This window comes from Elgaria multicarinata, chromosome 17 (genome assembly GCF_023053635.1).
Source record: "Elgaria multicarinata webbii isolate HBS135686 ecotype San Diego chromosome 17, rElgMul1.1.pri, whole genome shotgun sequence".
In the NCBI taxonomy this organism is placed as follows: domain Eukaryota; kingdom Metazoa; phylum Chordata; class Lepidosauria; order Squamata; family Anguidae; genus Elgaria; species Elgaria multicarinata.
In genome coordinates, this window is record NC_086187.1 from 12,708,570 (window position 1) to 12,852,748 (window position 144,179).

General features: G+C 45.8%; 2 protein-coding genes across 3 annotated transcripts; one reads left to right on the forward strand and one right to left on the reverse strand.

Moving 5' to 3' along the window:
- The first annotated feature begins 22,725 nt into the window (after window positions 1-22,725).
- Window positions 22,726-45,039, forward strand: NLRC3 (NLR family CARD domain containing 3). Its single transcript, XM_063142986.1, has 16 exons — window positions 22,726-24,464; window positions 26,370-26,456; window positions 26,786-26,869; window positions 27,781-27,864; window positions 28,492-28,575; window positions 30,715-30,798; window positions 32,009-32,092; window positions 32,662-32,745; window positions 35,072-35,155; window positions 36,467-36,550; window positions 38,225-38,308; window positions 39,438-39,521; window positions 40,178-40,261; window positions 40,628-40,711; window positions 42,421-42,504; window positions 44,545-45,039. The coding sequence occupies exons 1-16, from the start codon at window positions 22,729-22,731 to the stop codon at window positions 44,633-44,635; spliced, it is 3,006 nt and encodes a 1,001-aa protein (XP_062999056.1). The 5' UTR covers window positions 22,726-22,728; the 3' UTR covers window positions 44,636-45,039.
- A 259-nt stretch (window positions 45,040-45,298) lies between these two features.
- On the reverse strand, window positions 45,299-118,066 carry CLUAP1 (clusterin associated protein 1). Of its 2 annotated transcripts, XM_063142970.1 has the most exons (13): window positions 117,980-118,066; window positions 114,594-114,705; window positions 112,411-112,495; window positions 102,066-102,245; window positions 98,000-98,095; window positions 78,471-78,554; window positions 73,900-74,033; window positions 71,033-71,174; window positions 63,101-63,173; window positions 55,540-55,650; window positions 49,949-50,004; window positions 48,022-48,078; window positions 45,299-46,657 (listed from the first exon to the last, which is right to left on the reverse strand). In XM_063142970.1, exons 1-13 carry the CDS (start codon window positions 117,999-118,001, stop codon window positions 46,505-46,507), a joined length of 1,305 nt encoding a protein of 434 aa, XP_062999040.1. In that variant the 5' UTR covers window positions 118,002-118,066; the 3' UTR covers window positions 45,299-46,504. The 2 variants fall into 2 exon arrangements, with proteins under 2 accessions (XP_062999040.1, XP_062999041.1); XM_063142971.1 differs by lacking the exon at window positions 48,022-48,078.
- Window positions 118,067-144,179: the final 26,113 nt, after the last annotated feature.

Genomic DNA, 144,179 nt, shown 5'->3' on the forward strand with positions numbered 1-144,179 from the left:
GGACATAACAGCAGTGCGAATCAACCTACCAATGCCTCATTCATAGTTTGCTTCTGAAAATTGGAATTAACCCATGAATTGCTGCTGTTATGCCTGATCGTGGCCTACCTTGTGAGGGGAATGGGTTTGTAGTGTCAGCAAGATGGGACATGTGGCCCACGTGGATGGTATTTTGCTCATTAGGTAGACCAGTTTAATCAAATTCATATACTTGGTGTTGGGCTCTTGGGAAAGACTTGGGATTTTGTAGGTGTACCCCCCCCCCCCATCCTGCTAGGTTTCCTGATGGAATTAGTCTTTATTATAATATTAAAAACTGGTAACTTGGTAAGGATGGCTGTGAATTTAGTTTGCATTTGATTTTGGGAAGAAATTCCCAAAATTTGTGAAGTTCTCCACATCCTGGACAAAAATAGCCTGAGATTTTTTTTAAAAAAAGGTTGACCGTATGCTTGCTTTGGTATTCTGTAAAGGACAAAAAGAAAGCAAATGTTGAAGTGAAGGACCTTATATTACTTATTTATTATGGACAGACCCTGTACCCTGGGAAGTGTGGAACTAACAAGCAATTAGAACAGGGGTCTGCAACCATGCAACCCACAAGCTGCATGCAGCCCTCCACTGGCCCCAAAATTGTAAACAAAAATAAAATGTCCAGAAGGGCCATTTTGAAGTATTTTGGGCTTTTGTGTGTATGTGTGCTTCATAGCTACTATGGGGCACCAAAGGGTCAAAGATAGCATTAAAACAAACTATTTTTGACCCTATAGGTGCTCGAAAGTCACTCCGGACGCCATTTTTAAAATTATTTTCTTTGGCACCACAGGGGGAAGATGTGGCTCATGGGAGCGGGGAGCAAAAATGGCCTTGGAACTCCCAAAGTTGCCCACCGTGAACTTAGAGTCTCTGTAGGGGTGGGGTCCTTTAAACAATGGTCTACCCCCAGAGACTGTTTGATCTAAAGTGTTTTAAATGTGCACTGGGGAAAGTTCTGTCTGGCCTTACAAGCTCTTCTGTTGAGGCCCTGGTTTAGTTCATTTTAATTCTGAATTGACCCGGGCAGTCAACATGATTCTTCCAAAGCACTGTCTCCCACTTATTCGCTGAGGAGTGCACAATTGCTTACAGGGCCGGCCCTACCAAGAGGCAGAGTGAGGCAGTCGCCTCAGGCAGCAAATTTTGGGTATCCTAAAAGGTCAGCAGATTGGTAGTTATTTACCTTGTTAATTGTATTTTTACTGCTATGGGGGTGGGGAAGGTGTTTGTGGCATTTTCTGCCACATACAGCAAATCATTCAGCTAACTTTGCTTGCTTTCGGTGGGTGGGAGCAGCAAAACGTCTTGGCCCCAAGGGTTTGTGTTGGGTGGCTGCGTGTCCATGTGTGTACGCAGGCACACCCAGGTGTATTATTAGTATTATTATTATTTATTTATATAGCACCATCAATGTACATGGTGCTGTACAGAGTAAAACAGTAAATAGCAAGACCCTGCCGCATAGGCTTACAATCTAATAAATTCATAGTAAAACAATAAGGAGGGGAAGAGAATGCAAACAGGTACAGGGTAGGGTAAGCAGGCACAGGGTAGGGTAAAACTAACAGTAGAAAGTAACAGTAGAAGTCTGCACAACATCAAGTTTTAAAAGCTTTAGGAAAAAGAAAAGTTTTTAGTTGAGCTTTAAAAGCTGCGGTTGAACTTGTAGTTCTCAAATGTTCTGGAAGAGCGTTCCAGGCGTAAGGGGCAGCAGACGAAAATGGACGAAGCCGAGCAAGGGAAGTAGAGGCCCTTGGGCAGGCGTTATCAAGGAAACCTCTTCCTTATCAATATCTCAGCAGGGATCACAGATAAGAAGAGATTCCCTTGCTAATACTAGTGAGGAAAACCCCAGGCAGTGCTGCTGTGATTTTTTTCAGCAGTGGCATTTGCCGGGGTGGGTGGGGTGTGTCTGGCAGGCTGCTAGAAACAGATCCAGGGTCGCGGATGGTGATGAAGCAGTTGGGATAAGGGCTACGGTGCAAATTGTGGGAAACCACTTAAATTCCCATTCGAGAACTTCTCTGCCCTTGCAGGGTTGGCAGCAAAGAAATCTTTTGACTAGACTGTTATCTAGAAAGTTCCAGGGGGTGGCAGTAAAGCCTATGTTTAAAATCCAAATACGTAGGGCGAAGCCACACTCTCCACCCTCCAATAGATTTTATCCTGCCTAAACCATTCACAACTTCTTTAAAAAAAAAAAAAAACACACACACACTTTACAACATGCAGTATCTGATGAAGTTGACGCTAATCAATGAAAGCTTAGACTGTAATAAACTGGTTAGCCACAAGACCCTTCGTTGCTTTAGTAAAATTAAATTAATGTATTTAGGCCGCAGTCCAATGGCCCCTAGACAGTTGGTGGGGGACATAGGATTCCTGGATCCAAGGTCAGAGACTACGCTCCAACCTCGGACCCAGAAGTCTGAGCTCCCTGCTCTCTCCGGCTGCCTCTCTGAGGTTGCTACAGTGACCTCAGAGAAGAGGGAAAGGGGGTGTCCCGATGGGCAGGGAGGGGAGGGGACAGGTTATGCCATATCCCCAGGCCTCTCCTTCCCTCTCCCTGATGCCTCAACCGATGGGTAAAAAACCCATCTAGCTAAAATATGGAGTGGGAGATACAACGGAGGCAAGGATCACCTCTGCCATGCCTGCCGCCCTGTGTTGGATATTCACAAGTCTCCGAATTCAGAGGCTTACGAGTATCAAGGGAGGATTTCTATGATTCCATGATTTGATAGAGTTGCGCCCTTAACTTACCTTGAACTAATCCTTGCTTGGAAAAGTTTGTTTTATATAATAAAAATCGGTAACATTTATATCTTGCACTTTTACATAATTATTTCCATGGCGGTTTTCAAAGCAATAGGCAAGAAACTCTCAAATAAAAAGCAGGATAAAGCTAGGGTGGCCGTGTGTCCTCTTTTACAGAAGACAGTCCTCTATTTCAAAGGCTGTCAGAAGGGCTGCCCTATTCAATAACAGTTTAAAGATGAAGCACCCATAAAGTTCTTAAATTTAAATTCTAATTTCAAAACTTGTCTACACACACAAGCAAATTGCTGTTACCTTTTTGTGGAAATGCATCCCCAAAAGAAGCTTTAATTTTAAGCAGACTTGGGCTGGACAGCTCCTTCAAAAGAGGAAGCTTTCAAACAGAGGACTGTCCTCTGACATTCCTTCAAATCAAGGACTGTCCTCTCAACAGTAGGATGCAGGGCCACCCTACGAAGGTATTCGACCACCCCTTATATGAGGTAATTTTGTGGGGAAGGGAGCAGAAAGCAGTTCACGGGTGAGTCTAAGGTGGTACAGTACAACTACAAATATCACAAGCTTAGGAATGGTTCCTGTCTCTTAAAAGCAGGACTTTTGCGGCCTTGTAAACCTCAAAAGTTCAGGATTTTCTCTTTCAGCAGAGACAGTTCTAAAGGTTTCTGGCCCATATAATTTATAAGGAATAAGCTGAGGAGTTTACATATCGGCAACCCAGAAAAAAATCTTCGATGGAGGAGCTTGTGAGAACTATTATTCACATAGCACTATTGACATACGAAGCAACATAAGCAAGGGGGCGGGGAAGGTCCCTGCCCCAACAGGTTTGCAGGGGGTGGGGAGAAGAAGCCAAATTAAGAAAAATGGGTTTATTCAGCCTCTCAGTCACCTGTTCTCAAAATGAATTAAAACCCAAAGCTTCCTGTCTGCCACAGAGTTCTCTATTTATGGCCGCATGCGACCATTTCCCCATGGTACGTGATGTTTTGTCATTTCGACACCAGCCTTTGTGTCCTACCTCACTCTGGAGTCTGGACTATTATTACGGCTGAAAATTGTTCCCCATTAACTGACTTGACTAAAAGTCGTTCAAGTAGGGATAAAGCCTCTTCTACTGCTTGTGTAAGAAGCTCTTGAGGGGCACTTTAATACTTTAACCTAATTGGATTTCCCCCCCCCCCTTACCTTGGCACCACCACTCATTGCAGCCTGCCATAATGATTATGTGTATGTCATATTCCTTTGACTAGTGGAAAACAGTTGGATTTAGGCTTATTTAGTTCCATTGCATTAATCAGAATGAACTCTGCTTATTTTCAAGTAGGTGACTTCGTTATTTGTTTCCTCCACATGCTTAAAAGATCGCACAATAAACTTTCCCGATTAAAAATGCAATTGTTAGGGGCTGTTGGTTGCACGGAAATGCATGTTTGCCCTGTTGCTGCTCCCTTAAGCTGCAATTCTGAATACAGTGGGGCTTACTTCTGAGTAGACCCATATAGAATTACATTTTTAGGCCTTAGCTAGATCTAAGGTTTATCCCGGGATCCGCCCGGTTCATGTAAATGACACACAGGATATCCCGGGATAAACCTTAGGTCTAGCTAAGGCCTAAGTCACAGAATTTTCACTCCTTGCATGGGAAGGAAAACGTGTAACTTTATTTGTCTTAGCAAGTATCGTTTTGATCAAACATTGGTTTACAAAAACAACACGCGTGGTCCACAAGGAATTTGTTTGCTTATTTTGTCAATTTATTCACTGTGCTCAAAATCAATTAAAAAAAAAGTTCATGCCAAATACTATACTACAATTCCCCCCACTTAGCACTCTCTAGACGTCTTGAGCTACAATTCCCATTATCCCCAGACAGGCTGGTTGAAAAATTAAAATGAATACCAGCCAAAGGCAATCAAAACAGCAGTGAAACACCTTTGAATATTAACAAAATGACCTCCCTCAGTAGAAGGCAAGCAGCTAAGTGAGGATTTCTCTACATTAGGCAAAAACCCCAAAGCCTTACTGGGCTTTCTTCTTGCAGGGTCTTTCCAGGATTACAATGGGTACAATATATGTGCCTCCCCCTTTCCTCCCCCTCTTTTTTTTTGCAGTTTACTTTGTGGGGAAGTTCCATATGTTCCATTTATACATCCAGCAGATGGCGCCATTATATTACAACAATATTATGCTATCCCATTTATTACTGCATTTTGGGTGAATTAAATCATGGCTGAATAAAGCTTAAAAAAAACACGGAGGGGGAGGCACTGGAGAATTACAATGTCATGAAAAGGACCCTCAAACTTCAGTGAGGAAAACAGTCTTGATCACACTACATAAACTCTGTGTGAAGGTGCCCAGAATCTCTTTGGGTAGGAAGTTCCAGAGGGCGTGCACCAACGTAGGGGAAAAGATCTTCTAACATTGTATTCTAATTAAAATATAATTTATAATGATTATAATTTATTTATTGAACATCTGTGTCTGTGTGGAATGGATGTAATAGGGTCTGTTGATCATGTCCTCCTGTACTGTAATCTGTATGAAGACTGTAGAGAGAAACTGTTTTTCTCTTCCAGCACGACCTTCTGAAGAGCTGGTGATTTTCTGTTTGGAGGATGATTCATTCTATATCACTGGGAAAGTTGCTAGGTTCTGTCTCATTTCAGTGCAAACAAGGGGGAAAACTATGTGTTTGCTCCATTTTAAAATGTATTGGTTTTATTTCATCACTCTTAATTAGCTCTATCTTTCTTTGGTACAAAAAAATTGTATTGTTTTTTGACCGTAATAAACCATTCATAATTTATTTATTTGTAGCCAGCTTCTCAACTGTAGTTATTAGGCAACTCACAGCATAGTTTAAGTACAAACACACACACACACACACACACACACACAGTAAAATTAAGACCAGATAGCAAAAAAATCTAAATTAAACATGTAGCAAAATCAGAGAGCTTGATGCCATAAAAATCCTAAGGAGATAACAGTGTGTTCAACTGGAGTCTAAGCTCTGTCAGCGAGGGTACTAGGTCACTGGTCTTCAAGTGGTGGATCAGGACCCACTATTGGGTTGCAACTTGACCAAAGTTGTGTTCGGTTCATATAGGAGAAAGTGGCTCCTTAGTCTATATCGTACGTCGGACAATTTTATTTATTTATTGCATTTATATCTGCCTTTTCGTCTTACAAGTAATCCGATGTGACATATATAATAATCCTCTCCATTTTTATCCTCACAACAACAACCCCGTGATGTAGGTTGAGCCGAGAGTCTGTGACTGGCCCAAAGTCACTCAGTGAGCTTCCATGGCTGAATAGAGACTAGAACCCGGATCTTCCGACTCCCAGTCCAACACTGTAACCGCTACACCACACTGGCTCTCGTATTGGTGTTGTTCGTCCTGTTTAGGGTTACACTTTCCTCAAAGAATGGGTCTGTTCAGACAACACGCTAAGCCACGGTTAGGCTGCTAACCCTTTTGCAGCAAATGGTTAGTGAGCGTGATTAAACCATGGTTATGTAGTTACCAGGAGTATGGCATGGTTGTATACTCTCACCTTACCTATTCAACTTGTATGCAGAACACATCATGCGACGTGCTGGGCTTGACGAATCCAAGGCTGGAGTTAAAATCGCAGGAAGAAACATTAACAATCTCAGATATGCAGATGACACCACTTTGATGGCTGAAAGCGAGGAGAAGCTGAGGAGCCTTATGACGAAGGTGAAAGAAGAAAGTGCAAAAGCTGGGTTGCAGTTAAACCTCCAAAAAACCAAGATTATGGCAACCAGCTTGATTGGTAACTGGCAAATAGAGGGAGAAAACGTGGAGGCAGTGACAGACTTTGTATTTCTGGGCGCAAAGATTACTGCAGATGCTGACTGCAGCCAGGAAATCAGAAGACGTTTACTTCTTGGGAGGAGAGCAATGACAAATCTTGATAAAATAGTTAAGAGCAGAGACACCACACTGACAACAAAGGTCCGCATAGTTAAAGCAATGGTATTCCCCGTAGTAACCTATGGCTGCGAGAGCTGGACCAGCGAAGGAAGATAGATGCTTTTGAACTGTGGTGTTGGAGGAAAATTCTGAGAGTGCCTTGGACTGCAAGAAGATCAAACCAGTCCATACTCCAGGAAATAAAGCCAGACTGCTCACTTGAGGGAATGGTATTAAAGGCAAAACTGAAGTACTTTGGCCACATAATGAGAAGACAGGATACCCTGGAGAAGAGGCAGATGCTAGGGAAAGTGGAAGGCAAAAGGAAGAGGGGCCGACCAAGGGCAAGATGGATGGACGATATTCTGGAGGCGACAGACTTGACCTTGGGGGAGCTGGGGGTGGCGACAGCCGACAGAAAGCTCTGGCGTGGGCTGGTCCATGAAGTCACTAAGAGACTGAACGAATAAACAACAAATGTAGTTACCATGGTTAGGAATGGTTCCCACGACATGCTAAGTCACAGTTCACATGGCATGCTAAGCCATAATGTTTAGCTCAAAATGCTTAACTACCGTGGCTTAGCGTGTCGTTTGAACAGGGTCATAAAATGTCACAATCTGGGCTTTCTTCACATCAATTGGTCCTTTCCCAGCGCTTCAAATGGATTATAATTCATACCTAAAGGGAGACTGCTGCTTCAAGCAAAAAGAACACCGATATAAAATGCTCCTTTTACAGCAAATGAGGTACCGAGAGAATTCTCCCTTCCTCCCCCGAAACCTGTGGTTTCTGGCATCCTGTCTGCAGGTTGGTTTGATGTCAATTCTTGCCACAGCCTGCAGAGAGCAAAAGAAATGGTGACCTAGAATTCTTTGTCCAGAGTCTGTAATAGAAGACGCTTCATGTACTCCACATTGTTATGATCACAGGTGCAGAATTTGGCATCGCTTGCGGAATTCAACTCCACGTGGCTTGAAATATAGATTGCTTTTAACAGTCAGACTTTAAGACAGCCCTGAATGAGAGTCAAAGGTTCCCCAACCTTTTTTAGGGCCAGTGGCCATTTTTGGGAGGTTGTCATGGGTGCTCTTACAAAATGGATGCCATGGAAAATATGCTCATTCGTAAAATGGGTACCATGGTGGGCATAGCCAGTCACAAAACATTCATTTCCCAGAAGGGGAAAACTGGTGAGACTAAAAGAAAAGTAACTCGCTCAACACCCGCTAAAGCCAACACATGTGACGACCACCTCTGCACTTCTAAGAGCTTTATCACACCAGGGTTATACTGTGCAATCACTGCAAATTGCATGCAAAGGACTCAGAAGTTTTCCACCTTATAATCTGCTTTGATTGTGAAATACGCCCATGCATCCTGCCTTAATTGTGCTATAAAGCCATGAGATTCGCCGTATTTAGCCCCTACTTTTTGAGCGTATCTTCCGAGCCGCCACCGGGGTGCAGGAGCAGGATTTTAAAGAAATGCTTACATCTGTGTAAGCTTTAAAGATAAAGACACCAAAATTGGCACAGTAATAGATATTAGGGAGAGTTTTAAGCATACCAAATTTGAATTGAATTGGGTCATCCGTTGATTTTTTTATGATTTTTTTTTTACATTTCCCCCCTTATACTCACTTCCTGGTATGCAGAGGATTGCTGTCGCCCGGTAGCAAAAACAACAACGGCGAAAGCTTAGCGCTACAGTGATAATCCGAGGGAAGCAGGTATGTGGGATGAAGCTATCTGAAGGAACGCCTCCTCCCATATGTACCTGCCCAGACCCTAAGGTCATCCTCAGGGGTCCTTCTCCGTGAGCCCCTGCCAAAGGAAGTGAGGCAGGTGGCTCCCAGGAGGAGGGCCTTCTCTGCTGTGGCACCCCGGCTGTGGAATGAGCTCCCTAAGGAGGTTTGCTTGGTACCTACATTATATGCTTTTAGACACCAGGTGAAGACCTTTTTATTCTCCCAGAATTTTAACAGTCTATAAATAAATGTTAACTTGGTATTTTAAATTTGTAATTTTGCATTGCTGCTGTTTTTATCTGGTTGAGCTTTTACATTGTATTTTATATTATGGTTTTATACTGTTGTTTTATACTTTGAATGTTTTTAATTTTTGTGAACTGCCCAGAGACCTCCGGCTATTGGGCGGTATAGAAATGTAATAAATAAATAAATAAAAATAAAATAAGCATACTACACTGCATATACAGTGGAATATGTTACTTGTGATTGTGTGCAGTGCACACCTTGATAGATAGTAGGACCATAAGTTGTCCCTTTTTTTAATTAATCTTTTTTGTTTGTTTTCATTGTGAATTTAACACAACAAAAACAAATAACACAAAACCACTGTTTTGAACCCAAATAAAGACGGTAGCCCTGCACTTTGCATATGCCAGCCTCCCACTTTAAAAAAAGTAGTTTTAGAAATCTTAAGGAACAAAATAAAAATCAGGGATGGTGGGGAGAGAGAGGTGTCCCTGGCCACCACATTGGAGATCCAATATACAAATTGACCATTTGGATTTTATAAAAAAAAATAAAAAAAAAATAACAGCTCTTGGTGATGTCCAAAATGCAACTCATTTTTTAAAAAAAATGTTTTGGCTGCCTTTCCAGGGCAGAAGCCCTCCCAAGGCAGCGTACAGCAATAAAGCCGATATGTTATTAAGAGTGATGGAAGCAGCAATAAAACCCAGCAACTCTTCACCCAGCCAACAGAATAGATACGAAAATGCCGTACTGAAAGGCAAACTCTATGCCACACAAAAATAACAGGCCACGTCTCTAGGGTACTTTGAGCTTTCCTACTCAGTTCTATTTATACTTTGCACTATTTTGTCGTTCTCTGATGTTTGTGTTATTTAGCTTCTCTGATGTTTGAAGTAAACAAGGGTTATAACGCCGTGACAGTTTGCTGGAATGGGGCGAAATTGCGGTGGTGGGGTGATCTCACAGGGAGCCATCAGATCCTGCCCAGGATAATTTGGGATTTTTCCTTCTTCATGGAAGCGTGGGCATTTCGCCCCTATCACCCCATTTCCCTCTATTTGGCAGTTACCTCTATTCCTTCCTATTTTTTATTTGTACATTTATGCATTAATGAAGATGCATATTTTCAGAGTTGCAAACAAGGAGATTTTTCCCCTCTTTCCTTGGCAATTACATATTCTTCGTGCATTTGCACGGAATTGAAGAAGTGATCTACTGCGGAATCGGGCTGTCATTGTAAGCAGGGAGAAGTGGCAGAAAAGGGGTTGGAGCCTGAATTCCCTGACTGGGGCGCTCTCATGGGGAGTGAGTCTCTAACCTTCCTTCAAGAAACTACTGTTTCTAGTGTTAGTTACTTCCCGTTCAGGGGGGAGCCTGGACAGGGGCAGGAAGCAATCCCCTCTCATTCGTTGGGCAGCACCTGCCAAATTGATGATATGTAGTTCTACTCCGCCCAGCCCCTGACCTGGAAGTATGTTAATTTCATGCGCTGAAAAGCTGGCTTTTAGCGGGGTATCTATCACTAGGGATGCCATGAGTGCCTGACTAGATCCAGGACTCCTGCAGACCACCACCACCCCTGTGTCTGTGCCCCAGACCCAGTTGGACGCACTTGGCACAAGCGGAAGCCCACAACCAAGTACTCTGCAGCCGCCCACCCTGGCTCTTGAAATTGTGTCTTCCACCCACCCCCGCTGCATTAATAGCAGCCATCATAAGGCAGAGGGGGAACTGCATGATTTCACAACTGCCACACACTCGCTGGGCCAAGCCAAGCCCCAGAAGAGGCTTGCGTGGCCCAGCAACTGTGGGGTGGACAGCGGAGGCAGCTGGGCGGTTTCGCTCACCCTTATCCATCTCTGTTTAACACAGATGGATCAAAGCCGAAATCCTACTACTGTGGATGACACCCCGTTGCGTGTCAAGATGGCCCCTTTGTCTACACAACAGTGGTGGTAAGAAGGAGCAGCAGATGCCACGGCCTACTTGCTCACTGTCTCTCTGCCTGTCCAGCAAGCAAGCAGATGATCAATAGCAGCTGAAGACTACCACAAGATGTGGTGATGGCCACCCATTTGGATGGCTTTAAAAGGAGGTTGGATAAATTTGTGGAGGAGAAGGAGGCTATCAATGGCTACTAGCCCTGATGGCTATGTGCTACCTCCAGTATCAGAGGCAGTATGCCTATATGCACTAGTTGCTGGGGAACATGGGTGGGAGGGTGCTGTTGCACCCATGTCCTGCTTTGTTGGCCCCTGGCCGATGGCTGGTTGGCCACTGTGTGAACAGAGTGCTGGACTAGATGGACTCTTGGTCTGATCCAGCCTCAGGGCTCTTCTGATGTTCTAAGGGTGGTGAGAAAAGAGACTCACTGGGGTAAGGGCCCCAACTGACCATTCCTTGTCCAAGGGCTCCCAAAAACCTGGAACCCGCATTGACTGCTCCAGCGTGGTCGATTTTGGCAAACTAGCAGGTGAGGCCTTAGTAACTCTGGAGGTGGGATCAACAGGCAAAGATGATGGTGATGATGGATGATGATAATGATTATCCCTGCCTTTTGCCCAATGCTGGGCCTCGAGGTGGCATTACAAAATTAAAAAAAACGTACAGGTAAAACCTATAAACAGAAATATACAAAAGTTAAAAAATATATTAAATAAGTTCCAATATTAAAACATTTCAAATACGTGACAATGTTAAAAGTCCTTGGCATAGACGAAGGTCCACGTTATGCCTTCCCAGTACAAAAATATCTGGTTTATTCAACAAAATACCTGATGCTGAACCTGAGCTAAAGGTATGAAATTGGCAGGTAAAAATGGCTGATGCTTTGATGGATGGCGCCATTTTGCAGGCCATTGTGGCGTTACACCCCACAAGTCAGTTCCCAAGTGTATGTCTGCAGTTTGTAAGTCTGTGGTGGGTTTAGAATATTGGCTTGAGGGGGCGGAGTTAGAATGTCTTGAGAGGGGGAGGAGTGATATATAAGGGAAGGACGGAGGGGATTGGAGGAGACTTTTTAGGTCCTCTTAGAGCAGCCTTTCTCAACCTGGGGCGCTCCAGATGTGTTGGACTGCATCTCCCAGAATGCCCCAGCTGGCTGGGGCATTCTGGGAGTTGTAGTCCAACACATCTGGAGCGCCTCAGGTTGAGAAAGGCTGTCTTAGAGTCTTTAGTGCTCTCTGTGTTTAGGGTACTTAAGTTCTGGGAAATTTGAGGTTCAGGGTAGAGAGTGGTGTCTTTGGAGTGTGGTGTGCACAGAGTTGACGTATTTTAATCAATACTGATAATAAAGAAAGTTCAAGAGTGATTGTGTGAGGGAAAGGAAAGTGCGTATGTGAATGAGTGAAAGGATTGGAGGAAAGGTTTCAAATGTTTTATTTGAAACAAAGCTTGTGAACTTTTAAAAATAAATTTTAATTACTTTGTTTTTAACTACCACAAAAATCCCATGTGTCTGTTTGGCATTCATCATCTGAAGTTTACACATTTAGCACCCAGTCTGTCAATAACTCACCTCAGCACATATAACTCACAGTGTATTATTTTATATATTGAAATCCTTCTCCATTTAACCCCTTTCTCCACATAGTTTGGAGGAAGGTGGTTTTTATCCCTTGCCTCAGGCGTATCAAGCGGTGGTGCTTGGTTGGAGCAGGGAGTAGCCGCGGCCGGGCCTGGTGTTCAGAGCCTGTGCCGTGGCCATCCCTTTCCCTGGTTCAGCGCAAGAGTGAGCAGAGCTTCTCTGTCAAGCACCCTGCAGAGACGACCTTACCATGAGGCCAGGTGAGGCGTCTGCTTCAGGTAGCGGATTTTGAGCGGTGGAGAGGGTGGGAACTGTCAGACGTCTTCTTGGGCTAAAGATTTGAAATGAATGGGAGCTATGCAAGAGTATGAGGCTTGTGGAGGGGTGGGGGAATTTCCCTTGAGTTTTTCTCCGGGCGTGTTTATGCTGAGGTGGGCGCCTTTCTGGATTTTCTTCTTCAGGCACCAAAATGACCTTGGGCAACCGTGAGAGCTTACAAGGCACAACATGGCCCGTTTCCTGGCAGGCGTGGGTTACGATTTTTCCTCGGTGGTCACCGCAGTGCAGCAGGGCTGTCTTGCAGCTTTTGAAATGAACAGGAAGAGCAAATGAGACCCAGAGCACAGGAAGAGGCGAAGAGCAAAAAGTTTAAAAAAGAAAGGCAGACAGAAAGACACACACCAGCTACTCAGCTGGAACAGCATCAGCAACGAAGTGAAGGCAAGGAAATGAGACCCGTAGCCGTCTGCATGGCTCAGTCCGTTCACAGCTCTACTTCCTTTGGACTGAAGCTACCCCAAGGAGACCCAAATCTGTCTTTTTCGTATTTCTGAAATCCTCCGCCCAGACAGGAGACGGACTGGATTGGAAGCCACACTTTCTACCTTTCATTCAAACCATCTAGACTAGCGCAATCAAAAGTTCCACAGAGAATCCACACTCAAAAATCCCCCCGACGCATCCTGGATCTGACAGGACAACTTTAGAGGAAGAAGAGACATTGCAGACTCCGGTCAACATGTGAGATCCACCGAATGGAGAATCCTGAGGAGGAGGAGGCAAGAAACAGAGTTACCCGTGGAGAAGGTAGGAGGAGATACGAGATTAATTTGGATGGCGGTGGGCTCACCTGGGAGAGATCCATTTTTTATTGAGAAGTGGGTGGCTGGGAAGAGAAGAAAATATTTCTTAAGCTCCTTTGCTGGTAGGTTCGCCGGGGGCAGGAGAGGGCAGAAGTCCTGTACCTTTGAGAGTTGTGTAGAAAAGGCACAGGGCCTCTTCAGACAACACGCTAAGCCATGGTTAGGCTGCTAATCCTTTTGCAGCAAATGGTTAGGGAGCGCGTTTAAACCATGGTTACGTAGCCACCCTGGTTAGGAATGGTTCACATGAGATGCGCTAAGCCATAATGTTTACTCCAAATGCTTAACCGCGGTGGCTTAGCGTGTCATCTGAATAGGTTCAGAATGTGTCATGTGGAAGGGGGGTTGTTAAATGATTGAATCCTCTGCTACATATGGGAGCCCCATCCTTTTTCTTCTTCTTTTGGTCTCTAGTCACCAGATTTGCTGGCTGTGTTACAGGTCTTTAACTTAGGGAGTTGACTTATGCAGTCAGACACTGACCAGCAACAGCTCTGGCAGGTTTCTGTCTTGCTTGGAGAGGCCAGGGATTGAACCTGAGACCTTTTGATTTGATTTGATTTATTACATTTATATACCGCCCCATAGCCGAAGCTCTCTGGGTGGTTTACAAAAGTTTAAAACAATGAGCATTAAAAAGTATACAAAATTTAAAACCATCAAAAACATAAACAGTATAAAAACAACGGTATCCATTCAAAACAACAGTTCTGGGGTCCGTTAGAAAACAAACAAACTTAGCGTTGTTAAATGCTGTTAAATGCCTGGGGGAAAAGAAAAGTCTTTTTTTTTGGTTAATATTTTTATTTTCTACATTAATTAAACATACAGCATTACAATAATAAAAGAAAAGAAACATCAAACAACTGCTACATACACATTGAATAAACATTGAGTACATATATGTTGAATAGATATTACCTATAAATTATCGTACTACAACATAATCGTTCTTAACATAAAAGTGCACCCCCCACCTCGGGATCTATTCCTGATTCCAAAATCTTATCGTTTCTTCTGCTGGCGGTTTCCCACTTCCCTTAGTAAACACAAATTAGGAACTGTTTCCAGATTCCTTCAAACAGTCTTGACCTGGCACCGAAAAGATAACAATGTTGGTGCCAGGCGAGCCTCGTCGGGGAGATCGTTCCATAATTAGGGGGGCCACCACTGAAAAGGCCCTCTCCCTTGTTGCCATCCTCCGAGCTTCCGGAGTAGGCACTCGGAGGAGTGCAAAGCATGTGCACTGAGCTATTGTTCCATCCCCTAACCTTAAGCTAAGTTTCCAGTCCTCATGTTTCTGAATAAAGGGCTGAATTCAATAGATCATAGGGAGCTGCCTTCTGACAGTCTATCTCCAACGTACCGGCTGGTGCTCTCCAGGATTCCAGAGAGAAGTCCTACTCGGATTCGAACAGGGATTGGGACCTTTTGAATGCAAAGCATACATTCTGGCACTGAGCTACGGGCCTTGTGTAGGCAGGCGTTTGCTAGGGTGGGGGCAGAGCATTTATGGATGACTACATTGTTTCCCACTGCTCTTTCTCGGGGCTCAATGGGGGGTTCCCAGGTGAAGTTCTCCCATCCAGGTATTTGTTCAGCCCCACACCTGTTTAGCTTCAGCATGGTGGTTGCATCATGTGCCTTAAGGCCATGCTCTATCCCTGAGACTTTCATGGGGTTGGGTGAGGGCTCATAAATCAATGCCAGGCCTCCCCCCACCCGCTCAACTCAAAAAACCCACCCTTAATATAAGCCTACCTAATATGTTTAGTTTAAAACATTGTTTAGGCTACAGTCCTATGCACACTAATTTATTTATTTTATTCATTGTTTTTATACTGCCCGTTATCCGAGGCTATCTGGCAGAATTAAAACCACAAAATACCACAAGTATCAAATAAATTTCAAACATTAACGGGTGTTGTTGTTTTTTTAAAGGCAATGTAAAACCAGATGAGTTAGTCGAGGGAAAGTTTGTGTGAAAAGGTATGAAGAGCCCTATGAAGAGAGACTGAAAGAACTGGGCATGTTTAGGCTGGAGAAGAGAAGATTGAGGGGAGACATGAGAGCACTCTTCAAATATTTAAAAGATTGTCACACAGAGGAGGGCCAGGATCTCTTCTCGATCCTCTCAGAGTGCAGGACACGGAATAACAGGCTCAAGTTAAAGGAAGCCAGATTCCAGCGGGACATCAGGAAAAACTTCCTGACTGTTAGAGCAGTACGACAATGGAACCAGTTACCTAGGGAGGTTGTGGGCTCTCCCACGCTAGAGGCCTTCAAGAGGCAGCTGGACAAGCATCTATCAGGGATGCTTTAGGGTGGATTCCTGCAATGAGGAGGGGGTTGGACTCGATGGCCTTGTAGGCCCCTTCCAACTCTGCTATTCTATGATTCTATGTTTTCAGGAGGTGTTTAAAAGATGTTCCACTTAAATGGAAACAAGCCCCTTTGACTGAGTGGGACCTTACCTCTGAATAGATATGCATAAGAATAGATACGTACAGAGTTGTGTTGTTTGGCGCAAAATCCTAGGTGTGTTTAGGCGGGATGGGGTGGGTGGGGGGTGTCCTACAATTCCTAGCAGTCCCCAGCCTGGTGATTGCTGGGAGTTGTAGGACTCCGCGCCCCACAGTCTAAACATGCCTAGGATTGTGTCCTAAATGTACCAGATGTATTTTAACCAAATTACATCAGGAAGGACCCTGCCCCACCCCACCCCCGGGGTATTTATCAGCCGTCTGTGTCTTTGCATTCATCAGCCGGAACGAGGGGAGGCAAAAAGAAGATTTGCTTCTTACTAAGCATCTGGGTGGTGTATCGCCCGCAAGCATTTCCTTCCTCCTCTGTAAGCAGTCTGAGAACTAGAGGCATAACCCCCTTTTTTTTAAACAGACAAAAGAAAGTTGAAAATAAGGCGTTTAGGGAAACCCAGAGCCGTGAGGACTTGAAAACTCTTACCATCTTTTCTTTGTGGGCCTGGTATTCCATGCAAGGTGGGTTGCGTGCTTAATGAGAACAGCAATTCCATACGGCTTTTGATTAAAATAAATAAATAAATAAATAAATCAGGAAGCAGGTGTAGAAAAATTCAAGATTTGCAATCTATCTGACCATCTAAAACAGTAAAAACAGTCAGTACAACCACAAAAATGAAGGAGCAACAATACATAAAAGAGCAACTAATTACACGAAAGGCTACGGGGGAGGGGGAAGGCAGCAGGGGGAGGGTAGCCAGGTGTCCTACTCTATGGAGGACTGTCCTCTCTTTTTTGGAGAGCTGGCAGAGGACAGTGATCTATTTGAAGGGGCTGTTTATTGTGGAAAGTTGTCCGGTCCAAGACTGCTTTAAAGTTAAAGAACAAGGGTCTCCAACCTTTTAGGACCCATGGGCAGGCACATTTGGGAATGTGAGAAACTGCTGTGGGTCCCATCACAAAATAATTCCCCTGGAGGATGTGATGTGGCTAATCCCATAATGTAGGCTGACCCTATGGAAAGGAGGACAGGGCTCCTGTATCTTTAATGGTTGCATAGGAAAGGGAATTTCAACAGGTGTCATTTGTAGGCAGGCAGCACCTGGTGCAATTCCCTCTTCATTGCAACAGTTAAAGCTGCAGGAGCTCTGCCCTCTTGACCAGATACAAAAGAGGGCAGGGCTCCTGCAGTTTTAACTGTTGTGCTGAAGAGGGAATTTCATCAGGTGCTGCATGCCTACAAATGAGACCTGCTGAAATTCCCTTTTCAATACAACTGTTAAAGATACGGGAGCCCAGTCCTCTTTTTCATAGGGTCACCCTACCATAAGGGGTGCTCTGAAGGTCTGGCTAGTAAAAGAGGGAGAAATAGCAAGGTAGAGAGACAGAGAGAGAGGCTAGAATGGGAGAGAAACAGCGAGGTAAAGAGGTGAGTGGGGGAGAGAAAGAGCCAGGATAGAGGCTGGCAGTGGAGAGACAGCAAAACCATGGGGTAGGAAGGTCAAAATCAAAATCTTTGTATCCAATGCAGATCATAGAATCATAGAATAGCAGAGTTGGAAGGGGCCTACAAGGCCATCGAGTCCAACCCCCTGCTCAATGCAGGAATCCAATGCAGATGTTCCAAAGGGGACGATATCCATGTGTCTTCCAGTGTGAACCTGTCAATCGACCAGCAACAGCATTTTGCAGCAGCTGAAGTTTCAGAAATGTTTTCGTTACCGTGATGAAGCCAGACCAGAGGTCACCGTGGCCGGCACTGCAGGGGCCAGGTGGTCGGATGTTATCGGTCCAAATGACGTGGGGGGATTTGATGAAAGAGACTGGCAGACGCCGGTTGTCTTGGCCCTACAGGCTGTGGCTAGATCTATGGGGAGGAGAGCAGCGAGCAGTAAAGCAGTTACCGTCTGGTGCTGCCACATAACCTCCAACCCTCCCTATGAATGAGGGACGCTCAAGCACCTTGTTCAAAAAGGGGATATTAGCAATGGGGCGGTAGTTCTCACATACCTCTGGGTCCAGGGAGGGCCTCTTCGGGAGTGGGCGCACTACAGCCTCTTTCACGGCAGCAGGCACCACTCCCTGACAGAGGGAGGCATTTACCACCCCCTGGACCCACCCAGCCAATCCACCCCTGCTAGATCGAATTAGCCAGGATGGGCAAAGGTCAAGCTTACACGTAGTGGGACAGACCGATTGAAGCGTCTTGTCCACATCATCAGACTGCAACAACTGAAGGAAAGGAACCTCTCGTGCAAGCACTGAGTCATTGCTGGCTCTTGGAGGGACGCCAGCTTTCGCTGACGTTTTCTTGGCAGCCTTATAGCGGGGTGGTTTGCCGTTGCCTTCCCCGGCCGTTATTACCTTTCCCCCAGCTAGCTGGGTACTCCCAAAAAACATGATTAGATGGGGCACTGTACACCTCCCCAGGCTCTGCGATAACTGTGGCATCAAGTATTCCGAGCGAATACAAGGAACTTTCTCCTCAAAGCGCCTAGCAAATTTATCGCAGCAGGTTACCAAGGGTTCCAATTCTCGTTTCCCAGAGCCAGAGCCTCCTCCCAACAGAGGCTCTTAACCACCCGGAATAATTCTGCTGGGCGGCATTTTGAGGATGAAATTGAGGAGGCATAGTAAGTTTTTTTTGCCATCCTCTCTGCCGCGTGAATGCATCCTGTCCCCCCCAATGTAGAGAACCTCTCACTTTCCTTAGAAGGGGCTTACCAGAAACTTATGATGTTTCTGTGATATGAGGTGCACACACACACACAGAGGCTGAGGATAAGATGAGGATTCACAGCATTAACGCTCCAAGAGATTCTTGCTCCCCGTAGTACCACAGGATTGCCTGCAGATACCACCATCAGGTCTCTGCCTGCTTTTGGGATCCATTTCCAGCCCAGACTGACTGCTACCCACAGCAAGACCTCACCAGCACCCCACCTTTGGTTGAGTCACGGGAAGAAAATATGAGTCATCTTCACCCATCCCTTGTCCCTCTTGAAATCCTCCGCCCTATTTGTGGGCAGAGAAATGGTGGGGCCAATTTTACCAACTTTCTCCAAAGAGAAGAAACCCTTCACAACTTCTTGCCGGTAGGGCTCACCGCTGGGACAGATCGATGCACGACTTTCTTTTTTACTTAAGGCGTTTTTGGATGGCGGTTGTTGAATTTGCTGCAACTGCAAGTGACAACAGCATCAGTTGTTTTGGGCAAGCTGGCTCACATTTTGCATCCTCCTCAATGCAGCCATGATGGGGGGGAGGCAGTGTTGTGCTTGGCTGCATAGGAGCGTCGTGTACTATAGCTGCTCTAGCTTTCTCTGGGAGGCGAATGAAACAAAGTGCTGGGCAATTACAAACCTTTCTTGCAAGCAATAAACACTTCTATAACACAAACTAGTCGCCTTCTGTGAAACTCTCCCTTAGGCAACAACTATGCAAACAAAGCAAGACAATTGTCTGTTCAAAGAAAAGGCTTTTCAAAAGTTCATAATTTCAAGGTGGTTGATGCGTGGATGATTTCTCATGCAATCTGTCAGCCTGTCTCTTTGCCGCTAACTTCGCTGAACGTTTTCATTTCCGGCGATTCCTTGCATCAAGTAAGGTCTTTGAATGCTCACTCCCGGAAGTTGACTCCCTGTCTCCTGAAAGCATAGAATTTGGCCTTGAAGAGATAGACTCTGGAGGGGGCAGATTTTCAGCTGGAGTCTTACCTGTGTGAACCTCCTCTAACTGCTTGGTGTCTGGCTTGGCGTTTTCTGAGTCTGAATCTGCTTCACCTACTCCCAATACAGGAGCAGTGGGGCTATACGTGACAGGGAAAAGGGGAAGAAGTGCAGAGGCAAAAACCTGTCCTCCAATTTCCTGGAAGATTTCTTCTGCCACGAAAGAGGCTTCTATTGTTTTGTCTCATTCTCAGGGTGTTTTATAAGTTATTGATTTATTGGAGTTTTTTAGTTTACCGAGCCACTGCCAGATGGCTGAGGGTACTGGTGTGTGTGTGTGTGTGTGTGTGTGTGTGTGTGTGTGTAAGCTTCATCCCACATATCTGTTTCCCTCGAATTATCCCTACAGCGCTAAGCTGTGAGCGTTGTTGTTGCTTAATCACACACACCCCGGCGGCAGCGCTTTGCAAAGGGTTTGAAGGGGGAAATGTAAAAAAATCATTAAAAACCAGCAGATGACCCAATCTGATTCAAATTTGGTACGCTTAAAGCTCTCCTTAATATCTATTACTGTGCCAATTTTGATGTCTTTATCTTTAAAGCTTACGCCGATGTAAGCATTTGTTTACTTTTTCTCAAATCCTGCTCCTGCACCCCAGTGGCCGCTCAGAAAACAAATGATATGCTCAAAAAATAGTACCAAAACATTGCACTTCTTTTGGCTTTATAGCACAGTTAAAGCAGGATGCCTGGGAGTACTTCACAGTCAAAGCAGATCATAAGGTGGAAAACTTTGGAGTCCTTTGCATGCAATTTGCAGTGATTGCACAGTATAACCCTGGTGTGATAAAGCTCTGTGTATACACACAGACACAGGGTCCCCCCCCCCCATTGCACATCTCTTTATTGCTCTGCAGCCTCCCAGACTACCTGTGCTTCCTGATCTGAAACAGGCCATGTGGGAGGAATAACTTCACGATGTCTTCCCCTGGGCTTTCATTGAAGTGTAGCAAGCTGAGGAGGCCACAGACTGCCAGAGAGAGGATTGCACAATGAAAAATAAGGCCCTTGTGCGCACTCCTCTGCCACCTCCGAAGGAAGGTAAACATGAGAAACCCAACCCATGAGAATTTCTCCCAAGCAAATTTCAGCATTGAATTTATTTTCGAAAGCATTTTATTTTCTATCCGATTGAATGAGAATGGTCCCCCAAAAAATGTGAGAGACGTTTTTGGCACAGCACTAATGGAGAAACATAATCAGAATATTACTGGCAATATTATAGTCAGGTTTTTGAAAGGGCTTATGTTAGGACACCACACGGATAACTGTACTTAATAAAATCTTAAGAATCAAGAATTACAGGAGTTGGAAGGGACCAATGTGGTCATTTTTGATGGGATTGTTTTGTAATGGTGCCTCCTGTGAGAAAGGCAATTAGCAGAGAAAAACAAAAGACAAAACAGAATAAGTGTTTACCAATCCCCCATGCACACAGGCAATCTTAGAATAATAAGAGGAGACCACACTCGTCTTTAATGAAAGAAAGAAAACAGCTTTACTCACAAAAATTCTTGCATATATAATGCAGGTACAGCATAAAGCAAAAGGAAGAAATCACAGGAAACCACATTGTATGCTGTGGAGATCCTAAGGCTGGCTGTGGGTTGCTGTGTTGTGTGAACCCAGCCACACTAACAAACCATAGTTTGTCAACCATGAGCAACCCATTAAGAGAACCTATGGTTTGTTGCTGGGTTGCGAATTGTACGTTGTTTGTTGTTAACAAACTATGGTTTGTTAGTGTAGCTGGGTTCACACAACACAACCCATGATTCAACAACCACCTTTACTCAACCCACACTCAACCTATACTCTGGCTTCTCATGTTGTGTTAATCCAGTCAGTATGTGCTTAGACCCAGGAAGACATGGTAAGGAGGCATCGGACCAAAGTTGATACTGTTGTCAAGAGGCAGGGAAGGAATGAGAGAGGTGGGCATTGATGTGGAGAGGTGGGCAACGAAGGAACCAGAGTTTGCTGCTGGTGGGTCTGGAAGGAGATGAGAGATATGCAGTTGATCATTCCGTCACCCACAACCACTCATTGGCTTCCTTTCTTCTCCATCAGAGCCATGGATAAAGGCTAGTTCAGTGTTATCCCCATGCAACATGTACAGAACAGTGAGGTAAAGGGAGAACAGTGGTCATTGCTCTTCATCCACAACCTGCAATCAAGAAGGTGTTCCAGGTGATGCTCACAGCAACCTCTGATGGACGGTGAGTGTGCAAGTGGTCCTTCTACGTGACGCAACACATGCTCAGTCTGTAAGCCCATGCTTCTGCACACCAAAGGCCTCCTGTCATCACCTCTGGACAATGCTGAGAATTTAGGGAAGTAATTTTGGATTTGAATCATAGAATAGTAGAGCTGGAAGGGGCCTACAAGGCCATCGGGTCCAACCCCCCGCTCAATGCAGGAATCCACCCTAAAGCATACCTGGCAGATGGTTGTCCAGCTGCCTCTTGAAGGCCTCTAGTGTGGGAGAGCCCACAACCTCCCTAGGTCATTGGTTCCATTGTCGTACTGCTCTAACAGTCAGGAAGTTTTTCCTGATTTCCAGCTGGAATCTGGCTTCCTTTTACTTGAGCCTGTTATTCCATGTCCTGCACTCTGGGAGGATGGAGAAGAGATCCTGGCCCTCCTCTGTGTGACAACCTTTCAAGTATTTGAAGAGTGCTCTCATGTCTCCCTTCAATCTTCTCTTCTCCAGGCTAAACATGCCCAGTTCTTTCAGTCTCTCCTCATAGGGCTTTGTTTCCAGACCCCTGATCATCCTGGTTGCCCTCCTCTGAACACGCTCCAGCTTGTCTGCGTCCTTCTTGAATTGTAGAGCCCAGATCCTCTCTTCTGTAGTGTTTGCCGTTCATCCTACTTTTGTATCTTTTGAAGGTTGGATGAACCTCTTTACTCCTTTAGCAAAGGCCTTGCAGAGTTGTCCTCTACTGGAATTTTTATGAGCCCCTTCAGATCACAGTCCTGGGAGAAGGGGGTGAATACTGGTGGGGGGAACCCAGAAGGTCTATGCCAGGACTTTGCCTCTCTTGCTAATTTCTTTTTCCACTTTCGTTTCTTTCTTCGCAGAGCTGATGGTGCAAAAACACATGGAGACTCTTCAGAGCTGGTGCGGCGCTAGCGCAGGCTTTGTCGCCTTGGAACGGTTGACGGATCTCCTGTTGGTGGAAGGGTTGTCCGACCTCCAGCAGAAACAACACGATTTTGTTCAGATCGAGACCACCAAAGGCCTGAGGAATGCCTCCAAGAAGATCCCCTTGGAGAAGCTCTTCCTGCCTCTGTCCAAATTCAGCATCCCTCCCAGAATCTCGGTGACCATTGGAGTCTCTGGCATTGGCAAGAGCACTTTGGTGAAGCTCTTCGTCCACACCTGGGCAAAGGGAGAGATAGGCAAGGATTTTATGTTTGTGTTGCCTCTCACCTTCCGGGAACTGAACGCTTATGACAAACTCTCAGCCGAGCGGCTGATCCGGCTGGCGTTCCCACACTTAGCAGAACTGAGCTTCCTCTCCATGGGCACGGCCAAGACGCTCCTGATCTTGGACGGCCTGGATGAATTTAAGACTCCGTTAGATTTTTCCAACACGGTTGCTTGCACGGACTTCCGAAAGGAGATCCAGGTGGACAACTTGATCACCAACATCATCCGAGGCAACCTGCTACAAGACATTTCCGTCTGGATCACCTCTCGGCCTACAGCAACCAGCCAAATCCCCGGCGGTCTAGTGGACCGGATGACTGAAATCCAAGGCTTTGGAGATGCGGAGATCAAAGACTATTTACATCACGTGTTCATTGAGAACCAAAACTTAGCGGATTCGGTGATGCAGCATCTCAGGGTCAACAGATCTTTGTATATCTTGTGCACCGTGCCAGCGTTTTGCTGGATTTGGGGGTCCTCGATAGGCTACTTTCTAAAGAGTGCCGATAGCTCTCCAGAAATGTCCGCTGTTCCGAAGACTTTGTCAGAAATCTATTCCTACTACTTTAAAATGGTCCTGTGTAGCGACTGGCAAGGAAAGCCGAAGGAAGTCCTCAGGATAGAACAGGTGGTGAATAACTGCAAGAAGATGATGAGCTGTTTAGGCCGACTGGCGTTCTACAGCCTGATCAAGAGAAAGTACATGTTTCACGAGCAGGACATGAAAGCCTACGGCGTAGACCTCTCTTCTCTTCAAATCAGCTTGTGCAGCAGACTCTTGCTTAAGGAAGAGACATCATTTTCCACCATTTACTATTTCCCCCATTTAACGTTTCAGGAATTTCTGGCAGCCACTTACTATTATTCCGCGGCAAAGCGTGCCCTTTTTGATCTCTTCGTGGAGAGCGGTATGTCTTGGCCAAAGCTGGGTTTCCTGAACCACTTTAAAAATGCTGTCCAGAGATCTCTCCAGTCTGAGGATGGACATCTGGACATCTTTGTGCGCTTCCTGGCCGGCCTCCTCTCCCCACAGGTGAACAAAGCTCTGGCGGATTGGTTCTTGGTGAAGGATGAACACCACAGCTACCGGAGTCACGTGATCAGCCTCCTCGAGAACCTTCTGGGAGTGGACCAGACCGTCTCCTGCAGGACTGTCAACCTCATGCGGTGTTTGCATGAGATCCACCATGTGGAAGCTGCCATCAATGTCGAGGAGGCTATGAAAACAGAGACCCTGTCTGGGATGTTGACACCCGCCAATTGCTCTGCATTGGCTTACCTCCTGCAGACCTCAGAAGTGTGCGCAGAAGAGGCGAATCTGTACAACTGCCTCACCTATCATGCCTTCCAAAGCCTTCTCTCTCAGCTCCTGTACTGTAGTAATCTCAGGTAGGGCATGTTCAGGGCTTAACTCACCAAGCTGTGGCTGTTCTCCATGTAGAAAGAAAGAGAGTGTCATTGTTGAAGACGTGCAGAGTGCCTTCCCCATGTCTGATTGATCCGGAGAAGGGAGGGTGTCGCTCAGTGGCTATTAGACGTGATATCTAAATGGAACCTCTGAATTCAGAGGCAATTTCTGGGGCCCAACTGAGAAGGGAGCACTCTTGCCTTCATATTGCACTGACGTGCTTCCTGGAATTGGCGATTGTGGGGAAAGAGGTGTTTGTTTATCATAGGCATTTTTATTCCGCCCTTCAATCAGATTCCCAGGATGGTTTCCGCGAAAGAATAAAACAATTAAAATGTCAACAAAACCAAAGCCGTAATAAAGTAAAAGGCCCCGCTGGTCACAACGGCAGCGTCAAACAGTTAATATGATTAAGATGCTATCTGAAAAGCCCAGGAAAATAGAAAGGTGTGTGCTTGTTGCTGAAAAGGCCCTAAGGTAGATGCCAGATGAATCTCTCTTGGGAGAGTGTTCTGTACTAATTTAGACTTTGCTGTGTGTTTTCAAACCATTTTATTTATTTATTTACTTACTTACTTATTACATTTTTATACCGCCCAATAGCCGAAGCTCTCTGGGCGGTTCACAAAAATTAAAACCATAGTAAAACAACCAACAGGTTAAACGCACAAATGCAAAATACAGTATAAAAAGCACAAGCAGGATAAAAACCACGCAGCAAAATTGATATAAAATTAAAATACAAAGTTAAAACAGCAAAGTTCAAATTTAAGTTAAAATTAAGTGTTAAAATACTGAGAGAATAAAAAGGTCTTCAGCTGGCGACGAAAGGAGTACAGTGTAGGCGCCAGGCGGACCTCTCTGGGGAGGTCATTCCACAACCGGGGTGCCACAGCGGAGAAGGCCCTCCTCCTAGAAGCCACCTGCCTCACTTCCTTTGGCAGGGGCTCACGGAGAAGGGCCCCTGTAGATGATCTTAAGGTCCGGGCAGGTACATATGGGAGGACCATAGTTCCAGTATTTAGGAAGCGTTGGGCCGCCTGTTATATCTACCCATAGCAGATCAATATACTTCATACAAAGCATATGTCAAAAATGGTTTAGGTGAATTCAGTTTTGCCTCGTTTATTTATTTATTTATTTATTTATTACATTTTTATACCGCCCAATAGCCGAAGCTCTCTGGGCGGTTCACAAAAATTAAAACCACAGTAAAACACCCAACAGGTTAAAACACAATTACGAAATACAGTATAAAAAGCGCAACCAGGATAAAACCACACAGCAAAGTTGATATAAGATTAAAATACAGAGTTAAAACAGTAAAATTTAAATTTAAGTTAAAATTAAGTGTTAAAATACTGAGTGAATAAAAAGGTCTTCAGCTGGCGACGAAAGCAGTACAGTGTAGGCGCCAGGCGGACCTCTCTGGGGAGCTCATTCCACAACCGGGGTGCCACAGCGGAGAAAGCTATGTTCTCTCGGATTTGTTTTGGAGGGAGCTGGTGATCAAAGGAAACTGGTGATCAAAGTACTTTTCACTCTAAAATGGGATTTCTTGCTGGGATGCATGCATCCCAGCCTGGTCAAGGATTCTTGGCTTACCTGAGACCAAGGTGGTGCTGCCTTGGAACAAAAAAAAATGAAGAAAAGGGATGATGTGATAAGAACGTGTGTGTGTGTGTGTGTGTGTGTGTGTGTGTGTGTGAGAGAGAGAGAGAGAGAGAGAGAGAGAGAGAGGAGGGGAATCTGCCTTCTCCTGTACCAAAGCTTGTTGACTGCTCTGATATTTCTCTGCCCACATCCCAACTTTTCTCTCTCCTTCACCTTGCATCAACCAAGAATTCTATTGTTTTTTCTCGCTCCCCCGCCATTATGGGGTTCAGGTTGGACTACAACCAGTTTAAAGACAGTGCCATGGACCTTCTGGGCAGCGTGCTGAGCGGAAAGGATTGTCAGATTCAGAAAATCAGGTGAGGCACAGGGGCCAAGCGTACGGCCCTGAGCTTTTCAGGAAACGTCCAGGTGGCTGGCTTGCCACCCGATTCTGCCCAGGTTGCCAGCTGGCACCATCAGGCCCGGCTGGCTTGGGGACCAGATCTCACAACCTGGTGAGGACAGAAACGTGCTTCAGTAACAAGCACACCGTCCATCTCTGCAGCGTTCTGTCTCATCCAAAGGAGGCGTTCCGTGTTCTTCGCTTCCCCATGCTGGCTGGGGAATGATGGGCGTTGTAGGGCATTTTCCTGTCTAAGGATGCATCAGATTGCTCGTTTCACCATTTCCCCCTCTCCCCGGACAGCTTGGCAGAAAACCAGATTGGAAACAAGGGTGCTAAAGCCCTTGCCAGGTCGCTGATGGTTAACAGGAGCCTGATGGCGCTGGAGTAAGTAGCTTATAAGTCTACCCTTATTTACGTCTTTAAACTATTTTAACCGGTCTTTAAATATTTTTAACCCACTCACAAGGTGGTTTATGATATTACAAAAACGCGAACATAAAAATCACGATTGCACACACACAGCAGCTGCAGCAGCTAATGATTTTTAAGCACTAAATTCAGATTGGAATAAATGTGTCTTTCAGGTTTGGGTGGATTTTTTTAAAAACCAGCAGTGATGAGGTCATGTGTATCTCCTTGGGAAGGGAGTTCCAAAGCTGTGGGGCCACCACTGAGAAAGGCCTGTCTCTAGTACCCACCTGTCTAACGGCGCTTGTTGGTGGGCCAAAGAGAAGTCCCTCTGCTGCTGGTCTTAATACTTTGGCAGTCTGATAGAGGGGTCGTCCTTCAGATAATGTGGTCTCAAAACTATTTAGGGCTTTAAAGGCCAAAACCAGCACCTTAAGAACATAAGGAGAGACTTGATGGATCAAACCAAGGGTCAGAAACTGATAGGCCAAGACTGTGGCCTCGTTTGCACATAACAACCCAGAGTATGGCTTGAGTATTGGTTGTTACTGAATTTTGGGCTGTTGTTGAACCACGAGTTGCTGTTATGTGCAAACCCTACACTGTGGTTTAACTATAGGTTGTTAACCATGAATAACCTAGAATTCACAATGCAACAACAAACCATGGGTTCTCTTCCTGGGTTGTTCATGGTTAACTACCTGTAGTTAAGCCATAGTACAGAGGTTGCATGTTATAACAACCCACGATTCAACCACCACCACCCATACTCAGCCAATACTCTGGGCTGCTGTTACATGTGAACCAGGCCTCTGTCTCCAGATCGTTCTGTCATCTGTGTGGTTAACATCGGTCTTTTCTTCTTTCCTCTGTTCCTTTGTGCCAAGTCTTCGGAGTAACTCCATTGGACCCCAAGGAGCAAAGGCACTTGCTGACGCACTGAAAATCAACCAATGCTTGCTTTCTCTAAAGTAAGTGGCCTTTGCTTTGCTGTCTTGGTCTCTAAGCAATCAGTGAAGGCACATGTGTGAGAGAGTAAATGTCATCTAGGGTGACCATATGGAAAGGAGGATCGGGCTCCGGTATCTTTAACAGTTGTATTGAAAAGGGAATTTCAGCAGGTGTCATTTGTAGGCATGTAGCACCTAGTAAAATTTCCTCTTCATCACAACAGTTAAAGCTGCAGGAGCCCTGCTTAGCATGATGAGATACAAAAGAGGGCAGGGCTCCTGCAGCTTTAACTGTTGTGACGAAGAGGGAACTTTACCAGGTGCTGCATGCCTGCAAAAGACACCTGCTGAAATTCTCTTTTCAATACAACTGTTAAAAGACACAGGACCCGAGTCCTCTTTTCCACACGGTCACCCTACTGCCATCACACCATTCCAAGGTTGGTGGGGAGAAGAAGGGAGTCAGGGGAAGGGGATAGGTCCTCCCAGGTAATCCTGGAGGGAAGGATTGGGACCCAGGTGGACTGGATATGGAGACGGGCGTAAATTTGGCCCCAGTCCCTAATCAGGCAAGGTCAGACCTTCTGGTCTCTTCGCAGTCTGAAATCACTGCCTGGAAAGCTAACGGAGTTCATTCCCTTCTTCCAGCCTCCAGAACAACGTGATCAAGGAAGACGGTGCCACATGCCTGGCCGAGGGTCTGGTCAGCAACCACACGCTGAAGACTCTGCAGTGCGTGCCTCTGATCTTGGCCAAGATGCCTCCTTCAGATCCCCACCCACCCCTGGTCCCTTCCTGGGCAGCCTACCGCACTTTCAGGCCAGGCAGCTGGCTGCCGGCACCATTTTGTAGTCAACATCCCAACTGGCGCTAGAGAAGAGGCCCGTGGATGTAACCAGCGCTTTCTCAAGCGAGAAAGTTTTTCTTGGACTGTTCCACTTCGAGCCGCAGGGGTGGGAAGGGGTGGTTTTGCAGGTTGGAAGCTTCCCTGTGTTTGTTTATTTATTTATTTCATTTCTATGCCGCCCAATAGCTGAAGCTCTCTGGGCAGTTCACCAAAATTAAAACCATAGTAAGACGACCAACAGGTTAAAAGCACAAATACAAAATACAGTATAAAAAGCACAACCAGAATAAAAAACACGCAGCAAAATTAATATAAAATTAAAATACAGAGTTAAAACAGTAAAATTTAAATTTGTGTTAAAATTAGGTGTTAAAATACTGAGAAAATAAACTGGCAGCGAAAGGAGTACAGTGTAGGCGCCAGGCGGACCTCTCTGGGGAGCTCATTTCACAACTGGGGTGCCACAGCGGAGAAAGCCCTCCTCCTAGAAGGCTCCTCCTCTTAAAAAAAAAAAAAAAATCCAGCCACCCTGCATGTAGAAAACTAGCATGGAAGGGATCGTCATATTGTTTTCTCCCTAGTCCTGGTAGACAGTAGCATAGTTGACATCCTAGCTCTCTATCTGCAGAGAGAGAGAGAGAAACCTCTCATGGGGGTATCATCCAGGAAAAGCAGTACCTCCTAAAATGTATTTGCTTGTGTTTCTATATTTCAAGCCTCGTCTATTTTGACACTGTCTTGGCCCTCTGTCGGCCTCATTGGAGGCCTGGCCCTCTGCCTAAGTCTCCCTTTCCCCCCCGCCTCACTGTTCGTTCTGCTACAGCAGGGATGGGGAACCCCCGGCCCGCTAGAGGTCCCCTAATCAGGCAAGGTTGGAGAGAAGACTGTTTGCCTGCTCCATGACGCATTAGGGCTTTTTAAAAGTCTGCTTCCAGTTGTGTGTGTGTGTGGGGGGGGCATTATCAGGGGAGGGGGGACAGCTCTTGGGGAGAGAAGGGCTAAGTCTCCCCTCTCTAACGCTCTGGCCCTCCCCTGCTGCAATCGATCATGCCAGCAGAGGCTTTTTTAAAAAAATAATTTGAAAAAAAGTCTAATTGCAGCAAGGGGATGGAGAGTATTTTGTGTGTGTGTGTGTGTGTTATTGGGGAGAGAGAAGGGGTAACCCTCCCCAATACTGCAAACCATCCCCCTCGCCGTGAATAATCACTGTCCCTGTGGAAGTCATGCTTTTTAAAAGCCGGACTCCAGTAGGGGAGTGTGCGTGCGTGCGTCCGTCCGTCCAGGAGGGGGGGGCGCAGTCACCCGCCACCACTGGAGTGATAGTGTATAAATTCATTACAATGGATATTGTATAGAATCAGTTCCTATGCTTTTTATGGCTTTAAATTTTGTACATCGGATATTTTAATCTTTGTAAACCGCCCAGGGAGCTTCAGCTAGGGGGTGGTGTAGAAATGTAATTAAAGACCAGAGTTAAGGTAAGTAACGATATTTACAAAATCATGTCACTAACAGTTAACATCTGAAATAGACATTAAACTTGTAAATAAACTAGTAACCACTCGGTTTATTTAGGGGTCACTGAAGAAGACACTTCTGTCGAAACGCCTTTGACCTGTTTTTATCATTGCGTTTTTATAAAAATTTCTCTGTATATATTTGTATACTCTATGGTGGTTACTAGTTTATTTACAAGTTTAATGTCTATTTCAGATGTTAACTGTTAGTGACATGATTTTGTAAATATCGTTACTTACCTTAACTCTGGTCTTTGGGTACCAGCTTGTTTTGGTTAAAGTTTATACCCTTTTTTGTATCTAGAGGTGTAATTAATCATCTCCACCCCACCCACTACGGGCACGCGTCCCCCGACAGTCTTCCCTGGAGCAAATCCGGCTTTCAGGCTGCAAACGACCCCCATCCCTGATCTAGAACAGGAGCCTGCTGCCCCTGGCGCGATCCGTGGCCCCAGGCGCCGGTCTCCTCCCTCTCCACGCTCACGCACCATCTCGTCTCCTTCGCAGCCTCCAGAAGATCTCGGTGGGACCCCTGGGCTCGAGGAAAATAGCAGAAGCGCTGAAGAAGAACCGGGGACTCCAGGAGCTCATGTAAGGGCTGCAGGCACGGATCCCGAGTCCTGTGTGGATTGAGGGGGGCGCCACGGGGAGGGATCCCCCCACCCCTTTTGAGGGTGCTGACGAGCCTGCCGATGCAGAGCTATCCAGGAGACGGCCCTCGCACAGCGATAGGCGCGCCCATGAAACAGCGGGCCACGTTGTGCTGCCTGGGGTGAAGGACAAGGTGCCCACTCACCCCGCCCCAGTTCCAGTCAGATTAGCAGCTGACCTTGACTTCAACGCCAGCCGTGCTCCTTGCACTGCCGAGAGCAGCAAGCTAGCGTAGGGAGCCGTGGCGGGCCGCGTTGGGCTCAGCGGTCAAACGCCTGCCTTGCACGCAGAAGGGCCTAAGTTCAATCCCCAGGGCTGGAAAGCCTCCTGCCTGAAACCCTGGAGAAGCCGCTACCAGTCTGTGTTGACAGTACTTCTCTAGATGGCCCAAGGATCTGACTCAGTGGCCAGGTTTGTCCAACACACTAACCCCCATTCAATGGTTGTGGGGGGGTGTTGTTTGTTGAACCATTGGTTAGTGTGTTGTCTGCAGCCAGGACGTTTCCCACAAGGTAGCTTATTTTTCTTGAACAAGCCACGTTGAGAAACCATGGGTTGTATAGGGTGATTAACAAGCCACCCTGGGGAAAATATCCTGGGTTCAGACAACACGCTAAGCCACAGTTCAACAAACAGCCCACGGTTCAGCAACAGCCCACACTCAACCACTGATTGTAGCTTAGCATGTTGCGTGTGGACAGCCCCAGTGTAAAACAGCTTCTCATGTTCCATGCACACAGTCCTTTCTCCATCAGAGGGGGGATGCTCAAGAGGAATGGCCAGGGGTATATGATGAGCATCTTTGGTAGATTCATGGCTGGAGGAAGAAAACGTTTCTCCTAAACCCCGCCCATCCCTTCTAACAGCCTCTGATGTAGGTCAGCCTTCGTCCCCTTCGACAGAAGAGCCAGAGAATATCTGCCCTGGCCTTCATCACATAGAACGCCCTTCCCCAACCCAGGACCCTCCAAACCTAGGACCATTCCCCATGACAGCTGGGGATGATGGGAGTTGACATCCAAATATCTTGAAGGCCCCAGGTGGGGAAAGCCTGAGCTAGAGAATGGGGGGTCCTTCCAATTCTGGCTTAGGTTGCAAGACTAAATCAGCAGCTGTTGCATTCAATTGCTCTTCATTTCTGTTCTCCCAGATTGTCCGGGAACTCTGTTGGTGACGTAGGTGCAACAGCCCTGGCGGAAGCGCTGAAGGTGAACCGCACCCTTCTGACCCTGGAGTAAGTCGCTTCGTCTGTCGGTGTCCGTTTCGTTGCTCTGCTTCTTTCCTTGAGCGTGGCCCTTGAGAGGGACAACAAAGCCAGCCCAGCAGAACAGTGGAAGCTGCAGGAGAGCCCTGCCTTGCTCCGTTCCGTGTTGCCACGATGCCCGGGGTAGCAGCAGCAGCAGCAGTGCGCTTAGGCACAAAGCCTGAGGGACCCTGTGAGATTGCAGCAGCCCTCAGGAGAACGCCATCCTCCTCACGGTCCCCCGGACTTTGTGCCTTGGGGGCCGATAAAACTCCCCTCTCGTTTGAGGCAGGGCTTTATGAGCCCCTGAAGTCTTGCCAGCTTGAGCTCAGCGAATTTTGCCAGCCTCCCTGCTTTCAACAGGTACTGCGTACCTGTATTGAGATTTTGTCTTCGCCACCATGAGGACTAGATACTTGAGGGTGGGTGGGGTTTTTTTTTTGCTTTTGTTTTGTTAAATGAAAGCTAAGCTTGGAGTGTATTAGGGGGTTTAGGAAGGAATCCAGGTGGCAATCCATTTTCACTCACCTGTTTCTACCGTTCCGTGTTTGTCGTTTCAGACTCCAGAGCAATTCGATCAGTGACACGGGGGTTACTGCGCTCACCCGAGCCCTCTGTGAGAATCAAGGGCTCACAAGCCTCAAGTAAGTCCCGGCCTCAGTTTTGCTGCCTTTTGACAGTCCTTTGGCTGTGACTTGCCGTTTTTGTACGGCCACTTGAGTGGCCTTCAACATCTGGCAATGCGCATGAGAATTACCCCCACTGTGCTTTGGGGAGAGCCCCAGGTGAGCTTCTGGACACAATGTTCCAGACTCATTCTTTAAACCTAAACTGTAGATAAACGTAGGCTTATGGGAGCATGATTCTGCCTTTAAACCAGGTTTAGGGTGACCCTATGAAAAGGAGGACAGGGCTCCTGTATCTTTAACAGTTGTTTGAAAAGGGAATTTCAGCAGGTGTCATTTGTATGCATGCCGCACCTGGTGGAATTCCTCCTTCATCACAACAGTTAAACCTGCAGGAGCCCTGCCCTCTTTTGTATCCAGTCACTCAAGTATAGCTAGTGCAGCTTTAACTGCTGTGATGGAGAGGGGATTGCACCAGGTGCTGCATGCATGCAAATGACACCGGCTGAGAACCCAACAAATAAACAAACAGAAAGTTGACAGTGGAAAGCACTGCTGAAAGCCTATGCGGCAGGTCCTTGCTATTTACTGTTTTACTCTGTACAGCACCATGTACACTGATGGTGCTATATAAATAAATAATAATAATAATAATAATAATAATAATAATAATAATAATAATAAAATACGAAGAGTCGGAAACGACTGAACGAATAAACAACAACAATTGAGTATACCAGCTCAGAGGAGACGGTTGCATCCTAAAGGTGTTAATGGAAAGAAAAGCCCATTGAAATCCGTAGAGCTTACAGCCACTTAATGGCTTGGATCCGTGCTGTGCGAGGAAAGCTGCCTTCTCTCTTTGCGTTTGTATAGACTGATGGCTCAAAAGACTTGCTTAACTTTTCTAAACCGCCCAGAGAGCTTCAGCTATGGGGCAGTATATGAATGTAAATAATAATAATAATAATAATAATAATAATAATAATAATAATAATAATAATAATGTGTTGGACTGGGAGTCAGGAGATCCGGGTTCTAGTCCCCACGCAAAAATGGAAGCCAACTGGGTGACTTTGGGCTAGTCACAGACTCTCAGCTCAGACTACCTCACAGGGTTGTTGTTTATATGACGTCACTTTGCCCACAGTCTCGCTGCTGCAAAGTGGCAGCGATAGTGGCTTCCTGCAAAATGGCAGGAAGCCATTTTCACCTGCAGCCTCATCTTTTTCTCCCAGTGATGGGGGGGAGAGAATCAGATTTAAAGGGTGGGGCAGGGGCGGCACGGATGTTCCTAAAACCTTTGCCCCACTTTGAACGGAGAGCAGAAGCACGCTGTAACTTTGAGGATGCGTTGCTGCTTGCTGGATGCCTGGAAAAAGCTGTGGTACGACAACACCGTGACAAAGCCTAGTTTCGGGGCGTGGAAGCTCAATGTGGCTGCGAGTTGGCGGCTGCGTCATTTAAGCAATGCAGCGCCACTGTGCAGCCACGACAGGGCATATAGGGCATGTGGACAAGTCCCTGCAGTTTGAACCCAACCAGGCAAAGATTTGCCTGTTTTGTTAAGCCAGACCCATCAAGACTAATAGTTGGTAAATTTGGATGAGATGGGGATTTGCTACTCCGGGTTTACCACTGGGACTACATTCACCCTAAAACTGCACTATAAATTGATTGTTCTGCTCCAGCTCCTGAATTACTGAATAGCATTATTCATTATTGTTTTGTCCCATCTGCTGAACCAAAGAACTCTTAATAAATATGAGGAATAAGCCTTTGGTTTATTAGAGAGAGGTCTAACTAGAGATCTAAGTAAGTAGGCTTAGATCTTGCTCCCTCCAAAGTCTAATCACCCGTCCCCAAAGGGATTTAATACACTTTCTTAATAACTTGCCACAAACATCACACAGAACCCCTCATAACTTGCCCAAAAGGAAAAAGGATTATTTATTTATTTATTTATTTTATTACATTTATATACTGCCCCACAGCCGAAGCTCTCTGGGCGGTTTACAACAATTAAAAATGGTAAACATTAAAAGTATACAAAATTTAAAAACCATCAAAAACATTTTAAAAAAAGTATAAAAACAGTATCTATTTAAAAACAACAATTCTGGGGTCCATTGAAAGCAAACTTAACGTTGTTAAATGCTGTTAAAATGCCTGGGAGAAGAGAAAAGTCTTGACCTGGCGCCAATCATTCCACAGTTGGGGGGCCACCACTGAAAAGGCCCTCTCCCTTGTTGCCTGTGGTGGGATAAGCCTGGTGAAAGTAATAAAAAAGAGTAAAATGTTATTTGGAAGACTACGACAATGGCTCTCTCCCATGTATTTTCAGCTTGCGGGAGAACTCCATAAGCCAAGACGGAGCTCAGGAAATTGCCGGTGCCCTTCGAGCGAACAGCACCCTGCGAAATTTGGAGTGAGTAATTTGGCCCTTTACAAATAGAGTCTCTTTACATCGCAATCCTTTGCCTGTCTACTCGGAAGTAAGGCTCATGTGAATTCAACGGGACTTACACCCAGGTAAGTGTTTATAGGACAGCCTTCCCCAACCTGGTGCACTCCAGATGTTTTGGCGGGGCTGGCTGGGAGTTGTAGTCCAAAACATCTGGAGGGCACCAGATTGGGAAAGGGTGGTCTTAATAATAATTCGTCCACTCTAAGATGTCTTATGGCTTAGCAGCATGATAGCTGAGTTACTTAACGAGCACTGGTAGTAGCTTTTGATGAATCTTGCCAGTAGGTGATCCCAAAATGGGCGGGTGGGGGGGAAGGCCGGGCCCTTGTATTGTTAGCAGCAGTGCAGAACTTTTGCCAAGGGCACCTTGTCATGGCCCTATTTGATGTATTATTGCTAGCATTATTTGTGTCGCTTATCTCCTGCACTCGCACAATAGAATGTTCTCAGGCGGAAATGGTCAGCAGCGGAATGTTGCCAAACACTGCAGGTTCTGTTGGGGGCTGAGGCAGGGTCAACAATCCCCTTTGGCTAGGAGGGGAAAAAAATCACAGAGGACCTGGCAGGAGTGCGGTAGCGTTATGTGTGTGAAATAAAAGGACCCGGAGCTCATCTGGACGAAGGAAGGAGAGTGGTGGATTGAAAAGCAGGATTTGGGGAGGTGAACGGGTGGAGGAGGCAGCAGCTGAAGGAAAAGGGTGGCGGGATAAAAGGAAAGGCTGCAGGGAACCTCCTTTGGTTTGCCAGGGGTGTTGAACCAATTTCAGTCCGAGGGCCGCGTTCCATTTCAGAGCAGCTCTCGGGGCAGGGGGGTGCATTCCGGTGGCAAAAGGGGGTGGCCCCAAAATCCCAGTCTGTTGTAGCTTAAAGCTCTTACGGCCAGGAATTAAGGCTTAGGAGAGGCATTTCAGTCTTTCAGAATGGGGAAAAACCATGCAAGACCAAGGAACCACGAAACAGTCAGTAGAAGGAGGTGGGTCACAAAAGGGTGTGTGACCATCTGGGGAACCTGGAAGGGCCTGATTGGGGCCCCGGGCAGGTGGGCGGCAGGAGTGGGTAGACCAGAGGTTCCCCATCTCTGTTGTACGTACCTGTGGGCCGGCAACGGTTCTTTGGTGAGCCTGAGAGTAAGGAGGTGAGATGGGGCACAGGCCAAAGTGATAAGGTGGGGCGGGAGCTGGAATCCGACGTGTTGCTTTCAACCCAGCAGCCGGTTCTTGAGCTGCAGGTGACGCCGTTCTAACTCTGCTCTTCTCTGGCCGTGGCTTTTAGCTTGGCTGCCAACCTACTGCACGACGAAGGTGTCCAGGCCATTGCGATGGCGCTGAAGGAGAACCAGGCGCTTACTTCCCTGCAGTGAGTTTGGGTTGATTGTGTCGCTGGAGCATGCATTTTTTTTTTTTTTTTAGCGGCGTGTCACCTTAGGTCTTTGCTCACCGGCTGTTTACGGAAGCCCACTGGGTGGGCGTGGGTGGGTGGGTGGGTGGGTGGGTGGGTGTGAAACCTCCTGTTTTTACTGTTCCAAATAGGGTTGGGAAGACAAATTCCTGGATGGCCACAGTACTTGGCTGGTGGGGCAGTGTTCTGCATGCAGAGCCGGCCCTACCGTTAGGCACAGTTAAGCGCTCACTTCACACGCTGGGATGTGGCAGCAAGGTGTCAGAGGAGAGACCTGCTCTGCACCTCCCGAGTTTGCCTGGTGCCTTCAGGTGCAGCGCAGGCTGCTGTCTTGTTATCCATGTTACGGCAGAATCAACCGCCAGCCCCATTCAGGTTTTGTACGTGGAGTAGGAGGGGGGGGCGCCTCCTTGTCCTTTGCCCCAGGCCGCAAGATATCTGGGATCACAGGGGAGCTGTCCCAACCTGATGTAGAAGGAAGGCTGCATCAGCACCATCAGCAGAACGGGTGGGTCCCACAGAATGGATCGTGTCCATTTGGTTGGGAGGAATGACCCCCGCCTTGTTCTCTTGGCCTATTTATCGTTCAGGACAATTCCGTGAGCAGCCTGTAGGTTGCACATAGAGAGTAAAACGTGGGGAACTAGGTCCCATGGCTCAGAGGGAATTGAGGCAGGAGTGTCCTGCATTTTGCAAAGCTGCCTCCCAAAGATTTGGGATTGTCCCACGTACCCTGTCCCAGGCTCTCCAGGGGCCCGGTGTAGAAAGGAGGCTGCATCATGCTCACTGATAGCATCCTTCCAAACACCCATTTTAGCCTTTCTCCCTGCTGGAAAGGAGACAGTGATCCTTGCCACCCCCAGCACAGAGAAAGGGACTCAGCCAGCACCAGAAAGAGCAATCGTTCCTCCCCTTCCTTGGCTTTGCGGGGAGTCCAGTGTCCCCATGGGGGCCCTGTGTAAACCCACTCAGCCGCTGCCTCCGTCCCTACTATTACCTGTAATTGGAGATAACAGAGGGGTACCTCTGGAGGGATTTCTTTAGGGGGGGGCTTGGAGGGCAAGACCCACCCCTTGAGGAACCCCAGGAGGCTCCTCAGGGCCAGATTGGGGAGCTCAGCAGGCTGGATGGGGCCCACAGCTAGGGGTTCAGCACCCCTGCTCTTGATGCAATGATGGGGGTGCAGAAGAAGGGCTGGCGGTCAATTTTGTGCAACGTGGGCGTATTCTTGCACACACGTAAATCTGCACATGCTGCTTGCATCACAAGTCATGTTGCATGTGCGATGTGGGGTTCACAAAGGTGCCTGCCGCCCCCAATCCCAATTAGAGTATTGCTGCTTTGTGGAGGGAGGTGTTTGCATTCAAACACATGACACGCCCACACCCTGGTTGCATTCTGAAATGGTACAGTCCAAGAAGGGCTGGGTAGCGTGGGAAAATTCTCAACATGTGGGCAACTTGTGTGAGCCCTCCAGATGTTTTGGCCTACAGCTCCCATGATCCCCCACCGCTGGCTAAGGCTGATGGAATTTGTAAGCCACAAGATCTGCAGGGCTGCAGGTTGTCCACACACACACACACACACACGGCATGAAACTCTCCTCTCTCTCCTCCGTTTATTTCCTCCTAGTTTGCAGTGGAACTTCATTCAGTCCAAAGCAGCCACGGCCCTGAGCCAAGCTCTGCAAGTCAACAAGAGCCTCACCCTCTTAGAGTAAGTCCCATGTGTCTGGCATCATTTTTGCATTGAATGAAACAGAAACAGCCACCTTTTTAACTCCTTTTAAAAACAACTCAGGACTGGTCCACCCATTCAATAGGATGAGATGGTAAGAATCCAGGGTGGGTGGGGGCGGCGTTATGGATGGAGTGTACCAGATAATAGGTTTACCCATTTTGAATGCTCTCCCATGTAAACATAACACACCAGAAAATGTCTGGCCCAGTTTATTCCCCGTTGTGTAAAGTTTTTCTGTAATCTGCAAGTTTTTCACATAGACCCTGTTCAGACAACACGTGAACCGTTCCTCACCATGGTGGCAAAATAACCACAATTTAAACACGTTCACTGACCATTTGCTGCAAAAGGGTTAGCGTCCTAACCATGGCTTAGCGTGTTGTCTGAACCAGGCCCATTCCTAACCATGGTGGCTAAATAACCACGGCTTAAACACGTTCACTGACCATTTGCTGCAAAAGGGTTAGCGTCCTAACCATGGCTTAGTGTGTTGTCTGAACAGGCCCATAGGAGAGCATTGCAAATATGATCCCCCCCCCCCCCACTTGTAACTTGGAGTGGTGTAGTTCATTCTGCTGCATGTGTAGACTAGGCCAGCCCACCAGCTCCTTAGGCAAGTTGTCCCTTTGCCAGACTGCTCTGACTTTCGGGAAGTTTTTCCTGACGTTCAACCATAATCTGCCTTCCTGTAACTTAAGTCTGTTACTTCATGTCTTGCAGTCTTGGGTGATAAGAGAACAGGTTGTGTTCCTCTCCTGCATGACAACCCTTTAGGTGCTTGTAAAGTGCTATCTTATCTCCCCTTAAGTCTTCTCTTCTCAAGGCTAAACGTACCCGGTCTCTTCCATCTTTCCACGTAGGACTTTGTTTCTAGTCCCCAGATCATCTTAAGTGTGGTGTCCAGAACTGGACGCCGTATTTGAGGTGAGGTCTGGCCAGCATTTGCATCTTGTGATTTGGAAACAATACTTCTATCGATGCAACCTGAAACTGGATTTGCCTCTTTTCTCAGTAATTCTCTGCAAGGGCCAAGATGTACGAGAGGGTAACAGAGTAGCTGAAAGGAATGTGCAGGAAGGCTGACGGTTTGCCCCTGCTGTTTCAGTTTACAGGAAAATACAATTGGAGATGAAGGGACGGCTGCCCTGGCTTCTGCCCTGAGGGTGAACTCAACACTCACGGATCTCTAGTAAGTTTCCATGCTACACCCAAGGGCAGCAGGCCTGTTAATGGGTAGTGCAAGGCTGGTGGAGTGTGCGTGCGTGCAGGGAGGGGGGAGTCAGCAACAGCCGGCCCCTAAGCAACATCTGGGCCAAGGGTAGTGTGCCGCTGTTTCACTTGTGGGAAATGTCTTGGAATTGGACAGGAGCGTCACAGGAGGCAGGGCAGGCTTCTGAACAGAGCACTCAGTTGCTGATGTCAAAGAGGCAATGTGGCGTAGTGGTTAGAGTGTCGGACTGGGAGCCGGGAGATCCGGGTTCTAGTCCCCACTCAGCCATGGAAACCCGCTGGGTGACGTTGGGCCAGTCACAGACACTCAGCCCAACCTACCTCACAGGGTTGTTGTTGTGAGGATAAAATGGAGAGGAAGAGGATTATGTACGCCGCCTTGGGTTCCTTAAGAGGAAAAAAGGTGGGATAGAAATGCAATAATAATAGTAACTAAATGTCCCCGTGGAGTCAGAGTGGGTGATTACAGAGAGGGAGCCGTACATGATGCGCAAAGACTAGGCTCTGAGCAAGCCACACAGCTTTGCCTCGCTCTGGCTAATGCCTTGCCCGTGGCATAATGACGTGGTGCTAGTGCATCCTGAAGTGTCCTAAAGGTGTCTTGCTTCGTGGCAGCCTCCAGGCGGCGCTGGTCGGCGAGAGCGGAGCCAGAGCTCTGGGGGAGGCCTTGATTGCTAACGAGAGCCTTGCAACGCTCGAGTAAGTACTCCCAAGTCCTCTCTATACGTCTTCATGCCCGCTTAGGGTCCACCAGAAGAGCCTTCAGTGTGGTGGCCCCCTCCTTATGGGACTCCCTGCCACTGGAGGTCAGGCAGGTGCCAACGTTGTTGTATTGTTTTTTGGCGCTTCCTGAAAACGTCATCGTTCCAAGCAGCTTTCCCGGAATGACCAGCCATGGTTCAATTTGCACCTTCTCTTTTTAAAATGTAATTTTTCATGTAATTTTTATTCTGTTCACCACTCCGAAATGGGAGTGGTGTAGAAAGAGCTTGCTGAAATTACTCTATTAATTATTATTATTATTACTATTATTATTACGATTATTATTATTATTCCTCCTTCCAGCTTGAGAGGAAACTCTATTGGTTTGGCGGGAGCGAAAGCCATGGCCAACGCCTTGAAAGTGAACTGCACCCTGCGCAGGTTGAAGTAAGTAGCAGCCCACTGGTGTCCTCCAGAGGTGTTTGGCTACAACTCCCATGCTGGCTGGGGTTGATGGGAGTTGTAGTCAAACAGCAGGGGGGTTAGGAAGGCTGATGCACAGTATAAACAATACTGTGATGGAATGATGCTGTTCTGGTGTTCAAAGTGACAAGCTGACCTTTTCGCTCTAAGCTTTGGCGTAGTTTGATTGCGGAAAGTGCCGGCTGAACAGCTGGAGACTTTTCTGAATCACTAAAGTGTGTGGCACTTGAGAGAGCAAGCCTAGGGCCGCTAGCCAGCGCAGGATGTGGTGGATCTCTTCCTCCGTGCCCACAGACAGAGCCATTCCATTAGGGAGACCGTGGATTGCAACTGCAAATTTGTAAGAGAAGTTAGAGGGCAGGGGGTGGGTGGAGGGGTCATGCTGGTAGGCAGGGAGGAGAGGCTGGGATACACGCAATCCCGTTGTCTCCTCCCTGAAATGTAAGTCACATCGATGGACTCAGAGGCCAATCTCGCATTTTTTTACCATTTAAATGGGAGGCAGAGAGGCAAAATCATCTCTGCGCTCTTACACTCTGCATATGGGTTTTCTCTCCCTGCGGTGGTATTGACTATGGAGAAGCTCCACCTAGGGAGCATTTTTAGAAATTGCTTATAATCCAGGGCCTAAGGGACTCTCTGCTACTATAACTCAAGAGTTTCCCAAGCTGGCCCTTTTCCGCTATCACCAATTCTCTTAGAATACTTAAAAACCTCCTAGTAGCCTGGTAGAAGAGGCTCAAGTATGAGATGGGCACTAACACTAGAGACAAGCTGTTAAACAAGTTGATTTATTAAATGCATCTTTTTTTTTTACATAAGGGAATACTAATTACTTTGGGATTTTCCAAAGAATGCTTGCTGACACATCTTAAGGACCCCAGAGACAGCATAAGGTGCAATCCTATGCATGTTTAGGCAGCGTTCTCCAGCCAACACAGGACTTTTTTCTTGCATAGGATTGCACCTTTATGAAGTTCTTTTACCAGAGGCCAAATTCCCTAAACCTTTACCCCGGCCAAATACATCCACAACCCGGTCCAGCCTTCCTTTGACTCCCAAAGCGCCTCCTGTTGTGTTTCTGCACACCTAGCTTTTTTTTTGCCATTTAAACGAAGGGACAGAGGCCAAAATTGTCGCTCTCCTCCTCTCTCCCTGCCTGGCTCTCGTCAGCTGGGCAAAGGGCTCCGGACTCAGAGCCCTGCCTATTGAGAACGCAAGCCAGAGGACTGCGCTGTTCTACTCTGCTTGGGTGAGGGCTGGAAGGCACAGCTTTGCAGTTAAAAATCCAGCCAGAGAATAAGAAGCCAAAGTTTTGCACGTGACTGACAAGTGCAAGGGTCTGTTGGTGCTTTGGAGGACTGATGCTGTTTCTAGCTAGTCCTACCTGACTAGGTGCCAGGCGGTGTATTTTTAAAGTACTGTTTATAGAAAGGGATTACCAAGAAACTCCACCTGTATCTATTCCCCTCTCCTCCTGCCTTGAAACTTCCCACTGCTTGGGGAAATTGGGAGTTGAAACAATACCATTAGATCCATTCATCTTTTAAAAACGGCTTTTTCAGGCATAGCTTTTTGTAGATTGACGCTTACTTAGTAGAAAACGAAACACGGTTGGAGTAGATGCGGTCTCTGAATTGAGACTGCACCTGCCAATGCGCTCTTGTTCACAGCCTCCAGGAGAACGCCCTGGGCATGGATGGCGCCATTTGCATCGCCACAGCTCTGACCGGAAGCCACAGACTCACCTACATCAAGTAAGTCACAGGCCGCGAACCGCCGTGTTTGGCTGTGCCCAAGCTGTTTCAGACCTCCCCCAACAGAATTTGGAAACGGTAGGTGTGGCGGGGCTTGTTAAACGCATTGTGGGTGTCACAGAACCACAAGGGTGCTAGAGAATCAGAATTCATTCCCCCCTGGGCTGCTCAGCCTTTCAAAAAAGAGAGGTTTTATTTTAGCCTCCTCTGCAAGAAATTTCAGAAGAGTGTGGATGAGCAGGGGGTCCAGGGTCAGAAGGTGCCCTGCCTAGTTTCTTCCCCCACTTCCCTTGTCTACTCCTCCTTGCCCTTCCTCCTTACATCCCACCTACCCTTTCCCTCCTATTCTCAGACCAAAAGAAAAAATCCAGCTTTGCTGAGTAGTTGCGTGTCGGAAACAGGGCAGAGACGCAAGTGCTAGGCTGACATCTGCGACAACACAAGGGACACAGGCTGCGGTTTTACCTTTCCCCCTTAACAGTTACTAGATCCTGAGCGGTAAAGCAGCAGTTTCTGCAGCTGAAACTCTCCCCATGGCCTGAGTTCGATCCCAGCAGAAGCTGGTTTCAGGCAGCCGGCTCGGGTCGACTCAGCCTTCCATCCTTCCGAGGTCGATAAAATGAGTACCCAGTTAGCTGGGGGAAAGGTAATAACGGCCAGGGAAGGCAACGGCAAACCACCCCGCTGTAAGGCCTGCCAAGAAAAGGGCAGCGAAAGCTGGCGTCCCTCCAAGAGTCAGTAATGACTCAGTGCTTGCAGGAGAGGTTCCTTTCCTTCTTGGGTCTAGAGGATAATCTTTCCCTAACACTTTCCAAGGAGGTTGAGCCTACCTGTCAATTTATGTATTTGACTAATTTTATTCAATAAAAACAAATATTGGCCATGGTTTGGCAGATATAATAGGTTAGAGTCCCTTGCTTCCCCCCACTGTTTCCCTGCCTGGAACTTTTGGTTATGAATTGATTAGAAAACGCTCTGCTCCAGTCCACTGCTCACCGGCAGCCGTCTTCATGAACCAGAACTTTATGGCAGTGGTGGGTAGACTTCGAGCTTGGAGGATCTACCAGAACTCCAGGATCCACCACCTGGAGCTTGGTGCAAAAGACGTTCAAGAATTCTCAGCCCCGGGGGTTTGTTTCGAGTAACACAACTGAACGGAGCTCAGTCCTTCCATGCAAATACTCACAAAAGGTTCCCTTCCGCTCACGGTTTTCTTCATTTCTACTGTATAATTTAGCAGCGGGGTTGGGGTGAAGGGAGTCATGTTGTTGCTGCTATTGTTACATAATTGGGAGTCAGAAATCCTTGTGAATCTACTGCAAGTCTACCACGGGATTCAGATCCACCTTCTGCCCACCCCTCCTAGCACAGCAGTCACCGCTGCATTAAGGAAGAGCCTTCAGCGTGGTGGCCCCCCTCCTATGGAATACCCCGCCTCTGGAGGTCAGGCAGGCGCCAACTTTGTATTCCTTTCGGCACATCCTGAAAACATCATTATTTCCTTAATGACCAGCCATGGTCCACTGTACATTTTGCTGCTTTTAAAACTTATTTTAAAGTGTTTTATTCTGTTTTTATTTTATCTTGTACACCACTCCGAAATTTTGAATGGAGAGCAGTATATAAACATTGTAAATAAATAAGTTGCCAATTGAGCGATAACTCAAGGTGGCTCATGCAGGCTAGCAGCAGCCTCCTGCAACAAGGGAAGCTGTTCCTCCTCTCCTTCCTACTCCCCCACCCATCCCAGCTCCTTCTTGTGAGTCTGAGGGACTGTGGCTCAATGGTTAGAGCGCCTGCTTTGCATACAGGAGGTCCCAGGTCCCTTCCCCGGCATCTCCAGGAAGGGCTAAGAAAAACCGTGGAGAGCCCCTGCCAGGTCAGTGTCGACCATACTAGATGGGACTCAAGGTCTGACTCCACATAAGAGGCAGCTTCAGATGTTCCCGTGACCTGGGAGAAAACTGCAAACATCGTGATCCTGAGAAAAGGCCCTTCGGTGGCACCATGCTAAGTTATGCTTTTTCTCCCCTCCCATAGCTTACAAGGAAATCAAATAGGTGAGTCAGGAGCCAAGGTGATCGCTGATGCCATCCGGACCAACGCCCCCAACTGTGTCGTAGAGATGTGAGAGGGATTCCGCTGGAGGTGGCCGGGGAGCCCAGGCACTCCGCAGCTTGGGAGCGCGCCTTCTCCGAGCATGGTCCGCTCATGGAGGATGTGCCGGGAAAGGAAAGGTCGTCTGGGAGCAGCAGGCAGATGCAATGGGCAGTCCTAAGCCAGGGTATGGCCTAGGCCAAAGGCACCTGCGGACGAGAATGGCCCACCTCGATGTCACTGTCATTCCGGGCGTCTGTTCCTGCCGATGGTGCGCTTGGGTGGTCCAGACATTTTGCAGAGGATACTTACAAGTGGCCAATGACTGGACTGCATCTTCCATTTTGGCTGAAGACATTTGTTAATCTACCATTGCTGAGAACAGGCGGCACAGGCACCCACCCAAACATAAGAAGAAACAAGATGGGGTGGGTGGGAGGCATTTATTTGTGAAACACGGGACTGTAACAGTCAAAGAAAAATTCAGAGTGGGTCTGAATGGAACAGTACAGCTTGCAAGGCGCGAGTAACTCAAAGAATCTTCAGCACAGGACAAAATTTCAGCAAGTGATGCTTGCTGGTATTATAGGATGGGATGTACAGAATATTTCCCTTTTACCCTCTGTAAACAAAGTTTTTATACACAGGCATCCAGGAACTGGTAGGTTTGCGATGAGAGGAAACTCAAGCCTGTGCCGAAAAAAATTGCTGGCTGAGAATAACAAAAACGAAGCAAAGCTTGTATGCCTTTTAAATTATTGTTTTTGAAGTAATGAAAACTTGTTTGGGGAAAACCAGGTTGACTAAACCCGGTCTTACATTAGGATAGACTTACGTGGAGAGGATTTGGTGTTAACTCCTTAGTTTAAAAACCGTCTTTCCTAGATCTCCCTTTATGCCAAGATGGCAGCTGGCCCTCGGTGTGTTTTGCCCTTGTAGATGGCCAAGAAGTCAATTAGAGATTAAACTCAGTCAAAAGGAAGGAAAAGTTTCCTTTGCCTCAGCTGCGGGGTTACAGCTTGCCTTAGTCCTTGGCAAAAGAAGTCATTCCTTCTCTTTCTGTTAAGGATAGCGGGGCATTTTGGTTATTTGTTTAGTCTTACGTCTGTAGACGTGAACTCAATGTTAACATATCCTGAATTATCCATAAACAATTCTGATCCCATGTTTGTATCAAAAAGGAACACAAAAATTGATAGAAATCTCAGGATGCTGCAAAAAAGTTTATTGCGCAAAAGCCCGACATATTCCGGCCTCTTGCTTTTTTTATTAGGCCTCCTTCAAATGGTTGTAGTCATGCCTGGAGAAATGATTAACAACAAATTGCCTTGTAATGGCAACGAGACTGCCATCACAAGACGATACGTCGTTACAATACGTTGTTAATCATTTCTGCAGACCTTATTACACCCCCTTGAAGAAGGCCTAATAAAGAGGCCGGAAGGCGTCGGGCTTTTGTACAACAAACTTCTCTACAGCAGCCCGAGACCAATCCCGTTTTGCATTCATCTTGGATGCTCACCTGCCATGTATAAAAAAAAGCAAACAGGTGTTTTTTTCCTGGAGTCTAAATTGCTTTTTGCTACTAGATTGTAAGTGTGACTGAAGGTGTGTGTGTGTGTGCCTGTCTTGCTGGGGACTCTTAAACCTTTTGGCACCATGGAACTTTAAGGGCTCCGTTCCTAAAATATCAGAGAACTGACCTCAATTCTGGCTTCGTTTCAAAGCAAGTCGGGCTTCGTGACAGCAAAGGAGTTGAGCTGCATACATCTCCAAGATATATTACTTCTCTGGTACTGTTTCCATTGCTCCTTTTAGAATAAGTCCTGTCTGAGAGGGATGTCTGAGCTCCCCAAGAATTACCGTAGGAGATGCTGCAGCCGCTCCCCTTCTGCAAGGCTGCTCAGAAGTCATTATCGCTCTCCTCCAGCGGTTCCGGCTTCCGGACCCTCCGGCTGGCCTTGTTGGGGGTGATGTCAATGCTGTCATCTTCCAAGTCGTCGTCGTCATCGTCGTCGTCGTCATCGAGATCAATCTCACTGTCCTCCGAGTCCTCCTGCGGGGAGACATTTTATTCATTTATTATCTGGATTTTTAAAAACATCCACCTTGTTCCTGAAGGTTCAGGATAAATAACGATCGGGGGCACATAAGCAGAATGCAGTAACAACAATAATGAGAAGATTACATTTGTTCTTTTAGTCACACCAGTCAAACATTTTTACAGAAAACCTTCAGAAACTGGGCCTACCAAAATACATCCACACCAATATCCAGAAATCAGTCCATTCCTGAATCAGTAAAAGACAGCAGGACTTGGCAAAGCCCGTCATGTCCGTCTAGAAAAACCACCACGAGCGAAAAAAGAGAAATAACAATATAGCTGTTATCCAATTAAATTAACCGTGGTTGATTAAGGGTAAACCCGCCCCCCCCCCCAAATAATTCTAAAAACAAAGAAACGTAAACTTGGATCCAGAGTTTGGCAGGGGTTTCTGGCCCTCTGTGCTCTCTAACTTGGGACCAGGATACCTGAGAGAGCTCTGCCTTCTCCCTTACCAACCTGCCCGGTCACTGAGGTCATCCGAGGGCCTGCTCCTGGTGGTTCCACATAGACCCATCCTCCGATTGGAATCCACCAGGGGAAGAGCCTTCAGCGTGGTGGCCCCCCTCCTGTGGAATTCCCTGCCTCTGGAGGTCAGGCAGGCGCCAACCTTGTACTCCTTTCGGCGCCTCCTGAAAACATCTTTATTCCAAGGAGCCTTTCATTAACATGCAGCCTTGGATTTCTGTTTTTGCTTCTTTTAAATTTTGTTTTAACTGTTTTTATTCTGTTTTTATTTTCATTTTACCTTGTACACCGCTCTGAAATTTTTCAATGGGGAGCGGTACATAAATATTCTAAATAAATAATTAATAAATAATACAGACCTCTCATGAGAACCAGGGAACTTCACAAAGAAGTGCAATAGGAAGGGGGAAATGAGGGGGGGGGGAAATCAACTTCTCTCAGGCAGCCTCCTGTTTTGACATTACCCCCTTTTTTAAAGAAGCAGAATACATGTCTGAGCATGAACAGAATACCTTGCTTTCCCAAACACTTAGGAAAGTTCAGCTTCTTAATTCTATCATGGCTTCTATGAAGGCCTCAGCCCCAGGACCTCTCTTTTCTAGGTACTAAGCACCGCCCACATCTCCAATCTGAGAAACACAAATGTCCAAAATGGTTCTGAAGCATCTGCTGGTGTGCGGCTTACCATTATTTGTTCACTTCTATCACGGGCTGCTGCTGATGGTTAAGAGATTGCTACAGAAGCTGCTGCAAAAAAGCAGAGCCGCGACCAGAGCGCTGCGAGGCACAGTGACATGTGGGCATGGGATGTGGAGGAAGAGCATCGCAGACAGGAGGCGCACACCCACCTTCGCCTTGGCTCTGGAAGCTTTGCGTTTACTGGCTCGGGCTGGGGCTGCCCCGACCTTTGGAGAAGGAGCAGCAGCGTGCAGAGACAACGCAAGATGGAAGCAGGAAGAGAGAGAGAGAGAGAAATGAAACCAGCGAGTCTTGCAAAATGAAGGCGAGTGGAGGAGGCGCTGCGGAAAGAGGGTCGGAGTCTCCAAGCGAGCCGGGGGAAGGCAGCGGAGCAGCGTGACTGCGCTGGGGAGAACTCAAGCAGGGCAGGCTCATCAGCTTGTCCCCTGTCATGAAGGATGGGGAGAGAGCCCCCAGTAACGTCCCTCAGCCTTGCAGCAGCCTCCAGAAGGCTGCAGCAGCTGCGTTTCCTCGGTGGTAGCAAACCTCTGCTCAACTAGACATCAGAAGAGAAGGAGAGCCCCGCTGGATCAGACCAAAGGTCCATCGAGTCCAGCCCTCTGTTCACACAGTGGTCAACGAAAGACTGGCAAGCAGGACATGGTGTAACAGCACCGTCCCGCCCATGTTCCCCAGCAACTGGTGCCCATAGACTTACTACCTCTGATCCCGGACGGATGGTACTGGGATAGGGGCAAGGATGGGCCGGTTTATGCATCATAGCCACAGAGGCCACTTTATGGCTGCCACCCTGTGGTGAGCGGTTTGTGGGCGGCTGGGGCAGGCCTTCGCAAACTGGAAGGAAAAGCACAGCCCTGTGCCACAAGAGAACGTCTAGGAGAACTGCAAAAGAAACCGGCCCGACGGCAGCATGCACCAGCAGGCCACTACATGGAGGGATCTCAAGTGTATCTACGCCCTCCTCCGCCGCCGTGGCACAACCATAATACAAACAGCAAAACAAATCACAAGAATAACGCCGAGGCTGAAACGAAAGCAGCCGGCTTTCAAATCGGCAGCTGCCCACGTGGAGCCCTTTAAAGCAGGCTTTTGTGCAGCAGCTGCGGATCGATAAACTGGCCCAAATTGCTTTTGTACTTCCTGCCTCTGAGCCGCGGTGTCATTAAAACAGAATCGCAACTTCTAAGCAGGGAGAGGCTGCGTCTAGAGGGAAAGAGCTCGGTTGCTTGGAGGCCTCCCCGCAACCAAAAAGCCTGCTTCTTTTGAGAAATGTGTCAATGGGCACACGAAGAGGGAAAGGGGGACGCCTGTCAGATGGTTGGATTTATAAAAAGCCTATGAGCCAAACAAATGTTAAAAGATGGATTTGGTTCCTGTGCTGTGAACCGCAGATCGCTTTAGAGACAGGAAGCACTTTAAATGTTAAACGGGAGTGAATGCCTTGGTCCTAAACACACAGAGCACAAAATCCAACAGAACGTAGGGGGGCGAAACCCCACTGGGGCGGGAGCATGACGCCATCAAGCCGAGCATTTTCTTTACCTAAATGTGATTGGGAAGACACAGAGCAGGGACGGGTTGGCAGCAGAACTTCTTAATCTGGAAGGGTTCAATTCTTTTCACTAGACTATTAGACTAGCCTAAGACTGAACAGTGTCCCCACGGGGGAGATATTTGGCTCTCAACATTTATCACCGCCTCGTAGTTTTAGCGACAGTAAAATTAGGCACAGTAGGATGAAGTCTCCAAGACCATAAAATGATGGAGGTGAGTCCCAGACTCCTCGAGCGATTCCCGAGAAGTGTTGCTTGACAGCCTGCCGTTCTACTTCTTCAACGTAATAACTGCTACAGAAGCAAGAAGGGGCAAAGACACGGATAGAGGGAGAAGGCCAAGAGGCCTAAAGGGAAGGTTTTAAAAACGAGAGAGACGGAAGGAGTGGGAGGAAAGGAGGAGACGGACAGACGGAAAGTGGAGGCAGGAATGACGGAAGGCACAGGCTACCTGTTTCTGAAGGAGAAGATCGGCCTAGCCAAAAGTGTCACCCGTGCGCAAGCCGTGTCCTTGGCTACTTACGTCATCCTCTGTGTCTCCACCTTGCATTGTTCCTACGATCCGCTTGCTCGGTCTCCCTGGAGAAGAGAGAATTCGTGAGACGATGGCTGTACGTGCACCAATGCCGGAGGACAGATGAGAGGGTTGAAAGGTGGCAGGACAGGGGCCCGGGGTTGCCCCGACTCATCCCCTAGCATCTCTGCTCACAGGTTCTGCATGGCAGCCGTCCCAAAACCTGTTTGGGCAGAGATGACAGGGACTGGAAAGAGAGCAAAACTCTGGTGTTCGATGAAGCAAAGAAATGGTTTTAATAGTTTTCTTTCAAAAATAATCCAACGCTTAAAACAATGGTAAAAATCGTGTATTGGGAGCTCAACAATTCGGACCCAAAGTGGTCCTTCCTCAGGAGCTGTGTGTGACATTACTTCCGTCTATTTGCAAGTGAAAGGCAAGATAAAAGCTCTTAAAGTCTCCTCTGTTGCGCAGTAGTTCGCAATAGAGGAGACTTTTAAGAGCTTTTATCTTGCCTTTCACTTGTAAATACCGTATTTCTTCGATTGTAAGACGCCATCGATTGTAAGATGCACACTAATTTCAGTTACCACCAACAGAAAAAAAACCCTAAGACACACCTGCGATTCTAAGACGCACCCCATTTTTAGAGATGTTTATATGGGGAAAAAAGTGCGTCTTAGAATCGAAGAAATAGGGTAGATGGAAGTAATCTCCACACATAGCTCTTGAGGAAGGACCACTTCGGGTCTGAAATGTCGAGCTCCCAATACATGATTTTTACTATTGTTTTAATTGTTGGATTATTTTTGAAAGAAAACTATTAAAACCATTTCTTTGCTTCATCGAACACCAGAGTTTTGCTCTCTTTCCAGTACCAGTGTTTTGGTGGGTTTTTCCCACTTTCTACTCCAGAGATGAGAGGGCCAAAAGAAGGGTGTGTGAAAAGAACCTGCAAGGCCTCCATCAATGCTTTTGCTTTCCCATCCTGCAAGAAGATGCTGTAAAAGATGCTGTTAGATTTACAGAGATATCAGATTGACTAAAATATACCAGCAAATGTTTATAGGGTTTATAAATGTTTAACATAGCCTTTGAGGCAAAACGAGAGGATGTGAGCGAAAACCTATTAAGGCACTTGAAGTCTTACTTCCGTGTTTTTTCGCGAGCGCATGGGAAGAGCGCCAAAGAGCGTGTCATGTTCCTGGCTCATAAAGGGCACAATCCCCTGCCGTTTTCTCCTGTACAAATCCCAATAAAATTTCCATTAATTTCAATTGGGCCTTCATTGAATGGACAGTTGATTGTGCCCCAAACAGAAGCCTGCCAGCACCTCAGAGTGCAAATTAAAAACAGCAGCCACACACAATCAAAGGAGAGCTACGATCTGTTACCCCTTCAAGATGTTAATGTCAAGAGACGTTTTCACCCTTTCAGTTCCATTTTACCCACACGTACAAACATCCCATGCATCTTAGAACAGCTGTCTTTTCGTTGAGATCCATGCTGTTGCAAAAGCACACAGCTGTAGGGCTCCATCTGAGGGAGCATTTTTTCACTTATCCCTGTCTTTAACTGGAAAACACCGGCTTAAATCAAAGAACACTGGCTTAAGTGGTCTGTCAGTTTTGCTCTTACAACTGTTTTCTGCATTACAGTCAGAGTTCCTTTTGCAAAGAATGGTGGGTTAATATTTCTTGGGCCCAGGTTCCTGATAGAATCATAGAATAGTAGAGTTGGAAGGGGCCTATAAGGCCATCAAGTCCAACCCCCGCTCACTGCAGGAATCCATCCTAAAGCATACCTGACAGATGCCTCTTGAAGGCCTCTAGTGTGGGAGAGCCCACAACCTCCCTAGGTAACTGGATCCATTGTCGTACTGCTCTAACTGTCAGGAAGTTTTTCCTGATGTCCAGACAGAATCTGGCTTCCTGTAACTTGAGCCCATGATTCCGTGTCCTGCATTCTGGGAGGATCGAGAAGAGATCCTGGCCCTCCTCTGGGTGACAACCTTTCAAGTATTTGAAGAGTGCGGTCATGTCTCCCCTCAATCTTCTCTTCTCCAGGCTTAACATGCCCAGTTCTTTCAGTCTCTCTTCATAGGGCTTTGTTTCCAGACCCCTGATCATCCTCGTTGCCCTCCTCTGAACACGCTCCAGCTTGTCTGCGTCCTTCTTTAAGTGTGGTGGCCAGAACTGGACGCAATACTCAAGATGAGGCCTAACCAGGGCCGAATATAGAGGAACCAGTACCTCGTGCGATTTGGAAGCCGTACTTCTATTAATGCAGCCCAAAATAGCATTTGCCTTTCTTGCAGCCATCTCGCACTGTTGGCTCATATTTAGGTTGTGATCTACAACATTTCCAAGATCCTTCTCGTTTGTAGTATTGCTGAGCCAAGTTCTGAGATACATGCAGTTAGCTGCCCAATTAGTCCTGTGCATTAACATCTCAGGCTTCACATATTGTTTAGGCTTGGTAGAGACTCGTGAAAGCATTACCACCTTGCAACATCGGGGGAGAAAAGGTGGGAGAGAAGCTCTTGCCATTGGTTCAGGTGGAGTCTTCGTGGGGACCAAAGAATTTTTATTTATTTTTAAATGAGCTGAGGTACCTTCCTGGGCCCTGCTGACTTTAACGGCCAAGTCAGAGGTGATGGGGCAATTGTGTGTGTTTAAACATGGAACTTCACTGGTTGCAAAGGGGGGGGGCGGGTTCAATTAAAAACAAAACAAAAGGCTGCATGTGTAAGGAATGCAGAGCACTTCCCCCACGCCACGTCTTACTTGCTCGTAGTTTGGCATCCCAGGCGCTTTTCTCTTCAGCTAATATTCCAGCACTGGAACTAAGCCTGGCAGGGGAAGGGCTGCAGGAAGGTGAGCCATGGTCTCCTCATTATGATTTTTAAATGAGACCCGCCCCCCCCCCCCATCTACATGACTGGGGCACTACTGCGTTTAAACACCTGCACAACTGCACAAAACATCTCCAGACGTTTTGGACTTCAACTCCCAGAAGCCCCTGCCAGCATAGCCAATTGTCAGGAACGCTGGGAGCTGAATTCCAAACCGTCTGGAGATCTACCTTTTGCCGACCCCGAAATCGTAGCATTGGTTGGGGCACGGGTTAATTGAAGGACCGCCTGCCCCAGGCCTTGGCACTGAAAGGCCTGCATTTTATTAGAAAGCGATTTTGTAATTTTTAAAAAAGAAAATCTATGTAAGCTGCTTTGCGAGAGCAAATATCAATCGATCAAGTAGATTATGGCTAAAAAGAACAAGGGGAGAAAACGGATTTCAGATTCCTAGAATCTAATATAAGTTTTGCACACCAGCCCTTCACAGAACTGAACAAATATTTCATATCCACAGCGCTGCTGTTGAGCTTCTAGGCACCTGTTGATTTTCCGCACAGGGCAAAGCACTTGGGCACTGTGGTCTCTTACATCTGTAATTGTCCACTCGCCTGGGGAAAACGGCAATGCACAATGGACCTCCTGCATCTGGCAGGCCTTGGAGGCTGGAAAGGAGAGTAACAGAGCTGTGGACAACGCTGCAGCAGTGAAGGTGGCAAAGGGTGGGTGGGGGGGAGGAAGATGGGGCAACAGTGTAGGCAAATGAAACAGGAATGGGAAACTGTTTTGCCTAAGTGAAAATGATATATTAGATTCCTGAAACTATGAAAACAAGGAATGGAGGGGGGAGCTTTAGGGCAGAGTGGGAAAGCTGACTAGCTATGGGGCAGCCATGAGGGCAGTGTCTGCAGCCACTGCCGGAGACGATTTTAGGAACCTGGGATGGGAGAGCCAATTTGGCATTTCAAGCCCAGCTTTTGCTACGTTAACATGGCATTGCCCTTTGCAAGAAGAGACCCCTGTATTCTGCAGAGCACTTTCTACACCATGGGGGGGGGAACTTTCCCCCTTCAGTCCAGCTGCGCGGCCGGCAGAGACGAGCTCCGTGCTTTGGCCTCGAGTAGAAACAAGACCAGGAAACAAACAAAGAACGTACAATCTGGTCCTCCACGTCCGCTCCGGCTTGTACCAAAGTTCAGAGATCTGATCGTGAATTTCGAACGTGCTCTGCCTTCCTCCCCCCCGGGGGGGCGCGAAGAAAAGGCAGCTGTGCAATCCATCCTGAACGTGGGGTCGGCGAGAGATGGAGAGGGTCCAATAAAGCAGCACGCAAGCTGCCAGCGACTTGCTTGGCTCTATCGGGTCCCCAGAGGGTTTGTCTACCCTGCTGCTCCAAAAACTATGAAGTTTTTGAACGATGTGTTCAATAATCACAGCTCCTGGGGAATAAGGACCAGGTGCCTTTCTCCTTTAGGGAGAGCTCAGCGGTGCCTTCAAAAAAAGGGGGTGGGGGAATGGAAGAAGGGCCTTAGGACAGGAGTGCACAAAGTTGTTGGACCAGAGGGGGGTTGGGGCCGTAATGCTCTCTCACACACACTCCTCTCTTCTCCTCCCTGCCCACTGAGATCTAGGGATCACTGGGATGATGGTGGAGGCACAAATCTCTCCCATTCCCCAGCAAGCAGCACCATGATTGCGTTTCTCCGCCGATATGAGCCGCGAGAAAACAGTGATCTCAGAAACCAGGGAATGGATTTCCCCCCCCCCCCCCCGCAGCTGGGTGATGGGGAAAAGTGGGTGGAATCCTGCCGGCTTTGGGGGCTGCACAGGGAATAGTCGACGGCCGCAGGTTGTGCACCCTGCCTTAGGGCCCGTCGAAGTCGCTCCAAATTCCGATGGTGCCGTTTCGGCACCGCAGGACCCTGCCTGTCCAGAAAGGTTATGGTCACCTGCCAGACCGCCAGGCGGACAGAGACGGATGCAGGACCGGTGTGGGGTGTGAAGCCCACGCTGGCAGGCTTTCATCATGAACGGAAGGCTATGCTGGGAGAAAGAGATGCTGGTCTTTTCCAGGACGTTTCTTTGTTTTATTTATTACATTTTTATAACGCCCAATAGCCGAAGCTCTCTGGGCGGTTCACATACTCCTGGGTTAACGGACAACCCCCCAGCCCTCAGCATGGGACATTTCCATCAGGATGTGCCCTTCTGGCAAAGTCTGTTGTACGAAATAGCCATAGATTCTTAAAGCACAAAGCTCAGCACAGGGTTTCTAAAGGCCAAGCTGGAGTAGACGCGTGTTTGAACCAAGATCTCCTGTAAAAAGGGATTATTGGGGGTTCCTGATGTTAAAAGTTTAAGGGTCTGCGGGTGAGAAACACAGAACTTTCTGCCTCCTCCAGCCCCTCTCTCCAAGTAACTTTCAGCCAGGGCTATAATATTGGAAGTGTTGCAGTTTGGCCCTGTGATATGGAGTCTAAAGTGGAGACTGAGTGCATTTCAGCATTCTGTGCATATGCCAAACCTCTGAGTTCCCCAGCATCCTGAAAATCTCCACTTCCATTTTTGAAAACAAGACACGTTTCTAGTTCTCATGGTCATGAAGATAGACGTTTAAAGCTCTGGGGCAACACCTTGTGAAAGGAAACTGGCAGCGCTCATGCGCAACCCCCCATTCATTGCCACATGCCGTGCGCATGAGAACTGCTGTGCCCAACACCTGGGAAGAACTAGCAAGTGCAGGTACCTTGCATCAGCATCTCCATGGCCGTGTGCTGCTTCATCAACTGCCCGTCTTCCATTTCACTGTCAGATCCCTCGTCCTCGCGGATCTCGATGTCGGAGTCATTGTTATTATCTAAATAAAAACAGGAGCGCCCACCAGAGTTAGCGGCCGCCATTGAGACATGCCCAGGGTGTCAGCTCTGCGTCTGAATTGAAGGAATGGCGGTGGAGTGGCAGGCAGGGGGGCAAAGCTCAGTGGGAGAATACGTGCTCTGCACGCACACGGTCTCAGACTTCTCCAGGTAAAAGGATCTCAGGTAAGGGGCCGGAGAGTCTGGGGGAGCTGTTTCCCCAACCGCAGGTTCTCCCAATGTGTCAGAGTGCAGCTTCCATCTCTCCCAGTCGGCCCCCAGACTGGGGAAGGCTGGGGGAGACAGTATTACTCTGTTGTCTGGAGCTGCCCCTTTCCAGCATGTAACTCCTCTGCTGAGGGAACTGCACTGGCTGCCTATTCGCTATCGGGCCAGGTTTAAGGTTCTTGTACTTGTGGACAAAGCCCAAAACAACTTGGGACCAGGATACCTGAGAGAGCGCCTTCTCCCTTACCAACCTGCCCGGTCACTGAGGTCATCCGAGGGCCTGCTCCTGGTGGTTCCACCTAGATCCATCCTCCGATTGGAATCCACCAGGGGAAGAGCCTTCAGCGTGGTGGCCCCCCTCCTGTGGAACTCCCTGCCTCTGGAGGTCAGGCAGGCGCCAACCTTGTACTCCTTTCGGCGCCTCCTGAAAGCATCTTTATTCCAAGAAGCCTTTCTTTAACGTGCAGCCTTGGATTACTGTTTTTGCTTCTTTTTAAATTTTGTTTTAACTGTTTTATTCTGTTTTTATTTTCATTTTATCTTGTACTCTGAAATTTTTCAATGGGGAGCGGTATATAAATATTCTAAATAATAATAATAATAATAATTATAGGGCTGCAGCACTTCAGGCCCAATCCGGCTTCCGGGGTTTCCCCCAGCCACCGATCATGTGGCGGCTTCCTGGCTTTTGTGCAGTCCCCCCCTCTCCACCGCCCCATTTCTAAAAGGCTGAAAAGCCTCTTCCTACCTGCAGTAAGAGCTTTACGCTAAAAGATGCTGGTATTTCCCCCCCCCCCCCCGCACTTTTGCCTTTAGCCCTGCCCACCACTGGAATGCCACCCCGAGAGCCTGTCTGAAACGGAATCTGGCCCTCAGGCTCTTCGTTGCAACCTCTCACGCGCAAGTTAAGGCATTTAGATCCCAGTGACCCCAGTGGCATTTAAGAAGGCTTAACGGTGCGCTGGACCGCAGCTCAAGCTTACAGCAGGCTCACTGACCCAATGCACACGGCACTGAGAATCCGCACCTGCGTATGGAGGAACGGGAGAGGCTGGTCCAGTAGCGCAGTCCCCCTTCCGGATCCTCTACTCGCAGACATCGAATTTTACACAGCATGAAGGTCAAAGGAGAGGCCGTGTGATAGCACAAATCACATTTTCCGTGGGGCCTCTATAGCCACGATCACTGGAGAATCAGCTTATCAGAACTCCTCTAGCACAGATTGTTCCTTCTTATCTTGCCAGACAGTTATTTACCAACCAGAGATGAGTTGGGTGGTGATAAACATTACACACATTTGCTATCAAGCTGACCTATGTAAACCCACCCACAGACGTCCCTTCACCCCTGTTCCTAACAATTGCAGCTCCGTTCAGCCTAGCAAGAAAGCCATTACAAGATGTCAGGAACAGCTCCCAAACTGTCTTCTGCTTTATCTCCCGCAGATAAAGGATGCTGCTGATTGTCATGCCCTTCTCAAAACCATAGTGTGAATCACCGGCCTATCGAAACAGACAAAGATATCTAGAAGTTTACATGGGCTGAATGGCTGCAAATCAGGAGGCTTTAAAAGCTGTGTTGTGGAAGATACAAATGCAGGATTTCGGGAACGCTACACATTTTGTTTGCAGCTGCTACGTGCCTTCCTCCTCATTACAAACATCCGTCTCAGAAACGTCTTTTGGGGGGGGGTCTGTGATGAGTTCTAAAGGACAGCCACCACCGAGAATCAGGGAACCTGTTCACTTAGGAAAAAAAGATCAACATAACCCTCGTTCAGGATAATTTCTAGATAATTAAAGACTGCCTCCCCAAGCACAATTACCAAATTGACATGCCTTAGGGACAGAAATGGGCTGTCGATTGAATATAAAATCCATCTCTCCCCCCGCCTTCTATATACACTCCAAACTTCTATTGGTTTTATACCAGTTCAACCGTTCTGGCTTCCCCCAAAGAAACGTGAGGATTGTAAGTTCGTCCTTTTGCATTTCAATTCCCTTCGACCACATGGTTTACATTCCTCCCTCCCCAACGTGTGTCTATAAAGCTTCTAATTTGGGGTTCACATGTCATCCATTCGATGAAGTGGAAAGTGTTCATGAAAGCTTATACCAGAATAAACCCGTTGGTCTTTAAGGTGCCACATGGGGCTCTTGGTTGCTTTCACTGCAACAGACTAACATGGCTGCCCTCTTTCTTTCTTTATTTAAAACATTTGGAAAAAGACAACGTCAACCAAGTTTTCAACCTGAGCAGGTTTAAAAAGATACAACTAATACAGAGAAAGTAGTGGGGACAATGTGGGTTTTTGACAGTGCAAATCCATCCTTTAGTCAGCCTTTGCTCCTGCAGACCTGAGCCAAAGATTGCTGAGAACATCTGAGAATCTGCGATTGTCCTCTAATCCCTTCCTTGGGCAGAGATAAAACCAAAGGCTTTGGGGTCTGACGCGTGCATCAGCTTTGCTGGGCTCCTCTACTGAATTTAACCACAGGGCATCTTTCAAAGTTGTTTTCAAACTGCTTTTCATTAGATGTGTGCAGGGGTCTTTTGGCCAACCCCTGCGGCTGCTGTCTCATGAATTTCCCTGCCTTTCGAGGAACAGGAGTCGGTCTGTTATGATAACTAGTCCTTGGGAAGCACGAGAGGGGAAGACTCTGGGCTAAATGGACCCTTGGTCTGATCCAACCAGACTCTTCTTCTGCTCCTAAGGCAGGAAAAATACTGAAGAGCCAGAGGTGTTTCCATTACATGCTGAAGAGGCAAGCTGCTTTCAGCATAAATGTTAAGTCAAACTGAAAGCAGCTGCAATATTCTACAGGACAGCTGCAAGGTAAGAAAATGCGCCGATCCACAAAGACCAGAACACGCGTTGTCAGCGGAACCAACTTAAAAGCCATTGCCCTACAACTTTAAGCCTGCTGCCAAAGCCAAGAGAAAACCGATTAACAAGCTGGAATTACCGGATGTCATTCCTCTGCCAACCTGAGCTACAAGTGGAAATTCCCTTTAGCTCATCCACAAGAGAAAACCTCCTGGGTTGTTTTTGCCTCCATAGATGTTAAATGCATGAGCAGCAATATTAAAATCACCAGGGTGATTCACCCAAGGGGTCTCTGCTGACGTCTTCGTTAGGAATGAGTCAAAACTGAAACATCAATATTTTGGGCAGAGGCCCAGGCAAAAATTATTCCTTCCAATCTGGCACTAACGCTTTATTTTTCCCCCCAGTCAAACGTTAATGCTAGAACAACGTAAGTTTGAACACTTAGTTCTGCCCTGTGTGGGCAAGTCTTACTAATTATAATCCTCTTGATATTGCAAGGAGGGAGATACTATCTCCCACAAACCAGGAGGTGCAAGAGAGAATTAGCAATGGCGAGGCTCTCTGTTACTCATTTGCCTTTTAATTCAGGCTAGTGCATTTCATTCAGGCTTGCAAATTGCTCCTGACCACCAACCTGGACAGCTTTCCAAAGGCGTTAAGACAAATTTGCGGAGGATGAGGCTATCAATAGCTATTGGTCATGGTGGCTATCTCTCTATAGTACCTCCAGTATCAGAGGCAGTATGCTGGGGAACACAAGGGGGAGGGTGCTGTTGCACTCATATCCTACTAGGGGGCTTCCCATAGGTAGGGTGACCCTATGAAAAGGAGGACCGGGCTCCTGTCTCTGTAACAGTTGTATTGAAAAGGGAATTTCAGCAGGGGTCATTTGTATATATGGAGAGCCTGGGGAAATTCTTCCCTCTTCATCACAACAGTTAAAGCTGCAGGAGCCCTGCCCTCTTTTGAATCTGGTCACTCTAGTATAGCTCCTGCAGCTTTAACTGTTGTGAGGAAGAGGGAATTTCACCAGGTTCTCCATATCTACAAATGACACCTGCTGAAATTCCCTTTTCTATGCAACTGTTAAAGATACAGGAGCCCTGTCCTCCTTTCCATAGGGTCACCCTACCCATAGGCATCTCGTTGGACACTATGGGAACAAAATGTTGGACTAATAGGCCCTTTGGTCTGAACCAGCCTGGCTCTTCTAAAATTCTTATAAGAAGAAACAAGTAATCTTTTGCTTCGTTCTCAGCCTCCACTATTAAAGTGGCGCCCCAAACATTAATCAACCAACGCTTTAGATGAGCAATCAATTAAAACTTTACAATCTTAATTAACACCAGACATTTCCCTCTACATGCCAGGTTATTGGGGGGGGAGGGTGGCTAACGACATCAGAGCCCAGTTTTGCAACAAGACATATTCAGGCCGGATTGCATAACATACATGGATATTCTAAATGCTGCAGGAAAAGGTCAACATCAAGATGTTAACAATCAGAGCCAATTTAGACATTCCGCAGGATTAGCTGGCAAATGTTTACTTGGGCTGCACCTTCAGCCTAGAGCGTGGGTGTGGGTGGGAGGACATGTCTGAATGATCTTCTGAAGAGGGGTGGACAGGGGTCACCAACGCACACAGGAAAATAGCGTATTGTGAAGAAAGCTGGCCTGAATTCCTCTCCATGACTCAATGGCTTTCTATGTGCATGGAGGACTTCTCCCCCCTCCCCGCACTGGGAAACATTCATAAAGTTGGGATCCCACTTGCTGCTTGAAGCGATACGTTCTGCAGAAAGCTGAAACACTTTAGCTCTGCTGTATGCGCAAAGTGGCATTTTGTGAATCTGCCACGTAGAACATGGAAGGAGTGGGACAAGACTATGTCCCTGGATTAGGCACTGGAGGATGTGTGTGTGTGTGTGTGTGTGTGTGTGTGTGTGTGTGTGTGTGCTGTTGTGGGCGAAATGGAGAATAGAGAGACATAGGCGGCCAGTTGGTGAAGGACTCAAGGGAGCAGGGAAACCCTGGAGAGGGCCTAACTCCATTGCCAAAGCACAGGCGTTGCAGGCGGAAGGCTTTAGGGTCAAGCCCCAACATCTCTGATTAAAAGGGTAGCAAGGCTGGGACGCAGCTTCCTCTGCCTGAGTGCCGGTGCTAGTCAGTGTTGGCCACACAGATGGATCAATATCCTGACTCAGTATAAAGCAGGGGGACGGAACATCCGGCCCAGGGCCCAAGTCTGGCCCTCTGAGACTCCCAATCGGTCCCTCCAGGGTTCTCCAGATGGCCCCCGACCCTTTCCCTGACCCCACCCCCTTTCCCCCCCAACTATCAATCATTTCATAGAATCATAGAGTTGGAAGGGGCCTATAAGGCCATCAAGTCCAACCCGCTGCTCAAGGCAGGAATCCATCAAAGCAACCCTGACAGATGGCTGTCCAGCTGCCTCTTGAATGCCTCTAGCGTGGGAGAGCCCACTAGCTCCCTAGATCATTGGCTCCATTGTCAGGAAGTTTTTTTCTGAGGTCCAACAGGAATCTGGCTTCCTGTAACTTGAGCCCATGATTCTGTGACCTGCACTCTGGGAGGATCGAGAAGAGATCCCGGCCCTCCTTTGTGTGACAACCTTTCAAGTATTTGGTATCACGTCTCTCCTCAGTCTTCTCTTCTCCAGGCTAAACATGCCCAGTTCTTTCAGTCTCCCTTCATAGGGCTTTGTTTCCAGACCCCTGATCATCCTCGTTGCCCTCCTTTGAACCCTGTTCCAGCTTGTCTGCATCCTTCCTGAAGTGTGGTGCCCAGAACTGGTCTCAATACTCAAGATGAGGCCAGTGCTGAATAGAGGGGAACCAGTTCCTTGTGCGATTTGGAAACTATATTTCTATTAATGCAGTTCAAAATAGCATTTGCTTTTTTTGCAGCCACATCACACTGTGATGGGATTTGGCTTTTGGCCTGAAAGAGGTTCTGTACCCCTGTATAAGCAAAACGCATATTTAAACATGTGCATAATTCCTAAGATTGACAGAGAAGGGTCACAGCTCAGTGGTAAAGCACATGCTTTCCGGGAAGAAGGTCCAAAATTCAATCTCTGGTATCGGCAGCAACGAAAAATCCATTGTACTACAAATGCTATTTTGGGCTGCATTAATAGAAGTATAGCTTCCAAATCGCATGAGGTACTGGTTCCTCTCTATTTGGCCCTGGTTAGGCCTCATCTAGAGTATTGCATCCAGTTCTGGGCTCCACAATTCAAGGGCGCAGACAAGCTGGAGCGTGTTCAGAAGAGGGCAACCAGGATGATCAGGGGTCTGGAAACAAAGCCCTATGAAGAGAGACTGAAAGAACTGGGCATGTTTAGCCTGGAGAAGAGAAGATTGAGGGGAGACATGATAGCACTCTTCAAATACTTAAAAGGTTGTCACACAGAGGAGGGCCAGGATCTCTTCTCGATCCTCCCAGAGTGCAGGATGCAGAATAATGGGCTCAAGTTAAAGGAAGCCAGATTCCGGCTGGACATCAGGAAAAACTTGTACTGAGCAGTACAACGATGGAACCAGTGACCTAGAGAGGTTGTGGGCTCTCCCACACTAGAGGCCTTCAAGAGACAGCTGCACAACCATCTGTCAGGGATGCTTTAGGGTGGATTCCTGCATTGAGCAGGGGGTTGGACTCGATGGCCTTGTAGGCCCCTTCCAACTCTGCTATTCTATGATTCTTTGAAATGAGGAAAGCCTCACTCAACATCCCCTAGAGAGCGATCATCAGTCAGAATAAATAGCACTGGGCCTGGTGGGCCAATTGTCTCACTCAACAGAAGACAGCTTCTGTTCATTTCGAAGGAGGAGGAGATGAGGCAGGGGCTGGATTCCACAGACTGCTTAAAAATAAGCAACCAAATCTTTGCCTGCAGGTCGCCAGAACAGGCACGTATTTTTGTTTAGGCAGGCAGAAGTTATAAGATGCAGCGGCATTCCACCCAGAGCCAGCGAATCAGTTTGATACCCCATTGTTAAAGTGAGCACGGTTTGTCTATTCCTAGCAACAACACGGCTCATGGACACTGCAGCTAAGCTTGCAAAGGGTGGGAGTATTTTCCAGCTCCCACTACAGAAAGGGACCAGCAAAACAGTGGGGTGTGTGGGTGTGGGTGTGTAACGACGACGACGATGACACAACACACGACCCTTCCTTCCCGTTCCCACTTGAAAATGGCTAATTGGGTGGCAGGACACTGATGCAGACACAGAAAACACCCCCAGCTCTACATCTCTATGATGGCAAGCCCTCTCTGCCTGCTGCCCTGAATGGCCCCGCTTACTTGCCAGACTGCATTGAACCTTGGGTCCGCCAACGCATGAAAAGGTTAATAAAGAGAGAGCTTACTTCCACTCTTCAGCAAACGCTTCTCTTCCTCCTTCAGCTTGTTCTTCATCAAACGCAAGGTGTTCTCTGCTTCCTGTAAGGAAAGGAAAACGGCAAAATCAGAAGAGCATAGAATCACAGAATAGCAGAGTTGGAAGGGGCCTGCAAGGCCATCGAGTCCAACCCCTTGCTCAATGCAGGAATCCACCCTAAAGCATCCCTGACAGAGTATGCCTCTTGAAGGCCTCTAGTGTGGGAGAACCCACAACCCCCCTAGGTCACTGGTTCCATTGCCCTACTGCTCTAACTGTCAGGAAGTTTTTCCTGATGTCCAGCCAGAATCTGGCTTCCTGTAACTTGAGCCTGTTATTCCGTGTCCTGCACTCTGGGAGGATCGAAAAGAGATCCTGGCCCTCCTCTGTGTGGCAACCTTTTAAGTCTTTGAAGAGTGCTCTCATGTCTCCCCTCAATCAGCTTGGCTCTACGCAGAGAGGTGTCTTGGAGGCCTTCCGCTGCTGCTTTCCAGAATTGCTTTCCAACACAGGAAAAAAAAAACCACAACCCCCATCTCCCCCCCCCCCCCGCTGAATTGGGCATAAGTCACAATATAGCTCACTTCTGCTCTAATTGGCACAACAGATGGTCCTACATCTGATAATGGAGCTGAGCGCATCTTCAGTTTTTTTTTTTATTATTATTTATTTATATAGCACCATCAATGTACTGCATGCAGGATCTACCACCATGGTGAAAATAGCCATTTATTTCTATTATTGCGCATACTAATTAATAGCTCATCATATGCTCCAAACCTCACCTCTTCGTGGTTAGGGTGGGGTGGGGGAATACCTAGAAGAGATGTAGCAATAAGTAATTTTACGGAAAGCTATAAAAGGGGAGTGCAAGAGCTCCGGTTTAGGAAGCAGAATTGTCCAGCTATTTCCCAAATGGCTAAAAGCCTGAACTGTAGTTGCTGCTGTAAAAGCTGTTGCAAAAAAAAATGTCATCAGATAATAGGAGGCTGATGATCAAGGACTAAGCCTTGCAATGCACAAAAAAATTAACTATCCAATGGTATCTGAAGCCTTCATGGCCATTGTGATTCTACAATACTGCCCATCGCCTGCTGAAGTCCCTACTGAAAACATTCCACACTCTTTAAGGCAGGGGTTTTCAATTTCAGGCCAAATATGGCTCTTTTCATTTACCCCCTCCTCCTGTTAACCATGCAGTGTGGAATGGGTAGCCTAGATGAGATAAATATGCCGCCCTGCTCGGTTAACAAGGTACCCTACAGAAAATGTCCTGGGTTCGGACAACACTCTAACCCATAGTTCAACAAACAATCCACAGTTCAGAACGGAACGCCTCCTAAAAACACATCTTCTCACACAAGGTTTTCCTGGGCTGAAATTGCTGCTGGGTTTATTTTTTAAACTCTTATAGCTTTATATTGTGTTTTGATCTGTTGTATTTTATGGTTATAACTGTGGACAGTATAAAAACGTAATAAATAAAGTTGGCTTAGTGGCAGAGCACCTGTTTTGCATGCAGACGGTCCCAACTTCAATCCCTGGCATCTCCAGGTAGGGATGGGGAAACTCCTGCCTGAACCCCCGAGAGAGCTGCTGCCGGTCAGCGTTGACAATAGATGGGCCAGGGCTCTGACTCAAGTTTTTTATGTTCCTACCCGCTCACACAAACAGTTATATATTTCTATAGCTGAAAACCAAAAAGAGGTATTAAACTGTAGGGGCTCAATTGTCTTGCTCTTCCTTGGTCTTAATCTGGTACTGCCAAAGGTGCGGACTGCATGGTTTTCTGTCCTTTCAGGTTGGGGAGGCCGCTCTCCCATTCTAAAGAGGGAGTTCACGCTTGAGTTGAGGTTTTATGGTGAAAGGCTGCAAATCCTGAACTTTAAGCATGGGGGGACTAGGTGGAGGACTGCGACTGAGAAGAATAGCAGAGCAAAGGCTTATTGGTTCCTAGTGTTTACGCCCTTAGCACCTTTATACGGCCACTCGAAGAGGAAGGAATACCCAAGGCTCTAAATCAACCTTCCCCAGCTTGGTTCCCTCCAGAGGTGTTGGACTGCAACTCCCATCATCCCCAGCCAGCCCTGGCTGGGAATGATGGGAGTCACAGTCCAACATCTCTGAAGGGCTAAAGTGTTTCAGCTTTCTGCAGAACGTATCACTTCAAGCAGCAAGTGGGATCCCAACTTATCGAGCAGGATTGATGACTCCTGCTCCGGCATTGCGACAGCAGGAAGGACTTCTGGAATGGGAAGTTCCGGTTGATAAGAGTTTTTGAGTCTGCGGCCCGGTCAAGAGCGTTTCTTGCACTGTTGTGCCAGGACCTCAGTGAGGAGATGACTGCTTTGCACGGAGTTGCAAAGGAACAGAAAAGTTTAGAGTCGCCTCCCCCAACCTGGAGCCCTTCTTGCCTTAACAGCTTCGAGACAAGTACAGCATCAAAGAGGAAAGGAAGAGGATGCAAATTCTGGGCGACGGTAATCAGAAAAGAAAGCTACAGTTGAATGATCTATGTGAAAAGAGGTGAGGTACCAGACGTATTAATGGAGTAGTGTTCAAGCGACAAATGCCCTTTTCAGTGGCAGATTCTTAGCAAAGAAGTGATCATTCAGGGACATCACCAATTAAATCAAGAGTGCTTCCATTGTAGCAGAAATTGCAACAGCCCTCCTATTTATTTGCTTACTTCTCTCCCCAGACGGAAAGGAAAGTACAAATTGTAATGATTCAATAAAAGCTCATTTGCTATTCTCTTGATGTATTACACTTCCATTGTATTATTAGTTGGTTGGTTAGATGCACGGCCTTTATAGGAATATAAATGCTTGGTCCATGGCGTAAAAACAAAGATCAGCTTACATTGTTTGAAGATGTTTGTCAAATTGAGGCTGATGGGGAAATTATTAAAACAGCTGGGGCTTCTCAAAGCCTCATGAATAAGTATTTCCACCATGGGGATTATCGCAAGTGTACTCTTGCACATGAAAAATAGTGTGTGTGTGTGTGGAAGTGGGAGGGCTAGGAAAACTGAGACAAGAGAAGAAAGAAGTACTTTTTCTTGGCCTCGTGTATGCTGCTTCGACTATTTATTACACATTGCCTTCAGTATTACATTACTGAGCATCTGCTTGATGTCAGCTATGAAGGGTCAAAGAAATAGCTATGAAATACAGTGTCTAATGTCTCTGAACACTGCTGTAGTCTGGATATTGCTAAAACTGGGGGAATGTGGTAACAGCTGTGCCGCTGTCTTCATCCAGGTTTTCCCACCCCCCCTCAGGTGAACCAATGATTTGTACCAATCACAGTAACCAGTTCTAGCTTGTACTAATATCAAGGAACCTGATCTTCTGCAAAACACCTTGCAGGGGGACAAAGAAGTTAAGGGGTGGAGGCTTGGAGGAATAGATGGAGGTTCTGATGTTTCTGGAACCTCTTGCTGTCATAGATTCTGATAAGGTGAAGTCTCTGAGGCCGAGAGCTTCTTGATCTCTAGTCCTACCAGACATTTCAGAGAAAGTCTGAAGAGGACATCAGGACCCTGGCTTCATTTGGCCAGCTTCTTTCCTTAGGTCAGACTGGGCAAACCAGTTGCCTTCCAGATGTTTGGGACTACAACTCCCAGACCACCCAACCCTTGGCTAAGGTGGCTGGGGCTGATGTGAGTTCACATCCAAAACTCGGTTGGGGAAGACGGCGTTAGATCCTGCAAGTCTATACCACGGGTAGGCAACTTGGTGTCCTCCAGATTACAATTCCCATAATCCTTGACCATTGACCAAGCTGACAGGGTTTTATGGGATTGTAGTTCAAAACATCTGGAGGGCACCAAGTTGCCTACCTCTGCTCTGCATCATTCTTCTCCAATCCAATGCCTTCCAGTTGTGTTGGTCTACAACTCCCATTATTCTTAGCCCTCATTCCATTGGCCTAGGGTTGGAGGAAGCCTGCTCAATACACTGGTCAGAATCACACCCAGTTAGCTAGATCTTTAGGGTAGCTCAGGCCTTCTGCCCCATGCAAACAAAAAATCAGGAGGAATCAAAATACATTCACATTTTTTTAAAGTAGCAGGTAACGCTGCCTTTCCCCCGTCTTATATAGTTCGCACCTCTACCATCTCACGGTGTCAAAACACCAGCCTTGGCCATTCACATCTTGCAATATCACTTAGATTTAACAAGGACTGAAAGAGGCCACCTTTACAGAGCTACTTAGAAATCAAGCACAATCAAAACTAATTGGGAGAGCAGCACGGCTCAGAGTTTTGTTTCCCAGCCTTACTTGACCACGGGCCACTGGGCCAGCTGGTCTTCCAATATCAAGAGACCATAATGAGGAGCAGCAATTCCAACTCTTCAGAAGAGTAAAACGTGTATCAATTGCATAATGAATGGGAACACATATACAAACAGGCAGCGCACGCAGGTGTTTTCCAAGCCAAGGTTCTACAGGAACAATCTGTACACAAGAATTTAATTGTAATGAATTATTCTCAACAGAAGTGTCATCTAGAAGAGTTAATCATTCCAGGATTGATTGAACTACACGGAAGCCTAAATTGCAGCTCCCCCTCAACTTACTGAATGGAATGGCGATGTTCTGCATTCACTGCAGATGGTCAGAGGCCTTGAGGGAAATGCCGGAAATAGGGCTCTCTATTTGACCCAGAAACGTAAGAGCAGCCCTGATGGATCAGACCAAGGGTCTATCTAAGCCAGCATCCTATTTTCAGTCGTGGCCGGCCAGAAGCCATAGCAAAAACCTTCCCCACTGCTATTTGCCGTCCCCACCACCATCACCAGCAACCGGTATCCAGAAGAACAGATGGGACCAGCAACTCAATGCTCCAGTGTAACCTTCCACCACACAAGAGTGCTCCTCTTCAGGGTGCTGGTCAGCCACTTTCTCCTGCCCAACTAACATTCAGCATTCTGTAGCTGCTGTTCCTTCGTCATTAGGTTGAGTTTTTGGGGGGTTTGGCCTTTAGGGTCTGTTTTTAAAATATTTTTATGTATTTCTGAAATCCTCGGGGTTCCTCTGAGCATCTCCTTCTTTTTTCCCCAGTGGCCTTGTCTGTCGGTGCTCATGACCCAGGTTCACTTTCGTTGTTGTTTATTCGTTCAGTCACTTCCGACTCTTCATGACTTCATGGACCAGCCCACGCCAGAGCTTTCTGTCGGCCATCGCTACCCCCAGCTCCCCCAAGGTCAAGTCTGTCACCTCCAGAATGTCATCCATCCATCTTGCCCTTGGTCGGCCCCTCTTTCTTTTGCCTTCCACTTTCCCTAGCATCAGCATCTTCTCCAGGGTGTCCTGTCTTCTCATTATGTGGCCAAAGTCCTTCAGTTTTGCCTTTAACACCATTCCCTCAAGTGAGCAGTCTGGCTTTATTTCCTGGAGTATGGACTGGTTTGATCTTCTTGCAGTCCAAGGCACTCTCAGGATTTCCCTCCAACACCACAGTTCAAAAGCATCTATCTTCCTTTGCTCAGCTTTCCTTATGGTCCAGCTCTCGCAGCCGTAGGTTACTACGGGGAATACCATTGCTTTAACTATGCGGACCTTTGTTGTCAGTGTGGTGTCTCTGCTCTTAACTATTTTATCGAGATTTCTCATTGCTCTCCTCCCAAGAAGTAAACGTCTTCTGATTTCCTGGCTGCAGTCAGCGTCTGCAGTAATCTTTGCACCCAGAAATACAAAGTCTGTCACTGCCTCCACGTTTTCTCCCTCTATTTGCCAGTTATCAATCAAGCTGGTTGCCATAATCTTGGTTTTTTGGAGGTTTAACTGCAACCTGGCTTTTGCACTTTCTTCTTTCACCTTCGTCATAAGGCTCCTCAGCTCCTCCTCGCTTTCGCTCCAGCACCACGACAAGGTAACGATCTCCTTTGCTGGAGGGTTCACTTTTATAAGGAGTGATAACACAGCTAAACAAGCTGTGCTGGTATTTCTTCTCAAGGAAATCAGAAGCTCAGCAGTACAGTGACTGAACACGCTCTCAAGAGCTAAGCCATTACTTCTCAAACTGTATTCCAGGAAACCCTGGGGTTCCTTGGGAGTTTTATCAGTCTTTTTTGAAAAAAACAACAAAAAAAAACCCAGAGTATCAGTAATATAAAAAGAACAAGCCCCAGAAACCTCTGCAACACAGTTGAGTTCCACAACAGAAAAATCTACATAGAAAGGGTTCCTCGGAGAAAGATCATTTGCCCAATATTCTTCTGGAACAAATGTTTTCCCCTCCTGTTGGGCCTCTAAAACCAGAATTAGGAGGGGAGAATTATAGTACTGCAATATTGTTTCCTTCGCTGGGCTTAGTGATGGGGTGAAAATCCACTTGATTTCCCAAGACCTGGGGAAATTGAGTTTCTCTCCCCACCCACCGGTCGATGAGGGCCTTAAAGGCTCTCTTAATCCAAGAGAGCCTTTAAGGTTGCCATTAGAGTGGAGGAGAAAAATATGTGATTTCCCCAGCCTTGGGAAACTTGCCCAATACTTTACAATAGTAATCTAAGCAAGTGGCATTTACCACATATCGTCATGGTAAATTCCACTACCTGGCATATGTAGTAGTATTTCCTTTTCTCAGTCCTGAGTCTGCTACCAAATCAATGCCTCTGAACAACCGGAGATTCTGAGTTCTACAAAGTCTGTTCAACTTCACCTCTAACGATGGACATTTGTCAGTAAGATGGTTGGAAGTCACTTTAATGGGTCATTCAATCCTACTGTCTCAGAGTCCACTTAAATTAGTATGATCAATTGCTAAACTAACATCATCTTAAAGACTCCCAGTGATGAGGATTCCATAGTATCCAGAAGCAACCTTCTAGCACTCTAAAATTGCAAAGTTATTCTTCATACCCTGCATAAATCTTTTTCAGAGCAGCTCCAGACTGTTCATTTGTCATAGCTGTCATATATCAGCACTCAGAATCAGCTTGTCATATTTTATTTGCTACAATTAAATCTGGCCTGTTTTGCTGACATGACCTTACGTTCACAACACCTGCATTTGAAAGTTGATCATTTATTCAACTGGGAAATGGTTGCAAGTCTTCTGCAGGCAAAAGAATTGCATTACTTTTGAACCGAGAAGGTATGAAACCTGAGAGCTCACAGGTGTGAGTCTAAAAGCCCAATCCCATGCAGAGTTAAGGGCACCTATGTTTTTATAGGATTTACCTGTGGAAAGTAACTACTCACTCATGTATGTGAAGTTGCCCTCCACACACACACAAACACACACACACACTTCCCAAAGTATTTTTACAAGTCTTTTTTAAAAACATTTGCAGATATATATTTTTTAAAAGATGAAGGATGAACTTAATAAATGTGTGTGTGGCATGTGAATTGGGCAACCCACCTGAAACATAGAGGCAAGACTGATGTCTGAACCATGTTCAATGCACGGGGGTACATACAACTTTCATGCAAATTGCACAGCCAGGAGGAAGCTGCTCTCCTATCACAACTCCAATGTCACTTTGCTTTTTTTTTTAATGCATGAATTTTCACATAGAAGGTTTTTTTTAAATTATTTGTAATGATATTTTATTTTTTATTAGTCTTTGCCTTTCCAAAGAGGATATCCTGGGAGGCTTGAAATCAGTAGCTTAAGGATTCAACACTAAGGGCTCGATCCTATACATGTTTAGATAGAAAAATGTCCTACAACTGTCAGCCATGAAGGCTGTGGAACACTGTGAGTTGTACGATTTTTCTTCTGTATAAACACACATAGGATTGTGCCCTAAGAACAGAAGACAAGGGGGAAAACTTCTCTATTTTTAACAATTTTGTATCAACACCTGTGTTGAGTTACACTGGAGACAACCGTGATAAAAGTGTGTACAGAGGCATGCACGGAGGAAATTAAGATTGAGTTCATGTAATATTTGAGAACTCTCACCTCAAATCTCTCTTGCTCCATTCGGTGCTGGTCGTCCAATTGCTGCTCCAGATAAGAAAGGTTACGAAATTTCTCCAGGTAACAGCTGTACTGTTTCTGCAATTCCTCCTCAATCTTCTCATATTCATCCATAAAGGCTGGGCTAGTGGGGGTCAGAAGGAAAAAGGGCCTTGAAAATACTAACTTTGCAGCTGTGTGATGAACGGGGGGGGGGGGGGGACTCTCCCCAAGTTGTCAAAGAGCACTCAAAACTTTCGAAAAACCTCAATATCACTGCCACCACCTCAGCTGTCTGAACGAGGCCTTTGAGAATGCCTGAATATAAAAGACAACCCCCTCAAATAAACCAATATATATGGGTATCCAAACACCTAGTAGCAGGTTAGTCAAGCAAGGATAGGTGAGCCAAGTAAATAAAATGCCAAAGGCTCAGAAAAAAAAAGGCAACAAGTAAAAGAAATCCCCATTTTTAAAAATGATTTTACAATCATTTCAGGACTATATACAGCATTATGCACCTTGCAGGAGTATTACACAAAGGCAAACGATGCAGTTGGGGGATATTTTGTAGGACTCTAGTAAAGGTGGATATATTTATTTATTTAAGGATTTTTATGCCGGCATTCAGCCAAAAAAGGCTCTCACGGCGGCTTACAAAAGTATTTCTTGACAGTCCCTGCCCACAGGCTTACAATCTAAAAGACATGACACAAAAGGAAAGGTGGTTGGGAGGGAGGAGGAGGAGGGGGAAAAGGAAAGCAAATTCAGGCACTACAATCTTAGTTGCAAAGTTCAGCAGTTACAGTTGACAGCAGGAGGGAGGGGGCTCTCAGCTGGAGCTGGACCCAGGCACAGTGGAGAGGTGCCTGGCTGCTGCTTCCTCCCTCACTGGTCACCAGAGGCAAATGCCCTCTTCACAAAAAGCCACCTCAAAAGCAACCAAACTTCTAACATTCCACCTTCTTTTCATGATTTTGTTTTGTAGGGTTTTTTTTAAACTCAGTATTTTGAAAAGCTTAAGTGTGATCCTCAAGTAGTGCTCAGAGCAACAAAATGGTGGTTGTGGAGGGAGGGCGTTGCTCCAACTCCGTGCAGTGCAGGTACAGACCAAACAATTACTAAGGTAGCCTTCCATCACCCCATATGTCCCTCTCAAACTGAGCCAGGGCACTCACAGACCTTACTGGATACCCCTAGGGCTTAGAAATAAGGGTCCAAACTCTCACCCTCTATTTCAAACCCTAAGCCTGAAACTTTCAACAGTAGCAATTAACTGAGCAGAAGACTCTGGATTAAGAGATTAAGTTTATTGACATAGGGTAAGGGGGGAATCCAAGGCTGGAGTTAAAATCGCAGGAAGAAACATTAACAATCTCAGATATACAGATGATACCACTTTGATGGCTGAAAGTGAGGAGGAGCTGAGGAGCCTTATGACGAAGGTGAAAGAAGAAAGTGCAAAAGCCGGGTTGCAGTTAAACCTCCAAAAAACCAAGATTATGGCAACGAGCTTGATTGATAACTGGCAAATAGAGGGAGAAAACGTGGAGGCAGTGACAGACTTTGTATTTCTGGGCGCAAAGATTACTGCAGACGCTGACTGCAGCCAGGAAATCAGAAGACGTTTACTTCTTGGGAGGAGAGCAATGAGAAATCTCGATAAAATAGTTAAGAGCAGAGACACCACACTGACAACAAAGGTCTGCATAGTTAAAGCAATGGTATTCCCCGTAGTAACCTATGGCTGCGAGAGCTAGACCATAAGGAAGGCTGAGCGAAGGAAGATAGATGCTTTTGAACTGTGGTGTTGGAGGAAAATTCTGAGAGTGCCGTGGACTGCAAGAAGATCAAACCAGTCCATACTCCAGGAAATAAAGCCAGACTGCTCACTTCAGGGAATGGTATTAAAGGCAAAACTGTAGTACTTTGGCCACATAATGAGAAGACAGGACAACCTGGAGAAGATGCTGATGCTAGGGAAAGTGGAAGGCAAAAGGAAGAGGGGCCGACCAAGGGCAAGATGGATGGATGATATTCTGGAGGGGACAGACTCAACCTTGGGGGAGCTAGGGGTGGCGACGGCCGACAGAAAGCTCTGGCGTGGGCTGGTCCATGATGTCACGAAGGGTCGGAAGCGACTGAACGAATAAACAACAAAAAAGGGGAGAAAAGAGGATAAAACGGCATATAAGAATCACAGTGACCTTTGGAAACAATACTCCAGGTGAAACCTATAAAAAATGACCTAAGCCTGCCCTACGCGTTACCTAAGTATGGGTCTCCCAATAGGTCAGGGCCATGCCTGGGATCCAAAGAACCAGAAGCCTGAAGGCAACTTAAAGATAAAGATGAAAACAAAAGGGCAGTTCCAACCCTCCACTTTTTATGCTCAAACCCTTGATAAGGAAGGTCTTGGTTAGCCAATCACAGGCCAACTGTGTTTCCGGACCGCCGTAATGGAGGGTGAAGGTTCCCACAGGAATACAGCTGAGATCACTCAATTCAATTAATTAAGTCTTACTCTGGCATTGAAGGCAGAGACATCTCGAGATAACAGGCACAAAGGTGGTTGCATCACGACGTGCCGCTGCAGATTGGCCAAATGCAATTTTATATGCACAGTTAAGGCACAAAACGAAAATGGAGTTCTTGACATCATTTGGAAAGGATCTAATAACTGAAAAAAACCCGATAGCTACATTACTGCAATTATAGCGTGTGCATTAGCATGTAAGTCGAAACTTTGTCAAGAAAGTTTCTTAGGTTCACGGCAGGCTATTCATTCTCCACTGTGGTGGGCATTAAGCCTACACACTGACACCCCGTATATTTATTCTTCAGGGGAGAAACAGTACATCTGTTCTTACCGAACACTCTGCAGAGTCTGCAGCCGCTTGTGATTCCTTTCCAGCTCTGATTTCCTTTTTTCAATTTTGGCCTCCAAACTGGCTTCATCTGAAGCCACGTTGTTCAGCATGTCTTTGGTTTTCTGGACTTGCTCCTACAAGAAAGACAGCACAGATGAACTGCAAATTCTGACGTTTTTAGCTCCAAGTCCTGTTCCTGGCCTGACTCTTCTCTTTTTTTCTTTTTTGTTTAGATCCAGGCCTGTGTGTGCTAAGAAATCGTGTTGCAGAATTCTGGATTAGTACCAGGGAGACACATTAAAGAGAAGAAGGCAAAATGTTAACCACTCCATATCTAAAACAGATTCCAGAGTGGTGAATGTAAGTAAAATAGTAAATAAATAAAAAGATTAAAACACCATATTAAAATTATACTTTAAAAAACAAACAAACCAGAATGCCAATAAAAAAATGTGGCTGTCAGTTAAGGAATATTTCCTGGAACAGAGCTGTTTTCAGGAAGCGCTGAAAGCAACAGTGGCAACAGACAACACGCTAAACCGTGATGCTTAACCACAAAATGGCTAATGGAATGCATGCAGGCCATGGTGTTGGTGCCTGCTTTACCTCCAGGGGCAAGGAGTTCCAAAGAAAGGGGGCCACCACATTGAAGGCTCTTCTCCTAGTGGACTCCAATCAGGCCATAGATCCATGTGGAACCACCAGGAGCATTTAATGATATATTATAGGGGCTTCAGTTCCCATCCCTGTATAGTTGTACTCATGTATTATGAGCCAGCCTTCCTGAGCCTGGTGGCCATGCTGGCTGTGGATGATGGGGCTTGTAGCCCACACAGCTGGAGAGTACCTGGTTAGGGAAGGCTGCTCTATACAAAAAGCTTTAACACAACTTTATATTATATTATTTATTATTACTACTACATTCAATTGGCATCAGCAAAATTTTATCTATGTTTTGGTTTATTTGTGATCTATTTGATTCTAACATCAGGTTAGTAAAATGCTTCTAACAAATGTAGGAAGGTCAAGAAGCAAGAGCTCCCTTGTGGAAACCTGAGAAGGACGCTACCAATATCAGCTCAACGTAGCAGCACGTGTAAATACAAAACTGAAAGAGTAATTATTTCCAGCTACTTTCAGAGAGCTTTCAAGACTCTGTAAACATTTAAAACGGCTAAGTGTACATCTTTCATTCAGAAGTGACACTTGTTAGAGAAAATGCAGGCCTCTTGGGTCCTTTTTTATCCCCACGTACAGCCACCTCCTACAAACTCTCGTGAAAGTGGTGAAAGGAAATCAAGAAAATGGTGGGGAGGGTAGAATGAGATACAAAAATTGACGCATAGGATCAAAGCCCTGATGACCTTGAAAACTTTGCCCCTTTGAAAGTTGTTAATTAGCAAAGTCGGAGCATTCAAGCAGCAACCGCTGTTTGCTCTAGCAGATTGCTATATTAATTGGACCAGAATTAACTAGTTGAGGTAGTTTTGCAATGTGGAGATATCCCCCAACAAAGTGCTGTAATACTACGATTTCTTGGAGCTGCTTCTTGAAATGTTAATAGATGCTAATATATGAGGTCTGAATATTTTTTTATCCTAGATGGGGGGAGGAATCAAATCTGACGGAGGAGACTCGTCAGCTTGACAGTCTTTTAGCATTCAAGAAAGCTATCAAGACTGATCTCTTCCGGCAGGCCTATCCAGTAGAATTTTAGGATACTTTTAATATGCTTTTAGGATGTTTTTAACAGTGTATACTATGTTTTTAATCAGTATTTTATGTATTTTATGCTTGCTGTTGTTCTCCACCTCGATCTAATCGGAGAGGCGGTAAGAAATATTATTATTATTATTATTATTATTATTATTATTATTATTATTATTATTAAATCATAGTTGCAATATATTTCGATTTACAGTAACTACATGGAGCTCTTATTCCTAATAATACAGATGCATCCCACCAGGTAGCTTTAGGTAAGCTATTTTTTCTCAGCCCCAGCTGAAAATCTCTAAAACATGGGGACAAGAATACTAGTCTACCTTATAGAGTTTCTGCAAAGATTACAGAGGGCCTAACCAGAGAATACTACCAGCCTTAATACATTTTTTAAAGGAAAATGGCTTGGAAGCGAGAATGAGACAGACAAGAGAAGCAGCAGGTAGGGCCAAAGGATTAAACATCTCCCCCCAGGCTCTGGTTATCTGCTCCAAGGTGCCCCCACCCCCAACTGATTTCCTGAAAAAAGAAAAGGAAGACCATCTGGGTCTATCAAGCCCTGGGGTGATGTAAGGTGAGTGGTCTGAGCACATACAAATCACATTACTGCTAGCAAAGTGCCCATCATTAGGGCAGTTTGTGTCTGAGAGTGTGTATCTAGCGGGTCGCTCTTTCAGCGTGCTGGCTAATGGCAGCTCGTCTTCCTCCTTTCCCCTTTCAGTAGGGGTTCCGCAAGGCTCGGTGCTTGGCCCGTTGTTGTTTTCCTTATACATGTTGCCCTTGGGCAAGCTTATTCAACTTCATGGCCTCCAATATCATCTGTACGCCGATGATACACAACTATATCTGTCATCTCCGGAACTTTCTCCTGATGTTCACGATCGTATCTCGGCATGTCTTTCAGATATCTCAGCTTGGCTGCTTCATCGTCGTTTGAAACTCAATATGGCAAAGACTGAATTGCTCGTTTTTCCTCCTAAACCTTCTCCTCATCTCTCATTCTCTCTTACTGTCAATGATGGCTTTATATTTGACTCCTCGCTCTCCTTTATTCCTCATATTGAGGCAGTAGCTAAATCTTGTCGATTTTTCCTGTATAATATTGCCAGGATTCGATCATTTTTGTCTGTCTCTTCCGCCAAGACGCTTGTTCATGCACTGGTTATTTCACGGTTGGACTACTGCAACCTTCTTCTCTCTGGCCTTCCTTCTTCTCACATCAGTCCGTTGGTTTCTGTTCACCACTCTGCCGCCAAGATCATCTTCTTGGCTCGCCGCTCTGACCATGTTACTCCGCTTCTGAAATCTCTTCATTGGCTTCCAATTCACTTCAGAATCCAATATAAACTTCTCCTGTTAACCTTCAAAGCTTTTCACGGTCTAGCTCCTTCCTATCTCTCCTCTCTCATCTCACACTATTGCCCCGCTCATGCTCTTCGCTCCTCTGATGCCATGTTTCTCGCCTGCCCAAGGGCCTCTACTTCCCTTGCTCGGCTCCGTCCATTTTCTTTTGCTGCCCCTTACGCCTGGAACGCTCTTCCAGAACATTTGAGAACTACAAGTTCAATCGCAGCTTTTAAAGCTCAACTAAAAACTTTTCTTTTTCCTAAAGCTTTTAAAACTTGATGTTGTGCAGACTTTATACTGTTAGTTTTACCCTACCCTGTGCCTGCTTACCCTACCCTGTGCCTGTTGGCATTCTCTTCCCCTCCTTATTGTTTTATTATGATTTTATTAGATTGTAAGCCTATGCGGCAGAGTCTTGCTATTTACTGTTTTACTCTGTACAGCACCATGTACATTGATGGTGCTATATAAATAAATAAATAATAATAATAATAATAATGAGCCCTTCCCACTGCAAGGGCCATGAAGGGGCTGAAGTCAGTGTCCCCAAATATAACATATAATATTTTACTTTTCCCTAAAAGAACAAATACGGGAGAAAGTATCTTCTCTGCCATGATCCTTTATTGCCACAGCCCCATCTAAGGTTCCGGTTACACTAACGTGTCATAAATTATTAGACTCTAATTTAATAATGTTGGGGGGATTATCATTATTGGAATTTTAGTTTTCTCCATATCTAAGGCCACTGTTCTTTTTACTCCAGTAAGTGATGAAGAGACAGTATTCTGAGCTGTGTGGAATTTTAAAGGTGGTCTGCTTTCTTATATTAGAAAGGCCAAATTAAACATGGAGGTGTACTGCAAGGTTTATGTTGAGGCGGGGTCCTGCTATGACAGCAGACATGGGCTGAATTAGAGGTGACAGCAATAGCTGCGTTTCATCACCTGTCTGCCTTTTAATAGCAAAGGGGGCACTAAACGCTCCCTCGTCCCTCTCTCTCTCTCTCTCTCTGCATCATCGCTGCCACCCAAATTCCTCCCCCTTCCTGGGCTCCAATATGAGAAGTGAGCTGAATGGGACAATGGGCTGCAGTAAAGTAAGATGGTAGAAGGCTTAGCTGCTCTCCTTTTGATGATAAAATCAGACAAATCACCATCTCTATCACACTGCTTTATGGGGCAGAGACATGATTAAGTAGACATGGCTGCCACCAACATGTCACATTTGAGACTTAGAATACGTGTCTATTCCAGTCCTGCCAAAGGTCTGATTTTGACTGGAAGCATGCAACAGGTGTGCACACAGTCATGTGGAAATACATTTGTCAGGAGTTCCCATCCAAGGTAAGCGAAACTATTTTTTTTAAAAAAAACACTCTTCAGGAATTATTATTATTATTATTATTATTTTAAAAAACCTAGAATACTGAATAAGATAATATTGAATAAGGTAACAGATTTGCAAGGAAGCAACTGAATATAAAAGTTCACCATCCTTACCAAAATGTCTTTGATGGCAATTCTCATCACCTTTTCAGTCTCATTTATCTCCAGAGGTCTGGCAATTGCTTCTGTTCTCATTTCCTGAAAGACAAAAAACCCCAGAAGAAATAGTCAAAAAGATTGAGCCTCTAATTAATATTCAATGAACAGCAGGCAGCTCACTGGCTTTGACAAAGGGATCTGCATAATAAATGGAACGCAGTCTAATATTTATGCACCGTGGCTAAAGGACCTTCACAGAATGGGAGCCCATTAAGAAGGTTAACAAAGGCCCAGTGTTAAGTGTTTTTCAACTTGGCAGCCCTTAAAGCTGCCAACTTTAAGGAGGAAGTCAGTCTGATGTAGGAAGAAATACGCTGACGAGATGCTCAAAGCTCTTCTTAACCGCTCGCCCCCATCCCATACACATACGTAGGAACACAGGAAGCTGCTTTATACTGAGTCAGACCCTTGGTCTATCCAGCCCAGCACTGTCGACACTGACTGGCAGCAGCAGCTCTCCAGGGTTTCAGGCAGGATTCTTTCCCAGCCCCACCTGGAGATGCCCGGGATCGAACACACACACACACACACACACACACACACACACACACACACACACAGAGTAATAACTTTAAAAAGGAAGCATCAATTTATATGGCATTTCACAGAGTAAAAATGTAAGAGATAGGATCTAGCCTCCAAGGAGCATACAATCTCAATTCCGACAGGGAGTGGGAGAAAAGACAAAGACAAGGATAAGAGGGGAGTTACATGCATGCAAGAATACATACGAGGGCAGTCACATATTATTAGGCCTTGATTAAGTTGGAGATGAGGGCAGGGCACTTAGGCCTAGACTGGATGGACAAATCTCAGGCCATTAAGCAGTACAGGGCACCACGTTGGTAAGGCTGTTATAAATATTTGCATTCAAAAACCAATCTATCCTGTGTGTTAATGCTGTTAATTAATAGGGGCACTTTTTAGTCAATTAAAAGATTTTAGTTAATTATATGTACAGCCCTAATTCTTTATATTCAATGTACTCATGACTAGTTCTTATGTCCTCATGTCCCACCTCCAGTCCAGGTTTCTTGAGCCTCAACTGCAAAGCTGTCCCTTTATCGAGAGAGGGACAGGGGGAATGAACCCTGTTAATCTGCTCGATCTCTCGGCGGCTTTTGATACCATTGACCATGGTATCCGCCTGGATCGACTCCGTGGGATGGGCATCAGAGGCACTGTTTTACAGTGGTTCCGGTCCTACCTACGGGGTCGTTTTCAGAGAGTAGCATTGGGTGACCAGTCCTCGGCCTCCTGGCAATTGAGCTATGGAGTGCCGCAGGGCACCATCTTGTCCCCAATGTTATTTAACATCTATATGAAGCCGTTGGGAGCGGTCATTAGGGGATTTGGAGCTAAATGCCATCAATACGCTGATGACACGCAGCTCTATCTCCCTGTGACAACTGAATCAGGTGAGGCTGTGCAAGTCCTGGACCAGTGCCTAGATTCAGTAATGGGCTGGATGAGGGCCAATAAACTGAGACTAAATCCTGGCAAGACGGAAGCCCTGTGGGTGAGTGGTTCCTGAGTCCGGGAGACAGGCTCATTGCCTGTTCTGGATGGGGTTGCTCTGCCTCTGAAAGAACAGGTTCGTAGTTTGGGGGTACTCTTAGACTCATTTCTGTCGTTGGAGGCTCAAATAGCCGCCACGGCTCGGAGTGCCTTTTACCATCTTCAGTTGGTTCGCCAACTACGGCCTCTCCTGGACAGGGATAGCTTGACCACGGTGGTACAGGCTTTGGTAACCTCAAGATTGGATTACTGCAACGCGCTCTCTGTGGGGCTGCCCTTGAAGCTGCTCCGGAAGCTGGAGCTAGTGCAGAATGCTGCAGCTCGGCTGTTGTCTGGAGCTGCCCCTTTCCAGTATGTAACGCCTCTGCTGAGGGAACTGCACTGGCTGCCTATTCGCTACCAGGCCAGGTTGAAGGTTCTTGTACTTGTGTACAAAGCCCTAAACAACTTGGGACCAGGATACCTGAGAGAGCACCTTCTCCCTTACCAACCTGCCCGGTCACTGAGGTCATCCGAGGGCCTGCTCCTGGTGGTTCCACATAGATCCATCCTCTGATTGGAATCCACCAGGGGAAGAGCCTTCAGCGTGGTGGCCCCCCTCCTGTGGAACTCCCTGCCTCTGGAGGTCAGGCAGGCGCCAACCTTGTACTCCTTTCGGCGCCTCCTGAAAACATCTTGATTCCAAGAAGCCTTTCTTTAACATGCAGCCTTGGATTTCTGTGTTGTTGTTGTTTTGCTTCTTTTTAAATTTTGTTTTAACTGTTTTATTCTGTTTTTATTTTCATTTTACCTTGTACACCGCTCCAAATTTTTTTTTCAATGAGGAGCAATATATAAATATTCTAAATAAATAAATAAATAAACAATAAAGCCAACTTCCTTGTTATTCGTCAAACCAACGACTGCAGCCTATTATTTGTCAACAGCACTCCAGCTGTTTGCACAAATGGCCTTTGAAAGCTTCAGAGCCACATTCATTTTCAGCAAGGGATGTGCTGGAGGAAAAGCTTTAGGAGGTGAAGCCTGGAAAAGCGGCTCCTCCAGCAAGGCTTCTGTTCTGATGTGTTTAATACTCTCACTTAGAGACCCAAAGGTTCTTAGAAGGCACCCCCCACGCACGAGAACTAAATTTGAGTTACCTTCAAGGAGGGAAATCTATTTAGTGCCCAGCAGGCTGAAGGAAGAAGCAAGTATCACCTCCACTTTTACAAACAGCAGGGTTTATTCTTTATAACATTATTTCACGTTTCCGCGCCAAACGCCTTCAAGCGACATCAGAGCAAGCACAAATCATACTGGGAGGTAGAGGCATGTTCCAGGGAAACTGATATCACTTTGCAACTGACATTTCAAGAAGCTGCAGAAATTATGATTTAATCTTGTATGTTGTACACACAATCTACGATGCACTGTTTAAACTTTTTTTTTTCAGCTGCTCAAAACTTCAGAGAGCCAGTGCGGTGGAATAGCTAGACTGGAAGGAACCACACATCTGTGATGAGACTCTATATTTTGTGCGCAGAAAGTCCTATGCGGCAGGGTCTTGTTATTTACTGTTTTACTCTGTACAGCACCATGTATATTGATGGTGCTATATAAATAAATAAATAGTAGTAGTAGTAGTAGTAGTAGTAGTAATAATAATAATAATAATAATAATAATAATAATAATAATAATAATAATAATAAGGTTCAATAGGCATCTTCAGGTAGGGCTGGGGGGGGGGGAGAACCCTGCCTGAAACCCCAGAAAGTGCAGGTAACTGTAAATCACAGAGAATATATGCAGGTGAGTTGAAATGTCTTGCCACTAGCTGCTCCACTTTTTTTTTTTGGTGAGAATCACATATATGTAGTTACGGGATCTTGTTTTCAAGTCAGCTGGAGTTTTCTCTATGACGTCCATTTTTAAAAAAAACATTCAATTTAAATACTTTTTAAAAATACTCTTTTGTTAAGTCTCTCTGGCTTTCCTATATATTTTGCCTTAAGACTGACCGCATCCACAGTGGATCCAGAACTTCCTTCTCACTTTGCTGTTGTGCCCCTCTCTCTCTCTCTCTCTCTATCTCTGCAGGAAGTCAGATTCCGGCTGGACATCAGGAAAAACTTCCTGAGTGTTAGAGCAGTAGGACAATGGAACCAGTTACCTAGGGAGGTTGTGGGCTCTCCCACACTAGAGGCATTCAAGAGGCAGCTGGACAACCATCCGTCAGGGATGCTTTAGGGTGGATTCCTGCATCAAGCAGGGGGTTGGACTCGATGGCCTTGTAGGCCCCTTCCAACTCTGCTATTCTATGATTCTATGATTTGACTTGGCCAGGGAATTCCTAGGTTCAAATTCCTGTTCAGCCATGATTATCACTAGCTGGACTTCGGCTAGTCACCATCTGTCGGCTTAATCTGCCCCACAGGTTTGTAATCAGAGAATAAACTGAGCTCTTTTGAGGAAGGGTAGCATACAGGGTCAGCATGTAATTAACACCCTGTATTTTACAGGGAAAGAGTGGCTAACAACCACACTCTTTCATTACATGTTTGAGCCAAGAACTGCAATTAGTCTGCAAAACTCATGGATGACCTCTACATCACAGTGACCCTCAATATACAGTTACAACTTCTCAGGAAGAGGCCGATTACCAATGAAAGAAGAGAAACTGATGCTTAATTTGTATTGAAATGCCTGGAAAATCAAGGATTGTACAAACTGGAAAAGGACAAAAGTTGCTTTATAAATTGTTGCTTAAACCAAAGGCATTTCGAAGAAAGTTAGCCCTTCTTAATGTATGTGCTCGTTGTACTTTCTCTTCAACTTCTTTATCAGAGTTTCTCGTGTCACTTTATCAGGTGTTTGTCAAGTTTGTATCTACATCCATGCCTGAGCGCCGCTTCGGTGCTGAAGCCACGGTTGAAAGTGTTCATACTGCTGTGCAGTTAACTCTCCAACAATGATAATCTGATCTGAACGCTGCTGGAAGATGTAGCAGTCATAAAAAAAAATGTCTCTGGGAACTAGAAGGCCGTGTGTGCAGTTCAATTCAAATAAACTACTTCTGCCTTCTTGAAAGGACGGGCTGTTTACATGATCACTCCTGTAGAGATAACCTGTAATTGGCTTGCCTTACACGTTCGATGGGTGAATCTGTGAAGCAATTTGGAATAGTCAACATCCCGTATTAAGATTAGCAATGCTCTCATGTAATTCAATGTGCTGGTGCCAGGCAGAACTGTGGATACAGTTCAAAGTGTTGATTTTGATCTAATAAGCCCCAGGAACTATAAAGATCAGGGTACCTAAAGGGCCACTTTCTTCTATATCAACCAGCCCATGTTTTAAGATTTTCAACTGAAGTCCACTCCTGTGCCCGCAACTTCAAGAGGTCAGGTTGGTGGTTATCAGAAATTGGGCTCTCTCTGTAGTTGTGTCCACAGTGCTAGAATGCCTTTCTCAAACATATTTGCTTGGCACCTGCTTTATCATTTATGACAGATGTTGAGATGTGGAAATTAAGGAACTGATATATTTGCATTGTGTAAAACTTAAATCATATTAGACTTTGATTTTGTATTATATTAAGCGTATAACAGGCTACACAATAAACCAATGGACTTGTTAATGGCACTTCTGAGTTATTTAAAAAAGGTAGCACAGAAAAGCCTGAATTGGAGATGATTCCTCATCATTTTTATTGTATCATATTGGAAGAAGACTGTTGTCCCTTCTGTTATCTGACTGGTGGGGAACTTTTAGGATTCAGGATGATGTTATTATGATGAAACTGACTTATTTCCTCTCTCATCTCACACTATTGCCCCGCTCGTGCTTTTCGCTCCTCTGATGCCATGTTTCTCACCTGCCCAAGGGTCTCTCCTTCCCTTGCTCAGCTTCATCCATTTTCTTCCGCTGCCCCTTACGCCTGGAACGCTCTTCCAGAACATTTGCGAACTGCAAGTTCAATCGCAGTTTTTAAAGCTCAGCTAAAAACTTTTCTTTTTTCTAAAGCTTTTAAAACTTGATTTTGATCTGATTTTTATACTGTTAGTTTTACTCTACCCTGTGCCTGTTTAGTGCATTCTCTTCCCCTTCTTATTGTTTTATTATGATTTTATTAGAATGTAAGCCTATGCGGCAGGGTTTTGCTATTTTATTGTTTTCCTCTGTACAGCACCATGTACACTGATGGTGCTATATAAATAAATAAATAAATAAATAAATAAATAAATAATAAAAGCAAGAGAGAATATTGAGAAATTGAGTTTTTGGCATATTCTGGAATTATCAGTTCCACTGCATTTTTTAAAAAAATTACATTAGTCTGAATTTATGTATTAGGAAGATCATTTGTTTATATCTGTTTCATATTATTGTCTCTATTACTTTTAATAAACAGAAAAACAAAACTGTTTGATTCTCTTAAGATTTGATCGGTATTTAATTCTGATCTGCTGAGTTTATGGGTTACAAAGCTGCTGCTTCTACATGATGTGATATGACTGTTAATTTCTAGCTGTCTGTACTGACATGGTATTATTTGTTCACTGTTTTATTTGTACTGTTTTAAACTTGTTGTTAAGCTACCTTAGAGGCCACCAGCATAAGTGACAAATGGAAACAATATAATGGTGGTTTTCTCTGGAAAGTGTTCATTGTTCCACAGAGGGACACAGTGGCATATAAACAAACAATAGTTTGTCCAAGATAGGAGGCAATGGGATATTTCATTGCCACGGCCAGGATATGTCATTCCAGAAGAACGAGTCTGAGATAACTGCTTCTGAATCTTAATGGCGCTAAGCAGCCCACAAGTGGGCAGAATGCCCTTTTAAAATGAAGAATCTTCCATACCTGCTTAGCATATCAAGGAGCAGGGGACAACGAGAACATTTGTCTCAGCGTGAAATGCACATAGCCGGCAGATTGGGGAGGGTGGGGGGGGGGTGGCACAGGAGTAATTAAATCTTGACAGAACTAGGCACAGCGATCGCAGAAGTGACACTAACGCCGAAGTTACCTTGGAAATACGACCGTAAGTTAAAGCAAGGGCTTGAGAAGTGGTGAAAAAAAGATGTTAAAACTCAGCCTTCTTTCATGTAGCAACATCTGGATGCATGTAGCATTGCCATCAATTACATGAAGGGAAAACTGAGGAGGAGGAGGAGTGAAGACATCATGGTAATATTGGCCTGCTGGAGAAAAGGCCAGGCTGAAGACAGGCTACTAATCACATTCCATTTCCTTGTTAAATGACTTGTAGCTTGAGATGAGATCATCCTACAGCTACAATCCTAAACTCACTCATTCATTCATTTAAAAACGTTTTTATGCTGCCTGTCATGTACAAGATATCCAGGCGGCGTACGATAATAAACTACGATATCGATACACATTACAGCTAAAACAATCAACTATACAAGGTAACCAGCAGGCTATGAACTTACTAGGGCTTAAACCCCGCTGAACACAGTGAGACTTACTTCTGAGTAAGCGTGTATAGGATTGTGCTGTAAGGGCAAGGCTGTGATGCTATCCATGCTTACTTTGGAGTAAGTCCCACTGAACTGGATGGGACTTACTTTTGAGGAAAACTGCAGAGGAATGGGCTGGGAAGGCTACACTCCTATGCATACTTCCCTGGGAGTAAACTCATAGAATCATAGAATAGTAGAGTTGGAAGGGGTCTATAAGGGCATCGAGTCCAACCCCCTGCTCAATGCAGGAATCCACCCTAAAGCATCCCTGAGAGATGGTTGTCCAGCTGCCTCTTGAAGGCCTCTAAGGTGGGAGAGCCCACAACCTCCCTAGGTAACTGGTTCCATTGTCGTACTGCTCTAACTCAACTGAACTGTTTTTCTTTTCATGGTTTAACGCAAATGCGAACCCTTAAGCACTACCAGATGTTGAGAAAAGTGTAAGAACGTAAGGGCTGACTTGCAGGATCCAGTGCAAGGGAATGAGTCAGCTTGACAGCAGATAAGAGAAGGGAACAATTAAAAGATGAATCTGATGACTATTAGTATTAATTAACGGGGAGTAAGTATTCTGTCAATCAAAGGGGCCTGATGTTGTTTACTGCTTAGCAGGACCCTAGAGCTTAACAGTCATGATGCTGTACAATTGCTACTCATTAAAATCAGGGGGAGCAGAGTATAAAATTAACGCTGATGAGCTAAGGCGGAAAAACATTTTAAAACAATTAACACGCAAACTGACAGAGATGGCATTAACTGGTGCTGTTAATGCTAGCCATGTTGACTCACACTGTAAGCAAACAAAGGGGTTTCCATGTAAATGGAAGATCCAGAATCTAAGCCCTTTTCTCTTTTCTTACACATAGGGGAAGGGCACTGGAGGCAATGCAGGTTTAGGTTCTGAATTAACTGACATAATCTGCTGAAGCTGTACTGCAGGGGCGTGGAACATTATTTTTTCTGTGGGGGGGGGATACATGCTGGTGGTGGTCAGGGGCACCCCTGCCCTCACTCTCTTCCTCCCCACCCAGTGGCTGCTGGAGAAGCGACATATCACTTGTTAGGGATCTGAACTGATCGCTTGCACAGAGCTTTTGAAATTAGGCCGAAGTCTGCAGAGTCTACTGTGATGAGAGCATCAGGGCTGGAGACTCACAAGTGCCGAGAAGCCAAGTTCTCACCCTCCCTAGAACTGGCGTAGAGCAGAAGAAAAAGGGTTTTTTCCATCGTGCATCTTATCTTCTTCCACGTAGGGAAGGACCATAGCTTAGTTGTAAGAAGCAAGGCTATCCCTTTGTCTCTGCTGAGACACCAGCTGCCTATGCCTCTCCGTCAGCTGTCACCCAGAGGCAGCCATGCCATCGAGCTCCAGAGCAAAGGGAAATTGCAGGGGCTGTCCTGAGAGATCAGTTGCCTTTGGCTCTCCCAAATATCACCTAGCCAGCAGTTAAGTCTAACCTGGTAGAAGGCAGCATTCTAGGTTCCTGCTGCAGCATTCCTCTCTGACTGAACACTTGCTTCCCCTACACACACACACACACACACACACACACACACACACTTTTCTGTAAAAAGCAACACAACCTGCACATGCCTGCTAATCCCACATATCTCACAAGACCTCTGCCTGCCTGGTGTGAGTTCTCTACTGAGCACTGCAAATCATGCGCTCACCACTGTGTCCGGTTCTGAGTGTTGCACTTTAAGGAAGATGTAGACAAATTGAAATAGGTTTTGAGGAGGGCAACAAAAATCATCAGGGTAAGGTGAGGGGAAAGATCTACAAGGAAAGTTTGAAGGATCTGGGTATATTTAGCCTGCAGAAGAGGAGGCTGAGGGGTGCCATGATGGCACGGTCATGTTCTCCAGCCTTGAGCCATCCCCTGGCTCTGAAGAGGACTCAGAAGCAGAGGAGATTCCCTTCGTTAAATCCAGCCCCCCTAGGCCAGGGCCTTCCAGAACAGAGGACATCTCTCAGATGCAATGGACACCACCTTCCATCCATGACAGCCTTCACCACTCTCACCCAGAAGGAGCCAGTGGCTACAAATCAGGCAGTAGCCCTTTAAGAAACACACTGCTTCCCTGAGGGGGTGGAGTTAACTGCAGGTCTTGAGCTGCTGGCCTTTGGGGGGGGGGGCTTCCCAAAGCCTCTGACTGCTGCTGAACAGCTCCCCTTGCTTGTCTCAGCTAACTCAGAGCTGGCCAAGGTCCTGGAAGACTCTGCCTGGTCTAACTTGCCTGGCAGGGTCTTCCAGGACCTTGGCTAGCACCCCAAACTGGCCCGGACTTGACCTGCCAAGTCTTTGCCTGCAGTGTCTTGTTGGTTTTAACACCTCTGGGGGCCTTGAACCAAGTTGGACAGGATTCCTGAAGGGCTCTCATGCACCATCGGTTCTTCTAGCCTAGTACTGGGATTCAGGCATGGAATTTTCCAGCCCTTCTTAGAGATATTGGAATGGCTTTTCAGGCCTTCTGCATGCAGAAGCATGTACTCTATCGTGGAGGTCACGGCCCCTTATCTATTGCTTAATCAGCTTAGGTTGATATACCAACTACGCCCTTATCTGGACAGAGATAGCCTAGCCAAAAGCTGAGTTCCATTTGAAGACCCCCTCAGGGACCACGTTCTAGGAGTGGGCGAGGCCAAAGGCAGTTATTATTTATCCATGCTCTCATAGCCTCTCGTCTGGTTTACTGCAATGCGTTATACGTGGGGCTGCCTTTGAAAACGGTCCGGAAGCTTCAGCTGGTACAAAATAGGGCAGCAAGGTTATTAACAGGGACTGCACGGCGAGATCACATTACGCCAGTCCTTTTACAGCTTCATTGGCTGCCAATCCAGGTCCGGGCCCAATTCAAAGTGCTGGTATTGACATTTAAAGCCCTAAATGGTTTGGGGCCAGGTTATCTGAAGGAATGCCTCCTCCCAGATGTACCTGCCCAGACCATAAGATCATCCACAGGGGTCCTTCTCCGTGAGCCCCTGCCAAAGGAAGTGATGCAGGTGGCTACTAGAAGGAGGGCTTTCTCCGCTGTGGCACCCCGGTTGTGGAACGAGCTCCCCAGAGAGGTCCGCCTGGCGCCTACACTGTACTGCTTTCGTCGCCAGCTGAAGACCTTTTTATTCACTCAGTATTTTAACACTTAATTTTAACTTAAATTTAAATTTTACTGTTTTAACTCTGTATTTTAATCTTATATCAACTTTGCTGTGTGGTTTTATCCTGGTTGCGCTTTTTATACTGTATTTCGTAATTGTGTTTTAACCTGTTGGGTGTTTTATTGTGGTTTTAATTTTTACGAACCGCCCAGAGCGCTTCGGCTATTGGGCAGTATAAAAATGTAATAAATAAATAAATAAATAAATAATTTCCAATGTCTGTCCTTGCACCCGGGCAAATGAAGCTATAAGAAAGTGGGACACATAATAACCCCCTAACATGTCTCCCAATTTCTTGGGATTCTGTTTACCAGGCAATCTACCCCATACATGTTCCACAGTGGGGAAATTCAAAATCATTTGAGCTGAAGTGACAGCCAGATTATAGCAGTCATAAAGCCGCTGCTACTGACTGGCTGAACTAAAATGACATCATGTAATGTTCACAAGCATCCTGTGTTCTGAGGGAATGAAGTGGTCAGTAACAGAATGTTCACAATCAGTCCAACTGCGTGAGCAGGAACTGGGAAAGCAGGCAGGAGGAGGCAAAGTAACCAAGAGGAAGGGTGGATAAAGAGTGGGAAGTGGGTTGAGAATCAGGAAGGTAAAGAACAATAGATAGGATAGACAGAGGAAAAGTAGGGTGGGAAAAGACAGGATCTAATGAGGGGTCTTTAGAAAAACCTCACCGCGTGTAAGGACAAAAGTGGCCAAAGACGTGAGACCCCAGTATGTTTTCCCACAACATGGGGGTTGAAATTCTGAATTGGAAAACAACCAGAAGTGAAAGGGGAAAGCAACTTTTCCACTCCTGCCCTTTCTCTGCTGAGAGCTGCAGCTGTCTAGGCTGTTGGGGGACAGGGTGTGTGTGTGTGTTAAGTGTTATACAACTAGAGATTAATGTGTAAAATACCTTTTCCAAAATTCAAACACCTTGAATTCCGAAAAGAAAAACACCTCAGCAAAACACTGTGCAGAAGCAAAAGCCACATGTTGCAAGAAAGCACTCGCAGCAAAACAGTTCACTGGTGTCCTCGACTGATTTTTGTTTGACTTGGACGGCACGTCACACAGCTTTTGTGCCTGACATTTGGATGACGGTTGAGCGACAGCAGCAAAGTGCAGCTCAATTTTCGTGCATCTGTGCCGTTGCTGGAAGAATGGGGGGAAACGAGAAAAATGACCCACCCCCTTTATAAGTGAGGGACGGGGGCTGTTTCATGTCTATATTATTGATGCGTGTGGCTTCTTCCCCCCCCCCCCATATAAATAAGGGATGTGGAAAAAGCTCAAATCCTAAGTACAATTAAATGTTGAAAACTTCCATTTTCTCTGCTCTTTGATAAAACTGAACTTTATGACCGGGGATGGGGGTGGATGACATAATTTTGCACCTTCTTCTTCACTACTTAGCAGGCTGCTACCAAAAGTCACTACCATGCATAACGGCAGGAGGCGTCCATGTACAGCTTATACTAGATCGACCAAGAGAAGGAAATCTCACAAAACAAGCCTACAAAATGCTGTCCATCTCTATTCTTCCTGAAGTGGAAGCCTCTGTATCGCACAATGGGGACAGAACAGTTGCCTGTCATCAGCACCCCTTTGAACAGGGCTGCCATGAATAAGCTTCTTCACATTCCCAAGGGCCCTTGCAGCAAGTCGTCTATCCAGGATTTTGTTGTAAGAGAAGAAGTTGGCCGTGGTTGCCTTCCTCACCATCTATTGCTCATCCATCTGTTCTTTCCTCCTTTCAGCTGCCATGTCCCATAGCCAGTTTCCTCCGAGTAGAAATATTCACACACAAGCTCCTATTAACTTCAGGGCTGGATGAGGAGGAAGCCAAGATGCTTTCTAAAAGGCTTCCTGGGATCTCTTGCCTTTGCAGAAAAGGTTTGCAAAACTTCCCGTGTGAGCCAGGATAGGCATCCTTGAAGACAACCAGCTCAGCTGGGGAGAGGACTCCCCCCCCCCTCTTTAAACACATTTGAAATTCAGAGAAGGCAGAGGGGCACTGGCCCAACAGGGCCTGAACCTTTTCTGACCTGGCAAAGTCTACCTAATAAAAGAGTTCACTGCATTCTTAAGAGAGCTCCTCAAGAACCATTTCAGACCCTGGTTTACTGAATTATCTCATGAACGCCTTTCTTGTCTCCGTCCTGAGGCTTTAAATCCAAGTACTATCCTTGGCTATTTGGCGGCATCCCCTATTATCACGTCGCCAACGCACCCCCACTCTCAAACATTTGCTGCCTCCCTAATTCCCTTCTTTTTTTAAAAAAAATTTTTTTTTATTAGACCACTAAATAAAAACAAACAAATATAACAATTTAACATACCATACATAGAAAAAAAAATCAGATACATAACAGATTACTTGAATATATAAATGTTAACATATAATACTTTATCCATAACACAATCCAACATAATCCAACAAGTGCTCCCCCTTCCATTCGGGATCATTCCTGTTTCCAAAATCTTAACGCCTCTTCTGACGGTGGTTTCCCACTTCCCTTAGAGAACGCAAATATTAGGAACTGTTTCCAAATTTCATCAAATTCGTTCGTTTTTGCTATACCTCTTCTTACTTTAATGTTATGCGTCAATTTATCATTGATAGCAATATCCTATACTTCTTTATACCATTCTTCAATACAATAATCACCTTGAATCTTCCAGTTCCTAGCTACAATTAACCTTGCTGCAGTCAGCAAATTTGTTATCGATTCCTTAGTTTCTTTTTTACACTTTAAATCTTCAAATAGTGAAAGTAATGCTACTCTTGGTGTCTCTTCTATCTTCATTCCAACAATTTCTTCAATCTCAGAGAACACCATCTTCCACAATTTTTGCACAAATTTGCATTCCCACCACATGTGTAAATACGTTCCTTTTTCCCCACAACCTCTCCAACAATTTGCTGAGTGCCTGATTCCCTTCTTCTGCTCCCTCTTGAACTATTCTCTCACCTAGACCTGTCACCCTCCATAACCTTTGCCTGTTTCAGCTCTTGCACACAGGGGCTCTCCTTCTCCGACACACCTTGCCCTGGACACCATACTGGGGGGACTGGCGGGCCTTCTCCTCTCAACCTGCTGCCTTGGGCACACTTGACCTTGCCTTCCTGAAGAACTGCTCTGTCCCTACCCTCTCTCCAGTTGTATGTCTCCGTCAACACTGCACACATTCCACTGTCCCCATGCTTGCCTCGTGCCTCTTCCAGGACCTGCAATCCAGTGATACAGTGGCTCTCTCAGGACACAGCATCCCCCTGCTCTCACCTGGTACGTCATCTCACTCAGCATGACTCAATATGACTACTATTTATCTTTCCGCCAAAGCTACCTCTCCATTGGACCTGTATCCGTTGACAACCATAACTATTGCCCTTTTAAACAGGGTGTGGAGCCCTCGCTTTATCTTCTTTCTTACATTCAGTTCAACACCATGTCATGGTGCTGCTTCCTACACAACACTTGTAAAAATAAAATAAAATACAGCCTCTCCTCTCTGTCCCTTGGGAAGAACTCAGGTTCACACTAGTCATGTCCTGCACTGACTACTGCAACCTTCTCTTTCCCAGCTTTCCTTTGTCACAATTCAAGCCCACTTGCCTCTGTCTTGAACTCAACCAGCCAAAGCATTCACATTGCTCATTAAGATGACACAGCTTCCTGTCTGCTACCAGATCCAGCACAACCTCCTTTGACCTCACCTTCACAGCCCTCTGTGACCTTGCCCCCACCTTAGCCATCTCTTCACATTCCTCTCTCGAAATACTCTGGCCTGTGCACTTTGCTTCTCCTGCTCTAACACCCTTAGCTGTCCGGAAGTCTGCTCACTCAAATGACTCCACACATTCTCCATTGCTGCCTCTTACCCCTGGCACACCGCACAAGTTAAAATCATATTCTGCCTCTTTGCTCTGCTCTTGGAAATTTTTTATTTTAACTAGCCTGTATTTTTTTAAAAATTAACTGGATGCTTCTGTTCTGCATTTTTTTTAAAATTGTCTTGGATTTAAAACTGTTTTCATGGATTGTATGAGCCGCCTTGTGAGGACCTGGTCCTAAAGGTGGCATACAAGTATTCTGAACTGTTTAAAAGAACTACTTGGTTCTTTGCTCAGTCTGGATTCTGCCCCGCTTCCGGCAGAGCAAAGAGAGAGCAGCTAGGGATTAGCAAGGGTCAACACCAGAAGTACAATCTGAAGGCAGCTCAAGGGTCTAAATGCAGGGGCTGGGGGGGGGGGGGGAGAGGTCCAGTAGCGAGGGATGCAGTAGGCTGATGCACAGATGTTGTAGCGGTCTGTGCCTAGAATAGAAGGCTTTTCAACATGAATCTTCAAAGCGTCACAGGACATAATAGCTGCAAGCCATCAGGGTCACCTAGGGAATGGTCTACCTGTGAATCTTGGTCAAACATACCCCCTTTTACTCATGAGGAGTCCTTATTCCTCAAAGGGGCACTTCTGCATCTGGCAACTAAGCCTGCACTTTAGGCAGCAGTGTTACCTAGGCCCAGGTGGCTGTTTGGCGCCTGCCCCTGATTCAAAGAGAGGGCTATTTGTGTCTTGAGGGGAAGATTTGACTACCATCTCTCACAAGGGCCCAGGACGCCCCTTCAAGGTCCCTCGACATAGGTTCCTGCACCACAATGTTTGGCTTGGGGACCTCCAGGTCATCCTCTAAAGAGAATTCCTCCATAGGGGGCATGACCGTTTGCCGACTAAATGTGGTGAAGCATGAAACTACTGGCATTCTCATGCTGGAAAGTATTGGAAGTCTGCTCTCTTTTTTTGGTATAAAGCTGAAGTGTCATGAAATCTCAGGGCTTTTAGCTTGGGGGGTGGGGTGGGGATAGAGTACAGTGTGCATGTATGCTGAAGTACCCGGATTTCTCCTCTCAATCCATCCTATGCTAAATCCGGTGCCTACCGTAAGGCACAGCAATGCATTCAACAGCACACGTGAATGAAGGTAAATGCCAGAAGCCGTTTCCCACCAGCCACAACGGGTATCATAAACCACACTTCCAGTGTTCTATAATTGGCATCCTCTTGCCACTTCTCAATTGCTCAAGTGGTAAGAAATGATTTCTCTCTATAAAATAAGGGCTTTTCTTCCCTCTAGCATAAAGGATACATTTGCGAGTGTCTTATGATGATTGGGGGGGGAATGATTTTAATTCAGCTCTCACCTAACAACAAGCTATCATTCTTAAATACGTAGGCAACCCCTACTTTTGAAAGAAAATCATACAGTATAAATGGAAAAGGAGCACTCAACGTTCAATGCACAAAGCAACTCAGAGTGACAAACCCAAGCAAGGTCAGCCAGCTGCTGGGATGTTTTTAAGAGAAACACCCAGCCATCTCCTCCTCTGTAAACCTACAGATACGTTCACAAATTCAAGTTATATGAAAACTCTCAGGTCTGCCCCATTTCCTATCTGCAATACGGAGATAACAATATCTACCCTATAGGTTTCCTTTGACGATTACCAAGGCAACACATCTGACGACTTTGACAGTTCGAACATGCTTTATAAATTGCTATGTATAAACCAGTGCAATTTGGGAAAAAATTGCAAAGAGAAACCAGGATTCAAATTCCCACTCACCCATGAACACTACCTTAGGCTGATCACTATCTCTCTATCTGACCTACCTCACAGAACTGTTGTGAGGTTAAAATGGGGATCTGCTATGTAAGCCATACTTGGAGGAACGGTGGAAAGCAACTGTGAAATAAAGTAACTACTATGAGTAATTAGTGGATATTATTTGTAATTACTAGTGCCAAGGTTTCCCAGACAACAGCCTTCACACACACACACACACACACACACACACACACCCCTCTATAGACTTGATTCAGATTCCATGCTCTGAACTTATTCAGGAAACCAATTGGTCAAGACAGTGCTGCTATTCCTCCTTGCCTGGGTCACAAATGTAGATCAGTAGCAGAGGGGATGAGGCAGTGTGAGCATGTACTCTTGGGTGAGTGACGAAGGGGTATTATTTCCCCCTCCCTCTCCAGCCACTGCTTCACCCTCAGCTTTCTCTCCTCCTCCTGTACGGGCTTCATGTCCTCCATGTTCTGGAGAGGAGAAATCTAGACTGTGCCTCCAGTTTTAATAGTCACCCATTTAATTTAAAAAACAACAAGCAAGCAAGCAGGGGCCAAGTTATTCAATTTCACACACTACATTCCCTAACATTTTTATTTGAATATAAACACGTATTTTTGAGGATGAGGCCTCCTTAAGCATCTCTGGCTTAGGCAGTCACAGAAATCACCACAAGGCATGCCACAATTTAATTTGCATGGATGCAAATGACCACCTTTGCTAAAGCATCAAGAGGATTCCATCCGTGTATCCAAACGTCACCCATTATGGAAAAAGCACGCTCCATGTTCCTATTTTTAACAGGCACCAGCAAGGTGCACGGCACAATCTTCTAACAGTCTGATATACTAACGGACGCAAATCACATTCTTTTTTTTCAAACAATGGCTTCTCCTATCCTCACATGGATTTTCTGTTGTGACCATCATAGACATCCCTTTTTAAAACAAACAGAAACAGAAGCATACACTGAATACAACAGCTCTTGTGAGATGTTTCTTTCACATTCATCGTCACTGACAAGACATAACAGCTGCTGTGGGATAAAGGCTTCCAAGTCAAATTACGAAATGGGTGCATTCTTACTGTATAAGCCGAATTTGGCCCACAGTTCTCAGGTTCAACACCCCTAGTATAAGGGGATGCGTTTTCCCAGCAAGTGGGAAGAAGAAGGGCGCTGGTGCTTTTGGGGGGAGGGAGAGGGGCGAGTGCACTGATGGCCCCTTGTCCGGGGTCCAAACTCCCTAGCGTGTATGGTTTTTAAAAAAGGATAGATGGGGATAATGGGTCTTACACCAAGTCAGGCCACCCTTCTAGCCCAGTACCCGGGTGATCTGAACCAGTCATTCTCCCTCAGTCTGACCCACCTCGTAGTGTTGCTGTGAGGATAAAAATGGAGTCCGGGGGGGGGGGGGGCTATGTACACCACCCTGGGCTCCTTAAAGAAAGGCGAGGATAAAAAAGGTAAATGTTAATAAATGTTAGTAACATAAATAATGTCTCCTCTGACTGGCCTTCGCTCTCAAGGGTTGCAGGGAGAATAGGGCCTTTTCCATCACCTGCTGCTTGGCCTTTTTTAAACGGATAAAGCAGGGGCTGAACCTAGGACTTTCAGGGGTTCCACCACCGAGCTCTAGCACCTCTCCAAGAAACTGAATGCAGGATGGGGCTACGCAAGTCGGACTAGGTCTGATTTTCAGTTGGGGTCGCTAGGGACAGGTAGCCATGGCCCATGCACATCCCTTTACCTGCTCCAACATTTAGCAAATAGGGAAATGCAAAGGACTACAGTGAGGCAAATACCGACAAGTGGGAAGAAGAAGGCCTTCACCGACAAGCATCTGGGTGAGAGCCCTTAATAATGGCAAGATCTCCCTTGGAACACTCCATCAATAATCAAGGACTAGAATTTGTCCAGCGTGCTCATTGCCATGAAGATCAAATTGCTGAGTTAGTGCTAACAGAAACTGTCATGATCCCGCAGAGAGCAATGGCAGATTAGCTTGAATGTCTGAGCCTAAGCCAAAACTGCATTCCTTTGTTTTAATTAATTGCCCAGAAAGCAAAAACAACAACAGCCAAAGACTATTAGGAAAGATGCATGAAAGGGCAGCTTGGTACTTTCAATGCAGAGTTTTTATACAACTGATCTTTGCAAGGGCTTTGTACCTTATCTCACCTTACCTCTCAGATGCCGTGCAAGAAAGAGCCGAGAGCCATCCTGAGACAGACCATCACGAGGTCCATCTGCCAACTGGTTTTGTCACAGTACAAAACCTATAAGCCTCGCCTCTCCCACGTAAGGCAATGATCCATCCTATGAAGATCCTACGTTCTCCCTACGGGACACACTATGCACTCCCTACAGCATAACACTAGCCCTGCTAGAATGCACAATTTTAAAAGGAGCTCCCAATGAAAGGGATGCGATGGGACTGCAATAGATTTCCCCCCACCCCTTCCCGGAACAATTATTCTCGTTTTTATCACTGTGTTTATCTCTGCATATGACCGACTGCCCAATACTACTTCTACCAAAGTCTGCTAAAATCCTGAAAGCTATGATTTAATCAGAATATGACACAAAGGACTTGAATAATACTTATGCAGACATATTATTGAGCATGCTGGATAGGAAAACAACCACCTGCTGCCAGCCAGCTGCCTTATAAAGTGTTTCAAGTATTAAGGAATTAAATTCGCACAATCCTGACTCTCTGGACACCGAACTCTGCACGTATTGTGGCTGCTTTACCGTAAGTAAATTAATACACCAGGCGCACGATGAGGATATTGCTACATGAAGAGTAAAGTCTGACACGGAAAATGTCAAGGTGGTCCCTTTGTATGCAGTTCTTAGCTAAGTTTACTTATTTACTTTATTTATTACATTTTAGGAAAGGAAAGGAACCTCTCGTGCAAGCACTGAGTCATTACTGACTCTTGGAGGGACGCCAGCTTTCACTGACGTTTTCTCGGCAGGCCTTGTAGCGGGGTGGTTTGCCGTTGCCTTCCCCGGCCGTGATTCCCTTTCCGCCAGCTAACTGGGTACTCATTTTACCGACCTCGGGAGGATGGAAGGCTGAGTCGACCCGAGCCGGCTGCCTGAAACCAGCTTCCGCTGGGATCGAACTCAGGCCGTGGGGAGAGTTTCAGCTGCAGAAACTGCTGCTTTTTCCTCTTTCAAAAAGCCCAAGGTGGCTGCTAAGTTGCCCTGATGTCTCAGCGAGTCTGGCCAGGCAGAAGAGCCTCTGGATGCCGAAGGCTTAGTTGCTCTGACTGCTCCACCCGCCTCTCTAGGATCAGAGAAGGTCACCCCAGGGCACCCAAAAAACATTCTTTATGCCAGGATCAGGAGGGCCGTGGGAAGGAGGCAGCAACTGGCCAAGTAAAGTGGTTGAGGGGGAGCATGGATGGAAAGGCCTGGAAGAAGGAACGTCCATGAGGAATGAATGAAGAGGGACACATGGGAATCCAAGAGGGGAAAGAGAAATGGATGGGCGAAAACAGACAGAGCAAGAAATGTATATGACCAGGAACTGGAGAGTTAAGGAGAGTTGAAGTTCACAGATATGTCATTTTAAAAAAAAATTACGCCAAATATTCAAAGTTACACCACACAGAGATGGGAGACTTCTAGCACAACATCAAAAGATTCTCTCCCCACAAGGCCAGTAAATTCTCTTTGCCGACTTACCCTCAGCTCCACTTCTTTGCCCAGTAAATCATACAGAGATGCTCCTTTCGAAGTGATTTCTGAAGCAAGCTGCCTGGCTGTCTTCAAATCAGCAATCTAAGACAAACATCAGAAGAAGAACGGCTTTATCTTCCCAAGGGGGAAAAAATGGTGGTGGGGGTGGGGGTGGAAGATATATCTGTCCAAAAATGCAGCTCGAAGGCCCTGTCTTAAAACCGTGATCATCTTTGTACTGATTTCAGTGGGTATGAATAATGCCAAAATACATGTACTCTTAAAAAGCATGCTTAAACGGAAACTTTTTATTTTGAAGGAAAAGTAGCTGCATAGGAGCCCAATCCAGAACACACTCCTGATCTGGATCAAGGCCCCACACCAGTTTCCCACCAAAAATATCCTCCGGCTGCTATTTAGAGTAAACATTGTGAGCCAATAGCAACTGGAGAAGGGACACTTTTGCCTAGAAACTGGTACAGGGCCCTAATCTAGATATGGATTGGGGCCCCAAACAAAAGCTTTCCCTTCAAAACAAAAAAGGGCAGCTTAAGCTCACTTTAAAATAAATAAATAAACAAACAAACAACGTAACATCTAATTTCGCCTGGACTGATCAGAAAAAATCAAATCCTACTAGGTACTGGAGTTTTAGGGTGACCATATGATAAGGAGGACAGAGCTCCTGTATATTTAATAGTTGCATAGAAAAGGGATTTTCAACAGGTGTCATTTGTATATATGCAGAACCTGGTGAAATCCCCTCTTCATCACAACAGTTAAAGCTGTACTAGCTATACTAGAGTAACCAGATACAAAAGAGGGCAGGGCTCCTGCAGCTTTAACTGTTGTGATGAAGAGGGGATTTCGCCAGGTTCTGCATATATACAAGTGACACCTGCTGAAATCCCGTTTTTCTACACAACTGTTAAAGATACAGGAGCCCTGTCCTCCTATTCATATGGTCAGCCTAGGGAGTTTCCATACTTGCAAGAAAGAGATGATGATGATTATTATTATTATTATTATTATTATTATTATTATTATTATTATTTCTTTTCCAATCCACCTCTCCATTCTGATTGAGGCGGGGAACAACAGCAAGTATAAAATACATAAAATATTAATCAAAACACAGCATACATTGTTAAAACTTCCTAAAAACACACTAAAAACATACTAAAAGCATCCTAAAATTCCAACGGATAGGCCTGTCGGAAGAGGCCTCAAGTAGGGGGAGCTATTGTGAGCCAATGAGTTTCAGCTTCCATTCAGAACAGCCATTTGCTCACGATACCCAACATGGGGAAAAGGCAGCTCATTTTCTCACCAAAACTAGAAATGGGTGAGAGAGAAATAAGTTTTGTAACGTTGCTTGGGGCGCCTTGAAATTTGCAGCTCTTTTGGTCTCCAATGGCAACCACCAATTATTCCCCGGAGACGAGACAAGGTGCTGTCATGACAGATTTTACACACAATCTACTCTTGTCTCCTTGTTGCCTGGAGCTGCTGGCCTTTTCTGGGAGAAGGGCGAGGGAGAGCTGCATCCCCAAGCTGAGATGATGGGGGACACAGCTGTTTCCACCGGAGGCTTCCTCATCAAAGGGAAGAGGTTTCGGGGAATTGGTCCTTCCATTAATCTTCCCACGGCGGGGGAAAGACCCATGCAAGGACTGATGCCTGCCACCTTGGGTCTGGCTCAGTGCAGACTTCAAGTTCATCAGAACATCAGAAGAGCCCTGCTGGATCAGACCGAAGGTCCATCTAGTCCAGCACTCTGTTCACACAGTGGCCAGCCAGCTGTCGACTAGGGACCAACAAAGCAGGACACGGGTACAACAGCACCCTCCCACCCATGCTCCACAGCAACACAGTAAGCACACTGCCTTGGATACTGGAGATAGCAAGTAGTTTGAGAGAAATTGCAGCAACGCAACAGGGAGGCAGCAAGGCAGGAAAGAACTAAGGGTGAGCATAGTTAGTTGCAAGGCTGGCTTGAACCACTTACGGCGCCATAAACTATTACAATATCAACTATTGATACTTTATCTTTTTTACTGGATATTATTTACAGTCTCTTTGGGAGCCCATGAAGGAATGGCAGAGACACTAAGCAATGGCTAGAGAGAAAATATAAAAACAGCAGTAAGCCCACATTTTACCATCTCCTTGGTAATAAATAAATGCTGTTTTTCCAAAAGTATGGGAGAGGAAAGACTAATGCATTTTGCTGGGGACTGGATCAGTCTCACAGTACATTTAGACCGCAATCTTCAAAACAAACTCACGCAAGATCGACGAGGTGGAAGGGGTCAAAGTACTCTGTGTATTATTATTTAAAAGTGTATTCTGCCTTTTTGTCGAATGACATTAGAAACGGGTGACATCACTGGCATTTACAAAAAATCAGCATTAGTGAGGCTACATCAGTAAGTGGCATTTATAAAAACTAACAATGGCAAAATATCAAAACCAACAAAAAGGCAGGCAAGAGATGTTTTCAATGACCAGCCGAAAACCCAGGAGAACTGGCCTGTTGGATTTCACTGGACAGGAAGTTCCATAGCAGCCACCACTGAATTAGTTGTAAAGTCAATGACCAAAGGATATTAATCTCTGATTACTTGTTGGGTGCTGGCTCCATGGCCTCTGCAGCCAGCTCAGTAGGGGATTCTGTGAAGTAGCAAGGTATGCCAACAGCAGCACTAATCTATTCCTTTGGCATAACGGGAGGTACAAGCCCCTCTTAGTTCACCCAGGAGTAAGAGGTTTCCTGTTGAGGAAGACGGCACCTCTATAGGTTAAAACCAAGGTGCTGGTTTTAACCTATAAAGTCTTACACGGCTTGGGACCACAATACCTGACGGAACGCCTCTCCCGACATGAACCTACCCATACACTGCGCTCAACATCTAAGGTCCTCTTCCGAGTGCCTACTCCAAGGGAAGCTTGGAGGATGGCAACAAGGGAGAGGGCCTTTTCGGTGGTGGCCTCTCAATTATGGAATGATCTCCCTGACGAGGCTCGCCTGGCGCCAACATTGTTATCTTTTCGGCGCCAGGTCAAGACCTTTCTCTTCTCCCAGGCATTTAACAACATATGCTAAGTTTGTCTGTTTGTTTAATAGACCCCAGAACTGTTGCTGTTTAAAATGGATACTGTATACTGTTGTTTCTGTATCTTTTTGATGGTTTTAAATTTTGTATACTTTTTTAATGCCCACTGTTCTTTTAACTTTTGTAAACCGCCCAGAGAGCTTCAGCTATGGGGCGGCATATAAATTTAATAAATAAATAAATAAATATGGATAACAGCAATCCCTCCCGTCCCTCCTGCCATATGTATTTCTGTTTACGGACAACATGGAGACGGACCTTCTCTGCAGTGGCTCCTGGTCTGTGGAAAGATTTTCCCTGTGAGGTGCATCGGGCCTCCACACCGGCGAGCTTTAGGCGTTTACTGAAAACTTAACTGCTTACTCTTATTCCCTCCAGCCATAAGTTAACTTTGTACTAGTCTCATAATATTATTATGTGTACCTGCATGTGGGTAGATTTCGTTAGTTTTTATTCTTTCGTGAGCTGCCTTAGGATTTGTTTTCAAGAAATATTGCTAATAAATAATAAATAAATTAGAGCGTAGAACCCCCCTGGTTGTAAGATGTATTGCATTGCCCGTGAGTTCTTGGGGAAAGTGGGGCGCGGGGATTGTAATACATGACAAACAGTACTATTGCAAGAACACAACTGGAAACAGAATAAAAACCCACTCTTTTTTCCACTCACAGTCCTTTTTCTTCTGGGCGAGGGAAACCTACATTTGAGTCTTCACGGCAACAAAATTACAAAACCGGTTTCTGTAGCTTTAAACAGGAGCCATCGTAGTTAAATGGTGGGTCAGAATGTGGGAAATACAAGGTTGAATTAAGCTCCCTGGGATGCCCTGTGCGAAGAGCTGTGACCTCGCCTAATCTACCTCATAGAGCTAAAGTGCCCCTTTGCGCTCGTCGGTGGAAGAACAGGATGCAAATGCAATCAGCATTATCAAAGAGGAAAAGCACGAGGTTCCTTACTTTTGAGCCAAGGTCGAATTTGAATTTGCCTGTCTCTTCTTCACCCACCGCAGTGGTCTCCATCCTTTTGGTCTTCATGGCGTTGTAAAGCACAGAGGTGATCTTCAGCAGCTCCTTCACCGCGTAGCCGTCTGCTTGGTATAGCTTCTTGGTGTTGAGCTTTATGTGAGCCTTGGTTGCCTGTGGAAAAGACAACATAAACGCTTTGCTATTTATTTGACTACATTTGAATCCCAGCTGGAGTTAAAATCGCAGGAAGAAACATTAACAATCTCAGATATGCAAATGACACCACATTGATGGCTGAAAGCGAGGAGGAGCTGAGGAGCCTTATGACGAAGGTGAAAGAAGAAAGTGCAAAAGCGGGGTTGCAGTTAAACCTCAAAAAAACCAAGATTATGGCAACCAGCTTGATTGGTAACCGGCAAATAGAGGGGGAAAACGTGGAGGCAGTGACAGACTTTGTATTTCTGGGCGCAAAGATTACTGCAGACGCTGACTGCAGCCAGGAAATCAGAAGACGTTTACTTCTTGGGAGGAGAGCAATGACAAATCTTGATAAAATAGTTCAGAGCAGAGACACCACACTGACAACAAAGGTCCGCATAGTTAAAGCAATGGTATTCCCCGTAGTAACCTATGGCTGCGAGAGCTGGACCATAAGGAAAGCTGAGCGAAGGAAGATAGATGCTTTTGAACTGTGGTGTTGGAGGAAAATTCTGAGAGTGCCTTGGACTGCAAGAAGATCAAACCAGTCCATACTCCAGGGAATAAAGCCAGACTGCTCACTTGAGGGAATGGTGTTAAAGGCAAAACTGAAGTACTTTGGCCACATAATGAGAAGACAGGATACCCTGGAGAAGAGGCTGATGCTAGGGAAAGTGGAAGGCAAAAGGAAGAGGGGCCGACCAAGGGCAAGATGGATGGATGATATTCTGGAGGTGACAGACTTGACCTTGGGGGAGCTAGGGGTGGCGACGGCCGACAGAAAGCTCTGGCGTGGGCTGGTCCATGAAGTCACGAAGAGTCAGAAGCGACTGAACGAATAAACAACAACAAATGATGGAAGTCAAGGCAGCACACAGAGGGTTCTTAAGCAGTCTTCTGTCCAGGCACAACCAGATCTAGAGCTGCTTCAGCTTCCACAAAGTTGCTGTATCACAGGCCTTCACACAATGCCCTGGGACTGCTAGGCTCTGGGAAGGCAGATCTCAAACACCTTTTCCACGAATCCAATTTTTACACATTGTTGGAAGTTTCCACTTCAAAACACAGGTGCCTTCATCCATGCTACATAGCTCCGATTTCTACCATAGCAATACAGACAAGCAGGTAGGAGAAAACCCAAACCATTCCCTGATGTTGTTAGGATGAACATGACCCTTATGCAGCAAACACCCTTTGCATCAGCGGAGTCCCTAATTAGCTTGAAGAGAAACCCACCGCAGCAGACTTTACCGCTACAACTCACCAAGGGCGAAATTTACGGCTGATCAGACCTTTGCTTAATTGGCACTTAAGTGCTGCCCATGCCGTGGGCCCACATTCCTTGCAGGGGTCCGTGGCTCTCTCTGTGAATTGCCATAATGAGATCACTTACCTTAATGAACTCTTCCCTTTCAATTGTCCTTCTGGACCAGCAATTTAATGTTTAGCAGTTAAATTGCTGTTGTGATTTCTCTCCTTGGTTATGTGCCGTGGACCAGCCCGACACCTCTACATGTACCAAAACCTCCAATATAAATTGTCTGGAAATTAAAGGAGAAATGCTGAGAAGGAGAGCAAGTTCCACAGATGAAGCCAGCAAGAGAGCAGAAACATGGCAGGTTCTGGGCAGAGATGGAACACGCCTCAAAACATTTGATCTGAAGGAACTTCTGTACAGGAGTCCCATTTCCTTAATAGAAACGGTTGCCAGGTTTAAGGGGTTTTACCTCTTCCTTGGAATCCACCGGAGAAGGAATAAAATATCAGGGCGAAGGACAAGAACAGGACAGGCTATTTTCTGCTTATCTTGATGAGAGCTTTTAATATTAGCTCTGCTTCTATGTCCACTAAGCTGTGCCCCTGAGCCAGAACCGGCCCTATCATTAGGCAGAGATGCCTTAGGCAGATGTTGGGGGGGGGGGCAGTGGCAGTCACCCAGGCTGTTGCCCTTGAGCCACCCATCTGTTCCCATCTTCTTCTGCTTGCTTGTTGCTGGCCTGGGCTGGCTGGCTGGCTGTTCCACCTAGTTGCCTTCAACCTCCCAATGTGTCACACGAAAGATGTGAAAGGCCCCATCCCAAGCAAGCAAGCTGAGAGGCAGCCAGCCTAGGCTACACATTCCAGCAGGCATCATGCAGATGCCTGCTTTGATCTGCTCAGGTGATGCACGTCTGATTAGGCAGTGAACAGGCACCAGGTGGATCGCTGAGCAAGCGTCAGGCTCCCTACCTCAACCAGATGCTATTAGGCTACACCCCTAACCCAAGGGATGAGTACCAGTGGCTAAAGCTGCAGGACGCCCTCTCAGAGAGATCAGAAAACCATCTGGATTCATGAATCCCTCGGGGTGGGTCATACGAAGCAGTACTCCATCCTTGCAGGAGTTGTAGGCAGCCTTAAGGTCCAACTTGATCAGGTTATGATTGATCTATGATATTAATGGATCTTAGGCTGCATTAACAGAAGCCTAGTGTCCAGATCATGAGAAGAATTGGTGCTATTCAACCTAATGGGATCTGAGCTGGTGGTGACCGAACAAGAAAGAGATCTTGGGATTGTGGTGGACAGCTCGATGAAAATGTCCACCCAGTGTGCGGCCGCTGTAAAGAAGGCAAACTCCATGTTAGGCATTATAAGAAAAAGAACTGAGAATAAAACGGCCAGTATCGTACTGCCCTTATACAAATCTGTGGTGCGACCACACTTAGAATACTGTGTACAGTTCTGGTCACCACACCTAAAAAAGGATATTATAGAGCTGGAAAAAGTGCAGAAAAGGGCAACTAAAATGATTAAGGGGCTGGGGCATCTCCCCTACAAGGGAAGGTTACAACAACTGGGATTGTTTAGCTTGGAAAAAGGGGGACTAAGGGGAGACATGACAGAGGTGTAGAAAATTATGCATGGTATGGAGAATGTGGACAGGGAGAGATTTTTCTCCCTCTCTCAAAATACTAGAACCCGGGGTCATCCCATGAAACTGACTGATGGGAGATCCAGGACAAATAAAAGGAAGCACACAGCGCATAGTTAAAATATGGAACTCACTACCACAAGATGTAGTGATGGCCACCAATCTGGATGGCTTCAAAAGGGGGTTGGATAAATTCCTGGAGGCAAAGGCTATCAATGGCTACTAGCCCTGATGGTTGTGTGCTACCTCCAGTATTCGAGGCAATAAGCCTGTGTGCACCAGTTGCTGGGGAACATGGATGAGAGGGTGCTGTTGCACCATGTCCTGCCTTGTTGGTTCCTGGTCAACAGCTGGTTGGCCCCTGTGTGAACAGAGTGCTGGACTAGATGGACCCTTGGTCTGATCCAGCATCAGGGCTCTTCTTATTTTCTTATTGTGCCCCATTCTGGGCACCACATTTTAAGGTGGCCATTGACAAACTGGATTATGTCCAAGGAGGGCAGCCACAGAATGGCGAGGGGTCTGCAAACCAAGTCCTACGAGGAACAGCGTGGGTTAAAAGTGGAGAAGAGATCGAGGGAGACATGATAGCTGTCTTCAGAGCAGGACTAGAACCAACGGGAAGAAATGGCAGGGAAATAGATGTTGGCTTGGCATTAAGAGAAATGTCCTCAGAATAGGACATTTGACAACAGAACAGTCTGTGTGTGCTGGGTGGCCGTCTGCCATAGATGCTGTCGTTATACCCTGCATTGCACATCCTGCACTGATGCTTGGAGTTGAACCAGATGACCTCCAAGTCCTATGAGGAACAGGTCCCTTCCACACTATGATTCTATGCAAACTGAAATGAACTACGCAAATAAGGGAGTTAATCGAGTTCAGGCCAGCCACACAGTGTATATGACTAGAGATGCCCCCGATGCTGTGCAGCTATGAATCTAACAGGGCCAGCTGTACTACTATATAAACTGGTAGAAAGAGAGATCCATATAAAATGCCAAAGGAATTAGACAACTGCACCTAAATTAAACCTTTTGTCCAGAGCATGGAACAAAACGTGAGAAAGCATATGGAAAACCATTGCTCCAGTAACAAAAGGAAGGGGACATGCGTAGTAAACTGATGTGTTTACTATACTGACTATGTGTTACCCAGATTCCAGCCAGCGAAGAAGGCTGGAGGGCAGGGGGTGTTAAAGGAAAGAGAGCCAGAGAAGAGAAAAGACCCTAAAAAGATACAGAAAATCTTAAAAGCTGCTCCATTTTCTAGAGACCAATTATCTCACATCCTCACACATGCAGAAGAAATGGAGAAATCCAGGGAGGAATGTTGGCTTCTTGAGACTCTCAGAAAGGTTGCTGGAACAAAGGAAGTTTCTAATTCTCTTGGCCAGAGGTTTTCTTACGTCCACACAGACCTTTTCCTCTTGCCCTCGCTATTTCTCCACTCCCAGCCTCTAGCCTTGCTATTTCTCTCCAGCCACGCCCTTTCCTTTCCCCCCATCCCTAGCCTTCTTCTTTCTCTCACTTCCTAGCCCTGCTCTTTCTATCCCATTCCCCCCTTTATCTTGCTGTCTCTCTCCACTCCTAAATTCTAGCCTTGCTCTCTCTCTTCTACCGCTTTGCCTTGCTATTTCCTCCTCCCTGCCAGCCTCTAGCCTCGCCATTTCTCTCTCTCCCCTCCTCCTCCTCTTCTGACTAGCCAGCCCCCCATGGCACAAATTATGTGACTAGCCACATCCTCCATGGGAGCCATTTTGTCATGGAGTGGTGCCCACAGCAGTTTCTCAAATGGGTCCAAAAAAGTTTGCGGACTCCTGTTCTTGGCTACAAAGGGACTCATTTGAAACAGCACAGGGCGCTTCTGCTGAAATTTTAGAAATAACAAGTTTTTTAAAAAAAAGACTCACGTGGAGAATGGTTTCTCTTCTCTGCATTACACGTGGGTATCAGGATAGTTTAGAATGAAATTCACAAGGTTAAAAGAACCAATTAATCACAGACAGCAAGATCAACCAAAGGCACCCACTTGGCTATGCCAGCCTTTCGCTGTGCACTGGGGCCCCTTGTGATAAGGCACTCAAGGCTGCAGAGGAAAGGAAAGATGGGCAATTTTGTCTTTCCGGGCTCAAGCCTGCCTCCACCCCTACGTGACTCATTCTTTCTCCATGACATGGCTATGCACAATTTCAGATTAACACTTAATGTTGATGTTCTTATTATTGTTTTACAATTTTTATTGTATCCCACCTTGGGAAGATTTACCCCAAAAAAGACAGCTTATAAAAACAAAAAAACAAACGAAGCTATCAGGCCTGAGTCTTTGACTGAGTAACAGCCAGATCCTGGCCACATCTGCGTGGCTCCCCGGTCTCTCTCAAGGCGCCTTGGTTTATCAGTCTACCTGCCTATCTCCTGGTCTCCTTGCCAGCCTGTTTCTCTCCCAAGTCTTCCAGCTTTTTTGCCAGTCAGCTTGCCATTCTGTTTGTTGGTCCCATGAATCAAGCCACTAAATGGGCTCAAGAGCTCAGACTCTGGCCTGTGAACGAATGTCTCAAAGACTGGCTTCCTGTTTTACTCGCGGCCCTCAGGTTACATCCACCATACCAGCCTTTAATCCAGCTACAGTTAATTTAGAGTGTAGTTAGTTACAGCATCTGCATACTGCTTCAGGTGAACATAAGAGGCAAAAGAGTAAAAAGATAAAATGATCAAAACACCATATTAAATTATTCTTTTTTTAAAAAAAAGGAATGCCAACAAAAAGCATAGCTGGTCAATTAAGGTATACTTCCTGGGATAGAGCTGTTTTCAGGAGGCGCCGAAAGCAATACAGTGTTGGCGCTTATCTGACCTCCAAGGCAGGGAATTCTATAGGAAGGGGGCCACCACGCTGAAGGCTCTTCTCTGGATGGACTCCAATCAGGCCATAGGACTATGCGGAACCACCAGGAGCATACCATCTAATGACCTCAGTGACAGGGCAGGTTGATAAGGGAGAAGGCTCTCTCTCAATTATCTCGGTTCCAAGTTGTTTGGGGCTATGTACACTAGTATCAAAACCTTAAACCCGGTCCAGTAGCAAATTGACAGCCGGTGCAATTCTCTCAGCTCCTTGCACCAGCTTCAGCTTCTGGAGCAGCCTTAAGAGAAGTCCCACATTGCAGTAATCCAGTCTTGAAGTTACTAGTGCCTGTACCACTGTGGCCAAACTACCCCATAATGGTACAGGTACAACTTACTTGTATACAAGATTTTTCACAATATAACTGTGCTCAAAGAGGGTTCAAAAAATTAAGCAATAGCCATAATTATTTAAAACATATCAAAAATATAAATATGCTTAAGACACACTAGTAGGTCAGTTAAGAATATCCAGTATCAATGATGGCAACGTTACACTCATATTATACAATTTATGGAGTGCCGCAGGATACCATCTTGTCCCCAATGTTATTTAACATCTATATGAAGCCGTTGGGAGCGGTCATTAGGGGATTTGGAGCTAAATGCCATCAATACGCTGATGACACGCAGCTCTATCTCCCTGTGACAACTGAATCAGGTGAGGCTGTGCAGGTCCTGGACCAGCGCCTAGACTCCGTAGTGGGCTGGATGAGGGCCAATAAACTGAGACTGAATCCTGGCAAGACGGAAGCCCTGTGGGTGAGTGGTTCCCGAGTCCGGGAGACAGGCTCATTGCCTGTTCTGGATGGGGTTGCACTGCCTCTGAAAGAACAGGTTCGTAGTTTGGGGGTACTCTTAGATTCATTTCTGTCGTTGGAGGCTCAAGTAGCCGCCATGGCTCGGAGTACCTTTTACCATCTTCGGTTGGTTCGCCAACTACGGCCTCTCCTGGACAGGGATAGCTTGACCACGGTGGTACAGGCATTGGTAACCACAAGATTGGATTACTGCAACGCGCTCTCTGTGGGGCTGCCCTTGAAGCTGCTCCGGAAGCTGGAGCTAGTGCAGAATGCTGCAGCTCAGCTGTTGTCTGGAGCTGCCAGCATGTAACTCCTCTGCTGAGGGAACTGCACTGGCTGCCTATTCGCTACCAGGCCAGGTTGAAGGTTCTTGTACTTGTGTACAAAGCCCTAAACAACTTGGGACCAGGATACCTGAGAGAGCTCTGCCTTCTCCCTTACCAAACTGCCCGGTCACTGAGGTCATCCGAGGGCCTGCTCCTGGTGGTTCCACCTAGATCCATCCTCCGATTGGAGTCCACCAGGGGAAGAGCCTTCAGCGTGGTGGCCCCCCTCCTGTGGAACTCCCTGCCTCTGGAGGTCAGGCAGGCGCCAACCTTGTACTCCTTTCGGCGCCTCCTGAAAACATCTTTATTCCAAGAAGCCTTTCTTTAACATGCAGCCTTGGATTTCTGTTTTTGCTTCTTTTAAATTTTGTTTTAACTGTTTTATTCTGTTTTTATTTTCATTTTACCTTGTATACCGCTCCGAAATTTTTCAATGAGGAGCGGTATAAAAATATTCTAAATAAATAAATAATAAATAAATAGTTGGATATAATGTTTATGCAATCTTATAATTCATGGGATTTGCCTTGGCTCTCTGTCCCACCTCCAATCTCCACGTTGCCAGGACCAGTAGTCTCGGGGGTCCAAATGCTCAACTGTCCATTGCCCAACATTGACACAAGGACATATGAAAACGCATTCATCCCCTGGAAGGTCATGGAACTCTGAGTAAAGTGTGAAATTGTGACAAGCTCTTCTTGCAGATGTAGGGTGATTTCAACCATTTTGTATTTTAAAATGGGCATCTTATTTTGCTGATGGTATTATGTTTTGATCAGCCCAGTTCAGATGCAACAGGAAACCAGAGCTTCCCACTACATGAACTAAGTGCATGCTCCCTTGTCCCCTCCTGTTTTGAAAGAAAAATGTCAAAGTTATGATGTCTGTTGTGAGTATCAATTCTAGGAAGTTACTTCGACGAGTCTTCACAGGCAGGCTTCAGGGAATTAATGCTGGGATTGGTGCTTTTAGTTCAGAGCACGACAGAAGTGGATATTCAAAGGAGCTAAAATAAAACGTAAGAATGATTGGGGACAAGGTGGTTGGAAGAACAGCCTGCCTTGAGAAACCTTTGGAGAAAAGGTGACAAATCCCTTAGCTAAACAAGATAAAAGCTTTTCACGCCACACACATTAATGCCTGTGGACCTCAAAGGGTGCTTTGGCCAAACAAGACTCCACTGCGAGATCTTCAAAATGGAAGCAACTAGAAAATCGAAAGCAAGCTACCTGGTCACAAGGACCCAACCTCCTACTGACCTAACCCAACAGCATGCAAGCATAAGATTCAGTTCTTAAAGCTTCCCTGTTTTACTTTATTATAAAACACTCTTAAAATTCATGCCAAGCCTTCACCGAACATATTAATGGCTGCTGAGATGAAAATGCCTATGAGATCCACATTCAAACTATTGAGCGTGTGCCATCAACTAGGCCCTTTATAAAAGCAGAGTGAAAAGTGGTTCCAAGCCCCTGAATCATTATATGATTATTATGACTGAATAGTCATACAAAGCCGAAAGAATGCTAGTCTTTGTACAGAACACAGAAGCTCATGCAGTCCGTGGTCAGAAAGCGCATAAGCTACAACAAGACAGGCAAATCAGAAACAGGGAAGAGAGGGTATAGAACAGTGGTTCCCAAACTTTTTCAGGTCACCGCCCCCTTGATTCCACAAACTCATGCCTAGTGCCCCCTACCCTACCCTATAAAAACCATTATTCAGAATAGCGGTTTTCAACGACTCACTAAGGAAGATAATAACAATAAAATTCAAAACAGTAACAATTAATTGAATATTTATTCAAAATCTGAAGCACCCGCCACAGTCTTGCCGAGGGAGGGAAGGAGGGAAAAGAGAGCGAACGCCTCTGTTTTGCAGCCGGCGTGGCGGGGCACACCAAGCAGGGTATGTCTCTTTATTAGCGTTTTGGTGCTTTTGAAAAACTTCAATTCACCATTAAAAGGACTCTTCTTAAACAGTATTAATACATGTGTGGATTCTTCCCCTATATGGCTTGGGACCAAACTACCTTCTCCCATAAAAGTGTCCCTGGCTTTTAAGACCTTCTTGAGAGGCGCTTCTCGGAAAAGACCACCTCGAGCGCCCCCCTGCCACCCCTTTGCCTCTTAGCGCCCCCTGCTGCCCCTTTGCCTCTTAGCGCCCCCCTATGCAATCCCACCGCCCCCAAGGGGGCACTGGGAACCACTGATATAGAGCAATGACAAATAATGCTGACAGTGGAGGCTAGGGTGACCCAAGAAAACCCTATAGGCTAATTCATGCTCTCATGCTCACTCCCTCTAGATCATCTCTAGAACACACAAGCTAATGCCATAACGAATGTGTTGGCTTTTAAGATGCCACACGACTCATCCATGGGTTTTGCTACAGTCAAGAAATAGCCTTATACTTGGTCAGACCCTTGGTCCATGTAGCCCAGTGTTGTCGACACTGACTGGTAGAGGCTCTCCAGGGTTCCATTCCCAGCCCTACCTGGACGCATCGTGGATTGAGTGCTATGGGGCGGTACATAAATGTAATAAACAATAGTAATAATGATGCAACTGTCATGCATGGGGAGGGGGAATAAGCCACCATGGCTCATTTCCTCTCCATGATAAAGTGAACCAAATTATAGCAAGCTGGGTCAAAATAGAATCAAGGAGCCTCTCTGAACCTTCAATTTAGCTGCCACAACCCAGTTATAGTTCCAAACTATAATTCCCTTTGTTTTAATCCATCCTGCATCCAGCTGCAAAAGCATCAAGTGGTTTGTTCTAAACCTTTTAACTGCCTTGGAGTTCAGGCACGCAATGTTAATTCTTCCTGCCTGAACATCTCCCACGTTGGGTGCATCTCAGCTCTGAGAATAAACCTGAGGTCCCTCAGATTTTTAACACCATCCCTTGTGACTCTTTCCTACCATGATGCTCTGCTCCCCTCTGACCACTTGAGGACCAGTCAATTCTTTATTTTTAATCATGTGCCCATTTTTCTTTATTCTGTTGGTTTATTCTCAGTTGGCGGTTGTAACCTATGTGGATTTTATTTTTAATTGTTTTCATTCTAAAGTAAGTCATAGTGAAAAATCAATCGGTCAATAAAATGCTGGCAAAATTCAGCGGGCAGGGAGAGAACCTGTCGGCTACGCTCTTGCATGATGAAGCCTAAAATAAACCAACTCACCATAAACTGAGCAACAGCCTTAATGAAAAATACCCGGTCCTGCTCCGTCTCAACATCTGAAGGGATATCAGTCTGAGGTTCATATCTGCAAAAGAGTGTAGAGAGATGCTGCTAGAAGATTTATTTTACTGAAATGTTTATACCCCTCCATTTGTACACAAACCCTACAAATTAGCTTGCAGTACAACAGACACGTATCGAAAATATTTAAATAATCAACACCATCAGTCGACAAAAAGCAATAGTAAGAACCACAATGCAGCCAGCAGCATGAAACAACAATCCCCAATGTAACTGCTGAGAAGGCAGTACAAATACCCTCTCCTACCTTGCCACGAGAAAGCCATCAGCAAAGGAGCAGAATGCATCAGCCCCAGGAGGGTTTGCTGAAGCCTGGTGGTGCCACTGTCCCAGATGATTCCCCTCCAATGGCTCAAACACAGATTTGGGGAGATCACATCACGCCAGTCCTTTTACAACTTCATTGGCTGCTAGTCCAGGTCCGGGCCCGATTCAAAGTGCTGGTACTAACATACAAAGCCCTAAACAGCTTGGGGCCAGGTTATTTAAAGGAACGCCTCCTCCCATATGTATCTTAAGATCATCTACAGGGGCCCTTCTCCATGAGCCCCTGCCGAAGGAAGTGAGGCAGGTGGCTACTAGGAGGAGGGCTTTCTCCGCTGTGGCACCCCGGCTGTGGAACGAGCTCCCCAGAGAGGTCCGCCTGGCGCCTACACTGTATTCTTTTCGTCACCAGCTGAAGACCTTTTTATTCTCTCAGTATTTTAACACCTACATTTAAACTTTGCTGTTTTAATTCTGCATTTTATTCCTATATCAATTTCTGCTGTGTGGTTTTATCCTGGTTGTGCTTTTTATATTGTATTTTGTATTTGGGTTTTTAGATTGTTGGATGTTTTATTATGTTCTTAACGGTTTTAATTTTTGTGAACCGCCCAGAGAGCTTCGGCTATTGGGCGGTATAAAAATGTAATAAATAAATAAATAAATTTTAAAAGTGGGCATGAGCTTAAAATGTCGATCTTGAATTTGTATATATAACAGCATATATATATTTGTGGCTGAGCAAGAATTTGAACTTGGGTCCCCCAGGTATGACTCTAATACTCTCACTCTGGCTTTCGTAGCCTCCTGGTAGCTACAAATAATGGAGTTAGGGGAAGACGTGCCCTCTAGCCATGATGTTGGGAAACTCACACCCAATCCTCTACTCTGATATCACTGTGGGACAAAGCTCAGAACTGCACTTTTAGTAAGTTTCTAAGGACTTGCATTCATTATCATTTGGACATCTGCTTCTCATGTGGAGACAGTGGAGACACACCCATCTTTCACCTTAACTCCTAAAACTAGAACTCAGGCTCAGTGACACAGATTGGCAATACGTTCAGGACCAAAGGGGGGGAAAAGCATTACTTCACACAATTATACACAGTTATGGAATTCATTGCCACAAGCTGTGGTAATGGCCAATGGCTTAGGTGGCCATGGGCTCATCCAGACAGCTCTGGAGTGTCCATAACTGGGCGGCAGGGCACATTATTTGCATGGAGAATGTCTCAGGTTCAGTCAGCGTTACCTCTAGATAACAGAATCTCTCCTCTCTGTCTGAGAATGGACAGTCGGGCTGGATGGACAAGGCAGCTTTGTGTGTTCAAAAAAGGCTTAACTTCATGGAGAATAAGGCTGCCATCCTATGCATGTTTAGAGAGAAAAACGGTCCTACAACCCTTATTTCTGAAAATGGCTGACTGGGGAATGCTGTGAGTTGTAGGACTTTTTTCTGTCTAAATATGCATGCAATTGCACCCTAGGTCTATCAACAGCTACTAGCCATGGTGGCTAAATGGAACTTTCATGTTGTGAAGCACTGTCCCATAATACGAAAAGTCTGAAGATAAGTATCAGGATAACTATTTCTCTTGTGCCTTTCATTTGGGACTCCTGGAAGCATCTGGTCATTCACTATTGGAAACAGGATGTTTATCTGATCCAGAAGGGCTGTTATTATTAGAGTTGAAACCTCTATAAAGAATATAGGCAGGTGGTATGACTCAGGTTGTCAGGGAAGATCTCTAGTAACAAAAAGTTTCAAGCATTTCAGAAATATCATTAGCACATTTGTTCTGATATTTCCTCTGAAATGAAGGTTAAGTACCAACCTTTTCACCAGCCAAAGGAGCATTTCTGACACCAGCACGAAGTTTGGAGTGCGAAAATTCTCCATCGAAATGAGCCGGGGATAGCCCAGAGCCCTCATCATTTCAGTAAAATCTGCAGAAACAAACATGCATTTTTTTGTATATAGATTCAACATAGACTCATGCCACTACCCCTAACAGAAAAAAGTCTTTAACTCAATGCTGTTCCTAATAGGGATATTTCCCAATTATACACGACAAAGGTGAACCTAACTCATTGGTCTTCAACTGCTGATCTGGTGGGATGTGAGACGGGTCATAGTCATTTATTATTATTATTATTTATTTATATAGCACCATCAATGTACATGGTGCTGTACAGATTATACACAGTAAATAGCAAGACCCTGCCGCATAGGCTTACAATCTAATAAAGTTGCAGTAAACAATAAGGAGGGAAAGAGAATGTAAACAGGCACAGGGAAGTGTAAACAGGCACCGGGTAGGGTGAAGCTAACAGTATAGAGTCAGAACAAACTCAATATTTAAAAGCTATAGGGAAAAGAAAAGTTTTTAGCTGAGTTTTAAAAGCTGAGATTGAGTTGGTAGTTCTCAAGTGTTCTGGAAGAGCGTTCCAGGCGTAAGGGGCAGCAGAAGAAAAAGGACGAAGCCGAGTAAGGGAAGTGGAGGTCCTTGGGCAGGCGAGAAGCATGGCATCAGAGGAGCGGAGAGCACGAGCGGGGGAATAGTGTGAGATGAAAGAGGAGAGATAGGCAGGAGCTAGACCGTGAAAAGCTTTGAAGGTCAACAGGAGAAGTTTATAGTGGATTCTGGAGTGAATTGGGAGCCAATGAAGAGATTTCAGAAGTGGAGTGACATGGTCAGAGCGGCGGGCCAAGAAGATGATCTTAGCGGCAGAGTGGTGGACAGAGACCAGCGGACTGATGTGAGATGAAGGAAGGCCAGAGAGAAGAAGGTTGCAGTAGTCCAACCGAGAGATAACCAGTGCGTGAACGAGAGTCTTGGCAGAAGAGACAGACAAAAATGGTCGAATCCTGGCAATATTATACAGGAAGAAACGACAGGATTTAGCTACTGCCTCGATATGAGGAATAAAGGAGAGCGAGGAATCAAATATAAAGCCAAGTCATACCAACACCACTTCCTTTCTTTATATTTTTAAGAGAGGGTAAAAGGAACAAGCAAGAACACGTTAAGTCCGGGTTCCTCTACACACTGCCCGGTCACTCACACTGCAAATGGAAGTGGCTAAACAAGTAGTCTCTGGTTTGTTCACTGTAATGTGTGATCCCAGAACTCTGGCTTGTAACCCCCATCAAGATAGAGAAATAACCCACAATGGCCCTGTTCAGACAACACGCTAAACCATGCTGCTTAACCACACCATTTTGTGGTTAAGCAGCATGGTTTAGCGTGTTGTCTGAATGGGGCCAGTTTATTGTTGGGTTTTCACTAGTTTGTTGAAGGAGAGATAAGCCAGAGTTCAAGCATTCTAAACACAGAACTTTGATCTGTGGTTTGTTAACCGCTTCTGCTTGCAGCAATTAGCATAATAAGCCAGGGTTTCTCCAGAATCTTGGTTTTACTGTAAGATGCAGACCCTCCTGTTGGGTTCAATGGAATTTTCCCCCACATAAAAGTGCTGAGGATTGCAGCCCAAGGCTCTCGCAAGCATTGGTGTCTCAGAAGGATCACATCTGTTTGGTCTGCCTCAGCACAAATCCAAACACTGGATGTGCCCCAATGCAATCTTTGACTAAGATATAGTTGCAAAAGTCACAGAAGTAACATCCACACGGGGCCATCTCATACAGTGATATATTTTGTAAGGCACCATGTAGGGTTTCAAAGCAGGTCTCTTCATGGTCAGGGTCCTGTGCCTCTCATTCTCTCTTTCTATGGTAAGAATAAGCTTTGGGCTCCAAGACTGCAGGTCTAGCTTGCCGGAACACTCCCTCAAATGTGTCCAAGGGCCAATACTTCTCCACCAAACCCTATAAAGCCCTCGCCTTGTCGCTCACTCATTTCAAGCAACTTGCATTTCCTATGAGTGAGCTGCCTGCCTCCGTATTCTGGATCTGGACCCCTGTCTGTTTTGACCACACACTTGCTCCTGGCTCACTTGAACTGGCAGCTAGCAGTCTTTGGAACCTAATCCTTGCCAAGGTCTGATATACCTTCTTAAATAGCTGCATTTTGCTGTGCACAACCCTTCCTTGAGTCTCTGTCACGACTGACCTATGAGACCCAGGCAGGAAACCTGCAAACAGGATTGATTCCAATGGGGTTTATGGACTTCACACGTGCATACGGGCAGAGGTTTTGCAACTGGCGAGTTCTCCAAGGCGCTGAAGACGCTGCACACCATGCTTCAAATGAAAATGAATTGGCCGTCATCCTGCTGCTTTCTGTGGTTCATTAACCAGAAGGATGGAGTTTATCATTTGGCAATTGGGAACATTTGACGCAGAATAGCAACTGCAACATTCAGGATCGTGGGTATGAGTAGAAAGCCCGGACTGAACCGCGCATAGATGATCTAATCGCTTTCATCTCAGGTGTTTGTTTTTGTTTGGTTCTGTTGCAAGACTCGCTCTTTTCCCCTTGATGAATAAAAATTGCATTACCAATGAGCCAGATCTTTCAAGTCAATTACAAGGTTTTTCCTAAAGCTTTTAAAACTTGATCTTGTGCAGACTTTATACTGTTAGTGTAAGCCTATGCGGCAGAGTCTTGCTATTTACTGTTTTACTCTGTACAGCACCATGTACATTGATGGTGCTATATAAATAAATAATAATAATAATAATAATAAATAAGGGGAAGCATTTGGGGAAAGGTAATTTAATTTTGGCATCGCTACCATTTTTATAGCACTACCCATAATAGTTAAATACACCCGAGGCTATCTTTTGACATCCTTTATTTATTTATTTTTATTTCATTTCATTTCTATACCGCCCAATAGCCGAAGCTCTCTTGACTCGTCTCTGGATGTAGGTATAACCAGAAGACCCAGGTGTGAATACCCTCTCAGGCATTAGGCTCAAGGGGAGACCTTGGACTAGTCAACATCTCCCAGCCTACCTCACAGGGTTGTTGTAAGGAGAAAACAACCTTGACCTCCTTAGAAATATACTAACAACCATCACCATTTTTATTAATTATTTTTGTTATTATTTTGCCCGGCTTTGGTGGTCACGGTGCGACTGAAACATATCCGAGAACAGCACGGAGACCCCCTTCCCCGCCCCATCTCCGTGGGGCTATGTAACAAACACTCGCCCCTTCCCCAGTGTAGGAGCTGCGGCCGGCGCAGGCTCCTTCCCTCCTTTCTCCCCACAGGCCAGAAAAACTCCCCCAACGACGAAAGCAGCTCGACTCACTCCGAAGATCGCGGAAAGACATGGTGGCTCCCAGGCAACTTCAACTAACAGCCGCCGCACTCGCCAGGGCTTCACCAGGCCGCTTCTCGGGACCAGGCCGCGCCGCTACGGTCGCTATAGCAACATTGCTACGGCGGGGCGTTGGGCTCAAGCCGCGCGAGAAGGCGGAGCGGGCGCCTTTGAAAGACGGGAGCGGGGATTCGGATGGAGGCGGGGAGTGGGCGGGGCTGACAGGGAATCCCAGCGCTTTTCTGTGATAAGTTGCGAGGGGCGTGGCTCTGTGTTGGGTACGGCGGAAGGGATTGGCTAGAGTGTGTGTCAGTGACTGCGAGTGATTTACAATGCTTGTTTTCAATTTGCATACACACATATTATGTATGCGAGTAAAAGCGTTGTGTTTACATACACCCGCACACAAACCGACACTATATTTATGTGCAATATTTCTATTTGCTTATAAAATGAAAATACATTAAAGAAATACATGTATAACGCAAATCCACCACTGAAAACCATAGAAGCAACAGTAAAACAAAATAAATGAATCTTCAATTAATTCCAAACTCCCCAGAAGAACAATGCAAACTCTGCTGTGCAGCCCTTTACAATGACTGCTTTAAGATTATTATTATTTTTGTTATTCCGCTTTTCAGATTAAAAGAAAAAATCTCCCACGTAATTTAAAAGCCAATTAAGGGCACAATCTTAGGCAGAAAAAAGTCCTGCATTTCCCAGCCAGCATGTAGAGGGTTTTTTTTTCTGTCCAAACATGCCTAAGATTGCACTGTAAATAAATTGAATTGAATTTATTTGTTTCTGGCACAAAGGCCATTGCAAAATACAATGTTATGTAAAATATAGCAATACAAAATACCAGTAAAAGCAAATCAAACAGTAACACATATTTGTAAAACGTCCATAGAAGATCACCTCCTTTACAACACACTGCAGACTTCTTTTAAAAAATTGTGACGGATTTTCAGTGTTGCTTGCACCCTAAATGAAATGCACATTTGCTCTTTGGTGGACGGGTGAGGTGCTGTACATAGATGAAAATAAGACACAGACTCTGTTTTCAGGCCTACAAACTAAAAGAGATGAGAAAAGGTGGAAGACCGGAGCGACAGTGACTTATCATTGGTATAACTTATTTGCAGAAGCTTCAGCAATCTCTCTCATGTTCACCCAATAACCACTCTCTGATGCAGATCCTTCTTTTTTATACCCATTTATAGGGAATTGAAGATGAAAGAAAAGGACCTATTTTTTTATTCACTCAGCATGGGATTTCATTGATTTGGGAGACTCCAACACGAAGGGATGGCCTGGTGAAGGGACATTAGTTCTGGTGCACAAACGTTTCTGATGCTCAGATCTGTGTGTGTGTGTTCCTTTATGCAGCTCTCAGAGTTGAGTGGAGCCTTGCCTCCTGGCACCTTTAGGCATGGCTCCTACCATGGTATACCCCTAAAAAATCCCTTAGGAGATTGTTCATTTTGTTGCCCTGAGGGAGGGGGTCTGTCCCACAACAGAAGGGAGGGGCAGCCATATTACTATATGTCTCTTAGTTTAATGATGTCCCCTGACTTCACACTCTAGGGAAGTCTGCCACCTAGTGACTGAAGATGATGCCACAGACTCCAAATACGCAGACACATTGCAATGAATGACTGCATTTTAAAAACCAAACAATTCCAAGTTGCATACCCCTAGTGTCCCTTTAGTATGCATGCCAAGTTTTAGGTGTTTAAGTTTCAGGGTTTTGGAGCTATGGCTAGACAGACAGGTGAACAGAGAGACAGCTAGCCAGAGCGTTGGACAGATGGACACACGGACAAATATACTCTATTATTATAGATTCATTGCAGGGAAGAGAATGCTCAGCCCTGCTGGAAGTTAATAAATAGGCAAAGGGTTGGGGTTAGGCACCACTACCAATGAGGCTTTTTTGATGTAGCTTTTTATATACGTAAATGCTACAACTACAGATGTCAGAGCAATCTGCAACGGATTATCGGATTTCTGTGAATCCAAGCTGTGGATTTTTCAGCAGACTGGCATTTTCCCAGTCATGTGGATTCCACAGACTTGCAGACTGGTTTTTCACTTTTGGCAGTGAGGTGCTGGGGGTGGTGGAGGGATTTGCACTAATGTATAACTAATGAAAATTAGTACAAGTGGAACAAAATTCTAGGTAAGAAACCCTGATTCTGTCCATGAGCAGAGGACGGAACGAAAGATACCTGGCAATCCGCGAAACACAGACAGAAAGGATTTAACGATGTCCGTAACTCCTAGCTACAACTTTCTCGTATGAGAAAACACATTCAAAACATCGATCTGTCTGCCCTAGATAATTCAGTTTCTTCTCTGAACCAAAGTATCTGTGAAAAACTGAGTGGTTCTTAACTGGATTATGTTTTATGAGAATGTACTGGAATGATTTCAGGGAGAAAGTAAATTATTAAGGACTCTTATATACTACCGCTGGGGTGGGTTGGCTTTGGCTTTCTCCCTAGGCACTTTGTATGTTCTCAGAGGCACTCTTTTACTTGATATAATGGTCATGATACGGGAGCAGGGTCCGCGAAGGGCAGTTTTAAAATCTAATAAACCTGTTGAGAAAGTCACACCGAACTTGCACACTTATCAAAGGTGTTAACCCCCTTTCCTTAGCATGCACATCAGTGAGGGGGACATTTAGGGAGGAAACGGCTGGTTGGGAAGATATAACCCTCCAACTTTTGTATGGTGATCCCAATCCAGGTAGGGGGGTGCATGCTTACACCAGAGTAAAAAGAAATCTAGACCTTACCCATTGAATGTAGTCTCTAGTTTAGCCCTAATTCAAGTATCATTCCTCCCCACACCCATTAAAAAAGGAGTTACATTAAGCCCCAATCCAAATCAATACCTCTCTGCGTGCAGGATTTGGTTTGTTAACCCTTTAGTCCCCACACTCAGGGAATTGTGGGGTGTGAAGCTACATTAAAATGATGAAACCTCATTGAAACCATGAACTTCATTTTAATCCACAAAAAGCCACCGGAAGTTATTGTTATATGTTCCCCACCTCCCCGAGAAGTAAGACGTGCCAGAGGCAAGGGCTACCAGAAGTTAGCTTAATTTTGAAGGAAAGACCACCAGAGAATGATGGTGCTTATGGGACATTTGATCTGTTTAGTTGAACTTCGGTGGAGGCCAGCAGTACATTCACGCCAAACAGGAAGCCGTGTGAGATAGCCGCTAGAAGGGCTAACACAGTTTTGGGATGTGTTAGAAGAAGCATTGTATCAAAGACATGTGAAGCTCTTACTCCTCTCGCCTTGGCACTAGTGAGACCACATCTTGGCCGGATATGACACCTTGAAAATTGTATACGGAGTGTCTCCTGGGCCCCAACAGTTGTCACTACTTTGAGAAACCATTGTAAAGCAGTAGTGTAGATCTTGCCCTGGAGAATTGTGTATGATTCTGGGCACCACATTTCCAGAAGGACATTGGCAGGTTAGAATAGGTCCAGAGGAGGGCAACGAAGATGATACAGGGACTTGAGGACAAGCTGAAGGAACATGGGATGTTCAGTCTGGAAAAAAGAAGACTGAGGGGAGACATGTTAGCAGCGTTCAAGTTCTTAAAGGGATGCCACAGGGAAGATGATCAAGAACTATTTTCCATGTCCACAGAAATTAGGACCTGAAATAATGGGTATAAGTTACAGTTACTAGATTTTGATTAAATATAAGGAAAAACTTCCTGATGGTCAGATTATTTATTTATTATTATTATTATTTATTTATATAGCACCATCAATGTACATGGTGCTGTACAGAGTAAAACAGTAAATAGCAAGACCCTGCCGCATAGGCTTACATTCTAATAAAATCATAATAAAACAATAAGGAGGGGAAGAGAAAGCAAACAGGCACAGGGTAGGGTAAACAGGCACTGGGTAGGGTAAAACTAACAGTATAAAGTCAGAACAAAATCAAGTTTTAAAAGCTTTAGGAAAAAGAAAAGTTTTTAGCTGAGCTTTAAAAGCTGCGGTTGAACTTGTAGTTCTCAAATGCTCTGGAAGAGCGTTCCAGACATAAGGGGCAGCAGAAGAAAATGGACGAAGCCGAGCAAGGGAAGTAGAGACCCTTGGGCAGGCGAGAAACATGGCATCAGAGGAGCGAAGAGCACGAGCGGGGCAATAGTGTGAGATGAGAGAGGAGAGATAGGAAGGAGCTAGACCGTGAAAAGCTTTGTAGGTCAACAGGAGAAGTTTATATTGGATTCTGAAGTGAATTGGAAGCCAATGAAGAGATTTCAGAAGTGGAGTAACATGGTCAGAGCGGCGAGCCAAGAAGATGATCTTAGCAGCAGAGTGGTGGACAGAGACCAGCGGACTGATGTGAGAAGAAGGAAGGCCAGTGAGAAGAAGGTTGCAGTAGTAGATCTGTGCAGTAGTGGAACAATCTACCTTCAGAGGTTGTAGCTTCTCTATCTCTGGAGGTTTTAAAGACGAGGCTGGACAGCCACCTCTCAGGGATGGTTGAATCAGTTTTCCTGCACATTTCAGAGGGTTGGACTAGGTGATCCTTGTGGTCCCTTCCAACTCCACAATTCTATGATTCTGTGATCTGCTACTCTGTGTCATGCCCCATCTGGAGGAGTCTCCCTCAGACAAAGAGCTGGAGCTCACAGAAGCCCAGGGCGCTCCAGACTAGGAACTGCCAGCAGACCCACAGACGCCTGAGCCCTCAGGAGAGAGAGCTGCCAGGCCATCTCTGTCAGGAGAAAGGGACTTTGCTCTTACAGATGGGCATCTGAGAGAGGCCTTTCTGGATGATCTCAAAGCATAGGCAGACTGCTATAGGTCCTTCCATTCCATTGGTGGGCAGTGCCAAAGGCAAAAGCGGAGGGGGGGAAACCCAGCCTATCGTAGCTTAAAGCTCTTTCTGCCAGTAACAAAGCCTCTGGAAAGACATTACAACCTTGAAGAATGGGGGAAACTCCAAAAGGAAAAAGAAAAAGCAGGGGACAGGACCACCCAACAATCAGTGGTTGGGAGAAAGGGGCGTGGCCAAGAGAAGGGGGCGTGACCCATTGGGGAATCCCAGAGGACTGGATTGGGAGCCCGGGATGTCCCAATCCTGAATTTCCTCACCCTTGCTATAAGGGATTCATTTTAATTGAAGCCTTTTCCTCTCTGCCTCTCTCTTTCCATATCTCTGCAATATGCAGGGGGCCATAAATGAACTCAATCCACTGAATCTTTACCATTCCATTCATGCTGAGCTTCTCAGGCAATTCTGAAGAATTTGGCAGCTTTCTCTTGGAAAGCGCCTGTGGCAACACAGGTTGCAGCGTCAACCTGTCTGCCCTCCTACCTCACCGCAGGGCTTGTCAGACGAGACAGTATAGAACCAAGCAACATTTCTCTCTCTGTCTGTCTCAACCCTACAGTTCAGCATTCTCCAATCTGATGCCCTCCAGATGCTTTGGACTACAGTTCCCAGCTTTCCTGACCACTGGCAATGTTGTCTGGGGCTGATGGGAGATGTGCTAAATATCCAGGGTGCACACGATTCCCTGATTCAAAGAATGTCATGACACTGACACACACATACCTTTTTTTGGCTCCAGAAGTCCCTATCCTGAATGTTAACTTTTCAGCTATATAGATATCTCTATTATCTAGTCACAGACCATTTAGAACACAGGATAATCTACAAAACAGGCTGCATTAAGACCAGAAAAACAAGACAGAAAACCATCTAACAATACAGCAACTATTTAAAACATTTAAAACCTAAATCTCATCAGGCAAATATTACACCTGAGTTACAGGCATAGCATCACACTGAGTCAGGCCCTGGGGCTGCTCTAATAAATTGGAAGTCAAAACTTTTCACTTTTGGTGATCATCGCAGCTGCTTGTGCATGTATATGCATGTGCGCAAAACATGGAAGACTAGATAGAGAGCAATGGGAAAATGCCACCCCGAGGAACCAGACGCCTTCGCAACCCCAGGAGAGGTGGTGTTATTATCCCACTGTTTTTCTACTCAGCTGTGAAATTAAAAGGCCTGCCCTTCAAAGTTAATGCTGCAGCATTTCTAGCCTGCCATTGCAACGATTGTTGAAATGCAAGCTGTTGTTGTAGTCTTTACACAGCAGCTCCCGAGAGCGGCGTGAACTCTTCGCCCGAGGAGAAATGTTCGTCATGGATCTTCAAACAAAATAAAACGACAAACTACTAATTCAACGAAATCCACTAGGAGCAACCTTCTTCTCTCTGGCCTTCCTTCGTCTCACATCAGTCCGCTGGTCTCTGTCCACCACTCTGCCGCTAAGATCATCTTCCTGGCCCGCCGCTCTGACCATGTCACTCCACTTCTGAAATCTCTTCATTGGCTTCCAATTCACTCCAGAATCCAATATAAACTTCTCCTGCTGACCTTCAAGGCTCTTCACGGTCTAGCTCCTCCCTATCTCTCCTCTCTCATCTCACACTATCGCCCCGCTCGGGCTCTCCGCTCCTCTGATGCCATGCTTCTCGCCTGCCCAAGGACCTCCACTTCCCTTACTCGGCTTCGTCCTTTTTCTTCTGCTGCCCCTTACGCCTGGAACGCTCTTCCAGAACACTTGAGAACTACAAACTCAATCACTGCTTTTAAAACTCAGCTAAAAACTTTTCTTTTCCCTATAGCCTTCAAATATTGAGTTTGTTCTGACTCTATACTATTAGCTTTACCCTACTCGGTGCCTGTTTACACTTCCCTGTGCCTGTTTGCATTCTCCTTCCCTCTTTATTGTTAACTACAACTTATTAGATTGTAAGCCTATGCGGCAGGGTCTTGCTATGTACTGTGTTATCTGTACAGCACCATGTACATTGATGGTGCTATATAAATAAATAATAATAATAATAATAATGGTAAGAGCAGCAGCGTTTAACAATAACACTCCCAAACAGTTCTCCCAAATATCATCTATCTTCTAAAGCGGGGGTGGTCAACATATGGACTACATAGGGGCATAAACTATGGGGGGCAGTGGGGGCTCAAGCCCCCTCTGGGATTTCCCAAAATTGACAATGCCCCCTCCAGGCAACCAGCTATTACGTGTTAGGGGGGCAATCTAAATTACCTCCAGGGATCCCTTATAACTCACTGTCTGAGTAAAAGAGGTTAAGAATACCCCACCCACCACTATAATATATATATACATAAATGTAAACAAATAGGTTGACCTTATGAAAAGGAGGACAGGGCTCCTGTATCTTTAACAGTTGTATTGAAAAGGGAATTTCAGCAGGTGTCATTTGCCTATATGGGGAACCTGGTGAAATTCCCTCTTCATCACAACAGTTAAAGGTGCAGGAGCTATACTAGAGTGACCAGATTTAAAAGAGGGCAGGGCACCTGCAGCTTTAACTGTTGTGATGAAGAGGGAATTTCACCAGGTTCCCCATATGTACAAATATCACCTGCTGAAATTCCCTTTTCTATGCAACTGTTAAAGATACAGGAGCCCGGTCCTCCTTTCCATAGGGTCACCCTATAAAGAAACAAGCATAGCCACCTTAGCCAAGTTTAACCCCATACCTCCCCTCAGGAAATTGAGAAGTCTACGCCCCTGCTACACGCCACATTGGCCCCCTGAATGTGTCACAGTGGAAGTAGCAAAAACGGTCATGATCCTCCTTTAAAACAAAGCAAGTGTCCTGCTTTGGATGTAGCATCCTCGGAATGCAGTGGAGTTAGCAAACAGTGGCCCTGTTCAGAAGACACCTTAAACCACAGTGGTTAAGGCTTTTTTGTTAACAAAAAGAGCCTTAACCACAGTGGTTTAAGGTGTCTTCTGAACAGGGCCAGTCAAGCGTACAGGTGGTTAACCGAAGGGGTTCAGGTTACAACAATGGTGGCTCCCATCCAGGTAGAGATCAGAGCACAGGCAAGTCAGGTAGACAAGAGGAACAGGTAGCAGAAGTGGTCAGGATAACAAGCAATCACAGGCACGGTTCAAGATACAAGGCGGGAGAGACCATGTTGCCCCAAAACTGGCTAGATTTTCTGTGAAGGGTTTTAAGCCCAAAGCCTGCTGGACCGACCGCCCCACCCAGAGCTCAGCTGCTGCAATCAAGCCTCCCTTTTCAGAGCCTTACTCCTGAGGAGTCACTTAATCCTGAGGAGACCTTTTCTGAAGGCAAGCACTCTTTCGCAAAGAAGTCTTACTTGCCTGTGGCTTGAGGTGATGACGTTCTTGGGGGTCAGAGGGTTGTTCAGCCTCTGCCTCAGAGGTAGAACCGCTTTCCCCTGACAGGGATGGTCCTGTAACCATCTCCTCCCCAGGGCTCAGGCTCCTGTGGGTCTGGTGGCAGTCCCTGATCTGGGGTGCCCTGGGTTTCTGGGCCCTCTAGCTCTTCCGTTGAGGAGGACTCCTCCAGGTGGGGCATGACAGCAAGTTAATAGCACATGCCTTCTTGGGAAGCAGAATTATGCTCCTGTAACCCTCCCAGGCAAATTTTGGTGGCAAAATCAGCAGTGTAGCAGCACTTTTGGCAGCAGCAAGAGGTGCAGTCCTGGAGGGTATTGAAAGTGAGAATTTGCTCCCAGACCTGTTGAAATTGCTCGCCCTGTGCTTATTAGGATCAAGCCTATTCTCCTTAGTGTGGGGGACTGAGTTTCAGGGTCTGAATTGGAGTCAGAAACTGAAGAAGAACCAAAACCAGAAATACACCAGCCAAGACAGGAAGTGTTGGAGATTATCCAAGATGCTTCAGGAGTCGAGGAGGAATCTTCTCAGGAGCTTATCAAGCAGGATGCCCAGGCTCAGAGATCATCCTCCCGCCCCTGGGAACTCAGCCTTTGTCAGAGTGGGAGGGAACATCAGAGTTGACAGATCTCGGAGTCCGCCGCAAAGTCAACCGAGCAGCGTTGAGAGGAGGTGGGAGGCGGTCTGTGAGGACAGCCACTCGCCAGAGGTTTTAACTCAAAGACCCTCCCTGAAAGAGGGGTTCAGTAAAAACTTGTTAGCACCAGGAGGAAACTGTCCATTGAGTTGATAGGCACCTGCCTTGCTTTGTTAGTCTACTTAAGCTGAGAGGATAGCGCCTAACCTTCACACTCCCTTCAGGTGTGAAGAGATGTCTGTTTACTGAATAAAGCTTTGTAGATTGCACAGCAGACCTCTTTATTGTCTCACTTCTCGGTTGGAGGGCTTGGAATCATATTGTGCTAAGACAACTATCCCGCAATGTATTGCCCATCAACTGTGCTGAAATACAATTCCCATCAGCTCCACGCAGCAGGGAAATTGAAGGAACATGTGAAATTGAGAAACTGATATCACTTTCAGATGTGTTTTTATTTTATTTTTTAGAAGTACAGAAAAGGCCTCTAATCTCTCCCTCGCCCTGTAGACCACACAACACAATTCTGTGCTCCCACTTCCCATGTCTCTTCTTAATAGCATTATGTTTTCCCCACTGTTCTCTGATCGCATTACCAGAAAGGTAAACCTAGAGCCCACTTGGAGCAGAGCAATTTTTCCTGCTGTCATTTATATTGTTTGTAGTTCAAGGAGTTTTCCACTATGTGCTACGTGAGCAGGTGAGCTGTCCTCTTCTGAGCAGGCTTAATAAACACAACTTGTTGGCAGCCATACCAGTATCTGGATCCATCAGCAAAACAAAGGCTTGTTTCATTCATGCATTTATCCATTCATTCATTAGAATGTAACAATAGCATTGCTTTCATTCATTAAAACCTAAGAGTAACGTTACAATAACCAGGATTTAGAGTTTATGAAACTCTCACATTTTTCTCAGTGGTACCATTTCTTCAAAACAGATCAGGAAAGAATCCAATATCTACAAATTCCTGCTTTGCTTCATTGAGAATTGCATTTACAAAATTATGTGTTCAATCTACACCCGCTGCATTCTTGGATGGGTGATATATCCAGCCACTTTGCACACTGACTGGGTTCGCACAACACTCTTAACCACACTTATTGGTTGAGCATGGGTTGTTGTTGAACCGTGGCTTGTTTGCTGAGCTGTGGTCTGCTGTCTGAACCCAGCACATTTTCCGCAGGGTGGCTTAACCATGCAGTGTGACTTATTTTTTCTTGAACAAGCCACCTTGAGACCCCATGCTGCAGACAGCTTTGGTGGCACAAGGCAGAAGGTGCCAGAGTTTGGCAGGCTGGTATCCTCAGCTTGGACCCCCACCACTGGGACACCTTCGTCCTGCCCCGCACACTCAGGTCCTCTGGGAAGAATCTACTTCAGTCAGTCAAAATTAGGCTGACAGGTATTACCCAGAGGACCTCCTCTTCTGCTGCTCCCAGACTGTGGAATGGCCTGCCGGAGGAGACTCGTCAACTTAACAGTCTTTTAGCATTCAAGAAAGCTATCAAGACTGATCTCTTCCGGCAGGCCTATCCAGAGGAATTTTAGGATGTTTTTACAATGTATATTATGTTCTTAATTCAATTTTATGTATTTCATATTTGCTGTTGTTCCCTGCCTCAATCAAAGTGGAGAGGCAGGTAAGAAATTATTGTTATTTATTTATTTATTACATTTTTATACCGCCCAATAGCCGAAGCTCTCTGGGCGGTTCACAAAAATTAAAACCATTAGGAACATATTATTATTATTATTCTTTGTCATAGTGCAATCGAATCCTGTACTGCAAGAGTGCAGACTCCGTGCATAACATCCCAAATCCAGTTCCCTTTGATCGCTTGGCATTTTCCAGGTTTCTGTGCAGTTTTGTTTCTCCATTCTAAAACGAGACAAACAGGCGGGTATGTTGGGTTTTTCAAGCCAAAGACGCTGCGCATTTTGCTAGCGGCCCCACCCTCCGTGGCAAGGCGTGTCCCCCCCCCCCCCACGGCATGCTTTTCTGAAATGGAACCGAAAGAGGTTTGACAGCCCCGCTACAGTGTGGGAGCTGACCGGAGAAATTAGGAGCGGCGTTGTCTGCTTTGGGTATCGCAGGGAATTCCTGATTTGCAAGGCTGCGTGTAAATTTTTCATGATAGCTCAGCGACAGCTTTAGCTGGAACATCCTTCTTCCCCCAACCTAGCGAAGGAATGATCAACAGTCTAGGGCAGTTTTCCCAAATGACACTTAAATTGGCTCTCACGGTTCCTATATCTGTAATTCAAATAGTGTGGGTGTGAGAGACAGAGGCCTTAGCTAGACCTAAGGTTTATGCTGGGGTCATCCCTGCCTGCTCCCGGGATCCCCTGTGTGTCATTTACATGAACAGGGATGACCCCGGGACGATCCTGGGATAAACCTTAGGTCTAGTTAAGGCCAGAGAGAGAGATGATCATAATGCCTTTATACAAACCTATGGTGTGACCACACTTTGAATACTGTGAACAGTTCTGGTCACTGCACCTACAAAAAAGACATTGGCCTCATCTACACAAAGCAAGATATTGCAATATGAAAGTGGTATGGAAGCGGTATATGAAGGGTAGGAGCCACGCAGCTGTTTTATAGCAGTATTGAAGTGCACTGACAACTGTTGGGGCCCATTGACACAGACCATCTACGGCTTTATCCTGCTTGGTGTGGCGCCTGTTTTTTATATACCACTTTCATAGTGCAATACCCTGCTTGGTGTAGATTAGGCCATTGTAGAGCTGGAAAAAGGGCTTTTTATATTCCGCTTTCCTAGGGTGTAGATGCTAATTTTCCTTTGTGCCCCTGTCATCTCTGATCAAAGCAATGCTTTGCAGATTTTTGAAGTGACACCAAAGAACACATTACACCCGTGAACAAAGATGATAGAGGGATGGGCACACACACCACAACAAAGGGGGCTGCTTCAAGTCACTGGGGAAAAAAGACACTATCGTCTCTTATGATGAATTCTCCGGCTCCTCCGGTCCTCCGCTGTTATTGAGGCTCGTACAGATTTCAACCTATCGATCCCTGAATGTCTGACGCCGCATATCTCCCAGGGTTTGGACAGATGGGAACTCTGAGGAAAGTTGGAGGCAATTTCATGCCCAGCCCCCCTGCAGAACCGCTCTCATTCAGCCACAGCACAGTCCCCAGCTGGAAACAGTCAGTTGCAGGTTCCGAGAGTCAAAACCATCAGCGAGCAAAGCTCAGATGAAAAAGGAAAGAATAAAAAGTCTCCCCTGCCGGTAGGCGATGGCAAAGGAGGCCGAGAGCTAGATGTTTCCTGTCAGCCAGTCAGTCCCAGTCTGCTTAGTTGTTCCTCTGTACCGCTCCCAGGAATAATAATTCCTGCAGGAACTGCTCCCAGAAATAATTATAACTAGCTTGACCTTCCAATAGCATCTGAGCGCTATTACTTTATTGCTCGGGTGCCCCCTCCCAGCCACCCCACCTGCTCTCTCTCTCCGCTCCCTCCAGTCGCTCCCCCTCCCTCCCAGCCACTCCCCCTACTCTATCATGTTTTTATACTGTCTGTTTTACACTTTGAATGGTTTTAATTTTTGTGAACCGCCCAGGGAGCTTTGGCTATTGGGCAGTATAAAAATGCAATAAATAAATAAATAAATAAATACTCTGTCCCAGCCACCCCCCCTGCTCCCCCTCCCCGCTCCTCCCTGTCTGCTCCCCCTCCCTCCCAGCTGCTTCCCCCGCAACTAGCTGACCCATGGGACTTACCACCAGGCGGTGCAGCAGCTGGACATTGGGCCGCAGAGGCCCAAAGCAGTTTAGCTGCTTCAGCACTAATATGTTTCAATGCTAGCTGTATCATCTTCGCTTATATATCCTGTTGCTTAGCAACATTAAGTTCTTCTCATGGATCCTCTAGCATGCCACGCAGTGCCACGTGCCACGCAGTGCCATGCGCTGCCTATATATATATATAAAATCGTGTCATCTATGCACATGGCACTTTACAAAGTGTGAGAGATCCCAGCAGTGCAGAGTCTATAAATCAAGGGTGCAAAAGCCTCAGGCCTGGGAGTCCCAATCCAGCCCTCCAGATTTCTCAGATGGCCACGTCACATTCCTAGAACCCGCCCCCTTATCTCCGACCACCAATGGTTGGGTGGCTTCACAGCTTTTGTGTATCTCCCCCCTTCCCATTCCAAAAGTTGGAAATGCCTCCTTAGTCATTGGATTTTAGGTATTTCGGCCCCACCCAGCACTGGAATACGGCGTCAGAGGGCTTCTCTGAAATTTGGATTACAATTTAGGGTGACCATACGTCCGGTTTTGCCTGGACATGTCTGGAATTGGGGTGGGGGGCAAACCCGATCCGGGGAGATGCTGGTGCTGCTAATTATGGTGCTGCTGATAATGATAATGGATGCTGATGCTGATGCTGATATTGATAATGCTGCTGATACTGCTAATGATGCTTATAATGATAATGGTGATGCTGATAATGGATGCTGATAATGATAATGGATGATGGTGATATTGATAATGCTGCTGCTGCTGCTAATGATGGTGATGCTGACAATGGGTGCTGACAGGGGCCACACACCCTTGGGGGACAGACATGTTGGGGTGGCCACGCCTACTGAGGACAGCTATAATGTCCTCCTTTTTGGTTTCCAAAATATGGTCCCATCATGAGTTGTAGTCCAAAACATCTTGAGGGCACTAGATTAAGGAAGGCTGTTCTACGGAATTCAATGGAGTTTACTTCTGTGAAAGCATGCGTAGGATTAGGATGTTAAATTGAGCAGCCCTTACCCATGCATATCTACTCAGAAGCAAATCAACTGTCTTCGACAGCACTTTCTCCCACATAGGTATACATCGGTTTGCAGACTTACAGAGCAATCCTATGTGCGTTTGCTCAGAAGTAAGCCTCTCTGTGTTTGATGCAGCTTTTTCCCAGATAAGAGTAGATAGGATTTCAGGCTAAACCATATAATTGATAGAATATAAGCAGAAATTTCACCCACCAATTATTTTTTTAATCATTGTATAGCTTCCAACATCTTGAAATATGTTCATATTCCTTGAGGAAATTAATATATCTGAGCTGCCCCTTTCTAAAATGTATGCAATATGCCAGTTTTAATAATGACAGTACATTCCAGACATTCTAGAGTGGTTAAAATTACATTATTTCTGAGCTATTAACATCCTAGCAGAAATTAGCAAGTTAACCGCTAAGCCCTCTTGAGTTTCTTTGCCAATTTCCTATCAGTACCCAACAGTATTGCATTGGGACCCACTGAGATTGCCAATACAATAATTGTGAAAATGTAACAAATTGGATATTTGCCTCCAAATTACTTAGGATGAAGACAATAATTTCAGATATAGGGTTCCCCCCTACCTCTTCTAGAGAGTTGAAGACCATTTGAAAGAGGGATTGCTATTCACAATAGGTACTCTTTTGAAGGCAAAAGTGAAGGATGGATAAGAATTTAGATGGGTTTATTTTTTGACAAGAACTTACCAAACTCCTGACATTTTTTTGATAAACAGGATGGAAAGAATTTTAAATTAAAAGTAATAAATGTGGGAGGAGGAGAAGGCAAAACTGACCGATTAGTTCAATCCAGGTCAAGGGTGTTGCGTGCTTAGCTCAACCTGATTCTCTGCTTATGCTTTGGACCCATTTCCATCAGTTCCAGCCAGAATGATCAATGGAAATTTGTAATCTGGCCGCCTATTTGCCATGGGGCTAGGTACTAATATATAAAGTCCTAAACAACTTGGGACCAGGATACCTGAGAGAGTGCCTTCTCCCCTCTCAACCTGCCCAGTCAATGAGGCCATCTGAGGGCATATTCCTGGTGATTCCACATGGATCTTTGACCCGACTGGAATCCACCCAGAGAAGAGCCTTCAGTGTGGTGGCCCCCTTCCTTCGGAAGTCCCTGCCTCTGGAGGCCAAGCAAGCACCAACACTGTGTTGTTTCCGGTGCCTCCTAAAAACACCTCTATTCCAGGAAATCTTTGATTGTCCAGCCACAGTTTCTACTGGTGCTCTGGTTTGTTTGGTTTTTTAAAAATAATAATATGGTGCTTTATTTCTTTTATCTTTTTATCTTTTATTGTTCGCCACTCCAGAATCTGTTCAGATGTGGAGTGGTATATAAATGGTGTAAATAAATAAATAGGCTTTTAGGATGTTTTTAATCAGTATTGTATGCTTATTGTTGTTCCCAATCAGAGAGGTGGGTAAGAAATAATAATAATAATAATAATAATAATAATAATAATAATAATAATAATTACTATTATTATTATTATTATCCAAAACATCTGGAAGGCACCAGTTTGGGAAAAGCTGGTTTAAGGTGCAATCCTATGCAAGTTTAGACAGGAAAAGTCCTATGCATGTTTCTGCCTAAACTTGCATAGGACTGTGTCCTCAGCTTTCCAAAGTCTGGCTTTGAATTCTCATCAGCCACATTTGCAATGCTGGATTGTGATTGCCACCTCTTTTTTTCTGACTAGCTCCTCATCTTAAACATGTACATGGCAGGAAAGTTCAACACAGTCCTCTCCACGTTGGGATTACCTTATAGGGTGACCATATTTTGGAAACCAAAAAGGAGGACAACATGGTCACCCCCAAGGGGGCGTGTCCAGCACCAAGGGGGCGTGCCCACCCGAACATAGCCTTGGTCACATGTCTGATTTTACAGCACACATTTAAGACAAATCTGTTCTACATAACATCTTAATGTTAAAATCACTGAAATAAAGAACAAGTGAGAGATTCAATGTATCTGAAATTAACTTCACTCACTCCTACTTTTGTAGGTTTTGCTGTACTTGGAAGCTTTTGCTATACTCTCTGTGTTACATTCTCCCCTTCCCTCAAATATCTTTTCTGACTGTATCTTCACTCATTGCAAGCTGCTGTTGTTGTTAACAGGGTTTGCTACTGGCCCCAGATCTGTTTCAAATTTGGTATGGCTAAAGCTCTACCTAAAAGCTATCATGGTGCCAACTTTCAGCTCTTTATTTTTAAAAATGACAGTTTAAAAAAGAATAATTTTAAAACCTCATTTAAAAAAAAATCCTAAAAAATCAATGGATGAACGGATCTGTTTCAAATTTGGTGTGGCTAAAGCTCTACCTAAATCCTATCATGGAACAAAGTTTCATCTCTTTAACTTTAAAAATGACGATTTTAAAAATAATAATTTTAAAACCTCAATTTTTAAAAAATCCCTAAAAAATCAATGGATAAACAGATCTGTTTCAAATTTGGTGTGGCTAAGGCTCTACCTAAATCCTTTCATGGTGCAAAGTTTCACCTCTTTATCTTTAAAAATGACGGTTTAAAAATAATAATTTTAAAACCTCAATTTTAAAAAAAATCCTAAAAAATCAATGGATGAACGGATCTGTTTCAAATTTGGTATGACTAAAGTCCTTCCTAAGAGCTACCATTGTGCCAAGTTTCATGTCTTTATTTTTAAAAATGACAGAGTTATAAGCATTTTTGTTAATTTCCATAAGAGCTGCTCTTTGGGGGGGGGAAATCCGGATTTCCCCTCCCGGATTTGCCGTCAGACACCCAGACAAATCCGGGCAAATCTGGTCATATGGTCACTCTATTACCTTACCTATTGAATTTGGCTGATGCAAATAGGTGAGAATTTCATTTGGTTCAGGGTGGTTTTTCTATGAGAATTTACCAAAAAAAAAAAAAATGGGGGAGAAAGCAAAACCACTAGGCTCACTTATGCCTATCACAAATTTGTTTTGGGATTCTTGACCATCATGGCTAGCACAACCAAAAAGGCAAATGAAGCAACTGCCTAGACCACCAGTCTTTCCAGGATGTCTTCCTCACCTCTGCAGATCTTTCAGAGAAAGAGCCGCTGCCTTAACTTTAGGAGAAGGGGCTGAATTCCATTTCAGAGAACTTTGGTGTGTGTGTTAGAAGTCGGATTTCAACAAGCATTGTCTCACTATGTCTATTGGCCACCAAGAGGATGCAACAGTTCTAGTTAGCAGAGGGTCCCTGCCTGATCCATCTCTCGGCTATCCTTTAAGCATGTCTTTGCTTAGACTATCACTTCCTCTTCCTGTCTTATTTATTTATATTTATATTTATTTATTACATTTTTATACCACCCAATAGCTGAAGCTCTCTGGGCGGTTCACAAAAATTAAAACCATAATAAAACAACCAACAGGTTAAAAACACAAATACAAAATACAGTATAAAAAGCACAACTTTGTTATCAGGAACTTTTCTGAAGCATTTGCCAGGCATGGGAGGTTATAATTTATTTTGTGTTGGCTATCAGTGATGTAATGTAACACATTTTGAGTAATAAGTATAGTCTTCTGCAAGAGTTCATGGTCACACATCTATGGAAGTAAGTGAACAAGGGGGATTTGTTGAGCCTCTTCCAATGGATTTGCCGACACTCCCTTATCTCAAAAAATTATACGTAATTTCCCCACCCACAATACCATGCCCTCCATCCTGGTTTTCATAGACTTATGTTCCAAAAACTAAGGACACTAATTCCCCTACAAATGAATATGATGCTCTTCCAGCACACGCAGGGGCAATTCACCAGTTTCACTAAGACAACCTGAAGTCTTCTTCGCATGACATGGCAAGCTACAAGCACATTGCTGTTTGCATGGTCAAAATGGTGGCTGGCACATTCTGCTAAGCCCCACAGGGAAATTAAGCCATAGTGGCTTAGTGTTACGTGTGAACAGCCCCTATAGGTTGTTAACCATGATCAATCCAGAGTTCTCAACCCAACAACAAACCATGGATTGTTGAGGGTTAACAATCCATACTTAAAACCATAGTGCAGGGTTCACACGTAATGACAACCCACAATTCAACAACTAATGATTCAATAACAACCCATACTCAGACCATATCCTGGGTTACTGTTACGTGCAAACTAGGGCAATGCGTCCCTTGAGGCCTGAGCTTCCTAAGGCTGTTGATACAAAACGTTCTTCATTTCTGTGCAGTCAATAAAGATTGACCCAGGGCAGCGACAAGTCTCTGAACAATATGAGCTCTTTTCTCTTCCAATCTAACAGCTGAGTCCCCGTTTTACCATTTCTCCCTTCACCTCTCTCCCATCCACTGCGCTTCCAGTGTCATTATCGCTCACATCCCGTGGAAGCTTCTAGAAAAACCAAGGGAGGACAAACAGAACTTCTGCTGTGAAAAATTAGGCACTGAATACGTGCGACTGAATGACTGTCACTCTGCAGGAGAGGCACAACTGTGCCGCTCAGATCCGTCAGAGCATTGATGCTGCCCGTACAGACACAACTGTTTAGACCGCAAAGAAGAATGCAAACTCTTTAAGTCAGGGCCTCTTTTCCAGCTCTGCCTCTTAAACCATTGTGAAATGGAAGTGAAGAGGTCACATCTGACCTTTATTTATTTATTTTTATTTTATTTATTACATTTTTATACCACCCAATAGCCAAAGCTCTCTGGGCGGTTCACAAAAAATAAAACCATAATAAAACAACCAACAGGTTAAAAGCACAAATACAAAATACAGTGTAAAAAGCACAACCAGGATAAAACTACGCAGCAAAATTGATATAAGATTAAAATACAGAGTTAGAACAGTAAAATTTAAGTTAAAATTAGGTGTTAAAATACTGAGTGAATAAAAAGGTCTTCAGTTGGCGACGAAAAGAGTACAGTATAGGTGCCAGGTGGACCTCTCTGGGGAGCTCATTCCACAACTGGGGTGCCACAGCGGAGAAAGCCCTCCTCCTAGTAGCCACCTGCCTCACTTCCTTTGGCAGGGGCTCACGGAGAAGGGCCCATGTAGATGATCTTAAGGTCCGGGCAGGTACATATGGGAGGAGGCGTTCTTTCAAATAACCTGGCCCCAAACCGTTTAGGGCTTTGAATGTCAACACCAGCACTTTGAATCGGGCCCGGACCTGGACTGGCAGCCAATGAAGTTGTAAAAGGACTGGCACCGGCCAGTCCCTGTTAGTAAACTGGCTGCCCTGTTTTGTACCAGCTGAAGCTTCCGGACCATTTTCAAAGGCAGCCCCACGTATAACGCATTGCAGTAATCCAAATGTGAGGTTATCAGAGCATGGATAACTGTAGCTAGGCTATCTCTGTCCAGATAAGGGCGCAGCTGGTATATCAACCTAAGCTGATAAAATGTGTTAACCTTGCAAAGTTAACACATTGATCAATCAAATGTTCATCAGAAAGGTAGTACTGACTGATCATTTCAGATCAGAGACAAATGACTCAAGTGTTCATTTTAATCTTTCCCCAGATCTTGCAAATCCTCCTTTTTGGAACGGTCCCCACAACCTAAAAATGTGTCGGGTCCAGATGTCTGTTACTGATGTATATTGTATCGCTATTGAAAGCCCAATTCATACATTATGGTTTTTATTTTATTATTTAGGTGTACATCTCAGACATAAGCGTACATCTTAAGAGAGCTGAGACAGGTCTGACTCGTTCAAGTGCTTGATTACAAGTAATGACAAACAGATTTGTCCCTTCCTAGGCCTTAGCTAGACCTAAGGTTTATCCTGGGATCGTCCCGGGGTCATCACTGTTCATGTAAATGACACACAGGGGATCCCGGGAGCAGGCAGGGACGACTCCGGGACGATCCCGGGATAAACCTTAGGTCTAGCTAAGGCCCTAATCTCATCTTCTAACTGGGCAGAATTTAACTCTTTCGATTACAAAACAGGCTGCAAAACAAATCTGACCCACCTGGGTCCCCGTTATAGCCCTCAGGGTTTTTTCAGAAGGCCTTCGCTCAGCCCAGAATTGGCCAAAATTTTGCTCCACCCTTGTTTCATGTGGCGATGGCTAAAGCTTTGTTTTTTTTGTTTTTGAGCATTCCGGACTGGGCAGTTGGTGGTGCGCTCCTTGGCTGACACTCCCGGATGAGTGCTGTAGCTGAAGGACTTATGCTTCGTGGGAAGCCATGTGCCATTCCAGCCGCACTGGTCTAAGACAGACCAGAGGTGTTGGGGAACCACAGCATCTTTGGCAGACACTCAGGACAAGGCATTGAGCCACATGTAAGCTTTATGGGAGTTCATTACAAGGAGGAGATGAGGACCGGGCTAGCTTTGTTGCCACAAGGGTGGACCCCCTCTAATGAAGCATCAGCTTTAGGGGGTTACGAAGAGAGTATTGGGAAACACTTGCAGTTCAGGACAGGTATTTAGCAAAGGATTGGTGCAGCCTCCACGTTATCCACCCTGGGTCTTCCAGGTGCGGTGACTCAGGAGAGCATCCCTCAACACCTTAAAGTGTGCCATGGGGGAGGGCCAGTGGATCTAATCCTAGGGTGAGTTATGCTGGTCCTTTAAGAGATCCAGACCTCTACTGTTTTCACCATTGGAGGTCAGGTTATATTGTGTTTATGGGCCTGTTCAGACAACACACTAAGCCATGGTTAGGGTCTGCCCACCCTTTTGCAGCAAGTGGTTAGTGAGCCTGTTTAAACTTTGTTTATGTAGCCACCAAGGTTAGGAATGGTTCACATGACACCCTAAATCACGGTTCACACAACATGCTAAGCCATAATGTTTAGCTCAAAATGCTTAACCACCATGGCTTAGCGTGTTGTCTGAACAGAGTCAATGTTAAGTAATAGAACTGTGGCCCACGTTTTCCCAAACTTTTTGTGTGTTGTCTCTTTATTTCGGAGTTTTGTCACAATCTAGTTCCCCACCACCATCTATCATTCAGCCCATTGGATGATAGATGGTGGGTGTTTTATCCTCTTTGCAACCCTAAGGGCTCTCAGCATCTACTTTTGCTGTCCATCTGTGAATCCCCACATTGTAATTGAAAAGTGCGCGGACGTCCGCTATTATCACCGATTTTGCAAGAACACCATTTATATGAGCCACAGTGTCGGATCAAAAAGAAGCCATTGCAGGACATGCCTGTGTCATATGTCTCAATGAGGCATTGACCTCATTACATCACAGCACCTGGCAGAGTTAGCCAAAGTTTTCTTAAGCCTCTGTGGTGTCCAATATATGTGAAATATCAGCCTCGTGTTTAAATCTACAGAAATGGTATATACGGAAGCCAGGGAAACTTTCCACTGATTAGACTACATAGAACTGTATTATGGCATTTCTCTCTGACGTTCTGAACATCTGCTTTACTACATTCCCAAAAAATGTTATAAACACCTCTTGTAGAATTATCTTTCTGTGAAGAACCACTTAATTCCTTCACATGAGGCCAGTAAGCATCACAAATGTTCATCATGCCCAACATTACTATCACAGTCAGCCTTCAAGTCAAGCGAATCTTCTGGTGACGAGCAGTGGCTGAGAAGTCTTCGAATTTGAACGTGTTATGCATGACTAAAGCATGTAGGGCTGAGTCAATTATATTTTGGGCTCAGATAGAACCAAGCTGCTTTCCCTGTTACAAGGGCCTTAGCTAGACCTAAGGTTTATCCCGGGATCATCCTGGGGTCATCCCTGTTCATGTAAATGGCACACAGGTAATCCCAGAAGCAGGCAGGGATGACCCCGGGACGATCCCAGGATAAACCTTAGGTCTAGCTAAGGCCCCAATCTCATCTTCTAACTGGGCAGAATTTAACTCTTTCGATTACAAAACGGGCTGCAAAACAAATCTGACCCACCTGGGTCCCCATTATAGCCCTCAGGGGTTTTTCAGAAGGCCTTCGCTCAGCCCAGAATTGGCCAAAATTTTGCTCCACCCTTGTTTCATGTGGCGATGGCCAAAGCTTTGTTTTTTTCGTTTTTGAGCATTCCGGACTGGGCAGTTGGTGGTGCGCTCCTTGGCTGACACTCCCAGATGAGCGCTGTAGCTGAAGGACTTATGCTTCGTGGGAAGCCATGTGCCATTCCAGCCGCACTGGTCTAAGACAGACCAGAGGTGTTGGGGAACCACAGCATCATTGGCAGACACTCAGGACAAGGCATTGAGCCACATGTAAGCTTTATGGGAGTTCATTACAAGGAGGAGATGAGGACCGGGCTAGCTTTGTTGCCACAAGGGTGGACCCCCTCTAATGAAGCATCAGCTTTAGGGGGTTACGAAGAGAGTATTGGGAAACACTTGCAGTTCAGGACAGGTATTTAGCAAAGGATTGGTGCAGCCTCCACGGTATCCACCCTGGGTCTTTCAGGTGCGGTGACTCAGGAGAGCATCCCTCAACACCTTAAAGTGTGCCATGGGGGAGGGCCAGTGGATCTAATCCTAGGGTGAGATATGCTGGCCCTTTAAGAGATCCAGACCTCTACTGTTTTCACCATTGGAGGTCAGGTTATATTGTGTTTATGGGCCTGTTCAGACAACACACTAAGCCATGGTTAGGGTCTGCCCACCCTTTTGCAGCAAGTGGTTAGTGAGCCTGCTTAAACTTTGGTTATGTAGCCACCAAGGTTAGGATTGGTTCACACGACACCCTAAATCACGGTTCACACAACATGCTAAGCCATAATGTTTAGCTCAAAATGCTTAACCACCATGGCTTAGCGTGTTGTCTGAACAGAGTCAATGTTAAGTAATAGAACTGTGGCCCACGTTTTCCCAAACTTTTTGTGTGTTGTCTCTTTATTTCGGAGTTTTGTCACAATCTAGTTCCCCACCACCATCTATCATTCAGCCCATTGGATGATAGATGGTGGGTGTTTTATCCTCTTTGCAACCCTAAGGGCTCTCAGCATCTACTTTTGCTGTCCATCTGTGAATCCCCACATTGTAATTGAAAAGTGCACGGACGTCCGCTATTATCACCGATTTTGCAAGAACACCATTTATATGAGCCACAGTGTCGGATCAAAAAGAAGCCATTGCAGGACATGCCTGTGTCATATGTCTCAATGAGGCATTGACCTCATTACATCACAGCACCTGGCAGAGTTAGCCAAAGTTTTCTTAAGCCTCTGTGGTGTCCAATATATGTGAAATATCAGCCTCATGTTTAAATCTACAGAAATGGTATATACGGAAGCCAGGGAAACTTTCCACTGATTAGACTACATAGAACTGTATTATGGCATTTCTCTCTGACGTTCTGAACATCTGCTTTACTACATTCCCAAAAAATGTTATAAACACCTCTTGTAGAATTATCTTTCTGTGAAGAACCAGAGAGCTTCGGCTATTGGGCGGTATAAAAATGTAATAAATAAATAAATAAATAAATAAATAAGAACCACTTAATTCCTTCACATGAGGCCAGTAAGCATCACAAATGTTCATCGTGCCCAACATTACTATCACAGTCAGCCTTCAAGTCAAGCGAATCTTCTGGTGACGAGCAGTGGCTGAGAAGTCTTCGAATTTGAACGTGTTATGCATGACTAAAGCATGTAGGGCTGAGTCAATTATATTTTGGGCTCAGATAGAACCAAGCTGCTTTCCCTGTTACAAGGGCCTTACCTAGACCTAAGGTTTATCCCGGGATCGTCCTGGGGTCATCCCTGTTCATGTAAATGGCACACAGGTAATCCCAGAAGCAGGCAGGGATGACCCCGGGACGATCCCGGGATAAACCTTAGGTCTAGCTAAGGCCCCAATCTCATCTTCTAACTGGGCAGAATTTAACTCTTTCGATTACAAAACAGGCTGCAAAACAAATCTGACCCACCTGGGTCCCCATTATAGCCCTCAGGGGTTTTTCAGAAGGCCTTCGCTCAGCCCAGAATTGGCCAAAATTTTGCTCCACCCTTGTTTCATGTGGCGATGGTCAAAGCTTTGTTTTTTTCGTTTTTGAGCATTCCGGACTGGGCAGTTGGTGGTGCGCTCCTTGGCTGACACTCCCGGATGAGCGCTGTAGCTGAAGGACTTATGCTTCGTGGGAAGCCATGTGCCATTCCAGCCGCACTGGTCTAAGACAGACCAGAGGTGTTGGGGAACCACAGCATCATTGGCAGACCTCAGGACAAGGCATTGAGCCACGTGTAAGCTTTATGGGAGTTCATTACAAGGAGGAGATGAGGACCGGGCTAGCTTTGTTGCCACAAGGGTGGACCCCCTCTAATGAAGCATCAGCTTTAGGGGGTTACGAAGAGAGTATTGGGAAACACTTGCAGTTCAGGACAGGTATTTAGCAAAGGATTGGTGCAGCCTCCACGGTATCCACCCTGGGTCTTTCAGGTGCGGTGACTCAGGAGAGCATCCCTCAACACCTTAAAGTGTGCCATGGGGGAGGGCCAGTGGATCTAATCCTAGGGTGAGATATGCTGGCCCTTTAAGAGATCCAGACCTCTACTGTTTTCACCATTGGAGGTCAGGTTATATTGTGTTTATGGGCCTGTTCAGACAACACACTAAGCCATGGTTAGGGTCTGCCCACCCTTTTGCAGCAAGTGGTTAGTGAGCCTGCTTAAACTTTGGTTATGTAGCCACCAAGGTTAGGAATGGTTCACACGACACCCTAAATCACAGTTCACACAACATGCTAAGCCATAATGTTTAGCTCAAAATGCTTAACCACCATGGCTTAGCGTGTTGTCTGAACAGAGTCAATGTTAAGTAATAGAACTGTGGCCCACGTTTTCCCAAACTTTTTGTGTGTTGTCTCTTTATTTCGGAGTTTTGTCACAATCTAGTTCCCCACCACCATCTATCATTCAGCCCATTGGATGATAGATGGTGGGTGTTTTATCCTCTTTGCAACCATGAGGGCTCTCAGCGTCTACTTTTGCTGTCCATCTGTGAATCCACACATTGTAATTGAAAAGTGCGCGTACGTCCGCTATTATCACCGATTTTGCAAGAACACCATTTATATGAGCCACAGTGGCGGATCAAAAAGAAGCCACTGCAGGACATGCCTGTGTCATATGTCTCAATGAGGCATTGACCTCATTACATCACAGCACCTGGCAGAGTTAGCCAAAGTTTTCTTAAGCCTCTGTGGTGTCCAATATATGTGAAATATCAGCCTCATGTTTAAATCTACGTTCTGAACATCTGCTTTACTACATTCCCAAAAAATGTTATAAACACCTCTTGTAGAATTATCTTTCTGTGAAGAACCACTTAATTCCTTCACATGAGGTCAGTAATCATCACAAATGTTCATCGTGCCCAACATTACTATCACAGTCAGCCTTCAAGTCAAGCGAATCTTCTGGTGACGAGCAGTGGCTGAGAAGTCTTCGAATTTGAACGTGTTATGCATGACTAAAGCATGTAGGGCTGAGTCAATTATATTTTGGGCTCAGATAGAACCAAGCTGCTTTCCCTGTTACAAGGGCCTTAGCTAGACCTAAGGTTTATCCCGGGATCGTCCTGGGGTCATCCCTGTTCATGTAAATGGCACACAGGTAATCCCAGGAGCAGGCAGGGACGACTCCGGGATGATCCCGGGATAAACCTTAGGTCTAGCTAAGGCCCCAATCTCATCTTCTAACTGGGCAGAATTTAACTCTTTCGATTACAAAACAGGCTGCAAAACAAATCTGACCCACCTGGGTCCCCATTATAGCCCTCAGGGGTTTTTCAGAAGGCCTTCGCTCAGCCCAGAATTGGCCAAAATTTTGCTCCACCCTTGTTTCATGTGGCGATGGCCAAAGCTTTGTTTTTTTTTGTTTTTGAGCATTCCGGACTGGGCAGTTGGTGGTGCGCTCCTTGGCTGACACTCCCGGATGAGCACTGTAGCTGAAGGACTTATGCTTCGTGGGAAGCCATGTGCCATTCCAGCTGCACTGGTCTAAGACAGACCAGAGGTGTTGGGGAACCACAGCATCATTGGCAGACACTCAGGACAAGGCGTTGAGCCACGTGTAAGCTTTATGGGAGTTCATTACAAGGAGGAGATGAGGACTGGGCTAGCTTTGTTGCCACAAGGGTGGACCCCCTCTAATGAAGCATCAGCTTTAGGGGGTTACGAAGAGAGTATTGGGAATCACTTGCAGTTCAGGACAGGTATTTAGCAAAGGATTGGTGCAGCCTCCACGTTATCCACCCTGGGTCTTCCAGGTGCGGTGACTCAGGAGAGCATCCCTCAACACCTTAAAGTGTGCCATGGGGGAGGGCCAGTGGATCTAATCCTAGGGTGAGATATGCTGGCCCTTTAAGAGATCCAGACCTCTACTGTTTTCACCATTGGAGGTCAGGTTATATTGTGTTTATGGGCCTGTTCAGACAACACACTAAGCCATGGTTAGGGTCTGCCCAACCTTTTGCAGCAAGTGGTTAGTGAGCCTGTTTAAACTTTGGTTATGTAGCCACCAAGGTTAGGAATGGTTCACACGACACCCTAAATCACGGTTCA

Bases quoted from the DNA above. Each gene is read 5' to 3' on its own strand.
- NLRC3 (XM_063142986.1), top strand. From the start codon at position 22,729: ATGGTGCAAAAACACATGGAGACTCTTCAGAGCTGGTGCGGCGCTAGC. The intron at 32,746-35,071 runs GTAAGTCCCGGC...ATGTATTTTCAG, and splicing joins CAAGGGCTCACAAGCCTCAA to CTTGCGGGAGAACTCCATAA. The intron at 40,712-42,420 runs GTAAGTAGCAGC...TCTTGTTCACAG, and splicing joins TGCACCCTGCGCAGGTTGAA to CCTCCAGGAGAACGCCCTGG.
- CLUAP1 (XM_063142970.1), bottom strand. From the start codon at position 118,001: ATGTCTTTCCGCGATCTTCGGA. The intron at 102,246-112,410 runs GTGAGTTGGTTT...TCTTTTCCACAG, and splicing joins AGGCTGTTGCTCAGTTTATG to GCAACCAAGGCTCACATAAA. The intron at 48,079-49,948 runs GTAAGTAGCCAA...CCTTCTCCAAAG, and splicing joins GTGGAGACACAGAGGATGAC to GTCGGGGCAGCCCCAGCCCG.